This window comes from Camelina sativa, chromosome 19 (genome assembly GCF_030686135.1).
Source record: "Camelina sativa cultivar CO46 ecotype springtype chromosome 19, ASM3068613v1".
Lineage (NCBI taxonomy): Eukaryota > Viridiplantae > Streptophyta > Magnoliopsida > Brassicales > Brassicaceae > Camelina > Camelina sativa.
The window spans coordinates 15,639,569-15,750,731 of NC_141898.1; the positions used below are offsets into that span (position 1 = coordinate 15,639,569).

Here is a 111,163-nt window from a genome sequence, read left to right on the forward strand (position 1 = left end):
CAACGGTTGGTGAGAGAACAACAAATACAAGGAGGTATGTCGATATACTTCCATGTGTCTGTGTGAGCCGGATCTTGACAGGACCAATCTGCATAATCTGGCGGAAGACAGTGCTTCCAATTTCATCAGCTGCCGCGAATGAGCCAACTGAATCCACGAATGCGTCAATGTTGGCAATGGCATCAGCGTAAAAGCCTAGACATAACTGCAGCAAAGCTATTACAAACGAAACATGAGGTGGGCCATTGGTTATAGTAAGTAACAACTGAAGAGCTGTTTCTGCATGTCCATCTCTCGCCGCTAGTTTCAAACTATCTAGATAAGAAGCAGTTGGATTACGAGCTTGTAGACAACGGGTAAAGAAAGGGCAGTAAGGGGAGTGAAGGTTAATAAACGAAGCATTTGAAAAAAGAAGGTGCAAGGAAACACCTTGTAGAACGGTTGAATTGTAGGCTTCGCGGTAGAGCTATGATGTTAACAACATCCCGTACATATCAGTGAAGTTTTCTCGACCTACTTGAGAAGCAATATCAAGAGCTACATGTATATCAAGTTTATCCATTGACGAGTAAATGAGTAAGGCTGTAATGTTTACGCAAAACAGGTATATAGTAAACTTATGGAACCACCTAACACTTTGTATAATGTTTTGGGGTTGCAGGCAGGCGATAAATGCAGATCGGACAATAAATGGACGATCCTGTTTGATATACAGAGCTGGTAAACCAAACCAACTTTGAAATGAGTTATTTGTCTTACAATAGTGAATGAAAATGAGAAGGCTATGACGTAAACAAAGGAACAACAACTATCTGTAGAAAAACTATTTTAACAAATAAGACATGCAATGTGTACTGTATATATTATAAAACATGAGCGTAAGGTCGAGGAAGAACGATAGGGGAGGACACAGATTCTCCTTTTAGTAACACCACAATAATGCCCTAAACTATAACAGGAGTGTCAAGAGGAATTTCCGGTGGGATGTGAAGCCCATGCTGGCCGAGTGCTTCAAAGCAACCATTAGGACGACATCAAGATTCATGACACCCAATAGAAGCTTTTCCAACGTCAAGAGTTTTGGCATGTAGCCTTTGCGTATATTCAGTACAAAGTCTCGGAGTAGTAGGTGGCGGTCCACATAGCTGACGGACTGATACATGGAATACGCTTAGAGGAGAGCCCTAGAGAATGAAAATTAACAAGTAATGCAATATAGTTTCTTAACAAACTACTTCTAATATTTTCTAGTATACGTAAAACCAAACAACAGAAGACTAAGATGCGTACAACATCTGTATGTGTAGAACGAACGGATGCAGAGGATCTTTGCTCTGAACACGACAATAGCTTCTTAACAGGCTGGACAGAACCGTGAGAAAGTCTGTGTGTTGACGTAGGCAATGCATTGATAAGAAGCTCGTCGAGATCAGCCAACAAAGATTCCTTAAAGCCAAGTCTACAAGATCGTCAACAAACCGAACAGAATTAACAATCTTTCCCTTCTTCAAACGAGTTCTAACGTTTGCTCGGCTCTGTTCGGAAGCCGGTGAAACTCTAGTCTTGGTGTGTAGTCTGTTCCGTTTCGAGAAAGAGTAGACATGACGTATCGGGGCAGAACCATTACCCCATGAAGCTTTATTAAACTTATGACAACAGGAAAGAAGACGTTCTAGATTTAGTATTTTGCAGTCAGGTTGGTTAGTTGGGACAAACACTGAAAAATATGGGTGGAGGAACAATACTTCAACCTCCGAGATGAAAGAAATGAAATGTTAAGAAAAAAAGCCAGAATAAAATTCCGCATGTGTACAGGTGTATAGACCATACTGTAGTATCATTCTCAACTGCAAATATGTTGGACGCATGGAACGCCCTGCATTTAGGCAGATAAGCAACAGTCTGATGTAGAAATGTTGAGTGGTCATCTAAATGAGGAAGATATTTCAGCAAAGCCGGAATAGTCCTGAAAGCAAACAACTGAATAGCAAGCGGGAAGCCATGAACATCCATAGATGACTGCTGCAGTTTTCTTATAAGAGAAGCGTTGTCTGCAATGTAATCTCCTACCCAAACCATCCGTATGATGCGGTTAAATGAGTGGAGTCCCCATGGATAATGGAGGAAGAACTCAACATTCTTAACCATTTCAACTACTTCCACAGATGGCTTAACTGGCTGCGTCCTGCATAAAAGAATGCCTTCTACAATGGCAACTAAGGGGAGTCTGAACTTTCGCCATGCCGACATTGTTTTGTCTGATTTCAAAGATAGAACAAGGTCATCAACCGTTGCCGTCCCTAGTTGACGTCCAATTAATGTATACCAGTAAGGAGCAGAACCGTCAGCATGAGTTGTAGCAGAGAGTAACTCTGGCACGGGTGGAAAAGAAGAACAACATAAACCAGTAACCTCTGCAAACTCGATAAGAGAGAAACGAAAAGGTTGTCCCGCAAAGAGGAACCAAATTTCATTAGTATTATCAGAACACAGCTGTCTGCATAACAGCTGGTCCACAAAATGGCCAAATAGCAAACTTTGGCGAACAAGGAACGAGAAAAGAGGGCTAAGCGGAGATGCCAATAATTCTTGGAGCTCAGGCATCCCATCCAAGACATTTAAAATGTCGAGGAGGTACTGTGGTCTTGAGTATGAGTTGATACGAACTAGATGAGAAGGATAACAATTAAGGTCAAACAGGCGTCGCGGCAAATCAGCTGTTAAAAAAAAGGAAACTTATTTGTTAGTACACTTTGAAAGGAAAAAAATATGAGGCACTTAAATCGGTTGAAGCAGATGAAGTCTAACAACCAGTCGGGGGGGACAACATGAGTTAAAAACATGGGACAGTGGGAAGAATGAATGTGGGGGAGACAGTGACCAAAAACTAAACCCTAGAACCCCGTTTGTGGCGGAGACAGTGAACAAAAACTAAAACCTAGAACCCCGTTTGTGGGGGAGAAAGTGAACAAAAACTAAACCCTAGAACCCTGTTTGTGAGAGAGTAAATCAGCAAAAACTAAACCCTAAAACCCCGTTTGTAATCTGTATTCTTGTAATGGGGTGTTAACTAGTTTGACGATGAAGACGGCCAAAAAAACCTAATGGCGGGCAAACACAACTCTACACAGTAAACATTACCGGTTATTGGTAAGACTTTAGTGGAAAAGATGTGCAGAAATGTAAACAGTACAACACTTCGGCTCGCATGGGCAGCTGCACATGTGCTAAAACAGACATTCAAAATAAGGAAGGAAACCCAATGAGTTGGAGACAACAACCAACCAATTTTGCTAGGTCAATGGAGGGTACGAAAAAATATCGAAAAGCCAGAGACGTAAGAAAACTGAAATCAGATCCAACAGCTACAAACTGTATATGGATATACCTGAGGAGGCAGACGAAATTGATTGAGTGATTGGTGATTGCGTCTCTAGCAAGAAAACGAAAGACAGAGTGATCAGAAATGGGGAGAGTAAGGTCGGTGCCATAAATCTGTAGATCCGGTCAGATGTGTAAGTAGTACAGTGAATACATACCTGTGACGAAAGGTAATACGAAAAAGCGCGGACGATTGTGGTGGCAGAATATGGAGGACGATAATCTGGAGAGTACGGATCTTCAATTGTAGCTACCGGAATGGGAGAATAAAGAGAACATACAACCAAAGACGCGACAGCAACGACGGACCCCCGATAAAGGTTATGGTTCGTAGGTAAGGCGGATGGGCAAACCGATATCAATATAACATGAGGTTGAGTTATTTCGAGGCGCGTGGCGTAAATGGGAAATATAAGTTTCAAGGGTAAGTAAGTAATTCTATACACAAAAGTACCTAATCCTCTAAGACCGGACCAAAAATCCTAATTAGACAATACCCAACGAAAAAAGTGGTTTTCTCATAATTAATTCCTAAAATCTATTAAGAAGTTTTAACTAAATGGAAATATGGGAATCGGTGATGTACTAAATTTTTTTATATAGTTCATAGTTTTTCATATACTACAATCTATACTAATAAAAAGTAGAAGTTATAAGCTTCTAAAGCCGTCCACATAAAATTTTAAACAACCAATAGAAATCTGACATATCACTTATTAATATTTTATACAATTTCCAGAATTTTCTATATTAAAAATTATTTTAAACAATCTATCATGATTTGACATGTCATTCATTAACATTTTTTAAATTTACAGAATTTTTTAGAAAAAAAAAATTTAAATTTATGGAAATCAAAGAACTAAGCATAATATCCCACATTGGCTAAAAAATTTTTAGACAATCGTTCAGAACCAATATAAATAAGATTAATATGCTTCCAACAAAGAATGAGCAGGAAAGTTTGATTTATCAGGCATCCAAGTTTAAAAGTTTTATTTGGTTTGATCTGGTTTTTTATTTGATCAAATTAATTTTTTAAACAGTTTCAAAAAAATATTATAATATTTAAAAATTTTAAAAGTTTAAATATTATAAATATTGAAACTTTTAAAAGTTCTTAGCTTTTAAAAAGTTTTTAAATATTAAAAGTTTTAAATTTTAAAAGTTTAAAATATTATAAATATTGAAAATTTTTAAAATGTTCAAATTTTATATTTCGAAACCTTTTAAAAATTTAAAATATTATAAATATTGATGCAAAACATAAATTATCTTATTTATCTACATTTGTGATTTTTATTTCTTATGAGCTGTAAAACATATTTTTGTGTATGATTTTATAGATGAGTTGATATTATTTCATTAATTTTTTATTTTTGGGTCTAAGGAAGAAAGATTGACATCGCAAGACCTTAATTTAATGTTTGAGTCAAATTTTGAGGTTTAAAGAAGAAAGATGGACGACAAACACATATGTTTTATTAGCTATACATAGGCATAACCAGGGTTACGGTTGTCACGGTTAAGGTTTATTAACCATCGGTTATGGTTAGAAATTTTTGTAACCTTAACCAGAACCGTTTAACAAACGGTTAAACGGTTACGTTTAAATATAGTTACGGTTATATATGGTTACGGTTATTTGATAATATGATACGGTTGATATTATTTGATGATATAATATAATTGATATTATTTGTTTATTATTAATATATTCTTATAGTGTACTCATATTTTAAATATCATATGATTCATATTAGATAAATAATTATTAGTATATTTTATTATGTTTTTAAAATATTATAAACCAAATAAGGATTTTGGTTTGAGAAGTTTCTAAACGCGTGGATCTAAAACTAAATAAGTATATGGATAAAATTGTCAATAATTGGGTGCATGTGTTGACTATGCTGGTAATCATGAATTTCACAAATTTTATGAGAAAAGAAATGATTTTGTTTTTGGAGTTTGATGGGTTAACAAGTTGTGTGGTAATCTAAAAAAAAGTTTTTCAGTGGAAAAATGTGAAGAGTATAACGAAGAACCAAACGGTAAAAGTTACGATGACAATTAACACAAAATTTGACAATGAAAATGACAAGAAAGAATATGAAGAATAAGAAAACATTGAATAAAAAAACACGAAAACATAGGTGATAGCGATCAATTAAATATGAAAACGAGTTTAATTCATGATTATAAAATTGTTTCGTTTTTCTGGTAGTCAAAGAAAATGGTTTAGGATATGTGAGGTCAAGTTAAATTTATGATTTTTTTATCAGATTTAATTTTATAACATAACTAATTTTTATATTTTAAAAAATTATGTATCTGAAAGTTTTTTTTTCCTTAGTACTAATTTTAATTTTTTTATAATATAATATTTTATTACCATAATCAATCATATATAATTTTTATCAAAATATATCAAATAAATCCACGCGTAGCGTGGGTTCAAAACATAGTTGCATGTAAGATTTTACTAACGATTCCAATTATCATTGTTTCTGCATAAATGAATTTCTATAATTCAACTCAAGCTATTGAAGTCATATTTAAAAACATTTTTGTCGCAAGTAAGATTGAACGGAAAAATGAGAATCAAAAATGGTTTTTGGAAGAACTAGATATACCAATTTTGATTGATGATTTTGTTACTGATTATCTAAATAAAAAATAGCATTATTAATTTAAAAAATGTATTGTACATTTGTACTTCTATCGTGATACCATGGTTTCCAATGATGTCGTAATAGAAATTCACCCTACAATCTACAAGGATTATTTAGTTGATATAGGTTAATTAATAGTGAAAAAAAAATTGTATATACATTCGGAAAACTGGAATTATTGCCTCGGTGTGTTTACCTGAGTGGCTTTGCATATCCATTTCAATACGGTTATTAGAAAAAGGAAAACTAATAGGAGGCTACATTTTTTATAACACATTCTTTGGGCAAACAAGCTTGATTTATAATTTAATTTTTATTATGCAAGATAACACGATTATATAGAGTCAATTTTTGAAGAAAAAAACTACAAACTTATATTTTAACCATTTAACAAGATTTTTATGATATTATAAATCTTTATATATATATATATATAAAAATATATATATATATATATAATCAAAAGGTAATCATCTTTTTTACCACGTACTAATCTTTCCGGATGAATAAGGCTTTCGAATAGCCTATTCAATTCATGGAATCTGCTGTATCTAAAAAATAAAATCTTTTTTACTGCTAAGTTGAAATGGTTAAATAATTACACATTTGTAAAGAATTGATCTTTGGTATAAATTTACAGGAAAATTCTTCTTCAAATTACTATCAAATTAAGTATTGCTTGGTTCATAAGATGATATTATTTTACTAAAAAAATACCAAATCATATTTTATGCCCTGTTTTAAAAATTGCTAGGCGTTAGTCTGGCGGTGAAGGAGGGCCTAGCGATTAGTCGGAAAATCGGATTTAAGTCGGAGACTAATTTTAGGGTTTTTTATTATTATATTTAATAAATAATAAAATATTTAATTGTTATGGTTATATATAAGTTTTACCGACATATGTTATTAATGTTTGATAGCTCAATCGGTTGAAGGCTTGTTAAGTATTGCCAACGTGACCGGTGCGACTCCCATGTATGCATTTTGTGTCCATTTTTTCGTTTTTATTAAGAAGGGGCAAAATAGTAATTTTAGCTATCATCTTCTTCACCCACGAGTCAGATACTGTAAACCCTAATCTATGGCAGCCAACATTTTTAACCTTAATTTTTTCAGATTTCATTATATTTTTATCTGGATATGACATAAAAATAATAGGTCTACAAACTTAACATCATATTTAAATAAAAAATCAACAAAAATAAGTTTTTTTTTCTTTTGTCCGATTTTTTCTACCGATTTAGGTGTAATTGCGACGACTCCTTGCTGCCTAGCGATTACACGGTGAAGAATCGGTCAAATCGGCCGATTTTTCGAACAGGACTTTTATGTAACACTAAAAGTTAAAAAGTCTTTTTTTTTTAGTTAAGCACAACCTTGAAAAACCATAATTATAGCCTCGGTGTTTTTTACCCGAGCACGGGTTTGCATATGGTTCCTTTTATTTCCAATATTTCATAGATTTCTTTTTAGTAGTGTCAGCATCATTCAGCCATCGTTATTGACTTATTGCCTTCAGTTTGGTTTGAAATTATACTAACAAATCAATTCCTTGAGTGAGTGAGTGAGACTGAGACTGAGACTATGACTTTTCTTTAGCACCTGCATGGTCTACGTTTCAGGAGATCTTAGGTGAGTCTATTAATCACACCATTAGCCATTAAATGTTAATGAAAATTTCCACTTCTAATTAAATTATCCCTACCTTCACGTGTGTGGATGAACACACCCGAGACTCCACATATACATTATCTACCATTGACAAATCTGTCATTTATCACAAGAATACAAATAATATAAGCTAATGCGATCTGTTATCTAAACAGTTTCTATAGAAATATATAGCTTTTTAAAGAATTTTTGAGATGGTTACATAAATAAGAAAATTATAATACTGTACTAGATTTTTGTTTTTTGCTTTTTACCATTATGGATCATTCCTTCCTTTTCTTTCTCCTTTATCGACACAAAATAAGAGAAATTTTGACATACTTTTGATTATACAGGGCCACTACATTTGTCTATTTCTGCATTCGCCAAAAATTCCCTCTTCGTTTTTAATCTGTTTTTTCATAAATGAGTTAATTTGGACGGTGGCATATATATAGTGGCTTTTTCTTCTTTTCTTGTTGGCAAATTGTTATGTCACTGTTTACGTTAAAAATCGCACATTAAAGAATAATTGATTAGTGAAAGGGAATTTGGAAAAACATTTTGCGAGACCATAACTTAACCAGACGTGGAATCTTGCGGAATGATCGAGCATGAACTTGTGGAATTAATGATCGGAAAAATAAATAATTGACAGATGTATGTGTAAAACCTGCATAGTATTATACTTGAAAGTTATTGGATCATTGGGAATGAAAAAATTATTTTTATTAATTTATAAAGAGAACATGATGATTACAATAATTTTCTAACTAGCTTTACAGAATTAATTGTGTAAGGGTTTTTTTTTTTAAAAAAGATAATAAGCGTAGAGTTTTATCCGTAAAAAATGTGGATCCTTTTCTCGGCTAAAATTTTCCTTATATATATGAGGGCATAGTCTCAGTCTCAGCCTTAACATGGTCGAGATTAAAACTTGTAAGCCAATTTATCGGTTATTCCGGTTTATTATATGCATTTTTGGTTTAAATCAGACTTAGTGGAGGGTTTTTGATATCTCTATTTCAACAAATAAACTGATTAAATATACAAGATAAAAATAATATAATTCGTATAAAAAATATAAAAATTCAACAATGAAACAGAACAAAATGCTTTTGGTACCATGTCACTGAGACATTGAGCCAAAGATGTAGAAGATGTACAATTTTTTCTTATTACTGATCGAATACTCATCATTCTGCTTATGTTACAAGGAACTCTCATATGTGTAATATCTGCTCACATATACTACTAAACGAAAATCAAAATAGCACAAAAATGACCATAGAAAAAAAAAACACAAACTGGTTGTGGTTGATAAGGTCAAAAATTGCGGAAAAGTCCTTTTGGATCAGTAGAGTGAGATCTTGTCGTATACCCTAAACCCTAAGCATTAGTTTTATAGTACTTTAAAACCTCTTGCTAGCTAGCTCGTTCTCTATTGGTCCGGTTTCTAATTCTTGCTTATGATACGTAGTGCTGCTGTTCCTGCAAGCAAGAGGTCCGCCCTCCATCAGACGCGAATCCCCTCCATCAGTAGTAAAGTGGAGGTGTTATTTGTAAATTACTTGGGCTACTTCCATTTAGACCTCCTTTATTTCAGTCCCTCATGGGAGAAGTATTAGCTGATGTAGAAGGTTTCTTGGGTGAGCTACATCCATACATTGTCTAAGCCTCTGATTGATGACGAAACTTTAAACGATGCTTTTTATAGTAATTACAAACTTTATTCACATTGGACCCTAGATCTCTTTATATTATGCAATCCATTATGTTTATTCGGATATTTATTGCGCATTAGATAACAAATTGAGTTACCATCACTACTTTTTTTTTTGTGCTTTCTGTATTGAACCATCATAGTGTCTTCTATTAAATCGTGTTTCTTACAAGACGGTTGTAAGTAAAAGAATATATAACAAAATGATCATAAGGAGAAGCGATTCTACTAAGAATTTTCTAGGTTTATTACAGTTATAAGTAAATGTGTATTGATGGAACACGACCTTCCAAAAATTCTTAAAATTATATTAAAGGAAGGTTATAATAACAAAAAAAAAAAGATAAGAAATTCACGTCTAAGTAAAATGTACCTTGGCAAGGATGACAACAACATGTCTACACTCAATAACTTCGATAAGACTCATCTTCTCTGCGAATGTATCAAGCCTACTTTACGCTTAGGTTCCTTGGATTAGTTGGATAGATAGTTTGATAGCAATCAACTATAGCCAATCAATTTTTTAAAACAAAATCTCCATTATGTTTCATGATATATAAACATAGCCAAGAAAAATATTGAGACCTTTAAAGTAAGTCCTTAGTATTTACTACGTATTGCTCCTCTCTATCTTCTACTTCACTTATTTAACTTACCCATTTTCACTATATAGAATTGTATGTCGGCAGAGACTGGAACGAATATACTTATAGCAAGTATCGATAGAGAACACTATAGACGACTTTTCTGTCCAAATGATAATGAAAAATCCAATAATGAAATTCTAAATATCTACAAGGTTACATGTGTTCTGTGTACGAACGAATGCTCTGTGTTTAATAAGTTCGTAGAAATATCTAAAAGACTAGTGGAGTAGCCGTTTACGGAGTTTCAAATTTATTCCAACAACGGACCATAAGGGACCACGAGACATGCAACCAAGGGCGGACCCACGTTGCTGTAAAGCGGGCAGTTGCCACAGTCAAAATTTTAAAAGTTAGAGCTATTTATTACAATTTTAATTTATGCCTTTGCTAAAATATATTCAATGCCTTGGTTACTTTATTTTATTTTTCTCACATTTGACTTTTGTGTGAGTAAAGCAAAAGCCCAATTCCTCGTAACAATATTTATAAATCCATTTAGTTGGCAAAAATATATTACAAACTTATTTCTTTTTATTACATTACAAATTAAAAATTAAAGGTGAGACATGCACTAAAAATTAAAGGTGAGACATGCATGACTCTTCAGCTTATTTTCTCTCCGTTAAACACAAAATATCATATTCAGATAATTTTTTTCTATATTATTATTTTATTTATTACTTGGATCAATCTTAGTAGAAATAAAATAAAACTCTAATAAAATTGATGTTAAGTGGTTTTTTATTTTTATTTCAGATATTTTTGTATTTTTTAGCTTGTCGAAACTATAGTAAAGAGTTGGTATTATTTACAGTATGTTTATAAGACATAGTTTTTAAATATTTTATTTAATTTTATAGTTTAAAATTGTTGCCATAGGTAAAATTATTTTCTAGATCCGCCACTGCATCCAACACGTATATCTTATCTCCTTACCACTTTGTTTTTATTGTAAAATCAGTAATTTGACTTTTCTCATCCCCCCTCCCAACTCATTTTCTATAAATAGAGGCCATGCAGCGTAACATTATACTCATCACTTGTTTTCGCCTACTAAGATAGCTATAAGAAATAGTTGAGAAAGAAAAAAAATGGCTTCCAAGGCTTTGATTCTCTTGGGCCTCTTTGCAATTCTTCTCGTTGTCTCCGAAGTTTCTGCGGCAAGGCAGCCAGGTACGTAAATTTTTTGTAATGCATTTCAGTCTATACATCTTCCTTTTGGAGGCTATTTAACCTATATATAAAAAAAATTCTGTTGTGTTTATGAGGCTAATAGAACTCTATATCATCTACATATAACATATTTGTGCTTACTAGAGTGGCAACATATATACTTCACTTAATTATGTTGTGGGTTTCTAGTATATTTATGCAAATTTTATGTAGAACGTTATAAACGTATAGTTAAAAGATTTTTACTAAAGAAGGAACTCTTCCGAATTTATATGCATATTTGAAGTTAAAATAAAATTCGCATTTGCACGTGCTAACCATTTTTGTTGAAAAACTGCCAGAGAGTGAGGAAACAGTGCACCCTGATGGTCATGGTGGTGGCTACAACAGTGGATGAGGAGGAGGAGGAGGATACAACAGAGGAGGAGGCGGAAGAGGATACAACAAAGGAGGAGTAGGAGGAGGAAGAGGAGGCCACGGAGGAGGAGGAGGAGGAGGAGGAGGCCACGGAGGAGGAGGATACAACGGAGGAGGACACAAAGGAGGAGGAGGAGGAGGCCACGGGGTTAACGGAGAAGGAAAAAACTAATATAATGACCACCATGCAGGATTGCATCTATAGATACGCTTATGTGTGTGTGTGTAACAATAAGTAAACCATGGCGAATGTGTAATGAAATAGCTTAAGAATGTAATGTCTCTGTGTATGAGTGTAACCTTGGCTATTTGCATAAATAAATCGTTTGTAGTTATATCTCTGGAATTATTCATACTCTTAGGGTTGGAGACAAAAAAGTAGATGGTAAACACTACAAGAAAACCTGCATTTAGCGATTACCATTTATGACTCTTTATTCAGTCGCAAAAAATAGCGACTACTTAGCAACATTTACGACTATTTTCCGACCAAATTTACAGAAGAAGCAAAACAGTCGCACATTTACGACTGAAACATTATAGTCGCAAAACAATCGCATTTTGAGACTGTTCAGTGACAATAATTTATAAAAAAACAAAGATTCCCAAATTAGCAACAATTTTGCAATGTATATTCCGGTCTCAAGTTTATTTATCGATAACTTGCTAACTCCTATTTTTTTGCTACGAATGTGCTACGACATGTGCGACTTATTTGCAACTGTTTTGCGACTGTTTAGCGTCTAACACCTGAATTAGATACTGGTTTGCGACTCCTTAGCAACTCTCGATTTTTTGAATTTGAAATTTCACATTAGAGAAATGTTAACATGTTTCTATACACATTTCCACTTTGAATTGATCAATATCAAGTCATATAAACTTTGTCAAAGATTTCCATTTCAGTATTTAGACACAAAAATTTCATAATATCTAAATCATTGTAAAGAGTACATGTTATTTCATAAGAAGGTTTGTAATTTTATGAAAATTGCAAAACAATGATATGAAAACAATATTTAAAGGTCATAAACTATTTCATATACTCTATAAGACAATCATGAGTCCATATTGTTGATTGATATCAATAGAACTGATGGAAAATGATAGATTCCAAAAATTTGTATTGTGACTAAAGTCGGAGAGTCACAAGAGGGTAACAATTTGCGACTAACTTGTTACTAACTTTGCGACTCTTGTTTTTTGCGACTATCTTGCTATTAACTTTGCAACGATTTCCCAACCCTTTTGTGACCATTGTGTTACTCTATTTGACCATTTTATTATTTTTTGCCAAGGTTTAGGCGCGTAATATTCCCCTTTTTTTTTTAGTATGTGTTTTTTTTGCGACTACTTTGCGACTCCTCTTCGTTAATTACTAGGCAAAGAACACAAAAATCTCTATTCTTTCTCTCTTTCTATTTTTTGACTAAGTGTCAAAAACCTCTCAAATATATCTTCTTTCTCCTCTCGAATCTCTCCTCTTGTCCTCTCAAATCGATCAAATCTCTCCTCTTCTCCTCTCAAATCTCTCCTCTTTCTCAACTCTCTCTAATGGCTGGTAGGGGTCGCGGAGGCAGATCCGCTGGAGGTGTTAGGGGTCACGGAGGCAGATCCACTAGAGGTGTTAGGGTTTACAATTGTGCGAGTACAAGGGAACCCAGTTCTGCCGCAGTTAATCAGGCCTCCAATGGTGGGACTTCATGCGGAGGTCGAAGTGGTGTCGGAACATCGTCTCACTCCTCGAATCCATCAGGCTCTCAGTCCGTGACTAATTCAAATAGAACTATGCCGTCCCAGTTTCCGCCGAGGACACAAAAATCGCCTCCTGCTTCTCAACCACGAAGAAGAAAACCCTAATCCCAATCCTGCTGAAGAAGAAAACCCTATCCCTAATCCAGCCAAACAAGACTACAGAGATTTGTTAGATGGGGAAAACAAGGACAAACCCAAGCATGTACCCGAAGGAGCCATCGAGCTGGAAGAACAAGTCTGAACCCCAACACGATCGAGGAGGATCCAAGAGCATGAAGAACAACCCGAAGATCCACCCGAGAAGTAACCTGACTTTATCCTCGTGTACCCCATCGAGTAGACCATCGGGCAGGTCTGGGAAGCTAGGTCAAAGGGGTTTCCATATATAAAACCCTCCTCTCCTAGCTGGAAAACGAGCACGCCGCAGACCCTCAAACCAGATAGCGAGAGCTTCTGTGAGAGAACTGAGCGGCTCAAACATTTTTCCCTTTTTGTTTTACATTTTATTTCATACTTTTTATCGTTTCTTTAGATTTCTATCTTGTATTCTTTCTACTCTACTCTACCGTTTGTTATAATGAAATTTTCATTCTTATTCATTGTTATGTTTCTTGTTATTATGTCCGAGTAGTGTAGTAAAATTTTTAGGGATGGGATAGATGATTTTGTGTTCTTGATCGGTTAGGATGCCTTAGCTTGATTGTATACGTTTGATAGATTTCCTTCTGAGTTGGTGTTCTTAATGTTGTCAAGAGACCGAGAGGTTGAGATTAGATCTAAGGTGTTTTACCACCGAGAGGTGTAGATGAAATACTTGAATCAACTAATGCTAGAGGTTTACTCACTTAGCGTAAGAGATTAGATGAGTAAGGGGTTTACTGACAATAATGAATTAGATCTTAATGCTTGCTTGGTCATGTTTCTCCAACGAGAGTTGGGTAGGGGAGTGAACAAGGTTGATTGTTGCTATTGCGAGAGTGTGGTAACAAGGTTTAGAGATTCATTATCTAGGAAATATTTGCTTGAGGCATGTAAGGCATCTGTACCAGTCAAGAATACTTAGGATTCGATTACCTCATCCTTAGAAGCTTTCGTATTTAATTGTTTACATTTTCTTTCATTACTCGATCCCTTACCCGATCAGGTACATGATAACCTGCATCGAGTAACACCTCAAGTTGTTCATATCCCATTTGCTTACTCGATCACCCCACCCGATCCTGTACTCGAATGCTTGCATTGAGTGCTTAGGTCGTGTGGTTTCTTGTTTATATTCTTTCCTTTTAGTTATTTTAGGATTGTTAGATCAAAACCCTATTTGCTTGGCTTGACTTGCACTATTCTGATCATATCCTTCCTGCTAGCAATAGACAACCATAAGGATTGATAACCCTTTGTACTACAACTGCATAGGGAATTGATACCCTGGGTGAAAAACTGTTTATCAATTTTGCGTCGTTGCCATTTGGTTGATTTCATTTTGCTACGTTTAGGATTTCAGCACTTGCTAGATCAAGTTGTTTTTGTTTATATTGGTTCGGAATCTGACTTGTTTGCTTTCGCTCTTATTTTTTTTTGAATCTCAGGTACAACCTGAGCACCCACCCGACCCGTCACTCGATCACCTGGATCGAGTAGACTCTCGTGTACACACTCGAACACCTACCTGTGCATGCAAACACGATCCAGAGGTAGCCAGAACCTGAGTCCTTTCATCGACAACATCGACAGACCAAGGCTACTCAGACAACAACAAGCTTAACCGGAACCAGCAATCATTGAGGAGATAATGAATAATCAGAACGGTCCATCAGCTCCTCAAGCAAGGACCAACATAGGAGCAGGCGATGCTCCATCTACTCATACTCAAAGGAAGGGCATTGTGCCACCTGCTGTGCAGAACAACAACTTTGAGATCAAGAGTAGTCTCATCTAGATGATACAGAGTAATAAGTTTCATGGATTGCCAATGGAGGACCCATTGGATCATCTGGATGAATTTGATAGGCTCTGTAGCCTCACCAAGATCAATGGAGTTAGTGAGGATGGATTCAAACTCAGGCTTTTCCCATTCTCTTTGGGAGACAAAGCACACATCTGGGAGAAATCACTCCCCAAGGAGTCCATCACCACTTGGGAAGCGTGCAAGAAGGAATTCATGGCCAAATTCTTCTCCAACTCCAGAACCACAAGGCTGCAAAATGACATTTCCAGCTTTGTACAGAAGAACAATGAAACGTTCAGTGAAGCTTGGGAACGTTTCAAGGGATACACTACCCGATGTCCTCATCACGGTTTTAGCAATGCTTCATTGTTGAGCACACTTTACAGAGGAGTGGTCTCCAAGATAAGGATGTTGCTGGACACCGCAAGCAATGGTAACTTCCTCAACAAGGATGTTGATGAAGGTAGGGACCTAGTGGAGAACTTGGCTCAATCTGATGGCTATTACAATGAGGAATACGATCGCTCTGTGAGATCTACAGGAGAGGAAGATGCAAAGTACAAGAGGGACATGCAAGCCCTCAATGACAAGCTCGACAAGCTCCTCAACCAGCAGAAGCATGTTCATTCAATATCAGACGAAGAGCAGTTTCTACAACAAGATGGGAAGACTATACAGATAGAGGATGTTCACTACATCAACAATCAGGGAGGTTACAACAAAGGGTACAATAATTACAAACCGAATCTGAATCTATCTTATCGGAACCAGAATGTTGCCAATCCTCAGGCCAAACTTACCCATCTGCAGTTCAAGGGAACCAGGTGCAACAGAAGCCTTCTGTCCAGTACAACCAAGGCTATGCACCTAAGCAGCAGTACTTTGGAAACTACAACCAATCACCTGGATTCCAACAACCTCAAGTCCACAAAACCAATCACAAGAAGCTGAGTTACGCGGCCTTATTCAGCAGATGATTCAGAATCAGGCTTCAGCATCTATGGACATCGCAAAACGGTTTGCAGAGATGAGCAACACGATCGACTCAGGATACAATGATTTGAACACCAAGTACGAATCGCTCAACACTAAGGTTAGATACCTCGAAGGCCACCACAACAACCAACCGGCCCCAAAGATTAACCAACTCCTAGGAAAGGCTGTTCAAAACCCTAAGGATTATGCCACTGCCCAAGCCAACTTCCTTGATGATGACTATGAGGATTACCTCACTGGGGACAGTGATGATCAAGATGGGGAGGATATGGATCACCCAATGATAAATGAGGCCAAGTACTATATATCCAAGTATGAACCCGAGCCTTCACCCGAGGAGACTGATCGAGTTGATGATCGAGCACTGGTTCGAGAATCACAAATCGAAGAACCACCCAAAGCTTAACCCGATGACCTACTCGATGATGGTGATCGGATGATACATCGAGTAGATGTTGAAACATGAGATCAGCCTCAACTACCCGTAGCAGCGGAAAGGGAGCTAGAGGAAAGGTTCAATGCTGCACTTGACATCCAGCTGGAGGCGCTTGCAGAGCGTATGGCAAAGCGTAAAGCTCCACCACCTAAGCTTTTGCCACCAAACGAAATTCAGGAGGAAGCTGCCAAGAAAGCAGCTCGATTGGAGAATGAGGTTAAGGAAGCTGTTAAAGAAATTGGGTTTGAAATTCTCAGGAGTGGAGTGTGCTTGGATCGAGAGCTGCGAATCGAGGAAAAATTGGAAGATCCTGGCTATTTTACTTTACCATGCTCGATAGGACTTCAGATCTTCAAGAATTGTTTGTGCGATCTTGGAGCTTCAGTTAGCATTATGCCGCTGTCAGTAGCCAACAAGATGGGATTCACCAGTTTTAAACCAAGTAATCTGTATTTGGTTCTGGCTAATAGAACGGTCAGGCATCCGACTGGGATCCTGGAAAATCTGCCTCTCAGGATTGGAAGAGTGGAAGTCCCTACTGATTTCATGATCTTTGACATGGATAAAGAACCAGACGACCGACTGATCCTAGGAAGACCATTCTTGGCAACAGTTGGTGTTGTGATTGAGGTAAAGCAAGGCAAGATCAGAATAGAGCATGGTGAACACTTCAAGATGGAGTTTGATGTGAAGAAGGGAATTAAGAGGCCAACCATTGATGGTCAAGCTTTTTCCACTAAGACCAAGCAGAGGAAAGTCAAATATCTTGAGGAGGTCAACACCACATTTGCCTTAGAACTTGGACAAAACCTGGAGAATCGGTTGAACCGGCCTGCTACAGTGGAGAGGATCCGAGAACCTCTCCCTGAAAGAACCCATGCTTAAGGAGCATGAAGAGTCAAGCTTAGCGACTTTAAACAAGCTCACTTGAGAGGAAGTCCCAAAGGTATCTTTTGTTTTGTTTTAATCTTGATTTATTTGTTTTACCTCATTTTCTATATTTGAATTTTCATAAAAAAAAAAAAAAAATAGAAAAGTAAAAGAGGAAATTGGGAAACCCGAGGCTAAACCCGACATCGTACTCGACGCGCTTGATCATGTCCCTGCTCGGGTGGCGAGTGGAGTCCGAATTCCACAAGCCAAGCCCACTCTCGGTGAAGCCCACCAACCAAACCCTAGCCTACTTAAGGGTTTCGAAACCCTTCTCCCTCATTATCACCGATAAGTCTTCTCTCAACCCTAGAGCTTTAAGTTTCCATAGTTTCTATTCTCTCTAAATCTCAAGTCTTATTCAATTTTCTTTGGGAACTAACCCCATTAACCTAAAAGCTTAGCTTTTTCTTCTCAAGGATTCGAACATGGAGTCACACGCGAAAACCTACCAAAGGAAGGGAAGAAGATCAACCTCCACCGCTGGTATAACCGGAGTTGATACCGCTGAACATCGAGAGTCCCAAGAGAGCGGAAACGTTCCGCATTCCCAACCGCAGGCTGGACGTTTTGCCTCCCCAACCCGATGCTCAACCCGATCCGTCACCCGATCCAGTGCTCGAGCAACCGATCGTGTAGACCATCGAGTTCGCTCACCTAGTCCGATGGCGAGTGCTGTTCGCCGATCACCTCGACGTAGGGACCTGTCTACGTCCGAAAGAACCGTTATCGACCGCATGGAGGTCGATTCTGATGCTGGTGGAGAAGATCAAGGGGAGATCCAAATCTCTCGATCAAGGAGCAGAGCTGCAGTTGCAAGAGGGAAGAGACCGGCTTCAGAGAAGGCTGAGAGGGTAGCTGAGAGAGCAGCTGCGGAAGAGGATCAAGACGCAGAGGAGGAGAACCGAGAGAGAGAAGAGGAGCAGAGAGAGAGAACACGCCAAGCCTCGCAGAGGATGAAGCAGAAGGAGGTGGAGACTCCGACAAGACTCTTCAAAGTTTTCTGGAAGATGAGCTTCGTTGGTACCTGATACCCTCACCGTGAGACAATGAAGCAGTTAGGCATCTCTAGAGATGTTGAGTTTCTGTTCGACATGTGCCACCTGGGCCATATGATGCGAGCTCACCTTGAAGCCTATGAGGAGGAGACGGTCCACTTTCTCTCCACTTTGAAGCTGCACTACTTTCAGGACCACCCAACCCTACTACCTGATGGGGGGATCGGGTTCATCACCTTCTCTGTGAGGAACAAAGGGTACCGGCTCACTTTCAAAGAGATGGAGAAGCTGTGTGGTTTCCAAACTGGTAGTGGAGAAGGAATGGAGTTTGCAAATGAGGAAATGAGGTCCCTATGGATGACAATAGGAGACAAGCTCCCCTACAAATCCACAAGCTCCAAATCCGCTCAAATAAGGTGCCCTGTCTTAAGGTATTTTCACAAGTCCCTCGCATGCACTCTTTTTGCTAGAAAAGAGACTGGAAATGTGAATGACCACGAGCTTCAACTGCTGGATGTTGCATTGTGTGGAGTTTTGGACAATGCTATGGATGGTACACCACTAGTCGGAGATGTCGCGGATACTAGTATGGTGTTTGTACTGCTCGATCAGTTCCTCTACCTCAAGTCATGGGCGATTAAGAGAAGAGAAGGAGGCGGAGAGATCTCCATTGGAGGACTGATTACACCGATCTTGGTGGCATGCAATGTGCCCTTGAAGGGAATAGTGCACAAACCGAGATGGCTGGATGCAGATTATCTCTTGCTGGCGAGATTTTTGGCCCATGTGAGGCCTAATGATATGATGCTTTTCAAGTTCGTCCATCCAACCGCCAGAGCTGCCCAAATAATCCTACCTAATGTCATGTGCACCAAGGTTCGGCTTGGAGACAACATCGACTTTGCACCACCTTTGGAGGAGATGTACAATCCAGAGGAGGAGTCCGAAGCTGAGAAGAGAGAGGAAACCGGGAAAAGACAGGGAGATAGCTCGGAAGATTTCGATTTTGAGGAGTATGTTTGCTCTCAAAAGCAACCGGTCGGAGTGAGGGAAGCCCACAAGAGGATCAAATGGCTGAATAGGATGAACAAGTTTTTGGTGAAGAAGGTAAAGGACCTTAATGGTTCGGTGAAGACTATGGGAGGTCAGATCAAGGAGCTGCAAGACAAGGCAAGCTGTGCCTCAGCTCCTACCTCGTCACACGCACCAAATTGGATGGGGAGAAGCGGACCGCTAGGAGGAACTCAAGGACTGCCACCTCCAGAACCTTACCGAGCACCATCATACGAGCTCCAAGCCGAGGAGAACATCACCCGACCAGAAGCATCGCGGAGAAGCCATTCAGACGCCTATCCGATGCCTAACCCAATGGGATACACGATGCCTTATCCGATGCACCCATCGAGCACCCAGTCGGGTTATTACTCGAGATTCTTCCCTCCGACTTACCAGATACCATTCACGATGCCGTACACGATGCACCCTGCGAGTGGCTACATGGGTGATCATTCTTGACCTCTTCCGCCGTACCCGTCATAATACCCGATGCCCTACCCGATGAGCTACGCGATCCCACCCTCGATCAACCTCTCGGATGCTGGTCCGAGTAAGTCGTCCGTGCATATCACCGAGCTCTCTGACGAGCAACCTCCTTTTTCACCAACCCATGAGGTACCACTTTCATCCGATCTTTGTAAATAAGATTGCATTTCGTTTATTTCATTTTTTGTGTGATTCTTGGATTCTTTTTCCAACTTTTATTTACACAAAGACTGTGTAATTTAAGTTTGGGGAGGGTCCTAGAATATTTTTAACATTGTGTTTTATTTTCTTATTTTAAATTTGGATGCTAGTTTTATTCATTTGAGTTTGCATCTATGTGCATTGAAAAACCCAAAAAAAATTTGAAAAAAAAACAAAAAAACCTTGAGTGTTCATGTAGTTGCATTTACATATTAGGATTGAGTCTAGTTTGTTTCACATAGGATTGTTGCATATGCATCTTAGGGGACAATGATTAAAACAACCTTGTTTAAAATCAAATCTTAGGATTGAAGCTATAACCCTTTGTCACAGTTCATTGTCGCTAGATCAATCCTTGGAAAAAAATGAAAATTCTTTGCTTAGAACCTTGTGTCTTTTGAATGCTTCCTCCACTTGTTTAAACATTAGAACATCTCTATATTATTGGATTTAATTTGAACTTTAATTGCCTTGCTTATGGAACTTGAATACTTGCTCATGGTAACTCTAAACTCGGGTTGGCATTCCATTTCACCAATCTTTTTCATTTAACCTGATTTGTTTGTCCTACTCATGAACCCAAACCTTTCTTTCAAACCTTGTTGTGAATTGTTGAGTGAGGCCTTTTTCATTGTGCTATAGGTTGTGAAACCTTGAGAGTATTGAGAACGACAAAGAACTGCCTCTGGATTTAGCTAAGTTAGAGTTTGAACTAGCCAATAGATTCGGTTTTGAAATATAGGTGGTTAGAATGTTTATTTGGGGTTGGGTTGAGGAATAAAAAAAAAAGAGTCCCTGAGGTTAGAATTAATTAGCTCTAAGTCTCTAAAATAAAATAAAAAAGAAAAATAAAAAGAGAGAAGAAAATCTTGCTATAGTCTCCTAGAAAGAAAGAATATATATATATATATATATATATATATATATATATATATATATATATATATATACATATTAGAAGTTTAGCAAAGAAAAAAAAGAAAAAAAAAAGAAGAGAGCTAGAAGTTTAAAGTCTAAACATTAGGGAGTAGGAAAAAAAAGGAGAGTTTAAATCAAGGATGTGGGTAGTGTAATTCTAGGGGGTTTGATATAATAATAAAAAAAAAAGTGAATGAGAAAAGGGTAGATTATCAAGAGTTAAGCTTTGTATGCCCAAATTTTTCTCAATCTTAGATAGTTTTCACAACTATCTAGCAGAGAGAAAACCACCAAAATAATTTGTTTTGAAACCACCTTACCAAAAAGCCTTACCCTTGAAACCGATTGAGCTTGATTCACCTTCCATTCGCAAGAATTCGCCAAACACTTAATTGAATGTGAAAGAGATGATCTTAGCACCATTAAACTATCTTTAAGGACTATAGCTTGAATCTTTCGCTTAGCATATAAAGGCTATGAGTCCCCGCTTTCAAACCGCACCCTCTAACTTCCTTTCTAGAGGACTAGCAAGATTTAAGTTTGGGAGTCTGATAACTCTCTAATTTGCATGTTTTTAGCATCCTTTTTTGTCCATATTTTGCATTGTTCATACCCTTAACTTAGCATTTTTAGGTCATTTATTGTAGAAATTCACTTTTAGGCCATTTAGGGTGTTTCATTTTTGCATTTGCATGTTTTGGATGAAAACATGTGCTTAAGAGCCTAAAATGGGGAAAAACAAGGACAAACCCGAGCATGTACCCGAAGGAGCCATCGAGCTGGAAGAACAAGTCCGAACCCCAACACAATCGAGGAGGATCCAAAAGCATGAAGAACAACCCGAAGATCCACCCGAGGAGTAACCCGACTTCATCCTCGTCTACCCCATCGAGTAGACCATCAGGCAGGTCTGGGACGCTAGGTCAAAGGGGTTTCCATATATAAACCCCTCCTCTTTTAGCTCGCAAACGAGCATGCCGCAAACCCTCAAACCAGAGTGCGAGAGCTTCTGTGAGAGAACTGAGCGACTCAAACATTTTTCCCTTTTTGTTTTACATTTTATTTCATACTTTTTATCGTTTCTTTAGATTTCTATCTTGTATTCTTTCTACTCTACTCTACCGTTTATTATAATGCAATTTTCATTCTTATTCGTTGTTATGTTTCTTGTTATTATGTCCGAGTAGTGTAGTAAAGTTTATAGGGATGGGATAGATGATTTTGTGTTCTTGATCGGTTAGGATGCCTTAGCTTGGTTGTATACGTTTGATAGATTTCCTTCTGGGTTGGTGTTCTTAATGCTGTCAACAGACCGAGAGGTTGAGATTAGATCTAAGGTGTTTTACCACCAAGAGGTGTAGATGAGATACTTGAATCAACCAATGCTAGAGGTTTACTCCCTTAGCCTAAGAGATTAGATGAGTAAGGGGTTTACTGACAATAATGAATCGGATCTTAATGCATGCTTGGTCATGTTTCTCCAACGAGAGTTGGGTAGGGGAGTGAACAAGGTTGATTGTTGCTAGTGCAAGAGTGTGGTAACAAGGTTTAGAGATTCATTGTCTAGGAAATATTTGCTTGAGACATATAAGGCATCTATACCAGTCAAGAATACTTAGGATTCGATTACCTCATCCTTAGAAGCTTTCGTATTTAAATTGTTTACATTTTCTTTCATTACTCGATCCCTTACCCGATCATGTAACGATAACCTGCATCGAGTAACACCTCGAGTTGTTCATATCCCATTTGCTTACTCGATCACCCCACCCGATTCTGTACTCGAATGCTTGCATCGAGTGCTTAGGTCATATGGTTTCTTGTTTATATTATTTCCTTTTAGTTATTTTAGGATTGTTAGATCAAAACCCTATTTGCTTGGCTTGACTTGCACTGTTCTGATCATATCCTTCCTGCTAGCAATAGACAACCATTTGGATTAATAACCCTTTGTACTACAACTGCATAGGGAATTGATACCCTGGGTGAAAACCTGTTTATCAAGACTCTATGGTAATTTCTCTTTGCTCTTAGTGTTAGGTTGATTGTTTGGTAGGTTGAGATTGATTGTTTGTTTTGAGGTTGAGATTGTTTGTTTTGTTGATTAAGTTGAGATTGAGATTGAGATTGAGATTGTTTGTTTTGTTTTGAGATTGAGATTGAGATTGTTCTCTTTTCTCTTAGTGGTAGGTTGAGATTGATTGTTTTGTTGATTAAGTTAGAGGTTGTGTTTGATTGTTTGGTTAAGTCTAATTTTGTTAATTTGAATTGGTCAAGACTGATTGTGGTTAAGACTGATTGTGTTTGTTTTGTGACAGGTTTAACATACACAAAGGAAAAATTTCTCGGGTGATTTCTGGAATATTTAGAAGGAAATTCGATGGTCCTTACTACAGCTGGAAGGTTACTCCTAGACCCATTCAAGAGAGATATTTCAGGATATTTGTGGTAATGTCTTATAGCTTTCAAAGTTTTATTATCTCTCATAACTAACTTAGTATCATCACTAACTTAACTCAATTGTAATATGTAGCGGAAGTTCTATTGGGATACTGGGATTATGGAGCTTGTTAGAGAGGGGTTCTTAAAGATAGCCAAGAAACGAATGAAAGGCATTGTTAGTCAAGCTAAAAGCAGGGGTAAACAACCTGTTTAGATCACCAGTGCAGAACTGTGGGCTGAGATGTGTGATCATTGGAACGAACCTGATGTAATGGAGATGAGCTCAAATGCCTCGCAGTGCAGAAACTCCGATCGTGGTGGTCTTGGAGTCCACAAAGACCTTGCCAGTAAGAAATTATATGTGCAAGATCATCAAGAAATGGTAATTTAACATTGCTTCCATGATTATAACACCCTAAATACCTTGCTTCCATTATTATAACACCCTAAACACCTTATTTCCATGATTTTAACATTTCACAATTTCTTTGTAGGAAGAAGAATTGGGCCGTCTGGTATCATTTGCCGAAGTGTTCATGAAGACACATACTCGAGCTGACGGATCGTTTGTTGATCAAAAAGTTAAACAAGTATCTGAGACTTATGAGAAAACATTAGAGGAGAGACTGTGTGAAGTGGACGATGATGGTCCAGAAAATTCAGGGAATCCTTCTGAATGTTCAACTCATCGTACTCTCAGCATTGATGAAAAGAATGATATCTTTCATAAGGTAACTCCTTAGTTTCTTTATTTTGATGAGTGTGTAGGATTATTCTTAATGGTAACTTTCTTTATTTTGATGAAAAGAATGAGTATTTTCCTTTCTTAATCCATATTTTAGTTTTCTTAATCCGCATGACTTCTTTATTTGCTGAGCATTTTGATTTCTTAAGACTTTTTTCTAGCCTTGATGTTTTTCTTTATTTTAGTGTACTCAAACAGATGAGAAGGGAAACCTTTTTGGTCTTGGATCTCTTGTTGAGACACTTGGGAAAGGGAAAAGGAAGGAAAGCTATGCAGAATCTTCTCCACCATCACTTCTCGAGCTTCATGAACAACTTCGCAAGAAGATAGCTCATCTAGAACCTGAGAATGCCTGACGTGAGAAGGAGCATCAAGAGCTTCTCATCTACGTGAAAGAGAAAGATCCAGCATATGATACTATTATTGCTTCCTTGCGACCAAGAGTACCAGCAACAACACCAGCAACCACACCTGAAGACATCATACCACCAGCCACCGTGTCAGGTACTCACCAGCCACCGCCTTAGACACAACACCAGCCACCACATCCCCTTTCTCCACTTACTCCAAGTTCTAAACATTGTCTTTTTCTAGAAAAACATGAATTGCTTGTTTGAGACTTTTTACTTGTTTTTGCTTTAGGATGATCTTTTTGGTTAATACAATGATTATGCTAATCTTTATGTTTAATGAAAGATTATGATATCTTTTGTGGTAATTTGGTTTTCAATTTTAATTTATTATGATTCATTCCAAATTTGATAGATAAAACAGGTTTATTATATGCTAAAATGTCACCAAATTGCGACCAAATTTATTTCTATGAAATTATCAGACTAGTGGCAAAATGGTTACTAATAAACGAGGACTATTTTGCGACGACAGCAAGGAGTCTGAAAATGGTCACACAATTTAATCACTAACTTGCGACTGACTTGTAACTATTTTTACGACCGAAGCTTCCTAAAATAAAGAGTCTGTAAAGAGTCGCTTATTAGCGACTATATAAGGGGAGTCATAATTCCGTCGTACAATTGCGACCATTTTGAGACACCTAAATTTGGCGACCATTTTTTAGCGACTATCTGAAATAGTCGCGTAGTAGTCGTAAAGTAAGTTTTTGCGACGGTTTAGCGACGATTGTTGGAGTCGCTAAACGCTTGTTTTCTTGTAGTGAAACAAGGCTGGCCAATGAATTGCTTTTGTTGGGCGTAGGAAAAGTATACATAAATGCAAATAAACATAATTAAGTATAAGTATCTTTTTTTCATAATCATAAAAATAAACGATTAATGCATATCGAATTAATGATGATAAAGATGTAAAAAGTCAATATAATAAAACTAGAATGTGTTGCTCTCTTTTTCTTCTGACATATCAGCCTCAACATTGATGCCGATATTGACACCTCAGAAAAAATCAGCAGCCTATCAGATTAAAATGATTAATACATGTTAGCTTGGTTTTTCCTTATGTGGACTAAACAAAAGAGTAACGAAGGAGAGAGTGTTTTATCTTCTCCTTGATTTCTTCTCCGCGCTTTATCTATTCCTCAATTTCTTATTCTTCTTCGTTGCAGTTTTTGTTCTTTCTTCTTCGGCATGATGTTTTCTTCTTCTTCGATCTACCAGAATCTATGTGTTTATGCTCAATTTCTTCAACGCCGATTTGGTGTCTTCATAATTATATTGGGCATCATTCTTCTTACAATAGATCCTTCGTTTCGTTTCGTTTGTCAAATCCCAGCTAGATTTTTGCTTCCAAAATCTATCATTAGCACCAGATGCTTCACTGGATTTTGTATTCCGTCTAAACATGATGCTTCTCCCCTTTCGTGATTCTCTTTCTATAGGTTTGCCTATAAATCAATCCGTTGAAATCAGGTTTATTAGCTATAATCAGATTTGTAACACCTTCAAATTTTTATAAAATTGAATTATATTATTTTTGTGTAGATTTGTTCATAACCTTCGATGGTTTAGGGTTGTATTTTGCGATTTTCTTAGTGTAAAATTCATGTGTGATCTCAATGCTTAAACTTTTAAGTTGTGTATTCGATTGATATAGACAAAGTGTAACGCCCGCGAACCAAAACTGTGCGTTTTGGGGGAGGGTGTCGATCGACACCAAGGGTGGGTGTCGGTCGATACCACTAATTTCTGGTTCGACCAGATCGAGTTTTTGATTGTTTCTGTCTGGTTTGGTTTAAGGAAAATCATTGAACCGAGGTTTAAAAGGGGGAAAAACGACCTAGGGTCGTATTTTTGTTGTCTTACGCCACTTGAGAGTGAGAGGAAGAGGAGAAAACAGTTCCTAAAGGTTCTTGAGAGAGTTTGTGAGATTTCAAGGTGTTTTTGGTGAGATCTTGCTGTGGGAGTGAAGATCCAAGGCCAGGAACGTGTTAGAAGGTTGCTGGGAGTGTAGGATTCGTTGCTGTTGGTCAAAATCTTCCTGCAAAGAGGTGAGTGCATGACCATGACTAATCTAAGCCTTTGATTTCCTTGTTCTTGCTTGTTTGTTGTTGTTTTTGTGTGTTCTTCTTGCTGGGATTGGTTGCCACAGGTTCCTATGGACGTATTTGGCTTATGTTATGACTATTGGGCGATTTGGAGGTGGTTGGGAGCGAGATTCGACTCTCGGCTTCGAGCGGATCGCGATTGCAGAGGGAGTGTCGATCGACACCACCTGATGTCGGTCGACACCAGCAAATTGGGCATCGATCGACACTATAGGGTAGTGTCGGTCGACACCAAGGCCAGTGTCGGTCGACACTTGGCTGGTGTCGGTCGACACCTCCCTTCCAGCGAGACATGTTTGATTTCCTGGTTTGTACGTCTTGTTTGTTGTTTGTTTGGAACATTGGAATCACTGTTGTTTGTGTGTATAGCCCAGTAGATGGGGGGATTGCCTCACTGAGTGTTTATAAAATACTCATGCATCTCAATATGTGTTTGTGGTGCAGGTAAAGGTAAAGTGTGATCGTGGAATCAAGGGGATGAAGAGGAGGATGTTCTAGGGACTCGATCGTATGTTGTCTGGCATTGCTAGGTTGCTAGAGTTGGGTTTTTAGGAACATTGTTAGGTTGCCGGTTTCATGTTTCCTGATGTTTGATTATTGGATTGTTGTTATGGATATTTATTGGTTATATTATTATTGGATATATATTGATATTGCTATTTCCGCTGTTGTATGTGGTTGTGGATATGTGGCTAGTGGGTATGGGACCACTAGTTGTAGTTTATATTATATTTTTATTTATTACTTATTAATTAAAAAAAAAATGGGTCGGGTCGTTTCAGTTTGGTATCAGAGCCCTTACGGTTCTAGGTTTGAGTTCACTAGGTTTCTGTTGTGATGTTTGTGATTGCATGTCTTGATTGATTATGTGAGTTAGTCAATTGTGTGTGGCATGGAGTCGTAGAACATCCTCTTCGAGCCTACAGTGTGATTCCACGGTGAGTTTATGTTTCTGTGTTATAGAATAAATTGTTTGCTTAGTCTTCTGTTCATGGTAGTGCAGATGGCTAGAGGTGGTGCTGTTGCTGGTCGTGGTCATGGACGCAGACGTGGTCATGGACGCAGACGTGGTCATGGACGCGGACATGGTCGTGGTGGGGGCAAAGTCCCAGTGGTTAGTGAGACCGAGGACCAGAGTGTGACAGCAGAGGGTGGTGGCGAGTCGCAGGGTGTCCAAGGGGATTCCGTGAGTGTGGCCGGAGAGGGCGGTGTTGATGCTCCAATAGCCGGTGATGTTTGGGCCCCAGGTGCGGGTGTCCCAGTGGTTGGAGTCCCGGGTGTCGACCTTGCGGGTTTGCTAGCACAGTTGTTAGAGCGGTTGCTGCTAGTGGCACCGGCTCAGGCTTAGGTAGTGCCACCAGTGGTGGCGGAGGAGCGGCAGCCAGTGGCTGCGGATGTGGGGGTCCATTCTCGTTATATCAGCATGCTGACAAAGATGGGTCGTATTTGTACCGAGCGGTTTTCGGGAGGTACAGATCCTACCGCTGCGGAGGCGTGGAGGACGAGTATAGAACGTAACTTCCATACTCTAAGATATCCTAAGTAGTTTTGGGTGGACATTGGGGTCCACCATTTGACTGGTGATGCTCAGTTGTGGTGGAGTTCTGTGGCAGCCAGGAGGGTGCAGAGGGAGTTATGTGGCATCCAGGAGGATGTAGAGGGAGATATCGGGATATGGAGTCTGAGGAGGCTCAGATCAGGAGGTTTTTGAGGGTCCTACGTGACGATTTGAGGGTTCACTGTAGAGGGCGGAGTTATGCTACGTGTGTAGAGCTAGTTGAGACTGCAGCAGGGATTGAGGAGGATATCCGGGCACAGTCAGTGGCGGCTAGGCGAGCAGTCCAGCCTAGCAAGGCTCAGCATCAGGGAGGTTCTAGTAGGGGCGGCACGCCCGCGCAGGGAACCAAGAGGAGATGCGAGGCTACGCAGAGGCCGAGTGGTCCGAGTTGCTTCGGGTGTGGAGGCAAGGATCACAAGGTTGCTAGCTGTCCCAAGAGGAGTGCTCCGACGGCAGCAGATTGTGTGTGCTATCATTGCAGGGAGCCATGGCACATCATACCCTATTGTCCCAAGTTGCAGCCGGTAGCAGTGGCAGCGTTGCAGCAGGTGCAGCCAGGAGTGCAGCAGGTGGCAGGGATTGAGCAGGCGCCACGGGTTTACACGACTGTAGAGACTAGTGGAACCAGTGTCGGGGCGATCACAGGTATCATTTCTGGTACTTAATCTTTATGAATTCTTAGTAAGTTCAGATTTTATGTTGTCCTGTGATAAAGTGTTAGGTTCTCAACACATGAGGTTTGTGTAGGGACCTTGTTGGTGGGAGGGTTTAAGTCCCATGTTATGTTCGATTCTGGAGCTTCGCATAGCTTCATTACTCTAGAGTGTGCAGAGAGCGAGGGAAACAGAGGGGATTCCGGGGAGCGTACAGGAGTTGTCAGAGTTGCGGGAGGCAAGTTCCTAAGAGTTATTGGACGAGCCAGAGGAATTGATATTCAGATCGCATGGGAGTCGTGGCCTGCGGATTTGCTTATCAGCCCAGTGGAGCTGTATGACGTTATCTTGGGGATGGACTGGTTGCATCGGCATATGGTTCATCTGGATTGTCATCGGGGTAGAGTGGAGTTTGAGCACTCAGGAGGGAAGTTGGTTTATCAGGGGATTAGACCGACTTCGGGGAGTCTCGTGATCTCGGCCATTCAGGCTGGGAAGATGATCGAGAAGGGCCGTGAGGCTTATTTGGTTACTATATCTATGCCAGAGTTAGTGGGGAAGTCTACGCTTAGCGGTATTCAGGTTGTAGAGGAGTTTGAGGACGTGTTCCAGTCTTTGCAGGGATTACCACCTTCTCGGTCTGATCCTTTTACGATTGAACTGGAACCAGGGACGACACCGTTATCCAAGGCTCATTACAGGATGGCTCTAACAGAGATGGCAGAGCTGAAGAAGCAGCTAGAGGATTTGTTGAGCAAGGGATTCATCCGTCCTAGTGTATCACCGTGGGGAGCGCCGGTGTTATTCGTTAAGAAGAAGGATGAGAGTTTTCGCTTGTGTATTGATTACAGGGGTCTCAACCGGGTCACTGTGAAGAACAAGTACCCTCTGCCGAGGATCGATGAGTTGTTGGATCAGTTGAGAGGTGCTACTTGGTTCTCCAAGATAGATCTGGCGTCGGGTTATCATCAAATCCCGATGGATGAGGCGGATGTGAGGAAGACTGCTTTCAGGACGAGGTATGGGCATTATGAGTATGTGGTGATGCCTTTTGGGTTGACTAACGCACCAGCTGCGTTTATGAGATTGATGAACAGCGTATTTCAGGACTTTCTGGACGTGTCTGTCATCATTTTCATCGGCGACATCATGGTTTATTCTAAGAGTCCTGAGGAGCATGCAGTGCATCTGAGAGCATTTCTGGAGAAGCTGCATGAGATGGGTTTTCTGGGTCACATTGTGTCTGCAGATGGGGTTTCTGTAGATCCGGAGAAGATTCAGGCTATCAGGGATTGACCTATACCGCATAATGCCATGGAGATCAGGAGTTTTCTCGGGTCGGCAGGGTATTACAGGAGTTTCGTGCAGGGATTTGCGAGCAGAGCACGTCCTATGACTAAGTTGACGGGGAAGGATATTCCTTTTGTCTGGTCACCGGAGTGTGAGGAGGGCTTTGCAAGCCTGAAGGAAATGTTGACTACTGCTCCGGTGTTGGCTTTGCCTGAGCAAGGAGAACCCTATGTGGTGTATACAGATGCATCCAGAGTTGGTTTGGGGTGTGTGTTGATGCAGCATGGAAAGGTGATTGCCTATGCTTCGCGGCAGTTACGGAAGCATGAGGACAACTATCCTACTCATGACTTGGAGATGGGTGCTGTAGTTTTTGCCCTGATGATTTGGAGATCTTATTTTTATGGTGCAAAGGTACAGGTGTTTACAGATCATACGAGCCTGAAGTACATATTCACTCAGGCCGAGCTAAACTTGAGGCAGAGGCGGTGGATGCTTTGTATGTCTTGTTTGTTGTTTGTTTGGAACATTGGAATCACTGTTGCTTGTGTGTATAGCCCAGTAGATGGGAGGATTGCCTCACTGATTGTTTATCAAATACTCATGCATCTCAATATGTGTTTGTGGTGCAGGTAAAGGTAAAGTGTGATCGTGGAATCAAGGGGATGAAGAGGAGGATGTTCTAGGGACTCGATTGTATGTTGTCTGGCATTGCTAGGTTGCTAGAGTTGGGTTTTTAGGAACATTGTTAGGTTGCCGGTTTCATGTTTCCTGATGTTTGATTATTGGATTGTTGTTATGGATATTTATTGATTATATTATTATTGGATATATATTGATATTGCTATTTCTGCTGTTGTATGTGGTTGTGGATAGGTGGCTAGTGGGTATAGGACCACTAGTTGTAGTTTATATTATATTTTTATTTATTATTTATTTATTAAAAAAAACGAGTCGGGTCGTTTCACAAAGTATTGGAATTGAGTCCTCCATTTAAACTTGCAAGGAGAAAGCTTCAATGAGATGAAACAAAGCAGAACAGAGAAGAAGAAAAAGATGCGTTGTCGACAAAGAAGGTCAACAACAAAAAGAGAAAGGAACAAGTCAACTAAGGAAGTTGGGCTTGAAGTGTTTTGGTAATGAGAAGTGTTAATGGGCTGCAGGATTGGTCAAAGTCCAAATAAAGAAGTGTGTTTTGTTAGTCATAGTAGCTTCTATTTTGCTATCTAGCACATATGTAAATTTTGGAGTGAGATTTACGGCTCATCAAGTAAAGTTATAGCTATAAGAAAAGTTTTTTAAAGATATGGTAATTAAAAGAGTTGTTGGGCATAATCTGGATCCTGTTAAGTAATTTGCTAAATCACCATAAATTTCTTCAATAAAGAATATAAATTTGAAGTAAAAGTAAAATTTTCTAAAGAATTAGGGTGTTTTCTTTGGACCACATAATCATTTTTGATATAACATATTTTGTCTTTAAACTTATTTGGTTGTTTATATAATCATATTCCAGTTATTACGTTATCAATATGATTTTTACGGAAAGAAAATCATTTTTTTTTTCAAAAATCTCTATACAAAACAAATAACTCAAACCAACATAATATATATATATATATATATATATATTATAAGGGAAAATTAAGCTAAGAATTTTTTAAAATATTTATAATGATAAAAATATATTAGTTTAGTTAGTTACAATATTAACTATTAACTAAAATAAAAGTAAAAATAGGTAATTTGTGACGGAACTTAGTTGACTAATATTTTGGTTTTCTTAAAGTAAAATAATTTTTTACTAAAAGAAGTTACAAGAAACAAAATTCATAATCTTGTGTTTTTGCTAAGAGGACATCATTCAAGTAGTTACATTATAAATATTAAAATGCATAAAATATACGATAAAATTTGAGCAAAATCAGAATACTAAATTCCAATTTTTACGAGACTTTTGAATATTCAATCTTATTTATCTTAAACTACAATTAATTATTTAAAATAGTCCGCATACCAACAAGTTCAAAAATAAATTAAGAAAAAATTACAAACATACAAAAAAAAACACAACAAAATAGTGGTAAAAAGGGGGAAAAATCAAACCCATGCTACAAAATGAAATGTTTTAAATCTAGTAACTACTATTTACGTAAAATAAAACAAAAAAACATATAATTAATATTGTTCTTTTTCAACCACACAAAATTAATATAAGTAATTATCGAGTTTATATTAATATATTATTCATTATCCATTTCTAGTACATCTTATTATATAAACCTTGGTTCTCAAAGTTAGTAACTCACCAGATCGTGACACGTGTTAATTTTAACGATCAGAGATCAAAGTTAAAAACTCACCATATCGTGACACGTGTCAATTTTAATGATTAAATATCAAAGTTAGAAACTCATCAGATCGTGACAAATGTCAATTTTAACGATCAGAAATCATAGTTTTCAAGCTTAGTAAAACAAAACATAATATAATTATAATCTTAGTATATTAAAAAAAAAAACTAAAATAAATATACTATGTGTCATCCATATCAAAGTTTCACTGTTACAAAGATTCTCAACCATACATGGTAAAATAAATATACTATGTGTCATCCATATTTGGTTGTATAATTATACTATATAACCTTTATACTATATAACCTTTATACTATATAACCTAACACATTAAATTTTATGTCTTTGTTTGCACACAAAAAAAAAAAAAAAAAAAAATATTTCTCTATGGTTAGCCAATTTTGGACTCTGAGTACTACAACAAGATTTGTGAAGGCACATGCGAAGAAAACGAAGTTCATGAAGAACTAATTGGCAGTCTTAGGAAAAAAACTTGAACTGAAGTCTAAACTAATATTTTTATTATATTAAAAATCTTAATATATAAAGTTAGATTTTCAAATTAGCCATTAACATGATAATGACATGTGTCAAATACATTGATGAGATGTTGACACGTGTCAAAAATTATTATTATTTAAAACAGCTAATTAAGAAAATAACATTAAATCTAAATAAAATTTACATGTTTATATCTAAAAAAAAATTTCTAAATCAAAAAGGAAAATTAACAAAACTAATCTATTTTCCATTGTACGCTACTTATATTATACGTATTTTCTCAATAAGATTTTGACATGTATAAACAAAAAAGTAATTCACTAAGAATGTATATTATTATTAATAAATAAATAGTGAATAACAATTTTAAAAAGAATAACATAAGTTATGTCAAAAGAATTATTGTTTTTGAAACATAATAAGACAGCTAATTAAGAAAATAACATTATATGTACATAACATTACATGTTTATATCAAAAACTTTGATCTTTGATTTTTTTTTTCTGATATAATTTTGCCGATCTATTGTGTGGGTCTTTGATTTGTGCGGGTTTTTCGAGGGAAGCTATAAGATGCAATAAAATGAAATTGAAGTATATAATGCCCGCTAATTTAATCGAGGATGGAGACACTGATGGAGGTTCCAAAAGTTATTCTATAGTTAGTAGCATTATAAGTTTGGAAGATAAGTTGGTGGTTGATGTTTCTGGTCAAAATTTAAAGTTTTCTTTTCTAAATAATGTTGATGATTCCGATACTGAAACAAGAGCTGCTTGATCGAATTATTGAGAAGCGGTTTCAAATTTGGGAAGTTGGAAGAGTATACCATTTTAAAATTGGTTTCTAACTGGATTTATGTGGTTTTCTATCAGATTAGGTTCGTAAACAGTTTAAACTATATATATGGAGAAATATATGAGAACTTTTGATTCGGGTAAAAATAAGTTGAGAATTTATGATTCGAGAATATTTGAGACGAGGTCATAACTTTAAGTTGTTTTAGTACAATTGGATACTTCTGAATAGTAAATAGGTCGTTGATCCTTAACGTGATTATGACATATGTCATGTTTTGGATTGTATATAAAGTTTCTATTTTTTATATCTGAATTATCTAAGACTTATATATACCATCATGATTATAATTTTCAATTTATTATTTTTATATTATATTATATTTCTTTCAATTTCTCAACTTTTATTGGGTTAGTCATAAAAATATTGTAATCGAGTAGATAATTTTCACCAGTTGTTCATCCAATATCTTTGGAGTAAAAAAAACTTCATGGTTAAAAAAACTATATCACAAAATAATTTTAGTAATTATAAGAACTATAATTATGCCAAAATGAAAGTAAAACAACATAAATTTTGTAATTTGTTTAGAAGACATTTTATAGGTGGTGAGAAAGAGCATACTTTAACAATAAAATAATTTTGGTGTAAGAACATATTTTTAATGGTAAAACATAGAGTAAAATTGTATGTGGTTACTTATTAGATGTTGCTTTGATGAATTTGTGTATAAGTCAGTTTTTGAAATTTGACAATAATAATATTTATAATGATGAGTATTTGGCAAAAGTTTTCGTAGGATATAGTTTAGCTTTAAATTATTGTAATAATTGTTATAATTTATAAAATATAAAAATATAAATAAATGTATGAAGGTAAATAAAAATATTTTCTAACTTAAATTATTTATATATTTACTTTAGGAAATAAAATTTCTTTATATATTTTAAAAATTGTTTAAGGTTTAGGATTTATTTTTTTCAACAATTTTTAGACCCGCACATTGTGCGGGCCTTTATCTACTATATGTATAAAATTACTATAACTAAATTTGTAAATCAATTGAAAGGTCATAATTTAACCCGTACATAACACACATCTTTACCTAGTTATAGTCAACATTGTAAACAAAATGTTTTTTTTTTATTAATAATATATTTATATACAAAGATAAATTCCGAATCGGATACATTTAAATGCAAACAGAGAGATGGAAAACTCAATATTGAAAAGAAAATAGATAATCTGAATATGTATTTGTGTCATATTGTGGTAGACAAGCAATAACTTAGTGGTTTTGGTACCATACAAAAGGAACTGAACATTCACTAAAAAGCATCATCAGTGTAACCGAAACCACATTTGTTGTAACCGAAAAAAAATAATACTTAATGCTATATGCCGAGAGCAGTGTCACAACAATAACTAGCATCAAAGCTAGACCAAGACATAGCATCAAATGATTTTACTACTCCTGCTATCTAGTTGCAAATTATATGTCTTTTTTGGCTCAATTCTCGTGTTGTGACAGGAAATTTCGTTTATTAATTCTACTTCTGAGCCACAAACATTTGCAGAGGCAACTAAGAAAGAGTTAGTGGCTACTTAGGGAACAAAAGCAATTGATGCTTTAGAGAGAAATTGATGCAGCGTCACTACACACTTTCATGGGGTGCAGCGAGATTTTAATTTTGGTTTCTATGTCGGCTTTTGGTTGTTGAATCATTTCCTTTTGTGGTCGTTAGTTTACCAACATTAGCTTAGGGTTTTTTAGTTTATTGCACAAGTAGTATAAGAAGGGGATTTGGAGCTTTATTGTTCTTTGGTTTTTTGATTAATAAAAGAGAATTACTTTATCAAACTCTTGTTTGAATTCTCTGTTCAAACAAGAATTATCGACAAGCTACTCAAGGTTCTGCAGATCCTAAGTTTTTTGTCTTTTACGCTTCTAGCTGCTACATTAGTTGGTATCAGACTCAACAACGTTCTTTCACCATGCTTCCAAAAAAGATTCAACAACAAAACCGTGACGAGCAGACCTCTGCTTTCCATGAGGTTTTCACCGAGTTTTCTCTGGATCTAAGGAAAATTATGCAAGATTCTATTGCTAACACTGAGAGAGCTGTGCTTCAAGCTCAGGCTCAAGCACAACCGATACAACCTAATCAGAATGATCCGGTTTTTGATGCAGATTCTGAAGGGGGTGATGATAATCCGTTCGCCGGGGGAAACCAGCAACATGGAAACCAGCAACAAGCATTAGGTGATGTTCTGGGAGGATAAAATCAACGTTAGGAGTCAAGTTTTCGACTACTTAGGCTTTGCAACCCTCGCGGCCTGGTGCGTTGTGTTGGCCCGGACAAGGCTAGAACCACACAACTTTAATGAAAATAACTTTCATACTTTATTTACTTTATAAAACAAGTTCACAAAACATTCAAACAAAAATGGCGCCAAGCCTAAGGCCAAAACACGATAACTTAAATTTTACAAGGAAAACAATTTGCAAAGGCAATGCAATTCTACACCAGCTGGCCTAACGTCCTGCGCTCCCTCTAAGGCTTTTTCCCCACTAAGGTTACCTGCAAAACAAATTATGGAGTCTTGAGTGCTAAAACACTCAGTGAGTTCGGAAACCTAACAAGAAACCAAACCCAACCCCAACCCCAGCAAGCAACATGCAACAAGCAATCTAAAGAATTACATGAAAGCCTAAGCTAACATCATGCAAGACTAAGCAAACAACATGCAATGCTAAGCTATCAACATGCAAGACGAAGCTATCAACATGCAAGCAAGCAAACAATGCAACACCCAATCAGAGAAAGCAATGCGGAAGATAGTGAGCTTACGCAAACTAATCTAGCAAGCAATCAAGCAAGCAAGCAATAAAAGCAATAAAGCAATTACACAAGCAAGCAACAACAACAACAATAAACTTGAATAAAAGAAATTAAATTAAATTAAATTATTAAACAAGTTTTAGTTATGGGCCCGATATGCTTCCTCTCCTCAATACCCTTGTGAACACCCGCGCTGCAGCCACAAAGGCACGTAACTGGAACATCACTCAAGCTACACCGTCGTGTAGACAGTATCGGCCAGGGTAGCGAGTCCAGTATCCTTCGAGCTCTTCGTCACCAACCCTACAACTCACGACATGGGTTACATGCACGCGGCTGTATGTGGCATGGATTATGAGGACAGCCATACCAAGTCTTACTACGCTAGCCGGAATTTCTCGCGACTACACGCATTAAGACCTATAACAATTGATACCTTGAGTTTTTGTGGTTTTTAAGCTCATAAATTTACAAGTATCCTTACCAACTTTTAGGCTCTCCGGCACTAGAACCTGTGAATGGGCATTTCACCTCGCGCACGATCTAGTCTGAGACTAACCTCCTAGCAAGTGCAACTGAACAAGAAATTCAAGCAAGAAAATCAAGTAAAATGCCACTATGCTACACTACATGCAAGCCTAAGAAACTAAAGGTCATCTAGAGACTAAGCGCTAAACATGCAACCAACTAACACAAACATGTAAAGCACACAGCAGTCATGCAACCCAAACAAGCAACTTAAGAAACTAGAATAAAAATTCTAGAGACTAAGAGCGAAACCTAGCATGCAAAGCCTACAAGCAATCATGCAACAAATAATCAAGCAACTTCAGAAACTAGAATAAAAATTCTAGAGACTAAGAGCTAAACACAACCTCACACCAACATGCAAGGAAGCAAGAAACGAGACTTAACTCCCTAGAAATCAATCTAGAAGAAAAGAAACGAATCTACCTAATAACCCAACGAAAATGCCTAGATTTAACCCGTAAATCCTAAGAAATAACAATTAGAAATCCCACCTATCATGTGCCATATCACATGCATTGAAACTCACCTGGACTTGGCTGGAAGAAACGAATCGAACAGGCTTCTAGTCCTAGCTAGCAACGCGGAACGGCCTAAGCAGACGCGACTAGCTACTTGCGGAAGAGAAAAGCTGCTAAGGAAGAACACTCTCTCCTTAACTCTCTCTAGATCTCTCTCTTTAACTTCTCTCTTTTCTCTAAGAGATGATGAACCACGAAATGGGCACCAAGGGGGTCTATATATAGTGGAATGGTGTAAGCTTTGTGCGGCACATTCAGCCAATGCATGGCGAGCACTTCTCTTCTCTTCTCCACTCCTTTGGGCGCACACTTGGGTCATTTGTGAGCCACAAAATTTGCATGAATCACACTTTTCCAATGGAATTTTCTTTGTCTCCCACCAACTTGTGCATGAATCCTTATTGGCCACTTTTTAGAAAGACAAATGATTATGTCTTCCACTCTCCCTTGCATGAAACATGATTGACCTTCCTCCAAAAGAATAATATTCTTGTCCCCCACTATTTTGCATGCATTTCTATTGGCCAAAACAAAGGAGACAAAAGTTCCTTAAAATCTAGAACTTTGTCTGGTCGGTCGATGGTACCGCGGTACGGTAGGTAGTACGCGGCACGTTCCGTGTCCGATGAGTCCGACACTTTACCGTCCATCCGCAACTTCCTCGTCCGTGACTTCTCTGTCCGGTCCACACTCCGTCATTCTCGTCCTTCTTCCAAGACTTCTCGGTCCTTCCTCGGCCATCATCTGGAACTTCTCCACTCCGCCCACGTTCATCCTTCCCGCGTCTACTTGGTCTGTACCGTTACTGACCCGTGCACGTGATTCTGGGTAGGTCTCGGTTGTTCCGATCGGGACATAGAGTCTTGATCGCACCTTGGCTCATTTTGGCTTGACTCAACCATTCTCCGGTTCGTCGATTTTCTCCGGACCTCTCTCGGTCAATCTCCTTCCTTTTCTCTCCTCTTCCTTTCTAAGTTCTTTCTGAGTCATTCCTTCGAACTTTTATTTTGGGATTTTTACCCCTAGTGAGGGTCACTACAACGCCATTAAAATAGAGCAGCCTGCATTGTCTCCTTCTCAAGATGTCATTAACACAACCTCGACAATGAAACCTATACGATCTTTGACATTTAAGTGTTTGAACTGCGAGGAAACATGGCATCACCAAGCCTCTTGTCCTAACCGTGTCCTGTGATGAGGAGGTTCTTGATCACCCACAAGAGGAAGCCAATATATAAGTTGCAGGGTATACAGGTAATGAAGAAATTTTTTTACCCCGCAAGCCATCGACGAATCTTGGTTGAGAACAAACATTTTTCACTCTAACTGTACAATCCGAGGGAAAGTCTGTCATTTCATCATTGACGCAGGTAGCTGTACAAAAATTGTTTCAGAAGAGGATTTTGAAACTTGCTCTTTTCATTGAACGACATCCTATGCCATATCGACTTGCTTGGCCCAATGCACAAACTGATTTGCGAATTTCCAAGTGTTGTCGTGTTCTTTTCTCCATTGGCACAAGTTACAAGGATTCAGGTATATTCTGAAATTGATGCTATGTCATATTTTGTTAAGACGTCCATGGCAATACAACAGGCAAACAATTCAAGATGGTTTTGTTAACACCTACAGGTTCAACTATGCAGGAAATCGTATTACACTTCTACCTTCACAAGATCCCGTTCCATCTTCACAATCTCACACAAACTCAGATCCAGTTTCTACCCCAACAAAGTCTTCAGCCCGCATGCCATAATATATAGAGAAGTCCAATATTTGTCTCTTGGGTTGCCACCCTACAACGCGTCCCCGAATCGTCATCCGAAGTCGATATACCAACCGTACTCTCAAGCCGCAAAGGCGAAACAAATGTCCTAAACAGGACCGCCACCAAGGCTAAACAATATATATTCTAAATAGGACCGTCACAAAGACCACTTGTCCCGAGGGACCGTCACGAAGACCACTCGTCCCGAAAGACCGTCAAGAAGACCACTCATTCCAAAGGACTGTCACGAAGAAAACACATCCCGAAGGATTGCCTAAACATGCCACATGTCCCAAAGGACCGTCACAAAGACCACAGATCCCGAAGGACCGTCTAAACAGGCAACATTAGCTAAATAGCCCGCTACAAAGGCCACACAATGTCTCAAAAGACCGCCCCACATGGGCACACAATGACTCAACAGTCCGCCATGAAGGCCACACAAACCCCTCCAAGGCTCACAACCACTAAAATTAGACAAATTCTAATTCCCATAAAACTTTTCATTTTTAGAACTTTCCATTTTGGAAACTTTTCTCTTTCATAAAATTTTATTTCAGGAAACTTTTCCCTTTAACAACTGCCTCGCAAAATTTCAGTTCCCGAAAACCACCTCATCTCGTTACTTTGTCGCACAACCAACCACCCATAAGCGACCAAGTAACAATAGAGATGGGTTGGAATACTCTATTCCCGCTCCATCCACGAACTACAGCTGGGACCAGGCTAGATAAGCTCAAGTCGCGACCTGCTTCTCAAACCACTTCTTGAACCTTGCCTTCATCCTCACCTCTGGCTCCCAAGTCTGCTCCTCAACACCATCACAGTCCCAAAGGACTCTTATCAAAGGAATCTTCTTCTTCGGAAGTTCCTTGATTCTCCTCTCGAGAAGCCTCACTAGTCTGGCTTCCAAGGTCATATTAGGCTGGAGATCGTCAGAAATCTTAGCCACCAACTAATCATCCTCGCGGAGACACTTCTGCAACATAGACACATGAAAAACCTTGTGGAACACACACATAATCTCAAACAACCCAGCCTATATGCTACCGGCCCCACCCGCTCAATCACTTAGATCGGACCTATATACCTCGAACCCAATTTAGTCTGTGTCAATGACCTGTTTGAACCCCGTAACATGGCCATCTTGAGGTACACTCTGTGTCACACCTGAAACTCAAGACCTCTCCTCTTCTTATCGACATAACTCCTCTGTTGATCCTGAGTTTCCTTCATGTTCAACATTAGATACCGAATCTTCTCCGAGGTCTCCTAAACAAAACTTACCCCGCACAAGCTCCTCGCCCCCACCTGAGTCCAGCATATCGATGTAATACATGGCCTCCCATACAATGCCTCATAATGAGTCATCCTAATACTCGTTTGGTAGTTGTTATTTTAAGCAAACTCTACCAAGCTCAGGTGATCTGCCCAATGGCCACCCCAATCCAACACACACATCCTCAGCAAATCCTCCAGCGTCTGGATAGTCCTCTCTTACTGACCATCTCTCTGGGGATGATAAGATGTACTCATATGAACCTTAGTGCCCATCTCTGCCAGAATAGCCCACCAAAACACCAAAGAGAACTTGGAATCCCTATCAGACACAATACTCGCTGGCACCCCATGCAACATGACTATCTCCTATACATATTTCTTAGCCAAAATCGCTTCTCCCTCAGTCTTCTTAATGACCAGAAAATGTGTTGACTTAGTCAACCGGTCCAAAATGACCCAAATAACATCAAAAGTCCGAGACACCGGCAACCCTACCACGAAGTCCATCGTGATCATGTCCTACTTTCACTCTGGAATGGGAAGTGTCTTTAGCAACCTGCCCAGAACCCGATGCTCACACTTCACTAGCTGGCAAACATCGCACTTTGCGACCTAACTAGCTACATCCTTCTTCATCCCGACCTAGTGATAATATCTCTTCAGGTCACAGTACATCTTAGAGCATCACCAACGGTTGGATCCGTTTTTTGGGATCCAACAATATTTCTAAATGAAAAAAATGAAAAGTTAAAAGTTAGACACTGATTAGTTTTGACATAGTCTAATGGAATGGTCTAAAATAGGAGGATCCAAAATTCAAATTTTGAAAAACTTGTGTAAACATAAAAGTGAGAATGCATAACATACAATGCAAAGATGCTTATCACAGAACTTCAGCTATAAACATGACACAAAGATACTATTCGTTTGGTGAGTCCAATAAGAAATGTTGTGTAAAACATTAGTAGCAAGTTGAACAACCACTTTAGCAAAGCATCCATATGAAAATACAAAAACAATCTAGCTTATTATATCTCTGTAGCAGTCTAAGCCCCACCTAATCTTGTCAATGATTACGTATGAGTCATCAATCATATATCCAAAACTCTTCACGTCTAAGCTACAAAGATGTTGAATCAAAATACTTACCTGCTTAAGAATATAGATCAGCAACCTGATATCTTGTAGCCATAAAGGCTTCTCTCGTTCATAGAACTCCTCACAACACTAATATATCTGTAGGCCAAAATTGTCATGATCCGCTCAAGAGGGAGAGTGTTGAATGATGCATACAGAAAAGAACTGGCTGTGCCAATAGCTAATGCTTCTTTATCTTCGTCATATGACTGCGTACCAAGCGAAACTTGAGAAAACAAAACATTCCACTGCAGGGATGAAACTAATATTACTTAGACTAAGATTAAAGAATCAATTTGATCCAGAGGAGGTATAGCACTTGGATTAAAAAGAAATGACAGAGAGTAGGTACATACTACCAATGAACCAAAACATTATCACAATGAATGATTTTTCACAGCAAATGCAACCCTATACGATTGTATAGCAGCAAAGATAACTAGTTCAATTCTTTCCGCAACAATAATACACAAGTTAACTAACAACAAATATTCCTAATTTATCTAAAATCAAATACCCCTAATTTATCTAAATCACACAACCTAATTTCTATACACTACAACAAATATTTATATTGTTAGCGCGAGAAAACTGCTATCATAGATATTACATAGCGTTATCGTAAATGTTGTGACATCGGCAGCCATGGTAGACCCCCCAGATACAATAGCGTTTTTGACATGCTATAATAAATATCTACATACGATAGCATTTTCCTATTATAGCACTAATCGAATGCTATAATACATTTTATGGTAACACCAAATTAGTGTTATTTTTTTTGCTATATAAATTTTATAATTTGTATATTTGAATCCTATTCTGCAGAATTTATTTAATTGGATATATATATACTTTTTTTTTTATAAACTCACCAACATACATAAAATTATTATTATGTTAACCAAAAGAAGTCTTACATAACATAAAGTCTTACATAACAATCTTAATTAAAATAAACTAACATGTCTTGTGTTTACAAGAAAAGAGAAGCTTCCCTATCTCCAGAACTTGGTGCACACAAGAAGAAACGAAACAAAGTTCAGCATTTCCAAAGCAGTAACACTAGTGATAGATAAAAATGTTTTAACTTTCACCAGAGCTGTTTGTCTTTTGTTGAGTCCCTCGAGGATAAAAGAGAATGCCCCAAAAGTGAGACAACTCTGTAGAAGAGTTTTTGGAGCACCTGCAACACAGACCATAAAAGTACTGGTTAGCTCTCTTCTATGTCAGGACTAAAAGTACTTATATGATGCTGAAATGCTTGCAGGATCAGTCTATTTAAGAGACCCAATGCTATATTAGAAAATACGATGAGAATGATGGATTTTGGGTTACCGGGGAAACTAAGAGTAAGACCAGTGCAACATCCATCAACTCCAACATTAATGGCTGCAAAACAAGAACAAAACTATGGACTCCAGATAAAACAGCAAAAGTCTTGAACAAAAAGAAAGCAATCAATGCTCAGTTTCGTGGAAGAGCCATATAAGCAAAAAGCGTAAAGATGAGAGTGAGTGTGTACCTTTGCAGACTGCCCTGCATCTGCAAATGATCCTTTAAAGCCTTTCTTCTTGAACAATCCTGAACCTGAACACCCCAAATCCAACATATCTCTATCTCGTGAGATAATTATTTGTAACAATTCAATCATCATAATACTTCAAAAGCTTACAGAAACCACTCTTATCACATTTGACACTCTTCAACAAAAAGTAAACTAACTTAATTGTAAAAACAAAATCAAACTTGAGGAATATATATAATCCTCTAAGATTGTTACAGTAATTCTAAAACACTTACTGATTGCTCAAAACCTAATCCAGGAATATTGAAATCAAATCACATAAAGAAACTCAATCTTTTTTCCCAATAATTCTGAATTCACTATCATCAGGGAGTAAACGCAAACAGCAGAGTAAATAAAAAAACAGGCATAGAGGAGGAGATGAAAGAAGAAGAGCACCGTATCCAAAAAAGCTGATTCTCTTATATCTCCAAACTAATTAAATCAACCAAAAATCCAAATTTTAGATCTTTATCTCTAAAAAGGCTCTTGGTCTTGTAGTTCTGCCTGCACACAAAGTTTGGCAAGAGAGAGAGACTAAGATATCACAAATCGATTTTATAGTTAGGGTTTATGACAGTAAAGTCTCAATTAGCCACCGTCGCTGGAACACCAATACGGTGATAGTGTCAGAATTAGCCAAACACCATTGTTCTCAAAGAGATAGAAACAAAGCTAAAAGCTTTCACCTTTCACACACAATTAAAGCGACCTAGAAGGCAACAATTTAAGACAAAGACTTAACGAGAGAGAAGAACACCAACATGTTAAGAGACCCACAAATCTGAATCCACCAAAAATTAAAAAAAAATATTCAACAAAGCTGAAAGATGTGACGCCATATCTGGGACAATTGTAGAGATCTTAGTAATCTCTACCAACTACCTCAAGTGCAGATCTGTGGCTGGTCTCGTCTTGTTGTCGGTGCCTCGAGGGTAACACAAAAGGGCAAAAAGCGACAATATTGTAAATCAAATCTAGGGTTTAGTGTAATCATCGCGAAGATTTTGAAGAGGAAAAAAAAAATCTGAATCTGAAGATAGCGAAGAGGTATTGGAGGAGAGGAGAAGAACTGAAGAACGATAGAAAACAAATGAGAGAAATTAGGTTTTAATTGGTAATAACTAATAAGTGATTTTTTTTCTTCTAGGTTTTAAGTGTTTTGGCGGTACAAAGTGAATTATTTTGGCTAAGTATTGGCGGATAAAACAATTTTAGATTCCCACCTAGAGATTTTCTATCTTAGCGTTTAGTAAACGCTATAGTATAATAACCAATATTATAAACAATCTTTAATAGCAGTTGAGGAAATCGAACTATTATCATGTGCTATCAACAAGCATTCATAGCATCAGATAGATATTCGTACCATGAGAAAAAGAATGATGAAGGAAAACGCCTATTTGGTAAAAGCAATCGTCGCCTGCAGAACCCAGATTTTTGACCCGGTTTGCAAACCCACGATCGTGAACCGGAGGTGATGATCACGACAAATGGTGAACCGGAGGTCACAATCAATTCATATATCATCGTCGATATTCATTAGTGACAAATAATCGTCGTCGTCCGACGACAAAGAGACAGAGAGTCGATGGAACAAAAAGACGCGAACCAAACTTTTTCCCCCTACTAATACATTTTTTTATAACCAACATCCATTTGACACGTAAGTGTGTCTAACGAATTCTAAGACATCCAAAGTTGGAACCGGGTTTATGCTTTTATTGATTTGTTGATTATTTATGTGGACACTTTAAACATAGACCACCTCATAAACACCCCATTGGAGGTGGTCTTAGTCACTCATGGATGAATAAAGAATATGTTCGCATGAGCCTCCCTCAGGATCTCCTGCCTCAACTCTTCATCCTTGCGCACACAAATCCGACCATTCACAAGTATGGTACCATTGACAGAGACCTCATACTCCGAACCAACAACTCTAGAGACATTCACCAGGACCACATCCTTCTCCTGAGCCAACTGTACCCTGCTCAGAAGATTTACTCTATCAGCCACCTCCAAAACCGATGGTTCCCGAGAAATAGCACACAACCTCAATGCACTAATCTCTCCTACCAAAGTCTCTATACCTTGCTGCTGCCCACTTTCGACTCAGAGCGTCAGCAACAAGGTTAGCCTTACCAGGGTGGTAGGCTATATCCAGATCATAATCCGTCACTAGCTCCATCCATCGCCTCTGCCTCAAATTCAGCTCAGGATGAGTGAATATATACTTCATGTTTTTATGATCTGTAAACACCTGTACCTTCGCACCATACAGATAAGATCTCCAAATCTTTATTATATATTTCCTAAACTCAATTCTATATAGATTTTGTTTAATATATTTTCAAAATGAATTAATGAAAAATACACTTTTAAATGCTTTGTTAGATTTTAAATCTATAAAAACCGATTTAAAGTGCAGTATCCATGTTAATAAATAAGGTTGTAATATATGTTTTAAGTTGAAAAATAATAAAACTAATAATCTTATTGTTCAGTAAATAATACTATTGTCTATGCTACTTAAATATCATAGTGGTTATTAAAACACTCATATATCATGGAGTCTCCATATATTCATTACATTATACATGTTAGTTAATTATATAACAATTGAACATTTTCATTATGTTTCATATCATCTTTATTTTATTTCCCTAACTAATATATATATATATATATATATGTATATTTATATGTTTTAAAGAATTCTTATTAACAATAAAATTATCAATACCTTATTAAATTTATAGTAACCGATGACTTTCATTATATGTATATATATCGTCTAAGCGTCGAAGAAACGCAAATCCTTCCAGACAAACAAGTTCAAATCAGCCAACCGAAAATTCAACTCCTCCAACGGAAACAACAGTATGGGTAAATTTTCTTTAGCTTGTTTCTTTAAAAATTTAAAATAATAATTATATTTGATATAATATGTGACATTGTATTTGCGGAATTTGTAGAGCAAAGAAAAGTATAAATGGTCGTACATTCAGGAAAAAACATTAATTCAATTGTTCGACGAAGCAATTCTAATAAATAATTATACTCTTAAGAGTCCTACTGCTATCGGTAGAGAGTATATGGTAGAAAAATTTAACCAAGCATTCAACATGAATATAATTTATGGATTCTTCAAAAACAAACTTGATGAATTCAAAAAACGTTACAAGAAGTGGAAGGTTCTTACACATAAAACCGGAATCACGGTTGATCATGATACATCCATGATATATACATCTGACTCATGGTGGAAGGATCAAGGGTTTGTAAGTATAAATAATTCTTCTAATCATCAATATATGTTTTAAATTTTGGTATCACGAATCTAAATAATTGAAATTTATAGGGATACAAAGTAACAAAAAGCTTGAACCGAAAACCACGTCAATTTTGGGATGCGATGCAACGATGTTTCATGTTACATGATGTTCAATCAAAATCTCAACACTCTGCTCGAGAAAGAAGAGAACAGTTGATGAACGAGCATGCAAATGATGAAGAGGATCATGATGATTCAGACAGCGATAGTGGTGACATTCCACCACAAATTACTGTGACTCAAGACGAATAAGAAGAAGTGTATCATGTTACCATTGATGATGATGACACGAACCAAAATTCTGCTCGTAGAGGCCAACAACGAGGGAGCCTTTGCAGTCAACTACTAGACGTGGGAGTAATTCACAAAGATCTGGAGGAAGCTCACGAGTTTCTACAGACAGTGGTTCACGAGAAACTCGTAGGTGACAATCTTTTAAGACAACAATACAAGACACCATTGCTGGCTATAGAGAATTCCAACGACAAAGCTTTCAACAACTTCGTCTTGGTGGTTTTGACCAAGATGATTACCAAGAATTTAAAAAGGCAGAAGCTATATTTATTGATCTTGACCTTCCCAAACATACTAAGATTATATTGGGCCTGCATTAATGAACTTAAGGAGCTAGTACTTTGACGTAAATATTTCATTGACATAGCCTTAAGCACCGACGAAGATAAGCTACAATTGTTTGAAGCGATGACTATTGTTTCGCGGAACAACCAAGATGTACCAAAACAGTTAGGTGTAGGACATTCATTTGGGAGTCTACATTCAGGAGGTTTATCATCCAACATTACATCTTTTGTGGGTAATAATTTAGGAGCGCAAAATTCACCTGGTTTTTGGGGACCTAATTATCAACAATGGGGAACACCACCAAATGTTTCATAGTAGGGCACACCGCAAAATGCTCCACAGTGGGGAACACCGCAAAATGCTCCACAGTTACGCACACCGCCAAATGCTCCACAGTGGGGCACAATGCCAAATGCTCCACAGTGGGGCACACCGCCAAACATTCAACCATGGCAACAATCACAAAAATTTCAACAAGGCGGATCATCAGGAACGACTCCGGTAAATGTTCAGTAGGAATTTTCACTTGGTGACCAAGATGAAAATATGAGGAATACTCAACAAGAAACTTCACCTATCATTCAACAAACATCATCATATGGTCTCGGTTTCACAAACTATTTTGAAAGTGGACAAATGCCACAAACACCTAGACCAGGAGGTCTTTTCAATAATTGGGGAACTTCTCAAGGACCAAATGAAAGTAATCAAAGTGATGTAGGAGATGGAGATTAATTTGTCGTAATTTCGTTATCTCAAATTATTTTTTTAGTATCATTTATGTTAAAATTTTATTTTAAATTTAATGTAATTTGTTCTTTTAAAATAATATATGTTTAATGACATGTAGTTTGTAATGAATTTTAGACATTTCGTATATGTCAATTGCGATCACAAGGCCTCAACAATCTCAATTATAAAGAGAGAATTGAACAGTGGAATTCAGAAAATGAACAATTTGAAGAATTAGTAATTCAACCAGCTTTGACTTATTATGATCGATATTTTCAAAAGGCACCAGCGCAAACCAATGGAGGTATGGGATGGAGGAATATTTGGCGTCGAATACAACAAGATGATGTTGCTTGTCTTCACCTATGAATATCACTTCCATGTTTCACGGCATTGTGTAATATGTTGCAAACAAAATATGGTCTACAACCAACATTGAATATAGGGATTGAAGAGAGTGTGGCTATGTTTCTACGGATATGTGGGCACAATGAAGTTCAAAGGGATGTTAGTTTTAAGATTTGGCCGAAATCAAGAGACTGTACAAAGACAATTGAGGGAAATTCTTAAGGCAACAGAGTTATTGGCATGTGATTATATTAGAACTCCAACAAGACAAGAGCTTTATCGCATTCATGAAATACTTCAAGTAGACTGGAGATATTGGCCATATTTTAGTGGATTCGTTGGAGCTATGAATGGGACTCATGTGTGCGTCAAAGTAAAGCCTAAGTTGCAAGGAATGTATTGGAATTGACACGATAATGCATCATTGAACATCATGGAAATATGTGATTTAAATATGTTATTCACATATATTTGGAATGGATCAGCAGGTTCATGCCACGATAAAACTATTATCCAAATGGCCCAACAAAGTGATTTTGGATTTCCTTTGCCTCCATTAAAAAAATATTATCTCGTTGGTTCTGGATATCCAAATAAACAAGGATTTCTCGCTCCTTATAGATCATCACGAAATAGTGTGGTGAGATATCATATGTCTCAATTCTATTCTGGTCCCCCTTCTAGGAATAAACATGAATTGTTCAACTAATGTCATGCATCTTTACGGTCTGTTATCGAGAGAACTTTTGGAGTTTGGAAGAAAAAGTGGAGGATTCTTTCTGATTTTCCAAGATATAACGTTAAAAAAAAAACTGGTTATGGCTACAGTAGGATTACATAATTTCATCAGAATTTCAAATTTTTCTGATGCAGATTTCACAGACGTAATGAGTGAGACAAATATAAACAACATAAATTTTGGGCATGATATAGATGATATGGATGCAGCAGAGATAGCAGATGGAGAACATATGACACAAATAAGAGACAATATTTCAAATATGTTATGGGAAAATGAAAGTACTCGATAATCAATCTTTTAATGTGTTGTACGTTTTATGATTGAAATCTTGAATCGATATGAGAAATTTTATATGTTAAAAATTTGAACTTTTCTTTTTGAACTATTTAGATATTTAAGCTTCAAATATATATAATAATATTTATTTATTAATATATATATACTATAAAATTAGTAAAATAATATAAAATCTGCACTTTAAACAGTTTTTTCACCAATCAAACATAATTTTGTTCCGCTTATTATGCATAAACTGCAGTTGTCCTGCAAATATTTTTTCCTTGCAAATACCGCAGTTGAACCGTACCACACTGTAAAACCGCTTGTCCCGCACGGTCAATTACGATGTCACCATTCGGACCCTTAATCTCACTGAAATGGAGAAGAACGTAGCACATCTTGCTGTCATTCAAAATATGGCTGCCTTGGATCCTTATGTAGAGTAAATTCTGTTTATTTGATATATGTTTTTGTCATTTGCATTGTACATATATCAAGCTGATTATTTCATTTTGCATTTCTGTTTTGCAAGTGCACCTGCAACATCTACAAGATATAAATCAATGTGGTTCAAAATACTTAGCATGCATACATGATGCATCAATGTTATGGACTATGCATGCTAAGTATTTTGCATCTTGGTTAAAAGAACATGCAAGTAATTTCCAAAATCTTATGTATTGATGAGTGTGGTTTAGCTGTCTATATGACTGACTCTTATTGTTTCTTAATTTGGTAGATACATATGGCTTCAAATAATCATAAATATATAACTAAATGGCTGGCATATGGTCCAAGGTGTACTGCAAGGTCTGACATTGGTTATATAGTGAATGGGCAACGTTTTCACACAAGCTCACTTCAAAGACAAAATCAGAATAATGGGTTTTATTATGAGGCAACGACTATGTGTAGGTCTAGTGCTAAAATACTTCCCAAGTAGTTGATCTGGCATCCTACTATGGGAGAGTAATTGACATAATATTTGTGGATTATAATGTGTTCTATGTTCCTATATTCCGGTGTCAATGGGCAGTAGAGGTAACAGAGTTAAGATTGAAGATGAGTTCACACTTGTTAACTTGAATCAAATTCAAGTAAGCTTTTGAGGGATCTATATATACTAGCTTCTCAGGCAAAGCAAAAATGATGGTACACCAGTTAATACGAATGCCGCAGAAAAGATTGGAAGTTCCAAATATGTGGCTGAATGATTTTGTTTCCTCGCATTGTCTGACACTGTATTTTGTCTTACTCAGAAAAAGGCAGCTGAGCTGGTTGGAATTGATGGTTCAACAAGTACAACAAATCCAGATGTAGATCATCTCTCCCAGCTTTTGGGACCTAGCAATCCTGGTATGCTGAGGGCAATGGGTAGAGGCATAAGTAAGATCAAATTAGCTTGTTACCAAATTAAGAACAAATGTATGGCTGACATGCAAGAGAAGCAAGTTCAGTTAGTAAAGTAGGTCAATTAGTTGCAAAATAAAATTATGGATTTAAATAAGCAGGTTAGTTACTTTGACAATTCTCAAAGTATTCATTAACCAGTTAAGTTATTAAATGGAATTTGAAATTGCCTTCTTAAATGATTTTAAATTACAGGGACTAGAGCCTGAAATTGGTGAAAACTCAGCTCCAAGAGTAAGTGATTCCTTATTCTTATTAAATATGATCAGTTATTCTTTATTCTTATTTAAATTTCTAACTTATGTTTATTTTCTACTTCACAATTTGTAGAGTGTAAACAAAAAATCACATCGTAGGTGTGTGTTGGTTGATTGGTCTGATACTAATGAAAACATTGCGGAGGGGCGTATTCTTTCTTCTGATCCTCATGACATAGTGAATGACTCTCGTCTAGGCCCTATGGATCTGAAAGTGTTGATTGAATCTGCTACGAAACCAGATGTATTCCTCTGGAGACCTGCAACTAAAATGTTTACTATTGAGGAAGCTGTTGGACAGATGATTGCATGCCGTGTAGCAAAATGTGTTCTTTTGAATAAAGAGGTCAAAATAGAAGACATTGCACCTAGGGTAAAATTTATTGTCTTTTACTATAAATTTGTCAGTATCATGATAAATATTCTTATTAGAATTGTGTTTTTGTGAATGTGTATAACAGGGCCTAAATGGAAGTTCCCTGAACAAATATCAACTACTGGATTTGTCTACGGATGAAGTGATTGTTGCTGAGGGTCGTTGGCACACAGAAGAACCATCTGCATTAGTTAATGGTCTTCCTATTGGGCCAAAAGCTATTAAAGTATTCGTGGATTCAGTATGTCAACCTGACACGTTTATATGGAGGCCTAAAATGGACACGGCATACCTGGAGGACTGTTTGATGACTTGTGTAGCATGGCCTGCCCATAAAGTTTTTCGTTAGAATGATCAAAGTTCTCCTATACAGAATTCTGCATCAACTAATATACCATCAGGTTCTACATCAGCAGCAGGGGCAAAATCTGCAGCAACATGTTCTAAATCACCTATTGAGGATGCAATAGGTCCAAGCTCTCCAATTAAGAAAACTCTACCGCATTCGCAGTCTCTTTGCCAGGAATCTCAGGTAAATATTTTGGATATGTTATGAAGTTGTTTCTGTCAAGTCATATGATAGTTGGTTGGTTTATATTGTAAACATTGCAGCGTATCAATGAAGTTGTCTCAAAGGAAAATAAGAAGTGCAGATTGATGGATATTACCGGACAGAAGCTAGTTGTTGTTGAAGGACGATGGACAACAAACGATCCAGACCAAAAGGGTCACTTTGTTTGTTTGGGTTCTAATGCAGTTAAAGTGTGGGTAGATATTGTCAAGGTAAGCGATGCAGCAGTTTGGAGGCCATCAGAAGAAAAGATGCCCTTCGCACAATCATTGCATGGCCAGAGGACAAGGTGATTATGTCTTAAATTAACCATGAGGTTTATTGTCTCCTACTTCAAACTTACATTCTTTCGTATGGATTTGCTTTTTATCTTCAGACTTGTCTTCTTTCTTATGGGTTTAAAACTTGTCTCCAGACTTCTCTTCTTTCTTATGGATTTAAAACTTGTCTTCAGGCTTGTCTTATGTATTATGTATTATGTTGGATTGTGCATTATCAAATGGTGAATTAGGGGATTTAATAATACAAGATTCGGGTCAATTTCAAGATAATAAGAAACCAGTGTCCTGAAAACATTTATAATCGCATCTAAAATCCTGTTATATTAGAATCATTCATCTATTGTAGCAGTCATAATGAGTGATCACATAATTGGAAAAAAAAGCCGCTATAACATAATATATTATAGCATAAACATATTGCTAACAAAAACTAAATTAAATCGTTTAACTAACGCTATGGTAGAATCACCTAACATAGCGTGTATAATGACTTATAACATTATTTTAAAAAATTAGAAAAGCGGGATAACAGAGCATTTCTCTACTGCTATGGTATAAGACTATACCATAGCATACGAATTCTGTGCTATCATATGTGTTGTACCTACAATAGCAATGGCCTGACATAGCGTTTGTGAAAAAGCTATGAATTACATATTATAGCATTTCTCTAATGCTAACAATGTACATATTTCTTGTAGTGAATAATAGAGAGAAACATCAAAACCGGTCGACCAGAGAAAAGAAACCAATCAATACATAGAGACATCCTAATCGGCTAGACAAAGCAACAGCGAGAATAGACAAAGACATCCTAATCGGCTACAAAATTGTAATAATTTAGAGATTTTAGAAAATTAGTTGTAGATTCATGAACAGAAAGATGAGAGTGGCTTGACAAATAAGTATAAGTTTGAGTAAGAACAATTTCTGGACATAATTGAGATTACACAAGAAACTAGATTATAGTTTTCAATGTTGTTCGATTTCAACTGTCGAGAGAAGAAGACGATTTTTTTTTGGTCAAAAAGAAGAGGATTAAAACCAAGACCCTGATCTTAAACCATCAATTTTTAATCAAAAATTAATAGGCTTTAACGTCCAATATAATTTAAATTAATTAATAACCCATTTAAAAAATAATTAATTGACTGTAAAGTCTAATTCGATTTAAATCAATTAAATACCCGTTAAAAAAAATTGTAAACTGATTTTATTAATTGATTTTACATTAAATCGGTCGGTTGACCACTACTTAAGGATTAGGCGCCTGATTAATCGGCTAGTTACCCGATTTTTAAAACTGAGGTCCATACTCTGGATAGTAAATAAAACTACAATCACTTGAGAAAAAAGATGATAGCTATCTTTCTCTTACGAGTCAGCATCGTTCAGCCGTAGTTATTGACCTATCGTTTTTGAAAATTTTGGCTCGAAAACTGACAATCAATTGACGTGAGATTAATTCTAACACTTGTATGGTCTACGTTTCAGGAGATCTTAGATGAGTCTATTAATCACACATAGCCATGAGGCACCTCACCATTAGGCATTAATTAAATGTTAATGAACATTTCCATTTCTAATCACATCATCCCAACCTGAACACACCCGAGACTCCTCATGCATTATCTACCATTGACAAATCTGTCCTTTATCACAACAATACAAATAATGTAATCTGTTATCTAAACGGTTTTCTACAGAAGTATAGTTTTTTTCTAAAAGAATCTTTGAGATGACCACTTTTGAAATATGGTAACAGAAGAAGAAAATTTATAATTCTGTAGTAGATTTTTTAACCCCTATAGATCTTCTTTACCTTTCTTTCACCTTTATTGACATAAAATATGAGAAATTTCTACATAATGTTTGTAATACGGGGCCACTCATATTTGTCTCTTTCTTCACTAGCGAAACAAATACTGTCATTTCTTCTCTTCTCTCTCTTTTTCTGTTTCTTTGTACTACATATATCCTCTAAATGAGTTAATTTGGACGGTGGCATATAGTGATTTTTTTTCTTCTTTTCTTTTTGGCAAATAAAAATTTTACGGTAAGTAAAACTTTCTAGTTGTTATGTCACTGTTAACGTAACAATCGCGCATTAAAGAAGGGTTAATGAAAGGGAATTTCAAAAAGTATTTTCCGAACAGTTCAAATCGTGGTTCTTGAAATAACAGTTTAATGCGCGATTGTTACGTTAACAGTGACATAACAACTAGAAAGTTTTACTTAACGTAACCGTAAAATCGTGGTTCTTGAAATAACAGTTTAAACAGTTTAATACGAAGAACAGCCAAAATAACCGTAAAATCGAACATCAAATAGTGGAATGACGGGAAAAAAATATATAAATGTACGCATAAATTCTGCATGGTAAATCGGAAACTAATAAGAAATGAAAAATCTCTTTCTTAATTTATTTAGCAAATCTTAATGATTACAAAAACTTTTTAACTAGCTTAGGAACAAATTCGAGTTTTCTCTGAGATTAATCAAGCCTAGTGTTCTTCCTGTGAAATTGTGGATCATTTTTTTGTCAAAGATTTTCTAATTTATGTGAAGTCGTAGTATGTTCTTAACTTGGCTTGCTTCATTTTCTTGAGTGATTTTTTTTTTTTTTTTGCCTTTTTTGGATTTTAAGTTTATCCTTTTTAGATTTAAATTTATCTTTCTTTTTCTTCTTGTAGGATGATGATGAGCTGATTAGGCTGATCTCCCCAATTATTCCATTTTCTTATATGTATTTCTGGTTTAGGTTGAATTAACTAAACTCGATCTTTCTCCTACACAACAAAATAAACTGATCAAATATAAAAGATAACAGTGAATAATGAATATATAATGAGTGAAATTCAACAATGTAACAGAGCAAAATGCATTTGGTACCATGTAATCAATCGAGCCGAAGATATGAAGAAGAAGATAGTCAAAATTTTCTCTATTGCTGATCGAATACTAAACATCCATCATATGCTACAAGAAACTCCCTACGCGCCAAGGAGTTGTTACGTGGTTTTAATTAGTGGTTAACATTGAACTAATAGTGCACATATTTGAGTGAAGTACAAATCATTTTATGATTATTTGGAAAAAAATGACACCGTATGATTTAAAACCACGTTGCTCAGGTTAAAAAGTTGCCGAAAGTCTTTTCGCCCGGTTTCTAACTCTTGTTTATGATTCATATGGATATGAGCTTACCATATTACCAGTCTCAAACTTTTAAAAATGTACATTGGATGACCCTAGATCTCTCTATGCAATCTGCTATGTTTTGTGGGACATGTATTAATGATAGTTCGGAGCTACTAAAAGTGATGAAAAGTTTTACGAAATTTAAAGAACAAGAGGCATAGCATAATTGGAAAAATAATTTTATACCAGAATTGTCCTAAAAATTTATAAAATAATTGTTTTAACTAATTACTGTGATATAAAAAGTTATACAATCATAGTTAAAACTAATAAAATAAATGAATTCTATGCTAAAAAATTTCAACATCATTCAAATTAAGATTGTGCACCATATAAATATATTTAACAGAAAAAATCTAAGGTTCTTGAAGTGTAATAGTTACTGAAAAATATATGTATATTACAGTATAAAAACAGATCAAACATTTGTAACAAGTTATAGACATACTAAAAGGATACAAAAAACAGTAAATACCAAAATTAATTATACGGTAAAATTATTTTATAAAATTAATATATAACATATTTATTGATTTATGCATATATAATAAAATAGTAAAATAAAAAATACTAAAATATGAGTAAATGCGGTACTTTTTAAAAATCAAATTTCAAATTCTGGGTGCCTTTTTCCAATCATACTTAGTATATTAGAACAAAAAAATAAAAAAATAATAATAAAATGATGCGATGCAATTAAGGATTTTCTATGTTTATTACAGTTATAAGTGAAAATGTGTATAGATGGGAGGACCCCACCTTCCAATCTATTTTTAAAATTAAGAAAAATGGTTAAAACATCTCCATTGGTGATAAAAGTGCAGTGTTTTTAGTTAGATTAAAAATTTTAAAATGTCGGACACTAATAGAAAAATGATATGTAAGATAGAAAATTTCTAAAGAAATGTCTTTAGTATCTTCTCCAAAATGCTCTTCTCTCACTCTGCGAAAGTGTCTTAAATTTATATTAAAAGATTATTAAAGATATTCAGTGTATATAACCAATGGAGTAGTCTAATAGTACTTGAAATATAAAAAAATATGGAACAAAGTATTACGAATTTACGATAGCTGTGTGAGATACCGTGTTAAAAAAAAATAGTTAAGAAATTGACGTCCAAATAAATTGTACCTAGCAAGGATGGCAACTACATGTCTATACTCAATAACTTTGATAAGACTCATCTCCTCTACGGATGTATGAAGCCTACTTTACGTTTAGGTACCTCGCTCGGATTAGTTGGATAGATAGTTTGATAACAATCAGGCGCCTGCATTAACTATAGGTATAGCCAAGCAAATTTCCCAATAAAGTCTCCATTATTTGTCATGATGAATATATAGCCAAGCAAAATTATTGAGACTTTTAGAGTAAGTCCTTCGTAGTTACTACGTATTGCTCCTCTATAGTCTACTTAACTCACTATAGTTACTCATTTTCACTGAATAGATTTGTCTGTCGGCAAAGGTTTGAAGGGATATATTTAACAAGTATCAATAGAGACAACACTGTGGACGACTTTTCTGCCCTCATGATAATAAATAATCCATTAATAAAGGAATTCTAAAAAAACTGCAAGGCTACATGTGTTATGTGTACGAACGAATGCGCTGTACTTAACAAGTTTGTAGAAATATCTAAAAGACTAGTGGAGTAAGCCGTTTACGGAGTTCCAAATTTATTCCAAGAACGGACCATAAAGGGACCCGACACATGAAACACGTATACATATTTTGATTCTTATCTCCTTAACACTTTGTTTTTATTGTAGCATTTATTTGACTTTTCTCATTCCCCCCCTTCTCCTTTTCTATAAATAGAGGGCATGCAGCGTAGCATTTTACTCATCACTTGGTTTAACATACTAAGAGAGTTATAAGAAGTTGAAAAGAAAAAATGGCTTCCAAGGCTTTGATTCTGTTTGGTCTCTTTGCAATTATTCTCGTTGTCTCCGAAGTGTCTGCGGCAACGCAGCCAGGTACGTAAATTCTTTTAACACATTTCAGTCTATACTTCTTCCTTTGGAAGCTATATAACCTAAAAAATAAAATAAAAAAATATTATGTTTATGAGGCTAATAGAACTCTCTGTCTCATCTTATTATTTGTGCTTACTAGAATCACAACATACTTCACTTAATTATTTTGTGGGTTTCTGGTATATTTTATACAAATTTTATATAGAACGTATAGTCCGAATTTAAATGCATATTTGAAGAAGGAGCACTTCCGAATTAAAATGCATATTTGAAGTTAAACATAAAATGCACATTTGCACGTGCTAACCATTTTTGCTGAAACATTCCCAGAGAGTGAGGAAACTGTGCACCCTGATGGTTATGGTGGTGGCTACAACAGAGGAGGAGGAGGAGGATACAACAGAGGAGGAGGCGGAGGAGGATACAACAGAGGAGGAGGAGGAGGAGGATACAACAGAGGAGGAGGAGGAGGATACAACAGAGGAGGAGGAGGAGGATACAACAGAGGAGGAGGAGGATACAACGGAGGAGGAGGATACAACAGAGGAGGAGGAGGATACAACGGAGGAGGAGGATACAACAGAGGAGGAGGAGGAGGCCACGGAGGATACAACGGAGGAGGACACAACGGAGGAGGAGGAGGAGGAGGAGGCCACGGGGTCAACGGAGAAGGAAAAAACTAATATAATGACCAACATGCAGGAATGCATCTATAGATACGCTTATGTGTGTGTGTAACAATAAGTAAATCATGGCGAATGTGTAATGAAAAAGCTTAAGAATGTAATGTCTCTGTGTTTAAGTGTAACCTTCGCTATTTGCATAAATAAATCGTTTGAAGTTATTTCTTTCGTTTTTTGTGAAAGAGAGTTTTTGTTTAATAATTATTCATACTCTTAGGGTTGGAGACAAAAAAAGTAGATGGTAAACAAGGCTGGGGCTGGCCAATAAATTGCTTTTTTTAATGCGCAAGATCATAAATTCTAAGGTTTGATAACTGGTTGTAAGATATATTATATATATACTTAGAGAATACATAACTTATGTTCTTGCAGTAAAAAGTGTGAACCAATTTGCAAAACCAGCTTACTGAATTTGTGTATGAGATATTATTCTGCTTAGTACAAATATGCAAACAATCATAATTATAAGTATATATGTGTTTCACAATTATAACTATAGCTGCCAAAAAATATAATAATAAAATGATATATGCATACCAAATTAATGATGGCATGCAATATAATGTACTGTATTAACAGCACTATAATTTTTAATTTGAAAAAAATGTAGAGATACAGAATAAATTGTGATAAATATACTACTTATAAATTCAATATATAAAAAAACATATAATAAATAGTGTAATTTTTCAGCCACAAAATTTTATGAAATCATTGGATAATATAAATTCAATATACAAGTTCACTTGCACATTCCAACTTTAAGGGGTTCTATTTAGTAGATCGTATATATGGAAATCTTGGAATAGTAGCTACAAAAGTATTTCTTTGTTATTAAACATAGTCTCTTAGGCTTGAGTGTATATACTAGCCTCATGTAACACACAGTAAGAAAATCAGAGAATTCTAATCCTTATTGATTTTCTCCAACATATATTTTTAATTATGTTATGAATTCAACAGTTGACGAAAAAACAAATCGAGTGAAGTCAGTCCTTATAGTAGTTATATTGCTCCTTTATAATTTATGTTCGAAATCAGTGAACTGAACCGGTACAACACTAGTGGACGACATTTCTGTTCAAAAAGCAACAACAACAACAACAATATCTATGTGTGTGGATGCGCTGTGTTTGAGAAGTTGATAGAATATTTAGAAGACGGGGTTGCATTTATGGAGTTTTGAATTTTCTTAGAATGAATCCAACAACCAAAGCATAAGTGCCACGAGCCCACGACACAACCAACCCATACAAAAACTTTGACACTTCTCTTCTTATCACTTTGTTTTTATTGTGATAAAACACTGCCTTTGATCTCATTCCCTCCACCTCGATCGTTTTCTTTTAATAGAGGGAAACATTTGATCCAGTCCATAATCATAGAGTTATTAGGAAGTTAGAGAAATGCCTTCCGAGGCGTTGGTTCTGTTAAGACTCTTTGCAGTTCTTCTCGTCGTCACCGAAGTAGCTGCGGCATCCGGAAGGGAGTTGGGTATGTAAATTGTTTTGTTCCTCTTTTTATATTTCAGTCTACTTTTTACATTGCAAGCTACTTGGAAGAAGAGATATATGTTCGTGATGCAAATTTGAACTAACGTACAATTTGATAAATTTTTCTAACTTTTTATTTTTTCCTTTCAAAGTCTATATGATTTGTTCGACATGTTTAATCCTTACAATACGCATCTAGACCAAGTCAAACTATTTCGATGTTTTGTACGAATTATATAGTCGACGTAGACACCGTTTTTATAAATCTTTTAAGAAAAAAGTAGAGCTCCACATTTACATACATATGTTAAAAAGATTTTAAGAGAATGTTTTCTTAAATAACCGCCGAATTAAAATAGCGTGTTGTTTGGACAGGCACGGTCAAGCAAGAGGACGAAACAGTGCAACCTGATCAACAAAGCTACGGTGGAGGCTCTGTTCCCGGAAGAGGTTATGGAGGATGAGGAAACAACGGAGGAGGTTACAGTCGCCAGGGCTGCTGCTACAAAGGTTACCGTGGCTGCTTAAGGTGCTTTTCTTATGCTGGAGAAGCTGTTCAGACTCAGCCTGGTCACTAAATATACAATATATTAACCACCATGCGGTATGTGTTTGTATGGTTATAAACTTAATTAGAAATAAGACATCATGGTGTGTTTGTACATAAAAGGGGCAGGATAGATTTGGGAAGAGAAAATACTGGAATGAATTTTCATACAGTATTTATGTGTTTGAGTTGAGTTCTACTTAAAAAACATTATTTGGATAACGAGTTCGTCCTAGCCGCTTCTCTCTGGCACATTCCCCAAGGTTGCTCTCTCCGGCGGCGTCGATTCCGATCGGCGGCGCCGCTGGGACTTTGTTATGTTGTTCTCGTGTTCCCCTCTTCCACTTTTGCTTGTTATACATCTGGTTCTATGGTGAACGCTCTGAAGGTTCATCAAGTCTCTGTTCTGCAACTTCAGCCATGTTTCAGCTTCAATCACCACCTGTCCCATCGTCTCTTCTGGTGGTAGCTCTTTGCGAGGTGATTCTCCTGAGCTTCCAGCCGTTCAAAGTCAGATCTGAGACTTCACAACGCCCCTGTAACCTTGTCGCTCGTCCCTGCCATGCCTCCTTGAAGTCAATCTCATCATCTCTCTGCTCCTTGGATCTAGATCCCTCACCAATCGGTTTGCTGGGTTGCAGTCGGACAGGAGCTCTGTGTCGACGCTGGAGCTGTGCAGTCTCTTGACAAGGACCCGAAACCCATCCTTTGCACCACATGATTCCAGGTTTATTCCAAATCCTCCTCTGCTTTCCCGTAGCTTAATCTTGGTTCGATTCATGAAGTTAGTTGTTCGAAGACTGCAACTGGACCATAGTCGACCAGGGATGCTCTTTTGTTGCAAAGAGTATTTGAGAACCCTGCCCTTAGATTTGGATAGGGTCCCTACCTTTTCTTACCAGCTTTTGAGAAGGTCCGGCATTATGATTTTGGCCCTTTGGAGACATGGTTACCGGTACCTCTTGAATCTACCCTCTCTGTTTCAGCTGTTCTTTGAATTACCACAAACACTAGCATGCTACCTATGCTCTGAAATCAGAAACTATAGGAAGATCGGCATTATGATCTTCTCTCCAAGGAGAGAAGGTTACTGAAACCTTCCTACTCCTCTCCCCTTACCTTCCATGTGCCATGAACACTGTCAAATACAACTTAACAAAGTCCAGAAGTTTGCCCCCCTTGCCAATGTCTAGAGAGAATCGGCATTATGATCATTGCTCAAAGGAGTGTGGTTACTGAATCCTCTTCAAGCATGTCATTCCCAAACCTAACCCTCCAACCAATCTCCTTGCCACTGAGCAGATCAAGCCATCATGTCTCTCGGCTATGAAACCTCTTCAACGTCCCAATGTCATCTTGATAAGGACCATCTACCACATTGTCGCTATTTTCGCGAATGTGGCATCGGATCATCTTGAGTTAGCTTGTGATTCGGTGCTCCTATGCTCAAGTCTCCAACATCTCTGGTTTATGATTGTCGATCTATCTATCTTTACTTATGCCGTTTCTATTTGTTATCAAGCTTTGCTTTGGAAACCTCTGAACCCTTGTCACTTCGCTACTATGTTTGGTTAAATGAAAGTAAGCTATGTTTTGTTAAAAAAAAAAAAGAAAGTTGAGTTCTACTTTGTTCCGTTTGCATAATAAAATCGTATGTAGCTAGTTAACGTTATCGGTTCGTTAACCATTATGTAACAGTGATATATGTTATTATTATCAATACTCTTAGGGTTGGAGAAAACAAAAAAAATAGACGTACAAAACACAACAGATCCAACAACAAATTCAATTGATGTGTATTTAGAGTTTTAGCCTAAAAGCATGATGAACGTTGAAAACTAAAAATATTAGGTGATGATGACTTTGACAAAGCAAAAAATTATAACAGAGTAAGATATCAAAATCCATCAACACCAAAATGAGAAGGTAAAGGTTTATTCTACTAGGGATTTTATCATTTATCAAGACAAAAGTCTCAACCATGTGAGAATATTAATTGGATGAAAACCAATAGGGTTTAACTAGATAGACACCGATTTACTAGGAGTGTTTTATTAGAACAACAAATTTCTATCTTATATAGTAGGGTTTATGGGAATAAGAGTATATATTTTCCTCATTCTCTTTAAAATTTTCTGGTTTGTACTCTATACATAAAAAAACCTTGAACGTTTAATAAAATTATCTAGTATTTTGATCAAAAGAATCGAAGTGTTCTCACAAACGAACAAAGCAAGAAATATATCGATTTTCGAAGTACCTAAAAACTATTCAGATAGGAGATCCTATCTAGAGTTATATCAAATAGGTATTAGAGATACTTTCTTTCTTGGTAACAAAAAGAAAAGCTAGATGGGATCTAAAAAGAATCAAGGGCAAAACCAAGGGGGCGGGGCAAAGTAGATGCTTATATAGTCCAAGTTCATTTCGGTAGGACGTGGCTCTCTAAAACCTAATGTGGTAGGTTCAAATCAATATGGTGGTGATCCTGAAGGCCACTTAATTAAGGTTCTATTTAAGTATAAGTAATTTGGGTAATTATGAATTTACCATGACATAATTTCTAATAACAGCAAAATGGTTATTTGAAAACTAAGAATAAAATTTCTTAAAAATTTCTTTAATGCATAAGGCAACATCACATCAGGGATCAAGTTTCGTTCCCTACGAATATAAGTATTTGGTTAATGGTACAAAAAAATTATGAACTCTTTATTAAACTGTATAAGAATGGTACAAACAAGTTAACCAGCCACAGAGAAGGAACTGTATACAATCGATACAACGAGTGAATTAATAGAAAGGTAATGAGAGATCTTATCCACGGCAGCATTCCTTTCGGGATTGACATGGCCTAAGAACGAGTTTGGGAGCTTCTACATCCAATGCCAAATATCGTGTAACAAGGTCCCCAATCGACATGGCTTAAACAATTAGGTTCTTTAATTATGTGAGAAGATCATTCTTTTCAAATTTTGAATAAAATTAATGTAATATTCTTGGGATATGTTAGTCTGTTTATGACTTTTATCTATTTTTTGTTAAGTTTCAAACTTGTGTTTTAGTATTAATGTAATCATTTTTAATTCTGAAAATATTGGAAAATACAATAGCTTTTGCTAAACCTTAGGACACGTAGTATTTTATTTATTTAATTTCGTAAAAACCTATATTTTGCATCCTTTGAAGAATATTTCAGCTACCTTTCCGTTACTAAACTTAGGCATAGTGAGTTATTTCCCAAAGAGTAAAACTCCACGATTATCTATATATCCCAAAATCAGCTCATCTGCCTTAGCTAAAATAGGCATAAGGGTCATTTAACCCCTATTAATTTGGTAGAATTCAATATATGTGTGGTATTTTAAGGATTATGTTGACCGCAAAGCTAACCAAAACACATAAGAAATACCGAGACGCTATTCTATTTGGATTCATGAATAGACTTAAGAACCAATAGTAATGATGTAAAATATCCATAGTTAAGTTAATCTATCAAAATTACTGTTTTTTTTATAGATATAATTATTTCTAAAATTTGATATTTCAATTTTTACGGTAAATAATTTGTTTTGACCCCGGTAACTAAATTCTATAGCTCAGCCACTGAATACATGCATGCATATACTCAACGACCTTTCACAATGCCCACATCATCTACAGATATATCAAGCCTTCTTTACGGTTAGGTGACTTCGAGAAATATGATCTCAATCGACCTAAGTTGAAACTTTTCACTTGCACCATTGTAAAGTCGGTCCTAAGTAGCCATTCTATGCTCCACTTACTAAGTATTAATGTATATAGGTTTAAAAATATGTCGACTAAGATTGGATATACGTATCAACAACAGTAGAAGACTTTTCTGTCCAAAGAAATAACAATGATGTTACAATAATCTAATAATGAAGTTCTTGTATGTCTTTATATGTGTGAATGCGCTGGGTTTAAGAAGTTTATCGATATATCCAAAACACTTGTGGGGTTGACATTTATGGAGTTTCAAAATTATCTACAACGAATCCAACATCTAACCATAAGGAGACCCGACGCAATTAACGAGCATACATACTTAGACTTTTCTACTGTGATCAAGTACTCCCTTCTTTTTTTGTTGGCTTACTGATTAGTTAGTTTGACTTTTCTCATATCCTCTCCTCGTTTCCTATAAATAGAAGCCATGCATGGTAACATTTTATCTATCACTTGTTTTTCCATACTAAGAGAGTTTTAAGCAGTTGAAGAAAATGGCTTCCAAGGCTTTGGTTCTGTTAGGTCTCTTTGCAGTTCTTCTTGTCGTCTCAGAAGTGGCCGCCGCAGCTGAGGCACAGTCCGGTACGTAAAATGATTATATATAGATTTAAGTCTATTTAATATCTTCCTTTGGAGGCTAATTGAACCCGAACTAACGTTACATTTGATGATGTGTCCTATGAATTTCCCGTTCGAAGTCCCGACTGTTAGCTTGAAGAACAGTCAATTATTTGGAGTCACTATAGCCAAAAAAAATACGATTTTTAATCCTCACTATATGTTTATCAGACCATCTGAAACTATATCTTCAACGTATGTTTAGTGCAAATTATATCTTAGAACGTATATAATATAAGTCGTTAAAAAAGGGAAACTAAAGATTCTTATTTGTAAACATATTTTAAAAAAGTTTTAAAGAGAAAAGCTAGTTTAACCGTGCACATGCTAGATTGAAATAATGTGTTGTTTTGGACAGGCACAGTGAAGAATGAGGAAATTGTGCAGCCTGATCAATATGGTGGAGGTTACAATAACGGAGGAGGCTACAATAATGGAGGAGGAGGTTACAAAAACGGAGGAGGAGGTTACAACAATGGAGGAGGAGGTTATAACAACGGAGGAGGAGGCTACAACAGAGGAGGAGGATACAACCGCGGAGGGGGTGGGGGTTACTGCCGCCACGGCTGCTGCTACAGAGGTTACCGTGGCTGCTCAAGGTGTTGCTCGTATGCTGGAGAAGCTGTTCAGACTCAGCCCGGTCACTAAAACAAAATCATCTATTCCCCACCATGCATAATTGCATTATGTGTGTATCACTTTGAAGTAAACCATGGTGCGTTTTTAATGAAGGGCCTCAAGTATTTGAGGCAAGATAGATTAAGACGATAACTATGGGAATAAAGTTTGACAATGTAATAATGCTTGTGTGTTTGACTTGTAATATGTGCTGTTTGCGTAATAAAAATCGTTAATCGTGTGTACTTTTATGTTAATCTCTTTCGGTTTTGTATAAGGCACTGTTACATATACGTTATGTTAGCGTTACTCACACTCTCAGGTTGGGAGACAATAATACTAGATATAAACTTTCTGTGGCCAAAGCAATTAATGTTCATAATGTAACTAGTTGTCCACTTGGCACCCGGCTCGCCGCAAACCCCACCAGCGACGTGTAGTTACATATTTATCTTATTAATTCGTATATCGATAGAGACTTTTCAAACATGAAAATATATATGTTTTTAGTTCTTATAATTATTAAAAAAAAAAGTTTAAGATTAGCTCACTACAAAATTCTTAAGTAATTCGAGAATTTAGTGATCCTAAACAAAATTTGTCTGTTTTGTTGGGTTTTCTCAGAAACTGAATAATTTGATTTAAAGAAGAATCTTGTGATTTCATAAGAAAAAAAAAAAAAAAAGAAGTGGTTAACACAAAATCTTGATTTAGCGTGGATAAAAAGGATATAGCGATATCTTTGAGAAAAAGGTGAAACCAACCCCACCTCCATAATATTTATTTATTTATTTTTTATTATTTTTTTTTTTTTACCACCTCCATAATTATGATGCACTAGTAATCAAATTACAAAGAACTAATGAAAATGGTTCGATAAAAAGATATTGATGATTTTGATATACATGCATGGTGCGCGTGCGCAACTAACTGATTCTAAATTCGTGAAATGAATTAAACATAGTTTGATAGTAATTACATGAACATGGACGTAAACATGAATGTATATGTATGAAAGAGATCCTTAAAACGTTTTAGGTAGAGTTTATATCAGTTTCTACGACCACGCGTACGTTCACGTTTACGATCAAGCTCACGTCAATGTCAATGCCTACATTCAGGCCACGAAATTGATCAAAATAATGTCATTTTCATTCCAGAAAACGTTGTTGAGCCTTCTCGACTTGATGAATTATCAATGGCTTCTTCTTTTTTTTTTTTTTTTCCTTACAAAAGCACAACAAAATTTTTATGCTAATTGATAATACTGAAAAAGGTAAACTCTTGAAAAGTTTCAAATATGTGAAATTGAATGATGAAATTAACAAAATAATAATAACTAAAAAAACTAAAGAATATCATGACTTCTTTACATTCATATAGCTTAATAGCGTAATGATTGACATAACTACGCTTCAAGATTTTAAAAGGCATTTCGTCCAAGCTAGGAACTATTACGGATTAACATTTATATAGGAGTTAAAACTTAGAAGGGCTAAAATCAGAAATCGATAGACTTTATTTCTTGTAATTGCAATTTGTTAGTAAAAAACCACGTTAAAGAGAGATTAGTCCTTGTAACGTCCGGACAGTCACATTTTAGTGATTCAATGTCCATTCTCAATTTATGGGTCCACTTTTTTTAATGGGCCTCACTCTTCTTACTAGGTCCATGAGTCTATCCGTATCCACTACAAGAAAACATGTGTTTAACAACTACCACTTGTGGCTCTTTTTTCTGTCGCAAAAAAAAACGACCACTTAGCGATTCATGTAAGACTGTTTCCCGACCAAAGTAAAAACAGAAGCAAAACAGTCGCATATTTACGACGGATACAATAAAGTCGCAAACACATCGCAATTTGAGACTGTTCGTGACAGTAATTTATCAAAAACAAAGAGTCACAAATTAGCAACGATTTTGCAACATATACTCCGGTCACAAGTTTATTTATCCATAACTTGTTACGAATTTGCAACTCCTATTTTTGCGACGAAGTTGCTACTAACTTTGCGACTACTTTGCAACTACATTTGCGACTGTTAAGCGTCTAACACCTGAATTAGATACTGTTTTGCGACTGTTAAGCGTCTAACACCTGAATTAGATACTGTTTTGTGAAACTTTAGCAACTCTCGATTTTTTGAATTTGAAATTTCACATTAGAGAAATGTTAACATGTTTCTATACACACTTTGAATTGATCAATATCAGCCATATAAACTTTGTCAAAGCTTTCCATTTCAGTATTTCGACATAAAAATTTAATAATATCTAAATCATTATAAGGAGTTCTATGTTATTTCATTAAAAGGTTTGCAATATTCATAAAATTGCAAAACAAAGATATGAAAACAATATTTTAAGCTCATAAACTATTTCATATATTCTACAAGACAATCATGAGTCCATATTGTTAATTTATATCAATAGGAAGAGGACAAAAATGATAGATTTCAAAAATTTGTATTGTGACTAAAGACAAGAGTCACAATAGAGTAACAATTTCTGACTAACGTGTTACTAACTTTGTAACTCTTTCTATTTGCGACTACCTTGATACTAACTTTGCAACTACTGTGCAACTACTTTTGCGACTGTTTAGCGTCTAACAACTGAATTAAATACTGTTTTGCGACTGTTAAGCGTCTAACACCTGAATTAGATACTGTTTTGCGACTCTTTAGCAACTCTCTATTTTTTGAATTTGAAATTTCACATTAGCGAAATGTTAACATGTTTCTATACACATTTCCACTTTGAATTGATCAATATCAGCCATATAAACTTTGTCAAAGCTTTCCATTTCAGTATTTAGACACAAAAATTTGATAATATCTAAATCATTATAGGTAGTTATATGTTATTTCATAAGAAGGTTTGCAATATTCATAAAATTGAAAAACAAAGATATGAAAACAATATTTAAGCTCATAAACTATTTCATATACTCTATAAGACAATCATGAGTCTATATTGTTAATTTATATCAATAGAAGAGGCCAAAAATGATAGATTTCAAAAATTTCTATTGTGACTAAAGTTTAAGAGTCACAATAGAGTAACAATTTGTGACTAACATGTTACTAACTTTGTGACTACCAATAGAAGTGCTTTGTTTGCGACTATCTTGCCACGGTTTTGAAACGAATTTGCTACTGCTCTGTGACTATTGTGTTACTCTATTTGATAGGTTTTCCATATTTAGTATTTTTTCCCAAGATTTAGGCGCGTAGTATTCCCCCCATATTTTTAGTATGCGTCTCTTTTGCGACCAATTTGCGACTCCTCTTTGTTAATTACAAAGCTAAGAATCCATTTAGGATTTCTTTATCTCTTTCAGTCTTTCCAATTTTCGACGAAGTGTTGATTAACCTCTCAATTCTCTCTTCTTCTCCTCTCGAATCTCTCTTCTTCTCCTCTCAAATTTGCTCAAATCTATCCTCTTCTCCTCTCAAATGGCTGGTGCTAGAAAGCCTAAAGGTCGCGGAGGCAGATCCTTAGGAGGTGTTAGGGTTTACAATGGTTTGACTACAGGGGAACCCAGTTCTACGACAGTTAATCGGGCCTCCAATGCTTCGACTTCACGCGGAGGTCGAACATCGTCTCACTCCTCTCAGTCTATGACTAATTCAAATAGAATTAGGCCGTCTTAGTTTCCGCCGAGGACACAACCATCGCCTCCTGCTTCTCAATCACCGCCTCCTGGTTCTCAACAACCGCGGGTTAGTTCTCAACCACCGCGGGTTGGTTATTAACCATTGCGGGTTGCTTCTCAACCACCGTGGGTTGGTTCTCAACCACCGCGGGTTGCTTCTCAACTACCGACTCCTGTTCCTCTACTCACACCAGAACAACCAGACCTAAATATGGAAGAGGATTACGACGAAGAAAACCCCAATTCTGTCGAAGAAGAAAACCCCAATCCTGTCGAAGAAGAAAACCCTAATCCTGTCAAAGACTACCAAGAGATGTTAGATGTTATGCTAGCTCTTCCAGGCCGACAGCATCTACCACTTCTGTCTGTCGATCCCATCCCCGACAGACTCTATGGTAATTTCTCTTTGCTCTTAGTATTAGGTTAAGATAGTTTTGTTGTAGGTTGAGATAGATTGTTTTGTTGTAGGTTGAGAATGATTGTCTTTAAGTTACATCCGCTTAGTTGTAGGTTGCGATTGATTGTTTTTGTTGATTAAGTTTTTGGTTGTGTTTGATTGTTTGGTTGAGACTGATTGTGTTTGATTGATTGGTTGTGTTTGATTGTGTTTGATTGTTTATTTGATTAAGTTTAGTGTAGGACTGCTTTGTTTGATTAAGTTTAGTGTAGGACTGCTTTGTTTGATTAAGTTTAGTGTAAGACTGCTTTGTTTGATTAATTTTTCTTTACTTTTTTTGCTTAGTTGTCTTTAAGTTACATCCGCTTAGTGTTACAATGTTTTTATAGAGACTAATACTCTGTTTTTGTTTTGTGACAGGTTTAACAGGCACAAAGAAAAAATTTCTCGGGTGATTGCTGGAATATTTAGAAGGAAATTCGATGGTCCTTACTACAGTTGGAAGGTTACTTCTATTCACATTCAAGAGAGATATTTCAGGACATTTTCGGTAATGTCTAATAGCTTTCAAAGTTTTATTATCTCTCATAACTGACTTAGTATCATTATTAACTTAACTTAGTTGTAATATGTAGCAGAAGTTCTATTTGGGTACTGGGATAACTAAGCTTGTTAAAGACGAGTTCTTAAAGATAGCCAAAAAACAAATGAAAAGCATTGTTAGTCAAGCTAAAAACAGTGGTAAACAACCTATTTGGATTCGTGGAGAACTGTGGGCTGAGATGTGTGCTCATTGGAACGAACCTGATGTAATAGAGAGGAGTTTAAATGCTTCACAGTGCAGAAACTCCGATCGTGGTGGTCTTGGAGTCCACAAACACCTTGCCGATCAGAAATCATATGTGCAAATTCATCAAGAAATGGTAATTTAACATTGCATCCATGATTTTAACACCCTAAACACCTTGCTTCCATGGTTTTATAATTTTACCTATTTCTTTGTAGGAGGAAGAATTGGGCCGTCCGATATCATTTGGTGAAGTGTTTATGAAGACACATACTCGAGCTGACGGATCGTTTGTTGATTAAAAAGCTAAACAAGTAGCTGAAACTTATGAGAAAACATTAGAGGAGAAACTGTGTGAAGTGGACGATGATGGTCCAGAAAATTCAGGGAATTCTTCTGAACGTTCAAGTCATCGTACTCTCAGCATTGAGGAAAAGAATGACATCTTTCTTAAGGTACTCTCAGCATTTCTTTCTTAATCCACAATTTGGTTTTCATAATCCGCATGGTTTCTTTATTTGCTGAGCATTTTGGTTTCAAAATACTTGTTTCTAGCCTTGACTAACGAAATGCTTTTCTTTTTCTTTGTTTTAGTGTAGTCAAACATATGAGAAGGGAAACCTTTTTGGTCTTGGATCTCTTGTTGAGACACTTAGGAAAGGGAAAAGGAAAGAAATCGATGCAGAATTTTCTCCATCAACACCAACACTTCTCGAGCTTCAAGAACAACTTCGCAACAAGATAGCTCATCTAGATGCTGAGAATGCCCGACTTGATAAGGAGCATCAAGAATCTCAAATGAAGACCAACGAGCTTCTCATCTACATGAAAGAGATAGATCCAGGATTTGAGACTTTTATTGCTTCCTTGCGTCCAACCGCACCTGAAGACATCATACCACCAGCCACCGCGTTAGACACAACACCAGCCACCACATCCTCTTTCTCCATTTACCCAAGTTCTAAACATTGTCGTTTCTAAAAAAACATGAATTTTAATTTGCTTTAGGATGATCTTTTTGGATAATGAATGATTATGATACAATCATGCTAATCTTTTTGTTTATTGAATGATTTTGATATCTTTCTTTATGATTTGGGTTTCAATTTTAATTTATTGTGATTCTTTCCAAATTTGAGAGATAAAATATGCCAAAATGTCACCAAATTGCGACCAAATTTATTTCTGTGAAACTATCAGATTAGTGGCAAAATGGTTACTAATATACGAGGACTACTTTGCGACGACAGATAAGGAGTCTTAAAATGGTCACACAATTTAATCACTAATTTGCGACTGACTTGTAACTACGTTTACGACCAAAGGTTTCTAATATAAAGAGTCTGTAAAGCGTCGCTTATTAGCGACTATATAATGGCGTCGTAATCCAGTCGTAATTCTGCGACCATTTTGAGACACCACATCATTAAGTGGACGATGATGGTCCAGAAAATTCAGGAAATTCTTCTGAACGTTCAAGTCATCGTACTCTCAGCATTGAGGAAAAGAATGACATCTTTCTTAAGGTACTCTCAGCATTTCTTTCTTAATCCACATTTTGGTTTTCATAATCCGCATGGTTTCTTTATTTGCTGAGCATTTTGGTTTCAAAATACTTGTTTCTAGCCTTGACTAACGAAATGCTTTTCTTTTTCTTTGTTTTAGTGTAGTCAAACATATGAGAAGGGAAACTTTTTTGGTCTTGGATCTCTTGTTGAGACACTTCGGAAAGGGAAAAAGAAAGAAATCTATGCAGAATTTTCTCCATCAACACCAACACTTCTCGAGCTTCAAGAACAACTTCGCAACAAGATAGCTCATCTAGATGCTGAGAATGCCCGACGTGATAAGGAGCATCAAGAATCTCAAATGAAGACCAACGAGCTTCTCATCTACATGAAAGAGATAGATCCAGGATTTGAGACTTTTATTGCTTCCTTGCGTCCAACCGCACCTGAAGACTCCACACCTGAAGACATCATACCACCAGCCACCGCGTTAGACACAACACCAGCCACCACATCCTCTTTCTCCATTTACCCAAGTTCTAAACATTGTCTTTTCTAAAAAAACATGAATTTTAATTTGCTTTAGGATGATCTTTTTGGATAATGAATGATTATGATACAATCATGCTAATCTTTTTGTTTATTGAATGATTTTGATATCTTTCTTAATGATTTGGGTTTCAATTTTAATTTATTGTGATTCTTTCCAAATTTGAGAGATAAAATATGCCAAAATGTCACCAAATTGCGACCAAATTTATTTCTGTGAAAAACTATCAGATTAGTGGCAAAATGGTTACTAATATACTGCGACGACAGATAAGGAGTCTTAAAATGGTCACACAATTTAATCACTAATTTGCGACTGACTTGTAACTATGTTTACGACCAAAGGTTTCTAATATAAAGAGTCTGTAAAGCGTCGCTTATTGGCGACTATATAATGGCGTCGGAATCTAGTCGTAATTCTGCGACCATTTTGAGACACCACAATTTTGCGACAAATTTTTAGCGACCATCTCAAATAGTCGTTTAGTAGTCGCAAATTAGGTATTTGCAACTGTTTTGCGACAATATTGGAGTCACTAAACGCATGTTTTCTTGTACTGATCCAACGGGAGGCATTAAAGACTTGCTCTCCGCTGTTTCTGAAACCGGGGTGTCACAAATTATCCCCACTAGCAGATTGCAACGTCCTTGTTGTGCACCAAGACCGTGACCCCCAACGGTGTGAGCCCACTCGACTCAACAATTGTCTGGATTCGGTTATGATACCACTTGTAACGTCCTGACCGCCACCTCTTCGTGGGCCCTATATAACAACCCGCCCTGTTTTTTTGATATAATATAATTAAATACCTCAAAATATTTAATTACACACAAACAATAAACCAAAAACAAACCAACATGCACATCAGAAGACATGATAAACCAACTCTAATTTATTATAAATAAATTATCAACCATAAGTAATATAAAGTAGCAACCTAGCATACTTCTAAACAAGGTTCCAACAACTTATAAAACATAACCACACCACAATAACCGAGACCCTAGATCATCCTCCTCCTCATTGCCATGATTCAACGTCATACATTACATGCACCACAAGAAAATCAAGAGTACAACCACAAATAAAACATAACAAACCAGCCATTGAACATAACACCTATTAACACATTCACTACATCTACACATCATCACACAAAACAAGTCATAAAACTCAATCGCTCATAACCATGCACTCACCTTAACAAGATGATTCGAACAATAAAACACAACCAGGAGAGCCTCTCCTCACATCTGCAACAGCCCAGAAACACCCTACAACAAGTCACACAACCACAACGACCTTGAAACAAAACTGACTGAAATAATAGAAACCTTCAGTCTTAAAGACGAAACCCCAAAACAAAAACCAACCGTTAACTATCAAATCCCTCCAATGAAAAGCTATACATAGACATCACGTAACTTTCCCTTAAATCTCATGCCGATCGGTATTAGATGAGACCGCAATCGCACTTACAATTCTCGCTGGTCTCAGTTCGCATCTGAGACAAAGCACCTCATGAAACTGCAGATATCTTCTCGATTATTAACTTAAATCCAAATCCGTAAAAAAAGAGAATCTGGATACAAGGCTTATATATTACTCCACCAAATTTCATTACCTTTGGGTATGATTTGCTATGCTTAAACTGCTTTTCACTAGACCTTGTAGATTCTTCTTCTTCTTTGGCATATTATGTTAGTGTGGTTTTTGAATACATTTCACATTCATAACAAATAAATAAATAAATAAATTACTACCCAAAGTCCAAACTCTCTTTGAATACTCGAAAGTATACTAATTATCCAAATTAAGCAGGGGACTTTTTTGGATACTATAACTTCCATGCGACTGATTGCATGTCATGGTTCGCATTAGTTATATGTTGTTTAGCTAGTCTTTATGGTTGAACCATTTCACACGAGAATCTAGATCAAACAACACGCTTGGGGTAGAAATTCTTGCAAAGGTTTGTCTGGTTACAATTGCTCAGTAACTGTAGGTTTATGATGCTTGACGAGTTATTTTTTTTACTTACAAGATTGACTGTATGAATTGATTGTTGTTATTGCAATTTATTGATTTTGGTCTTGGTCTGGTGAGACAAGACAACTGCTCTCTCTAAAAAAATTGGTTTGTTTATGCCTCATTTGTGGATGCAGATATGAAATTGTTTGGAAAAGTAATCTAAGTAGCTGACCAGTTCGTAAGACTAAAGAAGGAAAGAAATATGGTGGATAGTATATCATCTGATTTAATATTAAAACGATGTAATACCTTATTACCAAACTTACTATTTTTCTATACCCTAGGTTTATTCAAATAATCTGTTTTCTGCATAATAATTACTAATCTAATCGAATTATCATAATATACTTAGTAAAAGGTTAGTGAAAATTTTTCTACGTGTTCGGCTCAGATGTATTGTAGACGAGAGTTAATCTTGTAAAGAAACTCGGGTTAGGATGTTTCAGTTTTCCTTTTAATCTTATACTGCCACTAGAATCCTAGATAAGACTCACTATAACCAAATATGCACTTTTATGATAAAAACGTCTTGAGCCGCTTTTCGAATTTTCTCTTTGACCATGTTAATATTTTAGCTAGGAACATATATACTTTGACGACCTGAAAAATAAAAAATATTTATTGTCAAAAAAGATAAAAATTATTGTGAAACACAAGTGTGATTATTCCATCACAAACACGTGGCATTACACTTGTCCATGTAGTATTACATAATCTTTAAAGTGTAACATTTGTCATTATATCTTTCTACTTGTCATTACCAAAACTAATGAGTAGGTGACTCATGTTTTGTTTACTTCACTATAAATAGGTAGAAGTGTTAGTGAATAATGGTGGTGTACGTAGGAGAGTAAGAAGAATAAACATAATAAACTCCATTATTCACATTCCTCTCTTGTCTTCTATTCCACCTTGTTTCTCTTGTCCCATACACTATTATTGTTATAGTTCATAACACGTTATCAGCCCGATGTTTTTACCGCTAGAGCTTTTTACGAGGTAAGTAAATTTATATTGTTTCAGTTTATGCCTTTCACCGGATTGATTGTTATAAGAGTAGGCTTTGCCTCCTTTACAATCAAATGTATAGCTAAGTGATTTCTGGACCGATCATGAGATATATGGTAGGCTCTGCCTCCTTCATGATCAAATAAAAGCTTATCTTTTCCGGATTGATCGTTATATATGGTAGGCTCTGCCTCCTTCACGATTAATAAAAAGCTATGTCTTTTCCAGAAAATTTGTTTTATATGATAGGCTCTGCCTCAAATACGATCAAACATAAAGCTATATAAGTTTCGGATTGATAGCCTAATTTATGATCAAATAAAAGGCTTTGGCTTTGCCTCGTTAAAATGAAAATGAGGCCTCCTGAATTCTTACATGGGAAACTATGATTTCTATTTTATTTTCAAAATTTCTCTGTTTATTTATTTGATTCGTTAAATAATAAATATATCTTATATGAGATTTAAAGATAATAAAATGTCTTTATGATCAAAAATATATTTTTCTTATGAGAATATATTAAGCACAAGTCAATATATTTTAGACAGTGCAAAAATAATTGGAAGGTCTAGATGAGTCAGTCTCTCGACTTCCAAAGACATCAGATTCATAATTATCGATGTCTAGTTATCTCCAAAATCTCAAATAAACTCATGGAGTTTCAAAGACATTTTGTTTGCGTAAAATTATTATATTGAGACTATAAATATATATGGTATCGGATGTTCGACCATATTGGAGACATGCATGTATATATGATTATATCATGCAAAAACAAAGATGGTAAATGATAGTAAATATGAAATTCCCTAATGCTTTCAAGCATAGTGTTACCGGTCAAGTCATCCCGATCAATCAATGATATTAAAAATCATTGAGGATTTTGTTTTAGAGAAACAAAAGTTGTTTTAAATGTATTGCATGCCTCCATGAAGTTTTAAACACACCACTTCATTCATATTTCAGGTAACATCTAATTTATGTTGAATTTCTATTTGTTTATGTTTATGAAATCGATGGTTGTATACCTCCTCCTTAATTCTGTGGTAGGCTATGCCTCCAGAATCATATAATGTTGGCTCATTCACCATCCTTTTGGATTAACAAGCTCATTGTATATATATGATGATTTGATTTCTTTGATAAATCCTCAAATCAAACCCCACATATAACCGATCTAAAGGATTCGATCAAAGGCGAATGGACATAAAGTCATCATCATAAGATGGGGTAATACTAATCTCATATCTTATTAGGATCTAAGATAATAGACATAGCCGAAATCGGTATGTTGTTGATCCTTAAGTGGGATTCAGTACGAGATGATTGAACTCCAAGAGTTATCATCTCGAGGGAGAGAATTCAAGTAATCCCACATCGACAATAAGTCGATAAACTTTGGTGAATTTGACACTCCAGAGCAATATAACTTTGGTGAAGTCATATCCTTTAGTTTATCACATATATATGTCGCATGTGATAAAGAGGAACATCCATGATGTTCACTCTTGAAATGAGCTATAATGAATCGTTCATAGCGCAACCCCAAGAAATTGAAAAACGGTTCTTGGTGATTTAATCTCCATATCAAAACATGGAACATGCAGTTTTGCATGTAGTCAATATTATATAAGAGATCAACAATTTAAAAAGAAATATTTCTCCCATGTTATGTATTCATGGTTGGAGATCAAATATTTTTCATTTTGAATATTATGGGTGTGTGATATATATTTTAAAATGCTCCTCCACACCACATAAAAAATATCATCCACAGAGGATGAAATATATAGATGTGGGAGATGAGTCTCCACTCTAATGATATAGAGCCATCTTATGAGAGATGTGCGTATTGCAAGATTTGCATATCATCAAATTGGATAATAAAAGTTCCCCATTATTATGGGAGAATCATCGAATAGTTTTGGATCTTTGAACAAATGAATATAATGAATGAACTTGAAAGTTCAAAAGTTCAACAGATCACTATTCAAAATATATATTGCAAATTAAATGCAAAAAGCTGATGGATGAGATTTCATATAATTATTGATCCTCACATAAATGAATATGAACTTATAGTTCTGAGAAATCTCACATCCTAGTTAAAAATGCTCCAATAAAATTATGTCTCTGGCGGATGACATACTAAGTCTATGACACATAAAAGGTGATAGACTACTTTGGTTCCTAAGATAAATAAAATCTTTGAAAAGAAAAAGGAGCAAATTAAAAATAAGATTATACTCTCAAAAGAAGAGAAAATGAACTCCTAAAGAGGAGTAGATAGACTCTATAAGAGCTAATAGACTCCAAGAGAGGAGCACATAGACTCATAAAGAGGAGCAATATACTTCTCAAGAGGAGTAAAGAAATTGATTGATATGGTTAATAAAGAAATCAAGTAAATGAATAAAATCATTTATATAATGATTAAAGAGATCTTGATTAACCATACCATTATGGGAAATTGGAACCAAATACATAATGTCGACAATAAAAATATTATATCGCGCAATGTGATTAATGAGGATCATAAATCTCCGTTCTTTGAGCGTATAAAGATATATATTGGCCAATAAAGAGGTAATCAAGTCTATATTAAACTCGTATGAAAGACGAGTAATTTTTGGACTAGTGGTCCAAGCATCATAATGGAATAATGATATATAACAAAATGGTGTGTCGCACCATGTTTTGTTAAAATACCTTATCAAACAAAATGGATGCTATATGAATGACTTGAAATATGCCTCATGGGATGCTTGAAAAGCTAATCCCGAAAGATATATGATATCATAATTATGTTCTCGAGAACTCATTGATGATCATCAAAACCCTAAAAGGTTATTTGGAAGAAAAGATCTTGGAAACATCATTCGAAAGAGATGCTATCATAATCAGTTCTAATAGAAGTCAAATAAATATATATATAGTCATATAAGATCATGCATATATGCTGACGATCATTTATATATCTTATGAATTGTGCATAACATTTTTTACTAACCTCTTTACAGCATATAATTCATTCTCTATTAGTATACTTTGAGATGAGTTAAAACGTATTTTCTATTGCAATGGTATGATTAACTTGGGCTTATTATATTTTAGAAACCCCGAGTTTGGTCTAGTTGGTTTTGCAGATGCATAATATTTATCAGATCCACACAAATCCCGATCCCAAACTGGATATGTTTTCACAATTGGAGGAATTGCAATCTTATGGTGCTCACAAAAACAGACTTTGGTCGCCACTTCCTCAAATCATGCAGAAATAATTGCTCTTCATGAAGCATCAAGGGAATGTGTATGGCTCAGATTAATGACTAACCACATACAAGAATCGAGTGGAATAGTCACCAGTAAAGAGCCAACACATTATTTAAAGACAATGCTGCTTGTGTCACCCAAATCAAAGAAGGTTACATTAAGAGCGACAGAATAAAGCATATACCTCCAAGATTTTTCTCCCACACTCAAGAACTCGAGCAAAAAAGGGAAGTTGATATCCAACATATCCGCTCAAGTGAAAATGCAGCAGATCTATTTACAAAGGCGCTTCCGACTACCACATTCAGAAAGCATATTCACAGTATTGGAATGCGTCATCTACGATATTTATGAAGAAAGATTATACATATCTTTTCGAGGGGGAGATTACGTTACTATACTCTTTTTCCCTTGTCATGGTTTTTATCCCAATGGGTTTTTCCGTGACAAGGTTTTTAATGAGGTAGTACGTAACTCATCAATGGTGATAGATAATCAAGGGGGAGTATTGTGAAACACAAGTGTGATTATTCCATCACAAACACATGGCATTACACTTGTCCATGTAGTATTACATAATCCTTAAAGTGTAACATTTGTCATTATATCTTTCTACTTGTCATTACCAAAACTAATGAGTAGGTGACTCATGTTTTGTTTACTTCACTATAAATAGGTAGAAGTGTTAGTGAATAATGGTGGTGTACGTAAGAGAGTAAGAAGAATAAACATAATAAACTCCATTATTCACATTCCTGTCTTGTCTTCTATTCCACCTTGTTTCTCTTGTCCCATACACTATTATTGTTATAGTTCATATCAAAAATAAAGATTACCTATCCGGAATAACGCACTTACGCACATTAATTTTCGTTTTCTAGAAGTTGAGTCTCTCGCCATATTTATTTTTGGAAATTTTCAAGCAAATTAATTTTCATACTTAAAAATATCAGTCGTATGGAAGATGCGTGTTGGATAACTTAAGTTTGAAGTTATCCTATTTTTAAATTAATTGTGTTCACATTTAGATAAGGTTTAAGTTTGTGTTAGGAGTTATCTAACACAAAAAGGTTTTCTATTAAGAATAGGATTGGTTTTATATAAATAAGGGTGTTGAGTTGTGACACAACCTTAAGAGAGAGTTTAAGAGTTTGAGAGCTATAGGTTTTTGAGAGATTTTTCCTAAAACTAATAAAAGAAGAGTTGTTCTTTTAGTTTGATCTTAAACTTGAAAACAAGAATTGGTATCAGAACTTCAGGAGATTACAAAAGATGGGAGATCTTTCTGCCAAAAGAAGGAGGAGGAACTCCTTCTATCACGTGTCCGATGTTAAACGAAGCAAAATATACTGTATGGGCCATGAAGATGAAGATTGCGCTTAGAGTTCATAAAGTGTGGGAGGTCATAAAACCAGAGACTGCAACAGACGTCATCAATAAAGATAAAAATAACATGGCGATTGCCTTGCTTGTTCAATCCATACCAGAATCACTTACCTTACAAGTTGACAGACTTGACTTGGCTAAAAAGATGTGAGAGGCAATCAAGGCAAGACATGTAGGAGCAGAGAGGGTGAAAGAGGCTCTTCTGCAGACTCTTATGGCTGAATTTGATCGCTTACGTATGAAAGATTCAGAGAAGATTGATGATTTTGTGGGAAGACTGTGTGAAATCTCAGCTAAGACAGCGACTCATGGAGAAAACCTTGAAGAATCAAAGATGGTGAAGAAATTCCTAAATTTTCTCCTAAGAGCAAAGTTCATACATATGGTTGCATCACTGGAACAAGTCTTGGATCTCAATACCACGAGCTTCGTGGATATTGTTGGATGCCTTAAGGCGTACGAGGAACGTATTTCAGAAGAAGAAGAATCACTCAAAGACCAAACCAAGCTGCTGTACACAAACATGGAAGGACAAACGATCTATGCAAATCGTGAAAATAACGGAGACTACTGAAACATAGGCCGCGGAGGAAGATTTTTTAACATAAGCAAAGGTCGTGGGCGTTTTGGCGGAGGACGAGGCTACGGCGGAGGTCAAGAATTGTCCAAAATCACATGCTTCCGATGTGACAAGTCTGGACACTTCGCTTTCAATTGTCCAGATCGATTGCTTAAACTGCAAGAAAGTCACGAAGATGAGAAAAGTGAGACACAAGACGCCGACGAACTCATGATGCACGAGGTTGTCTACTTGAACAACGGTGCCAGTAATCACATGATTGGAGACTGACGCTACTTCGATCATATTGATAGCTCTATTACTGGGAAGGTTCGCTTTGGTGATGATTCTCGAATAGATATCAAAGGAAAAGGATCCATTGCTTTTACTGATATGTATGGCGAGCCAAGAATTATGACAAACGTGTACTACATACCAAACCTGAAGAGCAATATTATAAGTCTCGAACAAGCCACTGAATCAGGATGCGACATAAGGCTTAGAGGAGGAACTTTGACTATGCATGATCAAAACGGGAAGTTACTCGCCAAAGCGGAAAGATCTTTAAATCGTCTCTACAAAGTTCTAATGGGGATCAGAGACACTTCAAGGCTTCATTTTTCTACAACAAGAGAAGCAAGCAGATGGAATGCAAGATGTGGGCATGTAAATTCAGCAACATTGAGAGCCATATTTGATAAGAAGTTTGTTCAAGGGATTCCGGATGTCGAGTTCGAAAAAGAAATCTGCAGCTCGTGTTTGTTTGGTAAACAAGCAAGACAGGCGTTTCCTCAAGCATCCTCATATCGGGCAAATAAGATTCTTGAACTGGTTCATGGGGATATTTGTGGACCTATATCTCCAAGAATAGATGCAGGAAACAGGTATATTTTTGTGCTTATTGACGACCATACACGTTATATGTGGACTGTGTTGCTAAAGGAAAAGGGAGAAGTTTTTGGAAAATTCAAGAACTTTAAACGGTTAGTAGAGCAAGAATCAGGAGAGCGCATACAGATTTTTCGGACTGACAGAGGGTGAGAATTTGTTTCTCATGAGTTTAACTCATTCTGTAAGGACTCAGGCATTAAGAGACATCTCACTGCTCCATATACTTCGCAGCAAAATGGAGTAGTTGAGAGGCGCAATAGGACATGTTGGAGATGACCAGAAGTTGTTTAAAACACATGCATTTGCCAAATTACATGTGGGGAGAGGCTGTTCGCCATTCAACTTACCTCTTGAATCGAGTCGCTACAAGATCCCTTCACGACAAGGCACCATACGAGATGTACAGAAGTAAAAAACCAAACATTGGACATCTCCGAGTGTTTGGATGTATTGGGTACACCAAAGTAGACAAGCCACACTTGAAGAAGCTTGACAACAGGTCAAGAATGCTTATTCATTTGGGAACCGAACCAGGTTAAAAGGCGTATAGGATGTATGATCCGCAGAACCGAAAGGTAGTGGTTAGCAGAGATGTGGTTTTTGATGAAACAAAGGGTTGGAACTGGAGAGAAGAAAGATTAGAGTCTGAAAACAATGGTAACCTCAGGATAGTCTTTGGAGAATTTAGGAATCATGGGATTCAAGATGAGATGGAGAATAACGAAACAAGCGGAATAGAGCAAAGTAGCGATCAAGAGGAAAACAGAGCAATTGAAAATAGAACAGAGGAAGTTAGGACTGAGACAGAAAATCCGGAGGAAGGAACATGTACACATATATCTCTTCGTAGGTCCTTAAGATCGCCTTCGAGACCCAAATACCTTGATGATTATGTCCTAATGACACATCGCGAGTGCTTGCAACTAGTCGAGGAAATTGATGAAGAGTTACTCTTGCATCTAAAAGAAGAGCCTAGGAATTTTGCTGAAGCAAGTGAAACCAAGGAGTGGATCATGGCTTGTGAAGATGAGATAGTTTCTATAAAAAGAAACAACACTTGGGATCTAGCTGATCTACATGTAGGAGTAAAACCAATAGGTTTAAAGTGGGTCTTTAAACTTAACTAGAATGCTGATGGAAGCATCAAAAAGCATAAGGCTAGGCTTGTTGCAAAGGGTTATGTACAGCAACATGGGATTGATTTTAATGAAGTATTTGCTCCTGTTGCTCGACTTGAGACCATACGACTTCTTGTCAATCTTGCAGCAGCCAATGGATGGGAAGTGCACCATCTTGATGTCAAGACAACTTTCCTTCACAGTGAACTAAGGGAAACAATATATGTAGATCAACCAGAGGGCTTCGAAGAGAAAGGGAAAGAAGACAAGGTGTACAAGTTAAACAAAGCTTTGTATGGTCTAAGGCAGGCACCAAGGGCTTGGAAAACCAAGCTGAATCAAATTCTTTGTGAATTGAATTTTAGAAAATGTTCGAAGGAACCATCGGTTTATCGAAAGGAGGTGGACATGAACAAACGAAGGCATTATCGATCGGTTTAAGAGGGAGATGGCTACAAACTTTGATATGAGCGACTTGGGAAAGCTAACCTATTACTTGGGTATCGAAGTTTGTTAACATGAGGATGGTATTACACTGAATCAGAGGCGATATGCTCTGAAAATTCTAGAGGAAGCAAGAATGAAGGACTGCAATCCTGTACACATACCAATGGAGGCAGGATTAAAGCTTGACAAAGCTTTGAATGAAGAGCCGATGATGATATTAGCTACAGGAGGAATGTTGGATGTTTACGCTACTTGTTGCATACGAGACCCGACTTATCATATTGTGTGGGCGTTTTGAGTCGTTATATGCAAGATCCGAGGGTGTCTCATGGAAACGCTATGAAGAAGTGCTTGAGATATTTGAAAGGAACAGTTAACCTTGGTTTAACGTTTGGTCGAGCAACATCGAAGGTACCAAGGTTAGTAGGCTATAGTGACAGTAGCTATAATGCCGATCCTGATGATGGCAAAAGTACTACAGGACACATATTTTATCTTGGCGAGAGTCCAATTACTTGGTGTTCTCAGAAACCAGATACTGTTGCCTTGTCCTCATGTGAGGCTGAGTTTATGGCAGGAACAGAGGCGGCAAGACAAGCTGTTTGGCTGCAGGATTTCCTTGAAGAGGTTACTGGAGCACCATGTGAGAAGGTTATTATTTGGATAGACAATAAGAGTGCTATCACTCTAACCAAAAATCCAGTGTTCCATGGTCGAAGTAAGCACATCCATACTCGATATCATTTTATCAGGGAGTGTGTGGAGAATAAACAAGTGGAGGTGGTTCATGTCCCCGAGAGTGAGCAGAAGGCGGATATATTGACCGGGGCGCTTGGTAGGAACAAATTCAAGGAAATGAGAGACCTTATTGGCATGAGAGAGATTGTGGAAGAAGACATCAAACTTAGGAGGGAGATTGTTGGATACCTTAAGTTTGAAGTTATCATATTCCTAAATTAATTGTGTTCACATTGAGATAAAGTTTAAGTTTGTGTTAAGAGTTATCTAACACAAAAAAAAGTTTTCTATTAGGAATAGGATTGGTTTTATATAAATAAGGGTGTTGAGTTGTGGCTGCAGGATTTCCTTGAAGAGGTTACAGGAGTTTGAAAGCTATAGGTGTTTGAGATTTTTTTCCTAAAGCTAATAAAAGAAGAGTTGTTCTTTTAGTTTGATCTTAAACTTGAAAACAAGAATGTGAACTCCCTTACCCGAGTTTAGTCCTATATGTATATATATATCATTATACCTTCCTAGTTATCACCGGAGTTGTCATTTCCATCTTCTCTCCAACAGATTGGACTTTACGAGTAATATTTTCTCTTTTACTGTGTTCTAATGAAAAACAAAAGTATCCAAATTTAAAGCAAAACAACAATTCAAAATCATAGAGAAGATGCAACAAAATTCATAAGGAATGCTTCAAAAGTACCTTACAAAAGAGGTACTCAGCTAACACATTGAAAGACTTAGAAGGACCATAGAAGTCAAATCCATTTTCCTGGCATAGTAGTCTCGGCCACAAAATAAGACTGTTCCAAATTCATAACATCAAACTAAGACCCCAGTTTAAAACAGAGAGTCTGAGTGAAACCACCAAGATAAGAGAAACTCTCGTACTTGTCTGTCTTACTTGGAACTTTGAAGTCCATTGTCTCGAGATCAGGAACTACAGAAAATAAATTCAAGCTTTAGCAAATAAAAAGTGAACACAAAGCTAACCAGACATAAAGCTCCTTCAAGATTAGAGCTATTGAAACTCTTGGGAAACTACAATGAATTTGATAATGATGAAGTTAAGATACAAAAATTACAGCAATTGAAAGCAAGTTAAGACGGAACATTTACGGCGTTGGGAGACAGAGGACGCCTGAGAGGCGAGAGCAAAGACAAGAAAACCCTAGATTCAGTGGCGGACACAGCTGCTTGACTCTGCCGTTGCCTCGTAGCTCTGTTCATAGCCATCACTCTCGCCGTTCTGACGCCGGAGCAAACAACTGAGCATCTCTGGTTATGGTTCCGTTACGAATTGAGATCGATTGAAAATTTCGTGTGAGACGAAGAGAGAAGAGAAAGGGATGATGATGATGTAATGGAGCCGGAGCTGATGATCATCATCTCTCTTCTTCGCAATCAATCTTTGGAGTTTGTTTTTTTTCATTCCCATAAACAAAAAATAATATTTATTTACTGGCAATACTGGGAAAAAAACTTAAAAATACTTCATCTAATTTTTTTTTGACATTTAATATCGGTAGTTATTAAATTAGACAAAAAATACCTGGTTTAATTTTTGTTGTCTTAAAAAACCATTATTTTATTTATAATTGTAGATCCATACTTACGACTTAACAGTCGTTAACACTAGTGACAGAATCGTTAACCATAGTTAAAAAATAACTCCACATGGTTAATTAATCGTAAATAAAGACACTGTTGCCTTTTTATTTTTTCTCCAAATCGATTTGGGATCTAAGAACCCTAAAAGCTAATTTTCTTCAAACATCTTCAAATCTCGAATTTCGTTGATTGCGATGATTGTTGCCGTCTGAGTAGTTGCGGTTCTGGTTGATTGTGTGGTAAAACTAACGGAATTATGAAACTTTAGCTCTCACTCATTTTCATCTCCTTTCGATTCTCAGTATCTCACTCATTTTTCTAGGGTTCGATCTTTGTTTTTTTTTTTTGGTATCTCTCCCATTGAATGGTTTGTGGTGTAAAAGAGTGACGCAATGGTGTCCAATAATGATCCTACCGAGACTATATTCAATTCTATCGTTAAAGATGTTATTCTTCTCATTGAGCTCTGTGTTAAAAAGGCGGCAAGAGATATTGAAAACTGGGTAACCAAAGAAAGGGATCTGGGTCTTGTTTTGAGATCATCTGAAAGAAAATATTTGAGAAAAAATGGCTTTTAGGGTTCTTAGATCCCAAATCGATTTGGAGGAAAAATAAAAGGGCAATAATGTCTTTATTTACGATTAATTAACCATGTGGAGTTATCTATTAACTCTAGTTAACGATTCCATCATTAGTGTTAACGCTGTTAAGTCGTAAATATGAATCTACCATTATAAATAAAACGATGGTTTTTGAAGCAACGAAAATTAAACCAGATATTTTTTTTATCCAATTTAATAACTATAAGTATTAAACGTCCAAAAAAATTAGATGGCGTATTTTTTGGGTTTTTACCTTTATTTATTTAAAGTCCGCTGGATTTTTCCTAAACGATGTCGTTTGGTTGTACGGTGGACCAATCGATACATCATATCGGTAGATTCTTGCTACGAACCAATCAGTTTAATACGGTGTTCTTTTATTATTATTCGCCTACAATAATTAAATGGTTCTATGATTTTATCCATAGCCGAAAAACATTATTTATGTTGTCTACAAACTAAGCATTTTTAATTAATGGTTGGTTATTACAACCTTATTTATTTGGGTTAACACACCTAACAATAATCTTTATTTGGGTTAATAATAACAATATTTATTTGGGTTAATGTAATATTTATTTGTCTTAACACACCTAATAATAATATTTGGGTTAATACATCTCAACCAGCTCTGCCCTTATAACATAGTTCCGCCCTCTGCAATAGACCCAAACTTCTTCTGCTTGTCCTGCTTTACATGAGTCTCCAGAAGGCTCCCGAGTAAAAGCTAACTAAGCTTATACCAATTCCGAAAACCGCGACGGTGGAAAAACTTATTAAAACCGCGCACGTTCCAACAAAAAAAATTTGTATACATTAATTAATTTGATTTGGGGCCTCCAAAATGGAGTAAGAAGATATAGATAAGTAGAGCAATGATGGCAAAACCCAAAAAAAAATCAGCTAATAATTATAACAAATTAGGAGTGAACAGTGAAAGTATATAATTTTTTTGCCGTTAGAGAAGCAAGTGCGGAATTGAGGGATCAAATCCAAGCCTTCGAAAATGCTCTACCGAGGTCCTGCTTTAGGCTGTGATTGGAGACCTCTCTTTCGCAGAATTCATTTTTTCTTTTTGAAAAACGCACATGAAACACCAATCAACAATTTTGTTTAAAAAATTTGTGGTTTTGTACAGAAAGCAAAAAGTGACGTATTGCGGTTTTGTAAGTAGAAAATGGCTTTAGACCGCTTTTTCAGAATGAATCTGTTTTTAACCAGCGGTCCGATCAAATACGCAACAGTTCTTTTTTTTATAATTAAAATATACTGTATTATAGATGTATTATTATTTCTTCCACAAATATATTTTTATCTAGCTAATAATTCTCTTATCCTGTCAAACAATATAACAATAATACTGTATTTTATTTTTTATTAGTATTAGATAAACATTGAAAATATGTGATGTTATGGTGTACTAATTTTTGTTAAAAACATGTTATAAGAATAATTATTCTCACCCTCAACATGTTATGGATATAATTATTCTCTCACTTTTTTTTACATTTTTCTCTTTCTTTTTTCTATTGGACAAAAGCTATTGTATATCTTCATTAAAATTCATAATGGTATTTAAAATTCAGAAACTAAAACTTTATTTGTTAATAAAAATAAAAATCTATAATTATATTAGTTATTAATAAAATAATATGAAATCTGCACCACAATTTTTTTTTTCACCAATCAAACATTATTTTGTACTGCTTATTTTGGAATAACCGCACTTGTCCCGCACGTACCGCAGTTGAACCGTACCGCACTATCAAAAATTGTATCCCGCACAACTAAATCCACGGTTATCATTCGGACCCTTAGTATGTTGCCTCTCTCTATTTTAAAGCTAGAGACTTGGCATAAATACCTCGATTTCATCGAAAAACGTCAAGACTTTGCTCAGGTACTTGAGTTGAGTGCACTGTTAATTTGGTATCATATGCTTTAATGGGTTTCAATTGGACTATCCAACTTTTAAATGGGATATAACTGGAGAAATCACACGATACAAGCACTCTCCTCTATGATATCAAAGAATGATAATAGTGAAAGTGAAAGCTTTTTTTAAAAAAATGTTAAATGTACACCAAATAAAAAAATGTTTACAGTTTACAATGAAACCCAAAATACAAAGTGAAAACTTTGTACATGGAATTCTTTTTTTACCATCTATATTAACATTTTCACAGCAATTTTGGTAAAGAAGACTTGAAGTTAAGAACTATTTACAACCATGTCATTATCATCAATTCCTTTTTTTATATTTTTTTAAAATTCGTTTTTATATTTAATAAAAAAACAATCTACAAAACCTGTTATACGTATAGTAATCTAAACAATCTAATTCAAAATCTCCATTCAATTCTCCAGTCAATTAATACCATATTTGAATTCAAATCCTCCGAAATTTTTGTGACACCAAACTCGCATATTATTTGAAAAAATAAATCTGTAACCATATCTTTCTATACCCAAAAATATAGAAATTCAAAACAACCTTTTTAACTTCCTTCCACTCCATTCCTAAATTTCTGTGTAATTAGGAAAATCTTCATCCACTCCGTACCTAATTTACTACAAATTGAAAAACAGAATCATCAATCAATCATATATAATCTTAATCATCATATTTTAATTTACAAACATGATAAATATGGAACGTAAAAATCTCAATCCTAACAAAACAAAATCAAACGTTCCAAAAAAAACTAAGATCTCAAATATTCTAAATATTCCATATGCAATCATAACAAATCTCAATTAAAAACTATATAAACACAGTCTCACCAAGAAACATCTACAGCCAAACACATCGACAATCAAACAAAGCAGTATCAAATTAAAAAGAACATTCACAATGGCAGCATCAATTACACGACTTTCTTGTCTGAATAGCTTGAGGGCTTTTTCACAACCTTTACAAACTGGCAATGCCGGTTAATTGGGGAGTATGATTCTTGAAGCGCAAGAAAACGCGCTCTTCGCATTTTTATAGATAGGGGTTATATAAATACACCTTAAACGTATATATGTAATATTTGTTGTGGCATATATAAAAAAATAGATATATTTTGTGAAAACTGTAGGTGTTAGTCTTTACATTTGTATATGAAACTGAGCCTTGTGTACAATTTGGTAAGCCAATATTGTGTATACTTCATGGTGGTATAAACAATACATGGTGGTATAAACAATACCTTCATTAGTACTAAGGCAAGTCTCAACGGAGGATTCAAGTGGTACAAAGTTGTTTCATTGTCTTTCATTTTTGTATTTCATATTTTCACAGAAGTGAACAAAAGATTACGAATTCAAATTTGGTTTCAGTGAACTAAAAGTTTGGAAGGTAAAAAATATGATATGAAAATTTTGGTTTCAGTGAACTAAAAGTTTGAAAGGTAAAAAATATGATATAAAAATTTTGGTTTCAGTGAACACTATCTACAATATGAAAAGTTTAAAAGCAAAACAATACTAGCCCTTTCTTAGCATCTCAACAATGCCACAAATTCCTGATTTCTGATAGAAACCGTTAGTTCAGATATAACCTGCACAACAAATATCTATATTAACATATTTTTAACAAAAAAAAAAATTAACGAGAACCCAAAACAAGTAGTAAGATAGAGAAAAGAGACTCCTTCTAGCAGTAATCTTCTACTCGCGTGACCATTCTTCAGTAGTTTTAAAACCTGATAAAAAACATATATTGTTAAGTAATATGATAAATATGATTTCATACAAATCAAAGAGGAAGATAACAATCGATCATTTTAAACACTGTTGCTTACTTATATTCTATTAGCAATTTGTGTCGGATAATAAAGAAAAGGAGAAGGTAGATTGATTTAGACAATTTAAGATTTGCTCATGAAGTATTTAATGTAGACAAATTAGAAAAAATCAAATTTAAATTTAAAATAAAAAAAATTCGAAAAAATATAGACTCGCGATGTACCACGGGTTAAAATCTAGTAGTCATTGGTAATGCCTTTAATCTCTTTGGTGTTATTGTCTAAAATGACACATTAAAGTAATATCCTCTAATTTTATACCACATTTAATAAAAGTAAGCTCCAAATTTTCAATCTCTCCTTATTAATTTATTTGGTATTTTTTTAAAAATATAATATTTATTTTTAATTAAACTTAAAATACAACACATTTAATCATACACATTAATTAATATTTTAATCTACACTTTATTAATAAGTTTTGACTGAAATTACAAACTGTGAATTGACTATATTTTTTTCCATTCATTTTCAATTAAATACACTATTAGTTATAATTATAACTGCTCTAATTTAATTATTTAAGAAATATAACTTCCATCACTTTTTATCCTATAAAGAACAATTTTCAATCCTCCTCCACCATATCTCAATATTATATATATATATATATATATATATATATTATAATTTTGCATTGGTTCAAAACTCAATTAAGATATCAAAGTATTTTGATTATATATTTTGTTTAATATATATTTTATATTGTTTTCAATTCTATCTCTTCTTTGTTTTTATGTATTTATTCCTTTCTTATTTATTTAGTTTTATATAAAATACGTATGTATCCTAATATGTTTAATAAAATTTTGATGGCCATAATAAAATTAATTAATCGAATACAAAAGAATATTGATTCTAACAATTACTACAAATAAAAGGGACAATTTGAGGCTCCTCAACCTATCCACATCAGCTTACACTTTTTTCTTTTAGGCTGCCACATCACCTTACATCTCTACATTGTAAACTATCATTTAATTTCTACCACGTGTTGTTGAACTTAGGGCTTATCATCTACCTTCGACGCGTCTCTTCGTTTTTATTTCTAACGCATAAATCAACAAATCATCGTAATTTCTTTACATGCAACTTAATAACCTTCGTCGCAAATCTCCTTCATTGTTTCAACTTCGTCAGTCGTTTAAAGGACTTTCCTTCAATCAACACGGGTACTCTTAAAAACGAAGGTAAATTCTACATCCTAGATCAATCTGTTCATTTCCTCCATCTATGCTTTTAACCTTTTTCCCCCTTTCTTCCTTCTCCAGATTCCTAGCTAGATTTGAGTGTATACTTTGGTTTCTTACATTTCGTTGGTGTTGGTGTGAGTAGAATTTGTTGGTCGATAATTGAGTTTCACAGTTGCAACGTTTAAGTCGTGACGATTCATCCAAGAGTCACAAGTACATAGAGACACAACTCATTATGATGTAGTGTCTGTTTGTTTTCTATATAAATCAGTTTTGTCGTTGATGTAAATAACAAGTTTCAGTTGATGGAAGTTTATATTTGTTCTTATCTTCTTTAGAAAGAGAATAGACAAAGGTCTCTTACTCTGTTTTATTTTTCTCTTCTCTCAATATTCTAACAGAATTTGCTTAAAATTAAGATTGATTTTCAGTGACAGAGTTCAAGTCATGACTTACAGTTGCAGTGATTTCTGATCTAGCATTGGAAGCTGTGTGACGAAGAAGATTTGTCAAGCTCCTAGGTTGCATGTTGATAGATATGAAACAATAGAGTTGATATGTGTATATTTTACCATATTTCACCACTGTTTATTCACATCTTTTGCATGGTTTGCTAGATAGTTTTGTCATTTTTATGTAGTTTAAAGTCTATTTGTGCATTAGAGTAGGATTTGCATTACATTTGCTGATAACAGGATTTTCACTCAGGATATCAATTCCCTATGCAGTTGTAGTACAAAGGGTTATCAATCCAAATGGTTGTTATTCTAGCAAATAAGATGTGATTAGAAGCAAGCAAGTCAAGCCAAGCAATAATTGGGGTTTTATCTAACAATCCTAAAATAATCAAAAGAAAATAAATAAGCAAGAACCACACGACCTAAGCACTTGATGCAAGGATTCGAGTACAGGATCGGGTGGGAGTGATCGGATTAAGAAGAAAAGTGTGAATAGCTTGAAGGTATACACGAAGCTGGTGATCGAGTACCAGTTCGGGTAAGAGGTCGAGTTATGAATTAAAACGTAAACAATCAAGATGAGAAAGCTCCTAAGGATGGGGTAATCGACTCCTAAGTGTTCCTGACCAATGTGGGATGTCCTACATGCCTCAAGCAAATATTTCCTAGACAATGAATCTCTTAAATCTTGCTAAAACACTCTCGTGATAGAAACAATCAACCTTGATCACTCCCCTACCCAACTCTCGTTGGAGAAACATGACCAAGCAGGCATTACAAACCGATTCATTATTGTCAATAAACTCCTTACACATCCAATCTCTTAGGCTAAGTGAGTAAATCTCTAGCATTGATTGATTCAAGCATTTCAACAACATCTCTCGATGGCAAAGCACCCTAGATCTACTCTCAACCTCTCGGTTTGAAAATAGCATTAAGAACACCAACCTAGAAGGAAATTTATATAAAATAAACAATCAAGCTAAGACATCTTAACCGATCAAGAACACCTATTTGTCTATCTCATCCCTAGAAACTTTATTTCACTACTCAGATCTCATGATAGAAAGCATAAAAACACAAGTAAACGAAAATTGCATTGTATTCAAAATAGAGTAAAAGTAGAAGAATATAGAATCGGAACTAAAAAGAATCTCAAAAGAAATGAAATTGAATCCTAACAAAGTGGAAAAAGAGTTTGAGTCGCTCAGTTTCTCTCCCAGAAGCTCTCGCTCTCTGTTCTCAGGGTCAGCGCCGTGCTAGGGCGAGAGGAAGAAGAGGGGGTTTATATATGGAAACCCTTTTAACCTAGCTGCCCAGTCCTGCCCGAGGTCTGCTCGATGCGGTGCACGAGGATGAGGTCGGGTTGTTCCTCGGGTAGGTCCTCGCATTGTTCTTCCTGCTTTTGGATCCTCCTTGATCGGGTTGAGGTTCGGACTGTTTTTCCTGCTCAATAGCTCCTTTGGGTACATGCTTGAATTTGACCTTGTTTCTCCCCATTTTAGGCTCTAAAGCACTTGTTTTCATCCAAAATGCACAAATGCAAGAATGCAACACCCTAAATGGCCTAAATGCAAATTCCTACAATTAATGATCTAAAATTGCTAAGGTTAGGGTATATATAATGCAAAATATGGAAGAAAAAAAAGATGCCTAAAACATGTAAATTAGAGAGTTATCATTTGTATTGTTTCTTATTTGAACAGGTGAATTGGACTCAAGGAGCATGGAAATGGCATTTGAGATGAGAGGAGTGCAACCATTGAAGCGGATAGAAGCTGAATCAAGGAGAAGACCACAAGGAATGGAGCACTCGACCGTGTGCTACGGATAGACGGCTTGTGGTCGAGCACATCGAGCCGCCTCTCTATTTTGCCAGCTAGCTATTTTAGGGCTTCCCCCTTGTCCTATATATATCTAATGTACCCCATGGCCGCCCATAACTCTCTTTTTAGGTCAGAAACACATCAGCAGCCACAAAAAACCTAGTTCTTACCCCTTTTGGGTTTTTAGGTTTTTAATAACATTTGCCTCTTTTATTTATTGCTTTTGTTCTTGTTTTTCTCAGGTTTCAATACTTTTTAAGTCTCATAACTTTCTGGGTATTGATAATCTGAGTTTGTTTCTTTATATTAAGTTGTAGTTCATCATCTTATCTATCTTATCATGTTAGTTTCATCATTTTATGGGGTTATGTTTATTATCATCATGATCTGTTCATCTGAATAGTGAGCTAGAATTCTGGAGATGGATTAGCCTGGTTTAGGTCTGTGGTTGTTTAGATTGGTTAAGCTTGTTTGATAATACATCTCTTCTGGGTTAGATGTGCTCTAAGCTGTTCTTATATCTGAGAGGGTAAGAATAGATCTTAAGCTTCCTTGCATCACACCAATGTTTAGGTTGTTAGATAAAGCTAATACTGGAGATTATCATGTTTATCCCAAGAGATTGGTTGTATAAGGTGGTTTTTGACAAATAAAGGTCTGGTTCTTAATGCTTGTTCTGTATGGTTTCACCAATGAGAGTTGGGTTAGGATGGTACTGTAACTTGATCACTTCTGCCATGAGAGTGGATTAGTGAGTCATTAAGATCATTGTCTAGAGATAGGTCATGTTTGATTGAGGTTTGTTAACTAGTTTAAATATCCACATCATGAATACCAGCCCATGAATCCATCTCTAGAAGCATACTTTGTTATCTGATTGTTTATTACCGCATATTATCTTGTTTCATTGCATTCGTTTCTGTTTTAAGTCGTTCAGATTGCTTCTGTTATTCGTATCCGACCACTCGACCTAGCCACTCGACCATACACACAGTGGAGTGCTTGATCGAGCACCTTCGGGTTGTTCTAGTTTACTTTTTGTTTCATTTTAGTTTACATTCCGTTTCTTTACTATTTTGTTTCATTGCTCATATCTAGTTATTACTCTTGTTTAATCTACATTCAGCATTGTTTACATTTGTTTATATTGCATTTAGTATTTGTTCTAGTTGTTTACATTCTATATTTACATTATTGTCATTAAGTTGTTAGCAATCAATCATCATCATATTTGGCCTCACTTAGATCATTGGTCACATCTTAATTGTTAAAGATCACACACTTTATGCATTAACATCTCTTATACTGTAACTGCATAAGAATATTGAAACCTCTTACACCTCATCATAACTGCTTATGTTTGTTTGATTCTGCATCATTCATTCATATTCATACTTACCACTGTACCCACAGTTTTAATCATGTTTCAGGAGGTCTAGCTACGGTGGTGTAAGTGAGTATCCAACATTTTCCTAGATACGAATATTGGTGTATCATCTCCTCTGTTTTCGTCTATTCATTTGCTGTCAACATGTAGCCTAAACAAATTGAGCAACAAACCGGTATTGTATATTCAACTCAGACGGAGTTTCCTTTTCTTTTCTTTTTGCAAAGGCAAAGAAAGGTTAAAAGCATAAACTTATGCAGCGATTATAAGATTCGTTTTTTTTCTATTCATTCTATAAGTTCATAATCTAAACTAAGTTACTCTTAATTTAAAATATTTTCAATAAATATGCAGGAGTTAATCATATTATATTATGGAAGTAATTGATGTGTGGAGATGGATCTGGTCCATCTGGAAGAACTAAAGCATGTGTTTGGTACGGAAACATGGAAATATAAGTGCTAATACAATTATATAATTGTTGACGAGAAGTGGGCAAGTGATCCTTATTGTTTCATCTTGAAGACAAATAAAATGATATAAAAAGTATTGCTAAGATAATTTTCTGGATCAGTGCAAACAGAACTACTCGTGACAACAACCTTCTTACGCATATCATGAGAATGTATATTTTGTTTCATCGCTACTCTCTTGCTGGCCGTGACTAAGATGTGTACTACAGGTAAATATGGCAATTAAGAAAGGAAACTCTATCCCTTCTACAGGTAAATACAGGTAGAGGTAGTACTTTTACATCGTTCGCATGCTTGAAGTTTTCTTAAACCGTGATGAGGACATCGGGTAGTGTATCCCTTGAAACGTTCCCAAGCTTCACTGAACGTTTCATTGTTCTTCTGTACAAACCTGGAAATGTCATTTCGCAGCCTTGCGGTTCTGGAGTTGGAGAAGAATTTGGCCAGGAATGCCTTCTTGCACGCTTCCCAAGTGGTGATGGACTCTTTGGGGAGTGATTTCTCCCAGATGTGTGCTTTGTCTCTCAAAAAGAATGGGAAAAGCCTGAATTTGAATCCATCCTCACTAACTCCATTGATCTTGGTGAGGCTACAGAGCCTATCAAATTCATCCAGATGATCCAATAGGTCCTCCATTGGCAATCCATGAAACTTATTACTCTGTATCATTTGGATGAGACTACTCTTGATCTCAATATTGTTGTTCTGCACAGCGGGTGGCACAATGTCATTCCTTTGAGTATGAGTAGATGGAGCATCGCCTGCTCCTATGTTGGTCCTTGCTTGAGGAGCTGGTGCACCGTTCTGATTATTCATTATCTCCTCAATGATTGCTCGTTCCGGTTGATCTTGTTGTTGTCTGAGTAGCCTTGGTCTGTCGATGTTGTCGATAAAAGGACTCATGTTCTGGCTACCTCTGGATCGTGTTTGCATGCACAGGTAGGTGTTCGAGTGTGTACACGAGAGTCTACTCGATCCAGGTGATCGAGTGACGGGTTGTACCTGAGATTCAAAACAAACAAGAGTGAAAGCAAACAAGTCAGATTCCAAACCAATATAAACAAAAAGAACTTGATCTAGCAAGTGCTGAAGTCCTAAACGTAGCAAAATGAAATCAACCAAATGGCAACGGCGCCAAATTGATAAACAGGTTTTCACCTAGGATATCAATTCCCTATGGAGTTGTAGTACAAAGGGTTATCAATCCAAATGGTTGTCTATTGCTAGCAGGAAGGATATGATCAGAACAGTGCAAGTCAAGCCAAGCAAATAGGGTTTTGATCTAACAATCCTGAAATAACTAAAAGGAAAGAATATAAACAAGAAACCACACGACCTAAGCACTCGATGCAAGCATTCGAGTACATGATTGGGTGGGGTGATCGAGTAAGCAAATGGGATATGAACAACTCGAGGTGTTACTCGATACAGGTTATTGTGTACCTGATCGGGTAAGGGATCGAGTAATGAAAGAAAATGTAAACAATTAAAATACGAAAGCTTCTAAGGATGAGGTAATCGAATCCTAAGTATTCTTGACTGGTACAGATGCCTTACATGCCTCAAGCAAATATTTCCTAGACAATGAATCTCTAAACCTTGTTACCACACTCTCGCACTAGCAACAATCAACCTTGATCACTCCCCTACCCAACTCTCGTTGGAGAAATATGACCAAGCAGGCATTAAGATCCGATTCATTATTGTCGGTAAACCCCTTACTCATCTAATCTCTTAGGCTAAGTGAGTAAACCTCTAGCATTAGTTGATTCAAGTATCTCATCTACACCTCTCGGTGGTAAAACACCTTAGATCTAATCTCAACCTCTCGGTCTGTTGACAGCATTAAGAACACCAACCTAGAAGGAAATCTATCAAACGTATACAATCAAGCTAAGGCATCCTAACCGATCAAGAACACAAAATCATCTATCCCATCCGTTGAAACTTTACTACACTACTCGGACATAATAACAAGAAACATAACAACGAATAAGAATGAAAATTGCATTATAACAAACGGTAGAGTAAAGTAGAAAGAATACAGGATAGAAATCTAAAGAAACGATAAAAAGTATGAAATAAAATGTAAAACAAAAAGGGAACAATGTTTGAGTCGCTCAGTTCCCTCACAGAAGCTCTCGCTCTCTGGTTTGAGGGTCTGCGGCGTGCTAGTTTGCGAGCTAGGAGAGGAGGGGTTTATATATGGAAACCCCTTTGACCTAGCTTCCCAGACCTGCCCAATGGTCTACTCGATGGGGTACACGAGGATGAAGTTGGGTTACTCCTTCGGGTTGTTCTTCATGCTCTTCGATCCTCCTCGATCGTGTTGGGGTTCGGACTTGTTCTTCCAGCTCGATGGCTCCTTCGGGTACATGCTCGGGTTTTTCCTTGTTTTTTTTCCATTTTAGGCTCTTAAGCACCTGTTTTCATCCAAAACATGCAAATGCAAAAATGCAACACCCTCAATGGCCTAAAGGTGAATTCCTACAATAAATGACCTAAAAATGCTAAGTTAAGGGTATGAACAATGCAAAATATAGACAAAAAAGGATGCTAAAAACATGCAAATTAGAGAGTTATCAAGAACCGAGGTGGATGCTCTTGGTAGAAGACGCCATAAGCTTCCCGAAGGTGTTTTCTAACAGCTCAACATTCAGTTGACCGCTATGGCTCGCGGCGGAAGTCAGTGGAGGGATTGGTGGGTTCGCTGTTCGTCTTGGAGGTCAGTTCTAGATCCTTTGGATCTAATAGGCGGTTGCGGGGTCCGATCTAATAGTCTTTCTGGCTTGAGCATCTAGTGAGCTTGAGATTGCCGCGTTTTCGATTTACTCCGGATTGGTAGGATTGATGTTTGCTCTGAGTTTAACGAGGGTCCCCATCTATGGAAATGAAGGTTAGCTCTGAGTGTGGTGTGTTGCTAGGCACGGGACCATCACCGTAGAGTCTGCTGTCGGCGTTTGGAACTGTCGGGAGATCTAATCCGGGTCAGGTGAGTCAGTGAAGTTTGAACCGGAGTCGGATTTCGAAAGCTTCTGGTAATGGTTCACTTCACCGTCTCTGCCGCAAAGGAGTGTGTCTCGCTTTCGCCGGGATTATTGTTCCAAACGTTTGCTTTTTAGGTCATTCAACAGGAGAAGAGTTTGTTTCTGTTAATGGACTGACCTTTGTTTTTCTCATTTTGTAACTGCCCAACTTGTATGCTTTCAAGGCCTTACCCAATTTTATTGGGAAGGCCCATTAATATAATTTAGTTATATATATATAAAAAAAAAAAAAAAAAAAAAAAAAAAAAAAAAAAAAGAAGTTATTGTTCCTCCAATATCCAATATCAGCTAAATAATACTAAAGGCAAGAGCATAGAAAATTCATTTGTCAATGTGACTACAACGAATATGTAACATAGGAGCATTTTATTTCTTCGAATGTCATCACTCATGGCTTTTTTTTTTTTAATTAACTTAAACTTCAACATGTTCCTTCTCACAAATGTATACTGAGAAAGTTTGACAAAAAAAAGAAAAAGAAATGTATCCCGAGAAAATCCACTATGCAGCAAAAATGAGGAGGTAAAGTTCCTGAAATCACCACATGAACTTTCTCTGTGTTTTGTTCTTACTCGCACAGTTCCGAAAATTACTTCTTGGAAGGTTACCCATCTTGAAACTACTCCAGCATAAGCATGATTAACTCTGGAGTTCTCTCAAGACCCTTAACCGAAAAGATAAGTGCTGTGACAACCCGTCTCGTGGACCCCACTAGCCCCTCGCTAGCCGCCCCCATAGACCCCAAGCTGGCCCCGTAGGGCATCGATCCTAATCCCTCACCGTGGAAAGGAAACTACATCCAAATCCACCAGTCGGTTATTGGTGCGGCAGTCGTTCCTCAAACCCTGATCCGCACCCTTTAAGACAAACCAACATACACATCATAAGACATGATAAACGAATTCTAATTTCTTATAAATAAATTATCAACCATAAGCAATATAAAGTAACAACCTAGCATACTTCTAAACAAGGTTCCAACAACTTATAAAACGTAACCACACCACAATAACCGAGACCCTAAATCATCCTTCTCCTCATTATCATGATTCAACGTCACACAATACTTGCACCACAAACACAATGAGATACATGAGTATTAACATAAATACTCAGTGAGGCGATCCTCCCATTTACGAGCTATACACACCAGAAAATCAACAGTACAACCAAAAATAAAACATAAAAAAACAGCGATTGAACAGAAACGTTCATTTAAGCTCATAATCACGGACTCACCACACCTACACATTATCACACAAAACAAGTCATAAAACTCCTCATTTAAGCTTATAATCACGCACTCACCTTAACAAGGTGATTCAAACAACAAAACACAACCATGAAAGCCTCTCCTCGCATATGCAACAGTCCAACAACACCCTCAAACAAGTAACACAACCAAACGACCTTGAAACAAAACTGACAGTATTAACAGAAACCTTCAGTCATAAAGACGAAAACCTAAAACAAAAACCAACCATTAACTATCAAATCCCTCTGATAAATAACTATTCGTAGACGTCACAGAGCTTCCCTCAAAATTTTGTGCTGATCGGGTAACATACGAAACCACGGTTGCACTTACAATCCCCGTTGGTCGGTCTCAGTTCGCATCTGAGACAAAGCATCTCACAAAACTGCATATATCTTCTGGATTATTATTTTAAATCCAAATCCCTAAAAAAAAAAGAATCTTGATACAAGGCTTATGTATTACTCCACCAAATTTCATTACCTTTGAGTATGATTTGCTATGCCTAAACTGCTTTTCACCAAACCTTGTAGATTTTGCTTCTTCTTATTCTCTTTTACACCCAACGACAAGCTTCTCTCTCTCTTTGCCCTTCTCTCAGCACAACAACGAAGAACAGACAAAATAACAGAGAAGAAGGCGTTGAAGCTAATATAAGCATCTCTTAGAATTTTCTCCAATAACCAAAACTAAACCAGACAAACTTAACCCAAACGGTAATTAAACCGACTCCATTACAATACCCGATATAAACTCAAATATTTCATATTTTTTGAGAAACATGTCTTACAGTCCTATTCCTACCACCACTTTTTTGATAAACGCAAAGAGGACTTACAAAATATTTAAATTACCCTAAAAATTCAAAAAAAAAAACTCCGGAGAATACTCAAAAATATATAAATTAGTCAAAAGACCCGATAAAAACACTTCACAAATTTAAAGGTTTGTCTGGTTACGATTGCTCAGTAACTTTAGGTTTATGATACTTGACCACTTTTTTTTTTTTGACTTACAAGATTAACTGTATGAATTGATTGTTGTTTTTGCAATTTATTTATTTTGGTCTTGGTCTGGTGAAACAAGACAACTGCTCTCTCTAAAAAAATTGGTTTGTTTATGCCTCATTTCTGGATGCAGAAATGAAATTGTTTGGAAAAGTAATCTAAGTAGCTGACCAGTTCGTGATACTAAAGAAGGAAAGAAATATGGTGGATAGTATATCATCTGATTTAATATTAAAACGATGTAATAGCTTATTACCAAACTTACTATTTTTCTATACCCGAGGATGTTTCAGTTTTCCTTTTAATCTTATATTGCTACTAGAGATGTACAAGGAAATTGTGCTTTTGGACCCCAATAAAACTCACTATAACCAAATATGTGATATCTTGTGTTTTTATGTAATTTTAGAGCTTAATTCTTCATTGTTTTGTGCATATTCATGAGCATTTAGGTTGTTTAGATTGCATTTTGCATCAAATTTGTTATCCTAGATATTGGAGTAGAGATGTACAAGGAATGTATGCTTTGGAACCAAATAATTCAATAATTAGCAATATAATGGAAAACACACATTTGGATGCACACAAGATGGTTGATGATTCGGAACCAGTCTGCAGTCCCTCAAATATCGACTCGTATGAAGTCCTTTACTTGGGATTTAGCTCCAGAGTTCTTCATTTAAGTTATTGTAAATTGAGTACGCTTTGCAATGGAGGTGATTTCAGGCCAATCGGATGTGTGTGTAAAGAGTTATACCTGTTTGAGTGGATGTATATACAGCCAGAGTGAAGACAGGAGCCACACGCGGCCAAGACCAACGGCCAAACTATGGCCATGTGAAGCAAGCGGTCATGACCATCGGCCAAGCCATGACCAATGGAGCTCCTAGACGTCAAGATCAGGGACTATACACGGCCAAGTCCAGCGGCCAAACCATGTCTGAGTGATGCAAGCGGTCTAGCCCAAGCGGCCAAACGATGGCCAATAGAGTTCAGTCGGATGGAGATCAGGGAGAGTAAGCGGCCACACCAAGCGGCCAAGCCATGGCCGATGGAGCCAAGTGGCCACACCAAGCGGCCAAGTCATGGCCGCTGGGGCCAACACCACACTTGTTTTAGTTTTGATCCGGGTTTGACCCAGTTTGTTTTGGGTTGACCCGGGTTCTCTTTTATTTTCCTATAAATACTCTAACCCTATTAAGGGTAGACTGATCTCTCTTATCTTTGTCTTATCTTTTGGTTATCTCTTGTTAAGCAGCCACTTAGGGTTCTTAAGCTTATCTAGTCTTGGTTTGTTGAATAATTGAGTACTTCTAAGTTTTTAATAGCAATTTCTCTTTCAAATCTCTTAATCTATAATCTCTTATTATGATTTCACAAAGATCAAACCATTTCCTTTGTGTGATCATGATGATGAGTGAGTAGATCTTTTAGAACTTTGGGCTAGGTAGATTAGGGAGATAGATGATTGATCTTTGATGTTTAGGGCTTTGTTTATGTGCTTCCTATCTTGTTTGGTGTTTATAATGCTAGATCAGTCTTGATCATGTTGATTCTAGACTTTAGGAATTTCATGCCCAGAAGGTGTTTGATGAAATTCCGGAACCAAACTATTCAAGAGCTTTGCATTCATAGCCAATAGAAATTGATGATTTGGATGCTTAGTGGTATTGAGACTTGTTCTTAATGCATGCTTGCCTTGTGATTGCCTTTGGAAAAAGTTGATTATCACTTGATTAGCATAGGAATCTCTATCATGGAAATGAATTGATTTGCATTAGTGTTCTTAGTCATAGGATTGTTCTTGATTGTTGCTTAGACATCTAGGATTGGTTAGCTATCTCCCAAGTCAATTACCTTGCCCAGAGTTCACTTGTTTAATCTTGATTTACAGTTTGTTGCTAGTTGTGTTCTGTTTCTTTGAGTTTACATTGTTTTGATTTGGCTTGTTTTCTATCTTTGAATCAGTTAGTTAGCTAAGATTGTTACAAAGAACCAATTCTTGTTTAAGAATAGATTAAGAATCTTTGTGCATTCCTAGTGTGTTGATTAATGCAGATTGTGGATTGATAATTTTATTGAAGTAAAAGTACTATATCAATTTGGCGCTGTTGCCCGTTTGCATTCAATTTGACCATTAGGATTTCAACTTTGCTTGAGACTATTCATTTACTTTACATTGTTACTTGCTTTGTTTGCTTTGGTATTTTGAATTCTCTTTTGCAAGGTGTATGAACTTGAGAAGTCAATGCCAAGCAGACTTGATTGAGCGTGTTGACGACATCTACCGTTTTGAGCGAGAGAATTGCCGGTTAGCAAAACAAGCTATGGACAACAACCCTCTTCCTCCTGCTGCTGGTCATAATGGAAATGACCAGCCCAATGATGATAGAGTTCCTCACCATGTACCAAGACAAGCTCCTCTCATTGGAGCCTATGATGCACCAAATGTCAATGGACATAGAACTGGTATTAGAGCTCCACCAGTTGAGAACAATCACTTTGAGATAAAAGCCAGTCTTATCAACATGGTACAAGGATCAAAATTTCATGGTTTGGCAATGGAAGACCCCCTTGATCACTTAGATCAATTTGATAGGTTTTGTGGGATTGTTAAGATCAATGGTATCTCTGAAGATGCCTTCAAGCTTCGCCTCTTCCCATTCTCTCTTGGTGATAAGGCTCACATTTGGGAGAAGAATCTGCCTCACAACACCATTACCTCTTGAGATCAATGTAAGAAGGCTTTCCTCTTAAATTTCTTCTCTACTACAAGAACAGCAAGGTTAAGAAATGAGATATCAAGCTTTTCTCAAAAGGGAAATGAGAGTTTTTGTGAAGCATGGGAAAGATTCAAGGGGTACATCTCTCAATGTCCACATCATGGTTTCTCCAAGGAGTCACAATTGAGTATACTCTATAGAGGAGTTTTGCCTAAGTATAGGATGCTACTTGATACAGCAAGCAATGGGAACTTCTTGGGTCAAAATGCTGAACAAGGAATGTTGTTGGTTGAGAATCTTGCTCAAAGTGATGGGAACTATGGAGAGGATTATGATAGAACTCCAAGGGACTATACTGATATGAATGAGCATCACCGCAAGGAGATCAAAGCTTTGAATGACAATATGAATAAGATGATTATGGCAAATCAAAAGCAAGTTCACTTTGTCAATGAATGTGAACTTTATCAAGAAGTTATGGAAGCTTGTGTTGAAGGTCAACAGGAGGTCAATTATGTAGGTGGTCAAGGGTATAACAAGTTCAATCCTAAATACCGCAACCACCCTAACCTCTATTACCGCAGCACCAATGTGGAGAACCCACAAGATCAGACTTATCCACCACAAAAACCTCCTGGTTTTCCTTCTCAACCCAACTATCAGCCTAAACCTCAAGGGAACTACCAAGCTAATCCTCAAACCTATTCCCAACCTTAGCAACAATTGAATGCACCACACCCTCAAAGACAAGTAGATGACACAACTGCTCTACTCAAACAAATCCTAGAAGGCCAAGGGAGAAGTGCCATTGAACTTGCCACACAAATGAAAGCCATGCACAACAAAGTTGAGAATGTATATGGTGAGTTAAATGCCAAGATTTAGAGGTTGCAAACACAGGTCCAGGGACAAGCTTCTTCCTCTTCAACAAGACAAAACGGTTCTCTACCGGGAAAACCAGAACCAAACCCAAAGGAGTTTTGCAATGCCATCTTCAAGGAAGAGGTGAACAGGGTTACTAGTATGAGTTTCAAACAATCAAAAATGGATCACTATGCTGATGAGAATGAAAGGTCTATTGAAGAGATCTCTGCTCTTCTATATGGTTCTGCTGTTGAGAGTTTGGTGGTTGCTAAAGTTGAGAAAACTGAGAAAAGATCAAGGGGTAATGCGCTAGTCACCAAGGAGGTTAAAAAGAATCATGCACCAAGTGTTGCTCTTCCTCTTTATAGTCCTCCACTTCCATTTCCACAAAGGGTTCTTACAAAAGCTAAAAAGAAAGTGATCTCAAGTTTTAAAGCTAATATGAATAGAGTTGGAGCACCTTTGCCTTATGTGGATAGCTTGTTTCAAGTTCCTCTCCATATAGAGTTCATCAAAGCTATTCTAGGAAACAGAGAGAAGGTGGAAGAAATCATGGGAATCTTTGATACACCAAGTGAACAACAACCCATACCAAAAACACTTTCCAAGCTTGAAGATCCAGGCAGATTTACTATACCTTGCTCACTTGGTGCTTTACAAACTTTCCTCTACAATGTTTTGTGGAACAATCACTAGTGAAGAAGTGGAAACTAAGGAAGATCATAGAGACTTGAATGATCAATATCAAGAGCTCCAAGTTGATAAAGTGGGGATTAAAGAGACTACAAAGCTTGATGAGGACATTTTGGATGGTGAGTGCTTAGACTCTTTATTTGATGACCTCAAAGGAGATTCTAAAGAAGGGGATTTGGGTCAAGCAAATAAAGTTGTTAACAAGAAGAAGAGGAAGAAGAAACAAAACCACCCTCCCACAATTGTTTCATCTCCTATGACTTTGTGTTTGCATCCCTTGTGGCTTGTTGATGAAGCAATAGAGTACAAAGTGAAGCACAAAGGTCCTTCTTCACTCTTTGCAAGTGTCAAAGCCAAGCTAGATCCCAAGTATCAATATGACAAAGATAAGCTTCATGACCTTCTCTCAAGAGTCATCACTATCAACCTCCACTCTCCTTCCACCAATTCAACAGGATCTCAAGGGAGCACTAAAGCTCCTCCACTCACTCCATTCCCTAAGGTTCAAAACTAGGGCCAAGGTATGGTCCTAACTTTCCATTGTATATATCATTTGAGTCTTGTTTTCTTTATTTTATTAGTCTTTCTCTTGGACTTCTCTCACACCGAGACAGTGTGAATTAAGTTTGGGGGAGGGACTAACCATCTAACATTGTGTTTTGTTTTGATTTTCATCTTTTGTGTGATGTTTTGAGAAAAATCAAAAACTTTTTGAAAAATTTAAAAACCAAAAAAATGCATGTAGCTTTGCATATTCATTTTTGTGTTTAGGATTGAGTCTAGAAGCATTTAGCATGCATTTGCATTTGGGGATAATGATGAAGTTTCCTTGTAAAAGTGGAGACTTAGGATTGAACCCACAACCCTCATTGGTGCTCGTTTAATCTTTGGGAAAAAATGAAGAGTCTAAGCTTAAAGCATTGTGTCACTTGAAAGCATTTTCTTCTAGTGTAAAGCTGGCATGATCATTGCAGCATCTCTATATTATTTGGACTTTAATTTGATCTTTAAATTATCTAGCTCATGGAACTTTCATTTGGGTTAACAATCTCTATTTGCCACTCTATTTTATTTAACCCAATCTCTTGCCATACCTTTGAACCCTAACCTTTTCTTTCAAGCCTTGTGTTTATTTGTTGAGTGAGGCCTCTTTGTTGATAATGCTATAGGTTGTGAAATATTGAGAGTATTGAGAATAACAAAGAACTGGCTCTTGTTTTAGCTAGGTTTGGAATCTTTAGAACTAGCTAATAGGACTGGTTTTGAAAGAGATAGGTGGTTATAATTTTGATTTGGGTAAAGGTTTGGAATCAAGAGAGATTAAGGGGGGAAAAAGAAAGAATTACTTGGTCAAAAGAAAAGAAAAGATTTATCTCTAAGGTTAAGTTTGGTTAAAAGCTCTAAGTCTCTTAAGAAGAAAAAGAGAAAGAAATGTCTAGCTGATGTCTCCTAGAAAAGTTTTATAAAAAAGAATGCTAAAACATAGTGTTGTAGGAATGGGGGTTCATCAAAAGAAGTTTCAAAGAAGTAAAAAAAAAAGGAGCTTCTGTTTAAAGTGAAGCCTTAGAGATATTCAAAAGTTTAAGACCATAAGTAAAGAAGAAAAGGGGTTTAAGTTGAATCAAGTTGATGTTTTTGGGTTTGAAAGAAAGAAAAGAAGGATGAGAGAAAGGGTAGAAAAGCTTCTAGGTGGGTAGAACATCAAGAGCTAGTTTGTATGCCCAAATTATTCTCAGTCTTAGATAGGTTTCACAACTGTCTAGGATTCCTCTTTGTTTGAGAGTAAACCACCCAAAATCACCATTGTCAACCACTTTATAAAAAGCCTCTCCCTTAAACCAATTGAGCTTGATTTATTTTCCATTTGCAAGATCACACCAAACACTTTAATGAATGTGAACGCTTGAGGACTAGCAAGAGATAAGTTTGGGGGAGTTGATATCTTGTGTTTTTATGTAATTTTAGAGCTTAATTCTTCATTGTTTTGTGCATATTCATGAGCATTTAGGTTGTTTAGGTTGCATTTTGCATCAAGTTTGTTATCTCAGATGTTGGAGTAGAGATGTACAAGGAAAGTGTGCTTTGGAGCCAAATAATTTAATAATTAGCAATATAATGGAAGACACACATTTGGATGGACATAAAATGATTGATGATTCGGAACCAGTCTGCAGTCCCTCAAAGATCGACTCGTATGAAGCCCTTTCCTTGGTATTTAGCTACAGAGGTCTGCATCTAAGTTATTGTAAATTGAGTAAGCTTTGCAATGGAGGTGAATTCAGGCCAATCAGATGTTCGTGTAAAGAGTTATACTTGTTTGAGTGGATGTATATACAGCCAGAGTGAAGAAAGGAGCCACACGCGGCCAAGACCAACGGCCAAACTATGGCCATGTGAAGCAAGCGGTCATGACCATTGGCCAAGCCATGACCGATGGAGCTCATAGACGTCAAGATCAGGGACTATACACGGCCAAGTCCAGCGGCCAAACCATGGCTGAGTGACGCAAGTGGTCTAGCCCAAGCGGCCAAACGATGGCCAATAGAGTTCAGTCGGATGGAGATCAGGGAGAGTAAGCGGCCACACCAAGCGGCCAAGCCGTGGCCGATGGAGCCAAATGGCCACACCAAGCGGCCAAGCCATGGCCACTGGAGCCAACACCACACTTGTTTTAGTTTTGATTCGGGTTTGACCCAGTTTGTTTTGGGTTGACCCGGATTCTCTTTTATTTTCCTATAAATACTCTAACCCTATTAAGGAGAGACTGATCTCTCTTATCTTTGTCTTATCTTTTCGTTATCTCTTGTTAAGCAGCAACTTAGAGTTTTTAAGCTTATCTACTCTTGGTTTGTTGAATGATTGAGTATTTCTAAGTTTTTAATAGCAATTTCTCTTTCAAATCTCTTAATCTATAATCTCTTATTATGATTTCACAAAGATCAAACCATTTCCTTTGTGTGATCATGATGATGAGTGAGTAGATCTTTTAGAACTTTGGGCTAGGTAGATTAGGGAGATAGATGATTGATCTTTGATGTTTAGGGCTTTGTTTATGTGCTTCCTATCTTGTTTGGTGTTTATAATGCTAGATAAGTCTTGATCATGTTGATTCTAGACTTTAGGAATTTCATGCCCAGAAGGTGTTTGATGAAATTCCTGAACCAAACTATTCAAGAGCTTTGCATTCCTAGCCAATGAACATTGATGATTAGGGTGCGTAGTGGTATTGAGACTTGTTCTTAATGCATGCTTGTCTTGTGATTGCTTTTGGAAAAAGTTGATTATCACTTGATTAGCATATGAATCTCTATCATGGAAATGAATTAATTTGCATTAGTGTTCTTAGCCATAAGATTGTTCTTGATTGTTGCTTAGACATCTAGGATTGGTTAGCTATCTCCCAAGTCAATTACCTTGCCCAGGGTTCACTTGTTTAATCTTGATTTACAGTTTGTTGCTAGTTGTGCTCTGTTTCTTTGAGTTTACATTGTTTTGATTTGGCTGGTTTTCTATCTTTGAATCAGTTAGTTAGCTAAGATTGTTACAAAGAACCAATTCCTGTTTAAGAATAGATTAAGCATCTTTGTGCATTCCTAGTGTGTTGATTAATGCAGATTGTAGATTGATAATTTAATTGAAGTAAAAGTACTACATCAATATGCAATTTTACGACAAAAACGTCTTGTGCCGCTGACAGTTATCTCCTTATCTGTTTATTTTATGTACGGAAGTTTTAATTGCTAATATCTGGAAAGCAGAGATGGATAAGTTGATCACTAGGATTAAGGTGGCCAACAAATGTCCACCAATCACGCACCTGTTTTTTTCGGATGATAGTTTACTTTTTTGTAAGGTTGAAAAGGAACAGTGTGGAGCTATCTTGGATATTTTAAAGAAGTACGAGGCCGTCTCAGGACAGCAAATTAATTTTGCAAAGTCTTCGGTACAGTTTGGTCATACGGTTGATGAGGGGGTACGAACGGAGATGCAGGGGGTTCTTGGAATAACCAATTTGGGCGGCATGGACTCATATCTAGGATTACCAAAGAGTTTAGGTGAGTCTAAAACACAGGTCTTCTCTTTTGTTCGGGATAAACTCCTAAATCGGACAAATGGTTGGACGGCGAAGTTACTTTCAAAGGGAGGGAAAGAGGTGAAGATTAAGTCTGTTGCGACTGCTGTTTCGACTTTTGTGATGTCTTGCTTTCGGATACCGAAAATGATCACATCCAAACTTACTATTGCAATGGAAAAATTTTGGTGGAGTACAAATGGTCAGTCAGGGGGCACGCATTGGCTTGCCTGGGAGAAATTATGTTGTAGTAAGCAATTAGGCGGTTTGGGGTTTAGGAATGTGGACGATTTTAATTCGGCATTGTTGGCTAAGCAATTATGGCATCTGATTGAGTTTCCCGACTCACTGTATGCCAGGGTTTTCAAAGGTAGGTACTATCGGAACTCCAATCCAATGGAACCGATTAGGTCGTACTCTCCATTGTATGGGTGGAGGAGTATTGTATCCGCTAGATCTTTGGTACACAAAGGGCTCATTAAAAGAGTGGGCTATGGGGAAACCATTTCTATATGGACTGATCCCTGAATTCCGGCTCAATCCCCAAGACCAGCTTTAAGTAAGGGTCCCTATGCGGATCCTTCTCTCCAACTAACTCATTTCATTGATCGGCAAACGAATTCTTGGCGTATGGATCTGCTTCATGAGCATTTTGATCTGATGGATGTCGACTTGATAGGGGCTTTACCCTTAGGGAGCTGCCCATCAGAAGACTCCCTAGGGTTGCACTTAAAAAAGTCTGGAAAGTATACGGTTAAGTCTGGATATCATACGGCACGCAGGGCAGCACCGCGGACCTTTCAGGCTCTAGGGTGTGGTCCAGAGATTACCCCTCTTTTGGCAAGTGTTTGGCAGGTTAAATGCCCAGCTAAAATACAACATTTTATGTGGCAAGTTTTGTCTGGCTGTCTTTCCGTCTCGTCTAATTTGAGACGGCGGGGTATAGCGTGTGTTTGGGTTTTGCACGGTGTGGGGCTGATGAGGAAACAATAAATCATGCTAATTCTGTTTGTCCACCGGCTCAGCAAGTGTGGGCCTTATCTCATGTTCCGGTGGGGCCAATTTCTTTACCCACGTACTCTTTGTATGCCAATATGGATCATTTTTTAGGCTCAAAAAATCCGGGCTCTCAACATCCGTTTTTCCGTGGGTTATGTGGTATATATGGAAAGCCAGGAATGCACGGGTTTTTGAAAATAAGGATGAGCAGCCTGGGGAGATTTTTAGGGTAGCAGAGGGTGAGGCGTTATTTTGGCAGCATGCATAGGAAGAGGGTTAGAGTGAGGATCTCCCCTCTGGTCCGTTTGTTTCTAACCCTCGGGTGAGGGTGGCTGCAGCTCCCCTTTCCACCGCTTACTCGGGTCATCGGTGTTTCGTTGATGGATCTTGGAAAGCCGGTGACACTTTTGCAGGTGCAGGATGGATTTGTACGGCGTCTCAGGATTCGTCACACATTATGGGAGCTACCAATTTCCGACGAAGTCTCTCCCCCTTACATGCTGAAGTAGAAGCTTTCATCTGGGCTATGTGTTGCATGATTGGACATGACTACCGGGATGTGGCTTTCTATACTGATTGTTCAGACTTAGTGAAGATGGTGTCTTCTCCTCAAGACTAGCCGGCTTTCTCGACGTACCTCACCGACATCAAGATTGACAGGGAGGAGTTTACTTCTTTCTCTTTATTTTTTATTTTTAGAAATTTGAATGTATGTGCGTTGCGAAAGGCGCGTATAAGTCCACACCATATTTTATATGTAAACAACTTTCCACCATATTGGTTCTCATGAACTAATCTTTTGTTGTCAGTAAAAAAAAAAAAAAAAAAAACGTCTTGTGCCGCTTTTCGAATTTTTTTCTTTGACCATGTTAATATAGGAACATATATACTTTGACGACCTGAAAAATAAAGATTACTTATCCGGAATAACGCACTTACGCACATTAATTTTTCGTTTTCTAGAAGTTGAGTCTCTCGCCCTATTTTTTTTTGGAATTTTCAAGCAAATTAATTTTCATACTAAAAAATATCAGTCGTATGGAAGATGCGAACTCCCTTACCCGAGTTTAATCCTATATATATATATATATATATCATCTTACACTTCAGAGTTTTTTCA

At 36.6% G+C, this 111,163-nt stretch overlaps 4 protein-coding genes, 2 long non-coding RNA genes, 3 other non-coding genes and 4 pseudogenes across 11 annotated transcripts; 8 read left to right on the forward strand and 5 right to left on the reverse strand.

The window, feature by feature from the left end:
* Window positions 1–1,729: 1,729 nt before the first annotated feature.
* Window positions 1,730–9,223, reverse strand: LOC104766548 (uncharacterized). The gene is made up of 4 exons (XM_010490462.3): window positions 9,126–9,223; window positions 3,540–3,619; window positions 3,389–3,433; window positions 1,730–2,717 (listed from the first exon to the last, which is right to left on the reverse strand). The coding sequence occupies exons 1-4, from the start codon at window positions 9,221–9,223 to the stop codon at window positions 1,747–1,749; spliced, it is 1,194 nt and encodes a 397-aa protein (XP_010488764.2). The 3' UTR covers window positions 1,730–1,746.
* A 1,898-nt stretch (window positions 9,224–11,121) lies between these two features.
* LOC147920624 (uncharacterized) lies at window positions 11,122–32,673 on the forward strand (annotated as a pseudogene). The gene is made up of 3 exons (XR_015591556.1): window positions 11,122–11,249; window positions 11,591–11,997; window positions 32,618–32,673. The product of XR_015591556.1 is annotated as an uncharacterized LOC147920624 (transcript).
* LOC147920625 (small nucleolar RNA R71) lies at window positions 15,613–15,719 on the reverse strand. Its single transcript, XR_015591835.1, has one exon. It is a non-coding gene; the product is annotated as a small nucleolar RNA R71 (small nucleolar RNA).
* A 10,620-nt stretch (window positions 32,674–43,293) lies between the features above and the next one.
* LOC147920626 (uncharacterized) lies at window positions 43,294–45,013 on the reverse strand. Its single transcript, XR_015590397.1, has 4 exons — window positions 44,292–45,013; window positions 43,851–43,915; window positions 43,664–43,765; window positions 43,294–43,511 (listed from the first exon to the last, which is right to left on the reverse strand). It is a non-coding gene; the product is annotated as an uncharacterized LOC147920626 (long non-coding RNA).
* Window positions 45,014–46,461: 1,448 nt separating this feature from the next.
* Window positions 46,462–48,126, forward strand: LOC104767906 (uncharacterized; annotated as a pseudogene).
* A 563-nt stretch (window positions 48,127–48,689) lies between these two features.
* LOC147920627 (uncharacterized) lies at window positions 48,690–49,922 on the forward strand (annotated as a pseudogene).
* A 1,360-nt stretch (window positions 49,923–51,282) lies between these two features.
* LOC147920628 (uncharacterized) lies at window positions 51,283–52,830 on the forward strand (annotated as a pseudogene).
* A 4,942-nt stretch (window positions 52,831–57,772) lies between these two features.
* LOC104766549 (uncharacterized) lies at window positions 57,773–58,831 on the forward strand. Its single transcript, XM_087502960.1, has 2 exons — window positions 57,773–57,987; window positions 58,318–58,831. Exons 1-2 carry the CDS (start codon window positions 57,906–57,908, stop codon window positions 58,668–58,670), a joined length of 435 nt encoding a protein of 144 aa, XP_087359086.1. The 5' UTR covers window positions 57,773–57,905; the 3' UTR covers window positions 58,671–58,831.
* An 894-nt stretch (window positions 58,832–59,725) lies between these two features.
* Window positions 59,726–65,956, forward strand: LOC104766551 (glycine-rich protein 3 short isoform). Of its 2 annotated transcripts, none has more exons than XM_087502961.1 (3): window positions 59,726–60,164; window positions 60,539–65,045; window positions 65,440–65,956. In XM_087502961.1, the coding sequence occupies exons 2-3, from the start codon at window positions 64,958–64,960 to the stop codon at window positions 65,727–65,729; spliced, it is 378 nt and encodes a 125-aa protein (XP_087359087.1). In that variant the 5' UTR covers window positions 59,726–60,164; window positions 60,539–64,957; the 3' UTR covers window positions 65,730–65,956. The 2 variants fall into 2 exon arrangements, with proteins under 2 accessions (XP_087359087.1, XP_087359088.1); XM_087502962.1 differs by lacking the exon at window positions 59,726–60,164 and having other exon boundaries at window positions 64,848–65,045; window positions 65,440–65,505; window positions 65,590–65,956.
* Window positions 65,957–84,616: 18,660 nt separating this feature from the next.
* On the reverse strand, window positions 84,617–85,462 carry LOC147920629 (uncharacterized). Its single transcript, XR_015590381.1, has 2 exons — window positions 85,162–85,462; window positions 84,617–84,982 (listed from the first exon to the last, which is right to left on the reverse strand). It is a non-coding gene; the product is annotated as an uncharacterized LOC147920629 (long non-coding RNA).
* A 10,228-nt stretch (window positions 85,463–95,690) lies between these two features.
* LOC147920630 (small nucleolar RNA R71) lies at window positions 95,691–95,797 on the forward strand. Its single transcript, XR_015591832.1, has one exon. It is a non-coding gene; the product is annotated as a small nucleolar RNA R71 (small nucleolar RNA).
* A 7,678-nt stretch (window positions 95,798–103,475) lies between these two features.
* On the reverse strand, window positions 103,476–103,582 carry LOC147920631 (small nucleolar RNA R71). Its single transcript, XR_015591817.1, has one exon. It is a non-coding gene; the product is annotated as a small nucleolar RNA R71 (small nucleolar RNA).
* Window positions 103,583–108,732: 5,150 nt separating this feature from the next.
* On the forward strand, window positions 108,733–110,552 carry LOC104767908 (uncharacterized). The gene is made up of 3 exons (XM_087501167.1): window positions 108,733–109,414; window positions 109,724–109,899; window positions 110,382–110,552. The coding sequence occupies exons 1-3, from the start codon at window positions 108,733–108,735 to the stop codon at window positions 110,550–110,552; spliced, it is 1,029 nt and encodes a 342-aa protein (XP_087357293.1).
* The last annotated feature ends 611 nt before the right edge of the window (window positions 110,553–111,163 follow it).

What these genes read in the sequence shown, in the direction of transcription:
- LOC104766548 (XM_010490462.3), bottom strand. Translation starts at nt 9,223, where the DNA reads ATGGAGGGCGGACCTCTTGCTTGCAGGAACAGCAGCACTACGTATCAT. An exon ending in CGTATTACCTTTCGTCACAG is followed by an intron (nt 3,434 to 3,539) that starts GTATGTATTCAC and finishes TTTTCTTGCTAG; the next exon opens with AGACGCAATCACCAATCACT. An exon ending in AATTTCGTCTGCCTCCTCAG is followed by an intron (nt 2,718 to 3,388) that starts GTATATCCATAT and finishes TTTTTTTAACAG; the next exon opens with CTGATTTGCCGCGACGCCTG.
- LOC104766549 (XM_087502960.1), top strand. Translation starts at nt 57,906, where the DNA reads ATGGCTTCCAAGGCTTTGATTCTGTTTGGTCTCTTTGCAATTATTCTC. An exon ending in GTCTGCGGCAACGCAGCCAG is followed by an intron (nt 57,988 to 58,317) that starts GTACGTAAATTC and finishes AAACATTCCCAG; the next exon opens with AGAGTGAGGAAACTGTGCAC.
- LOC104766551 (XM_087502961.1), top strand. Translation starts at nt 64,958, where the DNA reads ATGGCTTCCAAGGCTTTGGTTCTGTTAGGTCTCTTTGCAGTTCTTCTT. An exon ending in CGCAGCTGAGGCACAGTCCG is followed by an intron (nt 65,046 to 65,439) that starts GTACGTAAAATG and finishes TGTTTTGGACAG; the next exon opens with GCACAGTGAAGAATGAGGAA.
- LOC104767908 (XM_087501167.1), top strand. Translation starts at nt 108,733, where the DNA reads ATGGATAAGTTGATCACTAGGATTAAGGTGGCCAACAAATGTCCACCA. An exon ending in GTATGCCAGGGTTTTCAAAG is followed by an intron (nt 109,415 to 109,723) that starts GTAGGTACTATC and finishes TCGACTTGATAG; the next exon opens with GGGCTTTACCCTTAGGGAGC. An exon ending in TTTTGGCAAGTGTTTGGCAG is followed by an intron (nt 109,900 to 110,381) that starts GTTAAATGCCCA and finishes GGGTGGCTGCAG; the next exon opens with CTCCCCTTTCCACCGCTTAC.